Consider the following 121,896-nt stretch of genomic DNA (forward strand, 5'->3'; position numbering starts at 1 on the left):
GTGTGTATAAATCATAATCATCCATTTTTTTAAAGTTTGTTTGCGGTCAGTTTAACTCATGGCTAGGTCTTGTTTTACCGGTGAGACTTGAGCACTAAACAGAGGTGCTGTTGCTAAGGTAACCTGCAGTTTAATATACCTTGTGCACTTATTTAAACTGCAGGTTAAACCAATATTGACCAGAAGATAAGTCCTAACATACAATATTAACAGGCACCTGCCAGCCAATCAGAAACATGTGCTCTCTGTTGCCATGGTATGACTGGGACATGAGACAATATAATCAAGTGTTCAAGGTAACAACACAGAAAAATAGGATTTTTTTTCATTTAATAAGACTTTTAAATATTGCGAGAAAACCTCAGGTAGAGGTAATCAGGTACATATCTACAGTAACACATACTTGTACTGTATGCACACATACAGACACATTATAATACCACACAGGTATTCTCTGCTGGGAGGTCAGGGAGAGCCCAGGTATGCTAGCTGCATTTTAATGTACGTGGGAGCCAGGGAGAGTCGGCCTCAAGGCCTCTGGACCACATCAATATTACAGCACACAGGGCTGGAGATGAGCCAATCAAATATTCATTCATCACTCCTCCTCTCTTTCTCTTTCTTACAGCTCTGGTTCTCTCCAGCTAGTGAAAACACACACAGTCTCTGTTCACATCCGCTATACCTTCCCGCTCAGTGTAGATCCTCTGCTTGTGTATTCAGTTATTCAGAGTTCCTCGGGGAGAGCTTGGGATAAGTGTTACATAGAACGGGAGCTCCATTTGGGGTCAAGTGCGGAATAAGAAGGCTGTAACCCTGACGACAGACTGTCTGGTTCTGCTATTGGAGCACACACGTTCAGTGTAGTCCATCTTTACTGCAAGTATTAACTTGCACATGCACATATAGCGGCCACCATACTCTTCTTTTAAAAGTAACAATACTGGCCTAACAATACCACAATGAAAAAATACTCTATTAAGTAAAAGTCCAGCATCCAAAATCTCACACAAGTAGAAATGCAGAAGCAATAGCAGCATATACTGTGTATAAGGTGCTGGGAAGTGAATGCATTTTTTCCCCTGCAGCCTCCGCTCCTCTGATGCCAATCTCCTTTCTGCACCCTGAGGACCAAGCACCAGACCTGGGGCTGGGGTAACAGAGCCTTCTACATACATACATACATACATACATACATACATACATACATACATACATAGATAGATATTTATTGTCCCATGAGGGAGATTTGTTTTCACAGTCTGTTTCATGCACATGGCAATATACACGGACAAATACATCAACAGATAACATAAAGACAGGTATTATAGACACATAGAAACAACCACATTTACAACAACGACGCCGGATCTATACAAAAATTGCTGCCCCCTCCCTCTGGAACTCTGTCATATTCAAATCACAAGCCAAAATTCACTCAGCTGCTTTTAATGTTGTGTAGTGTATGTGTTTATTTCTTCTTCTTTTTTTAAAACTCTGTAAAGTGTCTTTGGTTGTTGTAAAAAGCGCTACATAAATAAAATGCATTACTATTATTTAGGGCTGTCAGAGCTCAGAGCTTGCCGTAAAGCAGTATCTCTGGCCGTATATGTGTTTGACGTCATTGACATTTGAAAAGGCTTTTTTGAACAAAAAAGCCACTTTAAAAAAAATGAACACCCAGCAGTGTGTATTTTCTTAGCCTCCCCTTTCGAATGCAACATTCAAATTACTAGACAAAAATTCTATCCTGAGAAAAGTGGATTTTGAGGGGTATAGCTCCATAGAGTCCCATTCATTCTGCACTGGCCTGTGAGCGCCCCCCATAAGGAACTCTGGTGGAACTGCAACCAGTTCAGAAGCTGGAAATAACGAGAGAGTGCAACTTCTTCCCTTATTAGAAATTCTTTGACTGCACTCTGTAACCTACGGAGCCCCCCTGGAGTCAGCTGATAAAAAAAAACTAAACTGTACACACAGATTCATAATCTGTGCTCTCGGTTTTATAAATGTAAGCAAAATTAGAAAGATATTCACAGATTCGAACTACAGTTTATAAACCCGAGAGCACGGATTATGAATCTGTGCGCACGGCTTTTTAAAACTGAGAGCACAGATTATGAATCTGTGCGCAAGGTTCAGTTTTTTTTTTATCAGCTGACCCCAGGGGGGCTCCGTGGTAACCGGTAGGCATGGCTTGGGAGTGGCCTCGTAGGGAAGCAAAGCAAGTGCATTCTGGGAGTTGTTGTCTTTCATCCACATGAGCCAAAAACACATTTTCTGGCTTTTCTCGGTCTAGAAGGCACTCATTTCTAAATTGTTTTCACATTTCTACTACATAAATGACCCAATTTAAATACATATTAATCTGTCCAGCTGTGAAATATCCTTTTAAGTAAAAACTAATTTAGTTTCCAGTATTTACAGTTGTGAGGGGTTTTGTAATGAATTTGGAAAGTGAAAAAAGGTATATGAATACATTTTATAGTTGTCAATCTTGAGGATAATTACTACAATTAATGCGTGTGATCCACACTTGCTAAAAGTTGTAAAAGTATACTTAACTAACACTGTTAGTTACTTTGCTTTTTAAGGTGGCCTTGTAACTTGTTGTGGTAAATGTGGTAAATTTATGGGCTTTTCCAAATGTTTTCCAAATAAAGAAAGACATTACTTTTTCAAACTCACAGTGTTTACCGTTTTTTTTTCAGTATGTAAAAAATACCACTATTATGGAAACTTGTTTTATACACATCCTATCAAACTTGGTAAATAATGGTTATCGATCATAACAGCAATGTTACAGTAATATCGGTTATTGTATCGGTCCAAATTTTCATATTGGTGCATCCTTAAAGCTACATTGTGTAAGAATTTCTCCCATCTAGCGGTGAAATTGTATATGACAACCGAATGAATATTACTTTCTAGCCCTTCCCATTCCGAGAGCGTTTTAACTCTTACGGTGGCCGAACCCGAAATTAGCTCTTAGTATCTCCATCGTTTACACACAGCTGTTCTAGCCACTCCAAAATTATCTTTGGTCTTGTTGCTTTGCCTGTCGCATTGTTGTTTTAATTCTCTTTTTTCGCTTCCCTGGCGAGTAATCTCCCCCTGGCATTCGTCACGGTGCCACTGAGTGTAAGAAGGCGAAAGGCGGAGGTATGTCCCTCTTTGGCTAATGTATTTTAAAGATGGAGGCGCAACATGCCGGCCGTCATTCAAGCGACTCGCTCATATGTATTCTGAATGATTCTAAATGGCAGATTCTACGATTAGTTGGTGGAAGTAATTACACATGAATGAGCACATATTTGTGAAAGAACAAAGGTGTTTTTGCTAAGAATCAACTCAAAACATTACACGATGTAGGTTTAAAGAAGAGTTGTGCAACTTGTTTAATGTTTATGATGGAGATGTATTGATTCTCACACTTGTACTCTGTACCTCACTGTCTGAATCTCACAGTTAGGTTTAGAGACTATGTAGACTCATGATTGTTATTTGCACATTTGCTGTAACACAATGTTGAACAAAACTACTAATGTTATTGATTTTGCTCTCATGTTTCTCGAAAATATTCACAAAACAAAATGCACATACATTTGGCTGCTTTGACTTGTGATGAATAGGAGAATATAAGATAAGCAAATAAAAGGAAAACTGAATAACAACTTTGATTCCTAAGTGCACGTTAAGCGAGTGCTATAGAGTGCTAAAATAAACAAAATCATCCTGAAGTGTCAGCATAACATGTTTCCTGTTAAATGTTCCAGTTGTTTGCAAGATAAAACAAGATGTTAAACTGGTTTAGTGTCAGTCAGCCAGTTGAAATGTTCACTCCTAGTTAGACCAAAACACTACTCTACTCTCCGTGTTTGAGAATATGGAATCTGGTGATTTATTTCATCGCAGTGGAAAATACACTAATGGAGATAGTAAGACCGTCAGAGTGAAGAAGAGTCTTCAGAGGATCAGAGTCCAGCTGGACTATGACAGGGGGGAGGTGTCCTACTACAACCCTGAAGACAAGACTCACATCTGCACTCACAGAGACACTTTCAGTGAGAAACTCTTCCCATATTTCAAAAGCTGGTGATGCTAAAACTGCTGATATAAAAATCTGTCAAACTGAGATTTCTCTGTGATGTTCAGGGATGTAAGTTTATTGTCCCAGCTTTTACCATTTGGTAAATTTGGTACCATTTCAGGTTTATTACACTCTGAAATCATCATCACACTTTACACCCAAATCAGTATTCTGGATCTGCTTGTCAGTGTAGAGCACTGCAGAGTTCGATCCCCAGTTCGGGCAAAGTTCAATCCTCGTCCCAGTCCGGGCAGGGCCTTTCTGTGTGAAGTTTGCAAGGAGGTAAGCCTCTCTCCACAATGCGTACCTCCTATGGCGCCATCACCCGCCGTTAGCATTCCATTGACTGCCATTCATTTTGACGTCACTTTGACAGCAAATAACTTTACATGTGAAGCGTTTAAAGACTCTATTTGTCCATTGTTTATTTCTAAAGAAACACGACAATGTATAAAAGGCTCCATTACCTTGTACCTCACGTTATGGCTCTATAGCAGACGTTTTTATAAAAATAGGCTAACGATTGTGTCATAACCACATGACTTACTGTCGCATAGTAGAGGAATTACTGTATAGTACAGGAGAAGCTCGCAGGCAGTTTTGACTTACATTAGCTGTTTAAGTTTAATTACTAATGTTAACTAGCATTTTAGTTAGCAATAATTAGCCTGTGTCCATGTTATCTCCTTACATATACCTACGCTCTCCGTCTTTGCAAGATTGGGAATGATTAAGATTTCTCTTGGCACAGCTAGAAGACTTACAACTTTCAGACACGTTGCTCACGTCACATCTACGTCTTCAAGCTCAGTTGGAGGCTGTGCAGTAACGCTCAGCCATCACCGGAAAAGTGCTTCCAATAGCCTTCACTGGTCTCCGTCCAGAGCAACGAGATCTGTTGGTTTCTTCTTCTTTATTTCTTTTACTGTCTATGGAAGTTTGCATGTTCTTCCCGTGTTTACGTTGACTTCCTCCGGGTGCTCCAGTTTCTTCCCACCATAAAGACACGCATGCTAGATAACAATGGAAGACAGTTGAAAATGAGCCGGTTAGCTAACACTGGCACATTTACAGAAATGTTGATTAATCTGTATTGTCCTCATAAATGAAAAAAAGTCTGTCTAGATCATATTGGAAAAATCAGGTTAAATAAGGTTAAACCAGATTAACACATATATCTAAGAAATACTGAAAATAGATTATATCATCTGGTTTTAAACTTTCACGCAGGTTTTAATCAATTCAAATTTATGGATTATAATGTATTAATTGACTGGGTTATCAGCATCTTGTGTTTAAACAGACCACAATATAACATATACTGTATCCACTATACCAAATACTTTGTTTCCAGTTGTGTGAACTTTTATCGCCATCAAACATCAGTTTTAGTTTGTAAGATTTCTGGATCTCCTGATGAGTTATTTCAGTTGTGTGTTCATGATTTAATTTCAGTGTTTTACACTTTACGCTCAGAGTCTCAGTGGTTCAGTGTAATAAAACACATTCTGGCTGTGATCGATTGTTATTTGTTCTTTTGTTCTTTTGTTCTTCGGCAGAATGGATTTATTCTCAAAAACTGTCTCTACTGTCTGAAATTAATAATGTAAAGTTGTCATGCAACTTACTGTTAAAACATTTACACATAAATCATTGTTTTAATCTGAACTTCATTTTTGAAAAATCTTAATCCAATAAAGATTTAGTTATATTTTGTTAAGCAAAAATCTATAAATGGATGTCATCAGAATATTCATCAGTGATGAAGCTTTCTTGAAAGTTGTGTAAAGCTTAATCAACATGTTGCGTTTACATGGTCAGTAACATGAATTATAAATGTCCAGTTTCTGATCAACATAAAGTAAAATACCAGCAGTACAATTTAGTTTAATATGTTTTTGTTATTTAATCATCTACATCTTTATAAAATGTACATCAAATGGATTATGCTTCACATGATGTGTAATTAAATCCTTAGAATATTTGTATTAAGAAATTTGTGTATGAGGTTGTATCCAGTTTCTTTACATACATGTGTCAAATATTCATGTGACTTTAACAAAAATAAAAAACAAACAAATCACATAAAGCAATTATACAACCAATATGTTATTTAATCTTAATGGTTAAATCTTGATTCCTTTATTTCCAAAACAACAAATTCCTCACTAAAACTATTTCGACTTTACAAATTTTATGGACAGCCCAAATAAATTAAATTATATTTTCTAATTAACTGACTGTATATACAGAAACCTGAATCAACCTCATTCCACCCTGATGGATGCTTAATAGCTGAAATATGTAAAGAGTAAAGCATATACTGTATGTGTGTGTTCTCAATATTAGAAACAAAGATCATTCAACTTTACCCTCCTACAACTTCACTGCATCATTATACTTTCATATAAAAACAAACAAGCAGAAGCATAGCAGATGTTGATATGCTTTGTAATTTTAAGTTGTAACAGTGTGTTGATACTCAAGTCTGTTATAGACAGCAGCCTCACTGAAGAGAGGGAGTACTTAGGATTGTATACACAGAGATGTAGTGATGATTTGCTCTTAAGGAGAATTAAGATTTTTTTTACTAAAGATGTTTCTTTAAACAAGCAGGACTGTAACGCTAACACAATGTATGTAGGGTGTAGAGATGAATAAGCCTTTCCAAAAACGCAACATTGTTTAAGAAATATTTTAACTGTTACAATTCTGTAACCTGCTTAATCCTGTTTTCAAGGACAACATGTTCATAATGTCATCAAAATTATTAAATGTACAGTATGTATACAGTAGGTGATTGCATGGACACATTTTACTTCCCGTAAATACCACAAGATGGAGATAAAGTCCACAGCCTGCTCATTCTGAACACTCAATTTTTTATTTCTGTCACTTATTGACATGCTTATTATTGTTTGCTGCACAGGTTGATCAATAGTAGCACCTCTTAGCAGTTTCCCATAGATTCTTATTTCAATACATAGCCTTCACAGAAATCCCATTCTGTTTGTCAGACATACCTTTCTTTCTTTCTTTCTTTATTCTTTATTCAGGACACAAAAAAACGGTCCATAGCACAATACAAAACATAGCAAAAGACAGACGAATACACTGTATGTCCACCGTATGTCCACTCCAGGGTATCACTGCTGTGGCTTTTGATGCTGTTGTTGCTTCAATTTAGTCAGATCATCATTTTTCAGATTAAATTATATCTTGGACACGAGTCTTTTCAGCTCTTAACGTAAGAGGCCGACATTTATTCTGTGCTGCTGCGCCATCATCATCAAACCTCAGTTGTTCAAGATACAGATTAACACTAAATTTAAACATGTTTCATTTTGTGCAACTTTCATTTTCATTCTTCCTTCTCTGCTTCTCCCGTTCTTTCCTTTTCTGCTGGTGTTGGAGAAAAAAATGTACTGCTAAAAAACCATAACAGAAGTACATGCAGAGCAACATAAATATTTGTATTAGTCCAATTTTGCTTTCCTCTCACCAAACACTTTACACCACAAACATTTCACTGTTAAAATGCAAATCAGTGACATCATCATAACCGACATTAGCAACAGTGCGATAACATCAATGGAGTGGTACTGAATCCAGGACATTTTATAGGAGTTAGTCCTTAAGTGAGCAGCACCCTTGTGTCTCATGACAAACTCGATCCAGAACATGGCTCGGTCCAGAGGCTTCATGGGCTGGTCTCTGTGCAGCCTGGAGAGCTGCTGCACGTTCTCCCTGTAGGACGGCTCATAAAGCACCGCCTTCACCGCCTCCAGGAAGTTGTCTTTGTTCAGTGTGCCAATTTCCAGCACCTTTGCAATGCCCCTCACTCTCATCCTGAACAGGTTATCATCCTGGTCAAACATCAGAGGAAGGCCGACGATGGGAACTCCGTGGTAGATGGCTTCTTGAAGTCCGTTGGTGCCTCCGTGGGCCACAAACACTCTGGTCTTTGGGTGTCCTAAGAGGTCATTTTGGGGCAGCCAGTCCAGCAGCAAGGTGTTGTTGCCCAGGGTGGACGGTCTCTTCCCAGTATGCCTCCAGATGACCTTCTGAGGTAATTGGGCAAAAGTAGCAGCCACATGTTCTGCTATATCCTCAGGAAGAGTCCCCACCAAGGTCCCCAAGCTCATAATAATGACTCCATGCTCTGCAGAGCTCTGGACAAAGTCTTCCAGATGTTGAGGAAGAGGCTTGGAGGGTTTACACTGAAACCCGCCCATGTAGACAACGTTGGGCATGGTGGGACGAGGGAACTCAAAGGTAAAGTCGGTTCTCATCAACCAAACATCTGCTGCCTGAACGAGCTCATCATAGTGGACGTCAGGACCAAAGTGACGGTGGACAAATGGTGTGTAATAAGATTCTTTGATTGTCATGTGGTTATTACGTACCATTAAGGCAATTAAAACATTTAACACCCTTTGCCAAAAAGTCATCTTATCAGTCAATTTAACGCCTGGTATGGGAACATATGAAAGTGGTGATGGGGCAACTGTGTGATGTCCATCTTCCAAGATCGTCCATCGTACGTTGAAGACCAGAGGCAGACCCAACCGATGAGCCAGAAGAACCCCTCCACCAAAGCAAGGGTCAGTCAGAACAACATCATACTTGGCTTCTTGGAATAATTGCATCAGTTTAGCATCCTCAAATATCTCTTGCATTTTATCAACCACAGGTTTGTGAGCATGATGCATCATCGTCATCAACTCCTCTCCAGCTTTGAAATACGCTGCAGTTGAAGTGTGGAACTCCCGCCGGAGCTGCAGCATTCTCGTCGTGAAATAATTCATGAAGTTTGCATCAAATTCATTACCGTCATCCAGGCTGATTGACTGGTAGTGAGGGGACTCTGCTTTGATGAATATGCTGGTTTTGGGCCGGATCACTGTGATGTGGTGACCTCTGGAATAGAGCTCCTGGATGAGGACCTTCATGTTGACCCAGTGGCTTCCCTCCACAGGGAAAACAAGGACTTTCCCTCCATCAGCAGTTGGAAGAGAGCAGAGCAGTGCAGCCAGTGTCACCAGTCTCAGCCAGCCGCTCATCTCTGAAGTGAAACTGAAATCATAAAAACAAGGAGGAGGTACAATGGTAACAATGTTTACTGTGGATTTTCTCCTCTTCTTTATAGACGTTTTCTGATCCAAAAGAGTTTAAAGTTCATTGTTAAAATAGTCAGATAGCACATATGAGAGAAGAGAGATTTGAAGATGGTTGTACCTCCTGTCGGTTTTACCTGCTATTCATAAAGCATTCACCTGAAAGCAGAGTGCTAGTGCGACATATTAGATCATGATGACTGGCCTCTCTTAAGCAACTGAACACATTTGGAAACTCTCGGAAACCTCAGCAATAACTTTATGTTTTTAATCACATCAGAAGATTTTGATTGAAAGGAACCTTTAGATGTCCGACAGGATGAAAGATTAAGGAATAAGTTCAGTTCATACTAGAATACAACTGTTACAACTTTTAACCTTAAATTATATTTTATAAGACAAACCATATTTCCTCAACAAGCTTAGTTTACACTTTGCTGTTAATAAAGTAGAGTGACAGCATTGATTCAATGACAATAATCAATTTTGTACTTACAGTAGAAAGGTGTATTACATTCACAGTCCGTGCAGCTTTTGTCTCTGGGCTGGCAGCAGATCTGCACTTTATACAGTATTGTGTGACTGACAAGCCTTACACTGGCTGTTGTGCAACGTGTTGGTTAAAGACAAAGTTCACACAGTCATTTACAGGTCATTTTACCTTAACAGATAGAAGAGTTGACATGACTGAAAGGTAATTTTTAATAACAACTTCTGTGCTTGCCTGAATTAAATTTTAGTTGTATAGCTTTCATGTTTAAATAAGTACCATGTCATTGTTTTTATGTTTTGTCTGAACTCCAGGAAGAGTAACTGCTACACAAATATAAATAAACTGATATAAAAGTATTTTCATGGGAGTTTTAATGCATCCTCCTGGGATTTTATTTCAGAAGCTGAAACCACAATAAGACAATAATAAATCAGTATGTTTTAACAGTTTACAGCTGAAGATATTCTACTTTCTTATCTTTGTAGATCCAATGTTTCCTGTTGGCTAAAAATCAAAAAGGTGTCATTTAGCCTGTTGAAATGTTCAGTCTTTACTGGAGGACAAAAGAAAAAAACACTTTAATAAGCTGTATACATGTAATGCTTTATGAAGTAGACAAGAAACAAAAGACATAACAAGACAACATTTTTCTTGTATTTTGCTTGGCTACTGATGGTAAAATAAATGTGTAATGTACTGAATGAAATGAACTTCAAATTACAAAGCATATCACCAACTGCAATGCTTCTGCTTGTTTGTTTTATATGAGATTATAATGATGCAGTGAAGGTGTAGGAGGGTAAAATTCAACCATCTTTTAGTGATTTGTGATCAAATATGTTGATTTAGGTTTATTTATATAGGCTACAGTCGGTTAATTAGTCATGTGATTTTACAAAAGAAAATATTGCGATGACGACGACCTTATTCTGAAAAGCCAAGCAGAAGTCACAGCGAAGAGCCGTGACGTAATCAACAACAACAAACGGCCGCTCTTTCCGGGTATGTGGTACTCTCGTGATAGCTATCCATTACTTAGCTAGCTATGCTTCTTTGTACCTAAAATTAGAAGTATTTCATGCAGACACATTATTTTTTCAGCGTGCTCGTTTTGGAGTAACGTTTGCTAGTCAGTTCTCCGAATATCCGGAATTTTACAACCAATCATGCAAACAGTTATGGTTAGCTAATAAATGCAACGTTTGCTAGCTAGCTATCTAAACTAAAGAAGAAATGGTACCACACTACTAGCTAGCTAAGCTTACGTACGTTTGGTCGACGTGCATATAACTACAACGTTTTAGTTATATCTGGCCATCCCCTACTGTAAGTATAAATGTTATTTTGAGCAAATACGCAAGTTAGTTAACGTTACCATTTATAAATGATCCTGAAAAGGTTAACCCAAACTACTAAAAAAAAACACATGTAAGTTAGTAACACTAACGTTAACCCTAGACCATCTACAGTAAAATAAACTGTTAGTTGACTACATCAGCCTGCCAAAAATATTTATAGGGGCTAACATTAACGTTATTTGTCTAAGGTTAGATTAAGCAGCTATCGGAACATTTTGCTGTTGAATTGTTTGAATGTGAATATATGTTAAATAGCGTTACTTATACTTATTTTGTTTGTTTGCTATACTCTGCTATATTCTCTTATATCGTTGTAATATACTATATAGTATGATCTATATTACCACTGCACCATATACTATGTCATTCCCTCACTTTATCATAATGTCATAATTATATATTATACTATGTTATATTATTAAGTTACATTGACTCTTGCACTATATTCTATTAGTATCAGTATAAAGTATACATACGGTTCTCCACTAAATAGAGCAACAGAACTCCCTCGAAAATGAGATGCTACATCTCAAGGGGATATCCTTTCAATGAATTCAAATGATCAAACCGTGAAAGCTAATTTATTGATGTGACCCTGGTGATTAAGTGTGCATGTGGTTTTGCTCTGCTAGGCCCCGTCTCCAAGGAAATAAAAGACTCCAAGCAACAAAGTGATGGTTATGGAGAATGATGGATAACCGGACATCAAATAAGAGCAACATACCCAGTCAGTCGTGGGCGGGCCAGAATGGCTGGTCAACTGCTTCAACTCAAGGACCCCACCTCAACCCACTGCCCGGCTCTCAGCACCTCAACCTGGGCTCGTCTTCTAGCCAGAGACCCTCCTACGACCACCTGCAGGCGTCCAATCAGAGCTGTATGAGCGATCTCAGCACCTTATCGTCCAGAAACAACACTCATCACTCTGCTCTGTACAAAGACTCTCAGATTTGCAACAATCCGTCATCCACCCCACTGTTTGCCATCCCGAGTGCCTCTCACATTATTTCCTTCCCCCAGCAAAGTCCTCACCTGTCATCAATGCTGCTGAATGCAAACCAAGAAAAACATATACATATACCACCATCTCTTCACCAAACAAACCAAGCTCCACAGCCTTGTAGCCCCCAAAATCTACAACTTCCCTTGCCACACAACCCTTACAAAGCGCCATTTCAACCTCCATTAACCGATCAGGGTTTACCAAACGGACTGCAAAATCCGCCCATTAGCCTGCCATCATGTGGACAACTCGTAAGTGCATCTCAAGCTACTTTTGAAGGAGCGTATGTGGAGTTTGCTCGTGTTGCTGGATGCACTCACAGCCAAGCCTCATCCCCCCCTCAGGAGCAGCGTCAGTGGATACCTTCATCACGCTGCAGCGGTAAGCTTTGTTACCTTTGTGTTATTCGTCCTGTATTGGAAGATGAAAAGCCTCTTAGTTGTGTTTTAACATGTGACAAGTACTTAAGCTTGTCCTTGGTATCCTGAATCTTTGAATCTGAAAATGAGATATTTTTTACTTGATTTTTTTTAATATCTGAAGATGTGAATTTGTGGACCACAACAGTACTGCAAATATTTTTTTTCAAATTGCACAACTTGAAATTGACAGCACATTCAGATGGTTGGTTTTTAAAGTAAATTATTTAAGTGCTATACATATAGCGCTTCAACATACAATATACAACAAAAATCAGTAGTGAAAAAATTCACAATTAGGCGTTCAGTTGCTTATAAGATTTAAACCAATGGTCAACAAAATGCTAAACTTAACTGAGTTACAAATTGTTTGTGGTGATTAATTAAAAGTTATAATGCAATATGAACAGCTTTATGTCAAGCAGCGGTGCTAGAGAAACAATAACACCTCATCACTCAAAAAAGAAAGACGAAATTTAAATATACTACAGATTAGTCACGTTGGAACAAGTGGTGCAGTTCAGATCACGGTACTGTGGGATGAAGCCTCCAACTTCCTCTCACGTTGTCTAATTTACTTGTCGTTTTTTCTCAGGAGGTGTGAACGAGTCTGTCCCTGATGCAGCTTCTCGTCCTAACAAGAAGCCACTGAAAGAGGGGAACATTAGTCCACCGGTGAGACAATTAACAACACGGAAACTTATTGCAGAAGAAAGCTTTGCTGTTTGGTGGTCTTTTATTTGTACATACCATCACAAATACAACAAAGGTGTTGTAAATGTTTTTACATGTTTGATGACATCCAGCGGTGCCTACAGAGGTTGATAGTACACATTATAAGTCACTTTGAACAATACCAAATGAATGTTGCACATTAGCTACATGCTATCATGTGGACATTTCCCAAAGAGTTAAAGAGCAGTGGGGTTTTACAGGAGGCCATTACCTTTCGATTATACCTTTTTAACGCTTTCATTTTGATCTGCTTTAAGGCCGGCAATGAGAGACGTTTGGTGATTTTACATCAGCGTGCACAACTACTTCAACAATTGGCAGAGTTGGATTCACTTGTAAGTGTGTTAAGGCAATTTCTTTTTCAATTTAAGGCCAATATTATTTATTCTTTTTTTTAATTGTATATTTCTTAAACTCATGTAATTCCTAAACACTATTTTTTGATTTCACTTTGTCCCCCAATGAAGCTGGAATCAATACCTCCAGAGGACAGCAGTAAAGGGCAGTCTCCACACACAGCTACTCAGGTAGGTTGCGATTTTTAGAGGCTGCACATCTTTTTTAAATTATCTCTTTCTCAACCCTTTGATTTAATTTAGATGCACGAAAAAATATAATTGCATGTATATTGTTTTCACGTTTAGTCTCAATCAGTGGATCATTCATCTCAATGTGAAGAAACTACGACAAGTGATGCACAGCAGGTTCAGCAGTCTGCAGCAAAGTCAAAGGTAGCTCCACATCAAATGATTGACCATGCCTGCACGAATGCTCCTTTAGTTTGTAAATAATAGGCTATTATTAAATGATACTCAAGGTACAATTGTTGCACAACTGTTACATGTTTTCATGTTGTTGTTTTTTCAGTCACAGTCACATCCCTCATCACCTGCCTCCTACGATGAACAAAATGAGACCTGTGATACACCAGAAGATCCAATGTCAGCGGCAGAATCAGAGGTAGTTACCTGTATATTAATGTTTAGCCTTCAAACTCTGGTAGTAGGTTGTTTTTTTGGAGAATATGAAGGCCGCCAGATATAATATAGATTTTAGCAGAGCAAGGACATTTTGGGTATGTTGACAATTTCAACATTAGTTACCTAAACATTGAACTTCTGAACCTGGTTTCCACTTCCATAGCGTCAGAGCAGTTGTAGGGCCCTATCTTGCACCCAGCGCAATTGACTTTGTACACCGACGCACGTGTCATTCCTATTTTGCACCCGACGCACAGCGGACTTTTCCCTCAACAGACTCACGTCGGTAAATTAGGGAATGAACTTGCGCTCCCGGGGGCGGTTCAGCAAAAAGAGGAGGCGTGTTCCGGCGCAAACGTTCCCTAGTGCTATTTTGCAGTTTCAGGAGCCACAGACCAGGAAAAACCTAGTCTAAAGTCAGTGGCGCGTTATTCGGATGCTATTTTAAGGGCACATGCTTGGCCGTAACTTTGCTTCTCTCATCTCACGGACCCAGCAGTTCCCATTTTTGCAAACCATACATAAATACAAGGAAAAATATGACCTTGTTTTACACATTTCCATGAATCATGGATATGTTGATGACATAAATGAGGAAATATCAGAGGACTTAAGGAGATGTGATGTTGAACTGCATGTGCTGATGCCACTTAACCCAAATGCCCCAGCAGCAGCACGGGAGAGGAGAGACAGAAGAGCTGCATCGTCTATAGTGAGGTAATCTCGGTCTAATGTTGGACTACATTGCAAAAATATCACCGTGCATTCATAAGCTCGTGATTCAGTGAGAGAGAGCCTAAAACATTCGGAAAGTATGTTTTTGTGACATTTCTTGATTTACATTTTGTCAAAAAGAAAAATCAATAGCAAACGTCGGTCTCCTTGGCTGTGAACCGCTCCTGGCGCGCACCCATGGATGTGTGAAGAGCGTGCGCCTAGCAAATCCGCCGTTATAATAGCAATCCGCCATGGAACAAGCGCGCCTGCTTTTAAAGGAAATGTGAGATAACGCTCTGATTGGTTTATTGCACGTTACGCCCAAACCACACCTATGAGTAATGTAGCTACTTCAGACCAACCCATTTTAGATTTGAGATCCGAGATCCGCCCACAAAGCTACTTGCGTTTGGCGTTTGATACTTGCGTTTCAGATCGTTAAAATAGGGCCCGTATTCTGTCAGTATAAGAATACTCATTAATAGTTGTGATTTTGAACTCCATCAAATGCCTGAGTACAAACTTAACAACCATTACTGAATTAAATATTTTGAAGTCAAACGAAGATGAATTGTACATCTTTCATCTTTTAAAATGATCTCTTTCTCAAATTAGGTGTGGTACTGTGGTAAGTATTTAGTTTGTGTCTTAGTTTAGAAATTAGAAAAAATATTAGATACAAATACTCACTCACTCACTAGGATTACATTTGCTGCAAACACAGGTTGTTCATGACCTTATTTCTACCCTTAATTTTTTTTTTTCAGAAAATAGAAAATGCCTCAGTCGAGTCAGAGGATGACAGTGATCCCGATTACTTGCCCAACCGAGATGGTGACTTCTCTGATTTCCCTGACGGAGGCTCTTCGGATGAATCCAGTCACAGCAGACCCTCGACTCCTACAGATAAAAAACCTTCTCTGCCAGGGAAAAAAAGGGCTAAATCAGAAAGTTCTTTGTTTCAGGACAAAGGAGTCAGTCCTCTAAAACAAATACGTGCAACTAACTGGAAGAAGTCTTCCAAAACTGTAGTGTTGCCCATTTCAGGTTCTAAAGCACACCGTCTTTATGACAGGAGGAACTATTGTTTGTTTTGCTCTAAGCCAGTATCTAAAATGTCGCGGCATCTTGAGAGTATCCACAGTGACAAAGCAGAGGTTGCAGCTGCATTCCAGTATCCCAAACATTCCAGAGAAAGACAAAAGATATGGAACAGACTAACAAATCAAGGAAACTTTGCTCATAATAAAGATGTCTTGAAAACAGGGAAGGGCCAACTTGCTGTCAAGAAAAGGCCGAGCAAAACTCAAAAAGCCAGAGACTTTGTTCATTGTCTTTATTGTCAAGGTCTTTTTCTAAAGACAGCTTTGCACAGACACATGAAGTTGTGCCCAGAGAGAGACAAGAATGAAAATGAATCAGTGATCAGAAGAAAGAGTATGGCATTTCACTGTGTGCTTGAAACTTCAGGAGACCTTGGCATAAGTGATGGTTTTAAGGAGGTTCTGTCAAAAATGGCATACGATGATGTGACACAAGCTATCATGGAGGACGAGGTTATTTTGCAGTTTGGCGAGCTCCTGTATAACAAGCACGGATCGGATCCGAAGAAGCATGATTATATAAGACAAAATCTTCGGCAGGTAGCAAGACTTGTACTCGAAGCTCGAAAAATAACCCCTCTGGAGAAACTACAGGACTTCTTTCTCCCATCAAGCTTCCCACACGTGGTGTCTGCAGTGAATGTCTTGGCAGGCTACAATCCAGAAAGCAAAACGCACAGCATTCCTTCACTTGCCATCAAGCTTGGCTACACCCTACAGAAGACCTGCAGTATTGTTGAGGGTAATGCATTGCAGTGTGGTGATGCAAGTCTGGCAGAGTCTGCACGAAACTTCCTCTCTGTGTACCAGAAAGAATGGAACAAGCTCATTTCTGCAGGTGCATTAAAAACCCTTAGGGAAACAAAATCGAACACCGTGAAGAAGGTGCCATTTGCTCAAGATGTAAAGCTACTGAATTTCCACATGGAGAATGTTCATCATCTTGCTGAAAAAAACCTCAGAGACAGCCATTCTGCAGAAAACTATGCCGCTCTGGCCAGGGTAATACTCGCTCGGACGATACTTTTTAACAGGAGAAAAACCGGAGAGGTATCGTTGTTGCAACTAAAGGCTTTTATGTCCCGGAAAAAGTCAAACTCGGCTGATGGCATGGACCTATCCGCCTCAGATTTGGAAAAAAACATGTGCGGGTTCTTCTCTAGGGTTGACATACGAGGGCAATGTGGGAAAATGGTCCCTGTTTTACTAAAACCGTCATACGTGTCAGCTTTAGAGCTTCTCGTACAGCTCCGCGAGGCATGTGGAGTCCCCAGTAAGAATCCCTTCCTGTTTGGCCGACCACATTCACTGTCTGCCTACAATGGGGCAGCTTGCATACGAACATACGTCAAAGCATGTGGAGCTAAAGACCCTGAAGCCCTGACAGTCGCAAAGATCCGGAAGCATTACACAACAATGCTACAGCTGATTAACCTGGATGAAAAGGAGGCCGACCAAATTTTAGGCCCTAATAATCAAGTCCAACGCCTCCGACAGGACAGCAGCATGCAGCTGGATGATGTTGAAATGGACTCTGATGGTAAGAATCTTTTCTTTTTTTTAAATAATTTACAATTGTAAAAGCCAAAATACCAGAGTTAAGTTTTACATAGTTTTATGCAGGATTAAATGAGGTTTAGAAAGGAGGTCAGTCTGTGGTAAGGTGTTGTGTGAAAAAGCTGAAGTGTTAGCTGTAGATGAGAAAGAAAATAATCAGATTTTAACTCGGTATTTGGGGAGCCACACAGTTTTATCTATTTTTATTTATTTATTTATTTCTGACCAGCAGATCTTCATCATGAACAAACACCTGGAGCGACAAAACGCGCCAACATGACTGTGCCACTAAAATCTGTCAACTCCGGCAAAAAAGGTAGTGATGTTGATCACATCGTAATTCAATCCACTTGTTTTTTTAAATTGTGGGCCACTATACCTAAAATTCTTTAATCACAAAACGATCAAAGGGCGGCCGAGGCAAAGTATCTCTGAGAGTTCTTATTTATTGTCCACCTCATTGTCCAAGCTTAAATTTGATGTCAAAACATGACAAAAGAAAATATGGGCGGTGAGGATTTGGAGTCTTTGACAACAAATGTGAACAACAATACAAAGAGTGCCTGTGATGATTAAAATCTGTCTAGTTGTAATTTTAAGGAATCTTTAGTGTTCTGGGGTTATTTAGTGATGGCAGAACTTCACTCATTTCTCTTTTACCATGCAGGCTCCCAAAATAATGGAAAACAGAAATGGGAGGAAGCAGAGATTCTTGCTGTCGAAAGACACATGATGGCATTAATTGAAGGACACAAGGTGCCTCAGAAGAGCGACTGCATTCAGTGTCTTGAGGCTGAGCCGGAAGCACTGAGGAGCCGTTCATGGAAAGGTGTAAAGGACTACGTCAGAAACAGGATCACTGCCCTAAAAAGACAAAGCGGAACTTCCAAAGCAACCTCCACAAACCGTTAACTGGCCTGGGCAAGTGGAACCACAGCAGAGGTCTGGACATGTTCAGCACTTATAAATGGGATATTCTTTCAATGGAAAAATCAATTTTGTGTAACTTTTCCCTCTTCCATTTTCTTATTCTTCGCCATTCTCTGTTACTCTTTGTCTTTCAGTCAGTCAGTCTCCATCTAGTTCATCTCGACGACTTTTGTTTTACGGGATTGTTCCGGTGCCGCCGGAGGTTCCGTGTTTTCAAGCGGATGCCCCTCACCTTCTGCTCTCTTTGTGTTGGCATTCTAAACTCTCAATCTCATCACACACACGACCACAGCCATTTTAATTCCAGAGGTCGCCTTCCTACGTGCACATGTTCCACCAAAACAAGTTCCTTCCCAAGGCTGTTTTGCAGAGGCACCGTACCTGCGTCCGACGCTTAGCACCGCTTAAGACGATTGTGATTGGTTTAAAGAATTGTTAATGAGTCAGTGCACGTTTTTCTCCCATCCCAGAATGTTGTGTGGACTAGCCAGACCCTCCTCCGCAGCACTGTGGAGGAGGGTCTGGCAATGCGAGACTTTACTCTGTGTCTCTTATGCAACATTGTGAGCGTTATAAATTGATAATTAATCATTTTTTATTTTTGTGGATTTTGATTCTCTATCTTTCAATAAGGTGATTTTATTAATTTAATTTAGACAGATGGCTCATGCATACTGACAAATAATGTGTCTAATTAGCTGATGACTAATTACTGTAGTATGTTTTCGGAGCTTTAAGTTAACTTCTGTGACCACGTTATCTGCTGTACTGTATTTTTTTTTTTTTTTATTCTCATATACTGTATCTTGTTTAACTTTGTAAACACCTTGCAAACAATAAAGTGCCAAGAATAATATTCTAGCAGTTTATGTGTGAACAAAAACACAAGTTAACTGCATTGCATTCAAAATGATGGACACGTGGTTTTTCATTGGTTTGTGCCACCCTGTCAGGCCAAGTGTGTCTTTGTCCTTGTACAGTTGTGTTCAGAATAATAGTGTGTTTAAAAAAAAGTGAATAATGCTCAAAATCTTTAGAATAGCTTTTAATTCCATAATATCAATGCATTGGGAACACTGCACATTCAATTCCAAATCAAAACATGACCAAAATTGATCAAGTTTGTGTTATACCTTTACAGAAAGTGAAGAAAAAGGAATATTAGGCTGTTCAAAAAATAGCATTTGCATTTTTCCTTTACAAAATCAAACATTTACTGTATAAACTGAAAAATGTCTCAAGGGTTTGCTTTACTTTGAATCACTGCACTAATATTTAGTTGAATAACCATTATTTCTGAGAACTGCTTCACATCTGTGTTGCATGGAGTCAACCAACTTCTGGCACCTGTGAACAGGTATTCCAGCCCAGGATGATTGAACTACATTCCACAATTCCTCTTCATTACTGGGTTTGGCCTCAGAAACAGCATTTCTGATGTCATCCCACAAGTTTTCTATTGGATTGAGGTCTGGGGATTGGGCTGGCCACTCCATAACATCAATCTTGTTCATCTGGAACCAAGACTTTGCTCGCTTACTGGTGTGTTTTGGGTCATTGTCTTGTTGAAAGACCCATTTCAAAGGCATTTCCTCTTCAGCATAAGGCAATGTGACCTTTTCAAGTATTTTGATGTATTGAAACTGATCCATGATCCCTGGTATGCGATAAATAGGCCCAACACCACAGTATGAGAAACATCCCCATAACATGATTTTTGCACCACCATGCTTTACTGTCGCCACAGTGAACTGTGGCTTGAATTCAGTGCATGGGGGTCGTCGACAAACTGTCTGCGGCCCCCTAGACCCAAAAAGAACAATTTTGCTCTCATCAGTCCACAGAATGTTGCCCCATTTCTCCTTTGGCCAGTCAATGTGTCCTTTGGCAAATTTCAACCTATTCAGTACATGTCTTTTTTTCAGCAATGGGACTTTGCGGGGGCTTTTAGCTGATAGCTTTGCTTCACATAGCCTTCTTCTGATTGTAACAGTACTCACAGGTAACTTTAAGTCTTCTTTGATTTTCCTGGAGCTGATCATTGGTTGAGCCTTTACCATTTTGGCTATTCTTTGATCCATTCGAATGGCAGTTGACTGTTTTTTTCCCACGTCGTTCAGGCTTTGGATGCCATTTCAAGGCATTTGAAATCATTTTGGCTGAGCAGCCTATAATTTTCTGCACTTCTTTATATGTTTTCTGCTCTCCAATCAACTTTTTAATCAAAGTCCGCTGTTCCTCAGAGCAATGTCTGGAACGACCCATTTTGCTGAGTATTTCAGTGTGAAATGCACTATAACCAGCATGCACAAAATTTGCTTCCTTCCTTCCTTAAATATGGGCCATAATTGACACCTGTTTCTTCACAGAATCAATCACTTCACTAATTGAACACAACACTGCTATTATTTTGAACGTGCCCCTTTCAATTACAGATTCAATTACACAGAATGAGCAGCATGCATGTCATGACTGTTGGGTCTGTTGGTTTTCTATGACTCTACAACACTTAACTAGTAAATTATTTGATTTATGAGGTTAGTGATGTTGGACTGCTATTATTTTGAACACAACTGTATGTATGAATAGCAATCTTATAAGCAGTGGTGGAAGAAGTAGTCCGACAAGTATTAGCAACACTTAACTTTACAAAAAAAATGTTATGTTGTAGGCTTACTCATAGACTTTAAGAATAACTGTACCTTGTCAAAGTGAAGCATGTAGTAGTGAAGTAGGGTAGTTAGTAATCCTTAACAGTTTATTATTTCATGAACTCAGGTTTTCTGTGTTAAATCTTAATCTGACTATAGCTGTAGTGGCGTTAAAGTTACACAATTTATTTTCTGAAATGAAGTAGTGTACATAAATATTAGTAGCCCACTATAAAGTAGCATGAAAGGAATAACTAAGTAGGCTACAACACCTCAAAATTGTACTTGTAAATATTCTTCAGTCGCGTCCAACAATGCATACATGCACGCACTGAAGAAACTCAGGATAATTAATTCACTGCTATGATAGTTTATAGCTTTTTAATTTATGTTTTTTAATTCTAATTAACTATTGCTTGTACCTAAGTTTCACAGGCTTGTATTTTGAAAGAAAAACACGGAAATGCCTTGTTGTGATTGTGACTTGACGCTAACATTGCAGCAAAGGCAGGTTTATGAATGTAGCCGGTTGTGTGTGGCTAAAATCATGAAGTTCTTCTCTTAATACATCCATGAGTTAATCATGCAACAGTTTCTTGTCATGGAATTTAATTTTAATATGATGGAAAGCGGAGCAAAAAAATAATTTTAACCTCTTCGAAGTGTTTCGCTTCCGCCGCAGATGGGGGAATAAAGAAGCTAACGTTAAAGGCAGGAACGAACAATTGCACGCAAAGCCTCCTGTTTCCGTTGATGTCCAAAGGTATCTAATATTTAATTACTTAAAATAAGATTGTTATCCAGCATCCAGGCATCAACGAGAGCACCTCTGTGTTGTGGGCTTATTAGCTAGAATAACGTTAGCCCATTCCTCAAATTTTTGTGCTATTTGTGTTTTTTTTATAATCATGCGTTGTAGTATGACGGAGCTAGGTCAACTGCTACATTGTTTGCAAAGGTGTAGCTAACGGTTAATCAAAAAAAAAAAAAAAAAAGCTAAACTGTGCTTGTTATTAGCTGCAAGTAACGTTAGCCTAAAACTATCTGCATTAACGGTCAGTAAGACATGTTGGCCTGTTTGAGGAGACAGCTGAGAATCACATCACGACCCTGTCCCATGGATGTATATTATGTTACCAGGCTGTCCCTGATCATCAATTTTGCATGATTACGTTGCCCATCTAGATCCCGCCTCCAATGACAAACGCACCTATCAGTGATGGTTATGGAGAATGATGGATGTCCCCACAGCCAAACAGAGCCAGACACCCTGTCAGCCGTGGGCGGGTCAGAACGGCTGGTCCCCAGCTTCACCTCAAGGACCCTCCTGCAATCCTCTGCCCATCTTTCAGCACCTTAGCCTGAGCTCGCCTTCTGACCAGAGACCTTGCTATGAGCACCTGCAGCCATCCGACCACAGCTGCCAGAGCGACTCCACCACCTTTTCATACAGAAGCACGCTTTATGCTGATAATGCTGACCAGAGTGAGCATCGAATCATTCCTGATGCTCATGTTTCATCCATGGTTTCAGCTGCAAGTCAAGGAAGAAACATACCTCCTTGTTCTCTCCCTCTTATGAAGGAAGGGATGACACCTTGCAAGCTCCAACAAATGCCATTTTACTCTCCTTACAGCCCTTACCAAGGAATATCTTCCCCTTTCCAGCCTCCGCCCACACAGCAGGGGTCACTGAATGGACCTCAGTCACCGCATCAAAAACATCTGCCCATTAGCCCTCCATCATTTAGTGTAAACCAGAGTCCACAGTGTACACCTCAGCCTGCATTTGAGAGTCCAAATGTTGAGTCCTCTGTTGGATACACACACAATCATGCCTCGCCCACCTCTCCCATCCAACAACAGCCTCAGTGGACACCTGCAGCACACTCAAGAGGTAAGTTCATTTGGAATGTGTACATGACATGCTTGCATGTATGTTGCAGAGCCACCCACGGGTTAGCCCCATCATCCAGGGTGTATACTACAGCCATCAAAGTACAGCTTTAACTATCTCAAACAAGTGTTGCAGTCTGAATGAAAACAGCCCACTTAGTTCAGAATATAATAATCTAATAATAATATAGGATCTTTCCTCCATTGTGTAACTTCTCTGTTTTCTCCTAAGGAACAATAAACGAGTTTGTACCCAATGCGGGAGGACAGGACAGGAACATCACGCCACAGGTGGGGAAAATACAGAAATAGCTTTAAAACAAATTTTTCACAATTCATCGAATTATGCAAATCACAGTTTCCCAGGTTCCAAGTTGAAATCCTCAAATGTGTCCAAAACCTGAAGATATTCAGTTTACACTAAAAATAAAAAGAAACAGACACAGCTAATCCCCACACAAGAGAAGCAACAATCAGAGAATGTTTTTTTTATTTATTTATTTTTTATTTTTAATAGTTATATAGATTAAAATTAACAAAATTGTTGATTTATTTTCTGTCAATCTGTTAATTATTTTAGCTCTGGTAGAGATTCACTCTAAACTCTTAAAGCTGTTACAACAGTAACTGACCATGTATCTTGCAATTACACTTACAATTGTTCAGTTATGTATTCTTGTTTATTTAGTGCATGACAATGTATCTAAGGTAAAAGTGTCAATTTGTCTCAGAGCTAAATAGTTTGAACATGCATTTTTACCTATTTACTAGGGCTGCACGATATGAGGAAAATATGTAATTGCGATTATTTTGACTGATATTGCGATTGCAATATGATTCATGGTATTGAAGGGAAGGATCATGTTTGTATCATTATTCTCCTTTTCATTGACTAATATTAAATCTTAAAAAATTAAAATGATTATAGTGTGATTTTTGCGAGGATCTGTACCACACAAAGATGTTTTCTGTAGTCTGTAGGATAGGATTTGTAGGCCGGGACGTCCCTGCAGCACCGCAATACTTCATTCAGAATGGTTTGACTCCTATTTTGCCTTTAACAAATACTGCGATTTGGATATTGCACTAGTCCATATTGCGATTTCGATAAAATTGCGATTAATTGTGCAGCCCTACTATTTACAGAGTCAAAGGCTGTCTTTCTAGACTGAATATTGCTGCATATCGTATTGAATATATAGTCTGGGAAAACAAAATCTTACCAAAAATGTGTCTGTGTGCAAAAATAATGTATAGAATACATTCTCTCTCTTTAGTCTCCTAACTCTGAGTCTCGTTACGGCCTGGACCCAGAGCTCCTGCCCAGTGTTGTAAGTTCTTTCATTCTCTCTCTTCACATATTGTCTTGGCTGACATCTGCAGCTCCCCTGACAATCAAAGACTATTTCCTGCTCAGCTTGGCTTTTACCCTTAGGTGTGATACACATTCACAGCATCACCAAGCATAACATCAATTGACGGGTGCCGGCGATGTGTGTTGTTGTTTACAGTGGAAAGTAACCGTCCAGTACTTGTATTAGTGATTTCTAATATGCAGCTTGGCATTATTAACTAGAAATACTAGACAACTACTAATATACTGTGTTTCTTTAAACAAAGAGATGACCTACATTATATCTATTGTATGTTATGATAGATCCTGCCTCTAAACATATAGTGAAACGTTACCATACTCTTGCTGATTGAAAAGGTTACACCTTTGTCACTCTCTGTCTGCCTCAGGTGAAGGTGATTGCAGAGGACAGGGCAGAGTGGGAGGGCAAGGTCTTCGTCTCCGAGCCTTTTTCCCGTCTTCCTCCTCTGGCAACTACTTCCTGTATCATAGAGGACAAGGGTAAACACACACAACACTGTCTGTATCTGTGTCACAGAGATGCACTCTGTAAAAATGGATTTCATCCAGTGCTATGGGTCCAGATGGCATACTTAACGCTGCACCAATATGGCTGAAATATAAGCAATTTGTATTCCTTGCACGAATGAATGCACTGAATGCACTTTTAGCTCTGTGAAAAATGATGACATGCATTATTGATAGAGGTAAAACAGACCTGGGTAAAACAAGAGGAACACATTTGACACAAGCATATTTAATCTGAGAGAAATGGAGACCTATCTTGGAAAACACCCATGTCATGTTTCACAGCAGGTGTGTGGAAACATTTGTAATGTCGCTGCTTTTTGCTAAAGATCAAGATTAGTTTGTGCTTCCTACATGATGATTGGCAGAATGTTTTTGTTTTGTTTGGACCCACAGTCTACTGTATGGGTCAGACCGAGGAAAGGATTATGACAACTCCTGTCTGCACTGCAATTGTTCAATTACATTACATTACATGTAATTTACAATTGCTATATATGTCAGAGGTCGCACGCCTCTGGAGCAACTAAGGTTAAGTGTCTTGCTCAGGGACACATTGGTTGATGTATCGCAGTGGGAATCGAACCCAGGTTTCCTCACACCAAAGGCATGTGTCATATCCACTGTGCCATAACCACCCACCCAATTAGTGTGTTATAGTCAGATTAGTGTTTTTTTTTTCTGTGCTGTGGTAAAACTCAAAAGCAATATTTTGATTTGTTAATGTGTCAGTACCCCAGCTCTTCCTGTCACCATTTTGAGTTTCACTGCACTTCAAGCCAACCTTGATGTCATTCCTGACCTTGTCTCTGTTAAATCTTTAGGTAACGCGAGTCCGTTTGCCATCCGCTCCGCCTCGTACTGTGTGCCCTGTGACGGTCAGACTGCCCTGCTCAGCCGGCTGCCGCTGGGAGCTCTGGTCACCCCTCTGGCAAAACAAAATGCTGGAGAGGTTCGTTTTTAGCTACTTTGCCTCTATTCAAAATACATAGGAAAAATAACGGCAATAACGAAACAAGGACTTAGTAGTTAGTAGCAGTAAAACACAATATCTAGGATAGATGTTTGCATTGAGTTGAAGCCATTTTGTAATGCTACAATTAACCCGCGTAGAGTACGGTTTCTGTGGAGATATAGACAATGTCTGAATGTGTGCGTGTTTGTTGCCTCTAGAAGCCCCTGCCAGTGTGCAACGAGCCAGAGTGTCTTATGGGTTGTGGTGGTTGCGGAGCCTCCATGTGCCCTGCGATGGGCTGGCAGGACTGTGGTCAGAGGTTTTACTGCCCCTTCTGCAGTAAACTCAGTGAAGGTAAGATTTAACATTGAGCATCTAAGTATGTAGGTAATGATCATGCCCAAACTCTAGTTAAAGTTCAGTGTTCTTCCTGTAAGATACTGTAGCTGTGCTTCCAGTACAGTTATGATAATATAATTTCCTGGTCAAAAAAAGTCCATTCTACTTTAGCCGTTTCAATGTGTTGAACTGCTGCACCTTCCCTTGAAGGTACTTTCCTGAGTTTGTTGCTTCCTTTGCACGCGGCATCCGTTTTTCTCTCCTCTTTTGTGTCTCAGTGCCGTGGCAACTCTACCAGCCCACCAAAGGGGTGGAGGGGGTTCGGGTGGATAAAGACAAGAGGCCTGAACTCAGTATGGGGTCATACGAGATACTTAATTCGCAGAAGGTTAGTTTCACATTCTACAATTGGTAGTTTTGTTAGCTGTTTTTTAGTTATCGTTACCCGCTGTTTAATATGGGATTTGTCAAGCGTGTGCATCTGTGTGTGATGGGAAGCAGCAGTCTGGATAATGTGTATGAAGAATGTTTCACTTCCTAATACAGAATGCTAAAACATCCAAAATAGAAAAAAACTTTGGACCATTAGTTTTAAATGGGCCACCCCTATTTGTGAGGATTTCTGCAACCTGATATCATTCAATTATTAATTCATTAATCAGACATTTATCAAGCAGTAATAACAATTATTTGCATCTCAAATGTGAGGATGTGTTGCTTTTCTGTTTTATTTGGGTGTTTTGGGCTGTTGATAGAGGAAACAAGCTGTTTTGACATGTCACACAGGGCTCTGGGAACTTGTGAACTTGTTTTTGCTCTTTTCTGACATTTTGTAGGCCAAATTTAATTGAAAAAATAATCGTAGGGAAGGATAAGTGTGCATACTGTAACTGGGGAATAAGTGACATTTCGTTATTTTTGTGGGGAAAGATGCCATCTGTGTGTAAACTGTTGTACTTTATCTCAGGGTGAACCTGCTGCACTGCTTCTAGCCATTGATGTGTCTGCATCAGCGGCGAGAGGAGGACATTTGGCATTTGCAACACAACAAATACTTACTTTGCTCACCTCTCTGAAGAGGTAAAACACTTTACCTCCTAACTACTATATATATAGTGAGGAAAATAAGTATTTGAACACCCTGCTATTTTGCAAGTTCTCCCACTTAGAAATCATGGAGGGGTCTGAAATTGTCATCGTAGGTGCATGTCCACTGTGTGAGACATAATCTAAAAAAAAACATCCAGAAATCACAATATATGATTTTTTAACTATTTATTTGTATGATACAGCTGCAAATAAGTATTTGAACACCTGTCTATCAGCTAGAATTCTGACTTTCAAAGACCTGTTAGTCTGCCTTTAAAATGTCCACCTCCACTCCATTTATTATCCTAAATTCGATGCACCTGTTTGAGGTCATTAGCTGCATAAAGACACCTGTCCACCCCATACAATCAGTAAGAATCCAACTACTAACATGGCCAAGACCAAAGAGCTGTCCAAAGACACTAGAGACAAAATTGTACACCTCCACAAGGCTGGAAAGGGCTACGGGGAAATTGCCAAGCAGCTTGGTGAAAAAAGGTCCACTGTTGGAGCAATCATTAGAAAATGGAAGAAGCTAAACATGACTGTCAGTCTCCCTCGGACTGGGGCTCCATGCAAGATCTCACCTCGTGGGGTCTCAATGATCCTAAGAAAGGTGAGAAATCAGCCCAGAACTACACGGGAAGAGCTGGTCAATGACCTGAAAAGAGCTGGGACCACCGTTTCCAAGGTTACTGTTGGTAATACACTAAGACGTCATGGTTTGAAATCATGCATGGCACGGAAGGTTCCCCTGCTTAAACCAGCACATGTCAAGGCCCGTCTTAAGTTTGCCAATGACCATTTGGATGATCCAGAGGAGTCATGGGAGAAAGTCATGTGGTCAGATGAGACCAAAATAGAACTTTTTGGTCATAATTCCACTAACTGTGTTTGGAGGAAGAAGAATGATGAGTACCATCCCAAGAGCACCATCCCTACTGTGAAGCATCGGGGTGGTAGCATCATGCTTTGGGGGTGTTTTTCTGCACATGGGACAGGGCGACTGCACTGTATTAAGGAGAGGATGACCGGGGCCATGTATTGCGAGATTTTGGGGAACAACCTCCTTCCCTCAGTTAGAGCATTGAAGATGGGTTGAGGCTGGGTCTTCCAACATGACAATGACCCGAAGCACACAGCCAGGATAACCAAGGAGTGGCTCTGTAAGAAGCATATCAAGGTTCTGGCGTGGCCTAGCCAGTCTCCAGACCTAAACCCAATAGAGAATCTTTGGAGGGAGCTCAAACTCCGTGTTTCTCAGCGACAGCCCAGAAACCTGACTGATCTAGAGAAGATCTGTGTGGAGGAGTGGGCCAAAATCCCTCCTGCAGTGTGTGCAAACCTGGTGAAAAACTACAGGAAACGTTTGACCTCTGTAATTGCAAACAAAGGCTACTGTACCAAATATTAACATTGATTTTCTCAGGTGTTCAAATACTTATTTGCAGCTGTATCATACAAATAAATAGTTAAAAAAAATCATACATTGTGATTTCTGGATTTCTTTTTTTTGATTATGTCTCTCACAGTGGACCTGCACCTACGATGACAATTTCAGACCCCTCCATGATTTCTAAGTGGGAGAACTTGCAAAATAGCAGGGTGTTCAAATACTTATTTTCCTCACTGTATATAATATATATATATATATATATATATATGTATATATATGTATATATATATGTATATATATATACGTATATATACATATATATATATATATATATATATATATATATGTATATATACGTATGTATATATATATATATATATATATATATACATATATATATATATATATATATATATATATATATATATATATATATATATATATGTATATATATATGTGTATATATGTATATATGTATATATATATGTGTGTATATATATATATGTGTATATATATGTGTGTGTATATATATATATACACACACACACAGACTTTTCACAGCCTGCTCATTAGTATCCCAATGCAGGTTTACTGGGAAGATGGGGACAATAACCCATGCTCTGGTTTCAGTCCAAACATGTATCTTCTCTGTGTAGGGAGGATGGTGATGCCACGTCAGACGTCCGTGTTGGTTTGATGACGTATGACAGTAGGATCCACCTGTACGATCTCAGCCCCGCCCTGTCCCGCCCACACATGCTGGTCATCACAGAGACAGACGACCTGCAGCTACCTGTGAGGGAGGGGCTTCTGGTGTCCCTGAAAGACTGTATAGACAGTATCAACAGGTAACACGTGTTGACCGTTGTATTTTGTCGGATAAGTTTTCCATTTTGAGTCTGTATGCTGAACTAAAATAGAAGTACTACATTGTGCACATGATTCTGCTCATAGTTTCATACATCACTCTTATAAGTAATATTGTCATTTCATGTTCATGTATGAGCTTTACAAAGCCAGCCTAAATCTGATAAGCTAAGTTTTGTCTTTTAGATTTTAGTTTAAAAAGCAGACCGATCTGTGATGTGGAGGCAGGTAATAGTGGACCCAAACGCAGAGATGAGGCAGGCAGGCAGGAGATGAATATAACTCAGGGATTTAATTCAACAAAAAGCGGCAGTACAAAGACTGGAAAACTCACAAGGTAATGCATAAGTGACGGGCAAAAACACAGGCAGGAACACAAGCTGAAACAAGACACGAGGGAGCACAACACAGGTCACAGGGAAGAACACAAGACGATCTAACAAGAGACCAAGGGAACACAGAGGCTAAATACATGAGGTGATGAGTAAATCAGGAACAGGTGAGACAACAGGTGAAACACATCAGAACGGGGCAGGACAATCAACAAAGGAGGGAAACACAGAGTAAAACTAGACATGACAAGACAGAAAACAGATAAAAATAAAACATGAACAACAGACAGAAAACATGACATCAACTAAACACAGAAACTTGACACAACACAAGGGAGAACAGGACACAGGGATTAACCAAAACATACACAATACAGAATAACCAACAAAAACAGGGAACCTACAGAAAACAACAAGGAAACAACAGAAAAAGCACAAAATACAAGGCAAAATACAGAAACCATAACAGAAATGTCCAAACCGCAACAGAGCCCCCCCCTCAAGGGGCGGATACCAGACGTCTCAAAAAACAAAAAAAACAAACAAACAGAAAACTACCCAGGGAGGGCGAGAGTCCGGGGGGAGGCAGAAAGTCAATGGGGCACAGGGAACAGAGAGTCACTGGAGCACAGGGAACAGAGCGAGGCCACTCGGGGGAACAGAGCGAGGCCACTCGGGGAACAGAGGACAGGGAGACCTTGGCAACAGGGGGCAGAGGGGCCTCGGCAACAGTGGACAGAGAGGCCTCGGCAACAGGGGACAGAGAGGCCTCGGCAACAGGGGACAGAGAGCAGCAACGAAGGCAGAAGCCTTCAGGCGGCCTGCGGCGAAGGCAGAAACCTTCTGGCCACCGGCGACGAAGGCAGAATCCCTCTGGCGGCCGGCGACGAAGGCAGAAACCTTCTGGCCACCGGCGACGAAGGCAGAATCTCTCAGGTGGCCGTACTGGACGTCGAGGCCACTCAGGCGGCCAGGCAGGACGTCGAGGGCAGCACCCCTCCGGGGGCCGAGCAGGTCGGCCAAGGCGGAGCCCCTTGGGAGGCTGCGCAGGTGAAGGGGCAGCTGGACCGGGACCACGAGACGGGTCAGTTGGGCCGGGGTCTGGTGACGGGTCAGCTGACCTGGGACCTGGCAACGGGTCAGCTGGGCCGGGACTTGGCGACGGGTCAGCTGGGCTGGGGCCTGGCGACGGGCCAGCTGGACCGGAGTCAGGTGACGGGTCAGCTGGACTGGAGTCAGGCGACGGGTCAGCTGGACTGGGGTCAGGTGGCCAGGCAACTGGGGCAGAGGTTGACTGGGGTGCCGACAGGACACGAGGGGCAGGAGTGGGTCTGACCGCCGACAGGGCACGAGGGGCAGGAGTCAGCCTGACCGCCGACAGGACATGAGGGGCAGGAGTCGGCCTGACCACCGACAGGACACGAGGGGCAGGAATCGGCCTGACCGCCGACAGGGCACGAGGGGCAGGAGTCGGCCTGACCGCCGACAGGGCACAAGGGGCAGGAGTCGGTCTGACCGCCGACAGGGCACGAGGGGCAGGAGTCGGTCTGACCGCCGACAGGGCACGAGGGGCAGGAGTCGGCCTGACCGACACAGGCAAAGTCTCTGGGGGGCAGAACAAAGGCAAAGTCCTTGGGGCGATCTCAAGGGCGGTCTCAGAGGCACCGGAGACCGGCAAAGTCACAGGGGCGGTCTCGAGGGCAGTCCCAGGGGCGCTGGAGACCGGCAAAGTCTCAGGGGCGGTCTCATGGGCAGTCTCAGGGGCACCGGAGACCGGCAAAGTCACAGGGGCGGTCACAGGGGCGGTCACAGGGGCGGTCTCGAGGGCAGTCCCAGGGGCGCTGGAGATTATAGTCTTAGTTCACTGGATCAGTAACTATCTAGTGTTGTAGGCTACTGTACAGTCATGTAACAACAGGGAGAGGACACCTCAATGGTTTTTGACCTTATATTTTGCTGGGGGGGAAATAACTGATGAATATACTCTGTTCCATTCATGTTTACAGTGTGCATGGAATGTATCACTTAATTATCTTCATAGTTAGATTTTAGAGTCCAGTTTCTTCAGTGTCTTTATTTTATGTCCATATATACAAGGGTGCAAGGAATATAATATGTAGAGAAGAAAACTCGTCCTCTATAAAAAATCATGGCAGATAATAGCGGACAGACTGAATGATGATCTAAAAATATACATTTATGAACTACTGCTCTTCACTGAAACCATTCAATGAGTCACTTGTCATTTGCAAAAACGAACAGTTGTACACTTTGCATTAAAAGCGAGCACTGGAAGTTAATATGACTTAGGAAATGTATATTTTAGCTCATTAAAGAGAGAGGGAGAAACAGAGTGAAAGAGATATTTACGCATCATACTCTAGCGTTGTAGAAAATTGATCTTCATGGTAAATTTCCTGAGTAACATTATCTTCTGCTTACTTTTAAGGCAAAGAGTACAACTGTTAATTTGTGCAAATGATTAGTAGCCTAATCCTTGAATGGAATGATTATGACGGTTTCAATTCTGAGCAGTGGTCAGTTAATGTATATTAGTGGTTATACAGTCGGTCCGTGATCGACTGCTACGCTTCCTCTCGCTGTTTCATTACAGCGCCGTGTTTATTTTCTTTTTATACAAATAATGTGTTTCACGTGATCATACTTCCACAAGAAGCTGCTGCTCACTCTGTATAAAGTATGTACAATGCGTATTCTCCATTTTGGCATCAGTAAATCTGTGATCGACCTCGCGGTCTTTTGAGGAAAGCCGTGGATGCGCATCTATCTGAATTACTTCAGCCTGGCTCAACCTAGTCGCTCCTCCTCAGCCTGGCTCGGCCTTCGTGAAACGCAGCAAGCCAGGATGCACAAATTAGACTAGGTCAAGCCTCGCTTTATCAGTTATCCTGGATTTATATATTCTGCTTTTGTGAAACAGGCCCCAGGACACAGGGATTAACCAAAACATACACAATAAAGAATAACCAACAAAAACAGGGTACCTACAGAAAACAACAAGGAAGCAACAGAAAAGCACAAAACACAAGGCAAAATACAGAAACCATAACAGAAATGTCCAAACCGCAACACGATCAGCAAACTGGGCAGTGGTTTAGTAGATGAGGACACCTTATACATTTTGAAACACCAAAATCTTAATAAATATATATTATTATATATATATATTATTATTATTATTATTATTATTATTATTATTATTATTATTATTATTATTTTTTTCTAGAAAAGGGGCTAGTTCATAGGCTGGTTTTTAGGAAGGTAGTGACTTTGTACTGTTGGTTGACATCTTTTGCCCATATATAAAGGAGGTGTTTAGTATGGTCACTCCCAGAAAATGTTGTCTGTGCCCATAAAGTAACAAATACTTCCCTGCAAATGAAAGTGACATTTTTGCTGCTTTGCTGAAAGTAATTTCATTTCTTTGGTATTCTTTGGCATAAATCAATCTTTCTGTTTTGTGTGTTTCTAGTGTGTTGCAGCTTATTCCTCAGTTTAGTTCAGAGTGTGAGGACTCGAGTGGAGTTCCCATGGAACTGCCTGTCAAAACAGGGCTAGCGGTACTGCAGGTCAGTAAGCTCAGATGGGTTTTGATGGATTTTTATTCAATGTTTATTGAACGTTTATCCTGTATTTATTGTGGCTGCACAAGGAGGGATAATAATCCTGACTATTTTCTAAACTGATTAGTGTTAAGAGATGTTACCACATTAACGGCATCCTCTCTCATCAACTTCACTATTGTCAGCATCATGATATGATTTTCTTTGTTTTTAGGCCCTGAGTTGTCCCGGCAAACTGCTGATCTTCCATACTGCCCCTCTGATAGAGATGGAACACACAAACTCATCCTCAGGGTTCTTTGGCTCCAACAAATCAAAGGTACGTAACACTCACACACACAGTTGGCAGTGTGTGAGGATAAAGCAACAGAAGCATTGTGTGCAAGTAGGAAGAGGGTTTCATGGTCACATGTTTGCATTCATTTCCTTCCTCCTTTGTTCTTCCCAGTCCATCTTCCAGCCGTCAGAGCCAGCCATCTCATTGGCCAAGGAGTGCGTCAGTCAGGGCTGCGGCGTTCACATGTTTGTCCTCTCCCAGCAGGACGTGGGCGGGGCTTGGCCAGGGCACATACCATATCTAACAGGTGGAGCTCTGTACACCTACAGCCACCTCCAGGTATATCACATATAACAGCTCCTCCCAATTGCACACAATTAACTACATAAAGAGAAAAAATCTATTGTGATCTTTTGTTAAATAGTTTTTGGGAAATATGTTTATTCGCCTTCTTGCCTAGAGTTGGATGAGAAGATTGCTACCACTTTTATTTTTGTCTGCTAAATGTAAGGCTACAGCCAGCAACCAGTTAACTTAGCACAAAGTAAAAATGAGCTGTTTACCTATACCAAAAATATGGCAAAATATTCAGCTATTAGCACTTTGACTTTGATCATTTGAAATGATCACTGTTTGTTAAATGCCAAGTGTACAGATGAGGAGGTTCCATTTTAGACTGGTATTTTTTTAATTCCCACTACAGGGAGAATTGGACAGAGAGCGTTTCCGCACTGATCTGAAGAGCATTGTAGACACGGACACTGGCTATAAGGCTGAGCTCAGGATTTTTGTCAGCAAAGGTGAGAGGGTTTTTTTATTCATTATTTTATTTCAGCTTAATAAATTACATACATACATACATTGTGTACATAATATTACATCATTGTATGCTTGAGTAACCTATTCTTTCTGTGTAGGTGTATTATCAGCAATCCAGTTGTTAATAATTACCTTCTTTGTGACCATACATAGTGAAAAAAATATATTTTTACTTTTGATGATAATTCACTGAAGTTATGCAGAAGTTAATTGGTGTTTTAAGCCCCCAACGTCCACTAGGGTTAGGCAATGGTTATGGGTTAGGGTTAGGGTTAGGTGCCTTGAAGTCAACGGTCGCAGCGCTGCCTGGAAGGAGACGTTGGGGGCTTAAAACACCATCGAGCTATGCAGATCCCCCAGAATACATTTTTTGTGGCATTAGTGAAATGGTTATATTAGTGTGTATCATTGATTGCTTTGTCACACCAAACCAAAGATCTTTGATTTTGATTGCAGTCCCACAACATATGTATTTACCCATTTTCAAAGTTTTATATATCAGAAATATATGTTTCTTTTAACCAAATTGACCAAAAATAACATGGATGCATGTATGTATGTTGTATGGAACCCATACAACATTCTTCGCAGGTAAAATTCATGATTACTTTCATTGAATTTTGGGTGTTTTATTAAATTGTATTAGCCTGGTCCTACCAGACTCTGTCATAATGTAGTCTGGCCACTCTCCATTGACAAGTGTTAACTTCCTTGAAGGCGGGTACTCTGTTGAAGTTTAAAACTATTGGATCTGCCCCCAACCAATCGCTAACGTTCGGTCGTGACGTCGGCTTAGCATCGCTAGAATTAGCCTTAGCCACTCCTTCACCACTAATGGAGCGAGCTGGAAAATCAAACTTTTCCCGAACCCCGTGGGGAGGAGGGCCACAACATCATGTCCACCAACAAAACTCAGCAAAGATTGTTCTTGCTCGGGCTTTAACTTCTGGATAATCGGCAGTGTTGCCACAACGGACCGAATGGCTTCGCTCGCATCTTTCTCCGCTGCCATTATGGAACTACAACTCTAGCGCACAGCCTCAACGTCATCATTCTCCAATCACTCCCTCTGTTTGCTGATTGGACCGCCAAAAATTTGGCCGGAGAAGAAAACCCAAGGTTACCGTAAACCCTTTACTGTCTATGTGCAAACCCAGACGTAGTACTGAAGGAAAATGAAAATTGAGCGGAAGTACGTAGGAGGGCGGAGCCAGGCTACAATTTTATAGCATTTGACAAAAAGAAAATGTAATGGTTTTAAAACAGTATCCTGATCAAACTTTGACATATACCAGTCTGTGATTCACTCAACATCTTCTGATCTTAACTATTAGTCAAAATAATTCATAATTTCTGCTTTTTTTTAAAGTAAAAAATTAGGTTAAATTAGGTTTATTGACCGTGAATAAAAGCAATCGGAAAAAGCAAATAAAACATCAGAAAAAGCGCAAAAAAAAGTTAATTTTCAATTTTGACCCGGAAGGACAACAAGGTGGACGGGAAGACAACAAAAGGGTTAAGGTTGTTTTTTTTCTATTACGCACGCATACCAGTGATTCCACTATTTGAACCTTTCTCACCAGATATGCGTGTGTCTGGCTGTTATGGACTTTTCATCCCTGGGCCAAGCCCCAGCCAGGTCCCCATGGCGACTCTCGATTGGAGGACAACGTTGGCTATAGAGCTTGCACACAGCAGAGCTCTGGATGAGACAAGAGGCGTAGCCATACAGGTGGGTTTATGTTCATGGTCATCAATTTAGGTCAGAAATGGGTTAACACACCTGTCACTTTTGTTGTCTTTTTGTCATCCAAATCTGTCTGTTAGTTGAGATGGAATTGAATTGCCACATCATTTTGATACATTTTGATATATCATTTTATAAACGAGACGACAACTCTGCCACCACAGACATTTTACTTTTATCAGACCTTAATAAAACAGTCACTCAGTGCAGACTGCAATCTGTTGATACTCTATAAACGCATTTAATTTGCAGTGACTACAGAGTAATCCTCCTCTCTCCCCTCCTGTTTGTCAGACGGTATTGTCTTACAGCACCCAGACAGGAGACAGGAGGACCAGGGTTCACACTTTGACCCTGCGATGCTCTCACCACCTACAGGACACTTTCCGTCAGTACCAGGCCCAAACACTACTCACCTTCTACTGCAAAAAACGTAAGGATCTTGTACTGGATATAAGTGCATATAAGTTATGTATGCATTATACTGTAAAAAATGTAATGCTTACTAACATCAGCATTGTAATTAGCATATTGATATGTAGGCAAAATAGCATGAATGCTTGGAAATTAATAGACTAATCACCACTGTCCTCTCTGTTATTATAGGGGCACAAGTTTGCAAAGTATCAATATTATGTAATTGAAGTGATAAATCCAGCCTTGTTCAACATTAATTTGCCGATGTCAAATGACTATTGATGCCTTTATTATGCAATCCGTAAACAAATGAGACCATGATTAACATTAGAGAGGTTTATAGATTGCCTCATATCTGAGATATTGTTATTATCTCCATTCTTAAAAATAAGTGCACAGCATTTCTATAAATATAAGAAGATTTTTCACAATTTAAAACCTTTCTGTTTAGTTATACAACAGCCCAGTAGTTCACCTCTAAATCTGAATAGTAAATATAATAATAATAATAATAATGTATACTTTATTAATCCCGCAAGGGGAAATTACAATGTTTTTCACTCTGTTGTTATTACAAACATTACACACAAGCCTGAATTACACACGAGATGTCAGAGTGAGGAAGCTGCCCATGGAAAGGCACCCCGAGCAGTTGGGGGTTCGGTGCCTTGCTCACGCAGCTTTATTAGTATAGCACATTTCAGCAAACAGGGCAATTCAGAGTGCTTTACATAAAACATTAAAGAGCAGTTAAAAACGATAAAAAAAATGTAAAACCGATAAAATACGAGAATAGAAGTTACAGTACAGTATAAGAAATTAAACATTAAAGAGCAGTTAAAAACAATTAAAAATATAAAAGCAGATAAAATACGAGATTTTAGGCTGCTAGTATGGGACAATGTATAAGTCGTTGCTCTATACACGTAATCCACCCGCAATCCTTGCCATTCCCAGAACGGGCCGGTCCCACCGGTCTTACTGTAAAATAATAATTAGAAGTATACAAGTATTAGAAGCTATTAGAAGCTGCCGTCTTAGTTATGGTATAGCCATGGTATGATTTGTTTACAGTAATTCCTAACAGTAATTCTTAAAAATGTCACATCAGACAAACATTAATTTGTGTTTTGGTGTTTTCTGTGCAGTTTACTGTGCAGTGTTGGAACGCCCTCTACAGGAGCTGAGGGAGGAACTGCAGATGGAGGTAACAGAAGCGTTGGCGTCCTACCGCAAACACTGCTGCTCTGCTTCAGTGTCTGCTGGACAGGTGAGGTTTGGAAACATAAAATACACATCAAAGTTTTTCTGGAAGTATAACAGGTTCTTTTTACACTTAAAAGCATTAGAATGCATTGTTCTCAATGTCTAAAAAGTGTAAACATTTTTTCAGTTAATGTAGAGAAAAATCAGAATGACAAATGTTTGTTCTTAACTTTAATCCTTTATTTATTTAGTCTTTTCTTTGCAGGCCTACACCTCTATTCATTTTTACATTACAAACAAAAGTTTTTACCCTCAGGCATCATCTTTTTCTTCTTATGTCTCCGTCTTCATATTCACTGTGCAGAACTATGGCATGAGTTAATTTAAATATTTTTGACTGTGTGTGTGTGTGTGTGTGTGTAGCTGGTCCTCCCTCAGTACCTGCGAGCACTTCCTGTTTACATCAACAGTCTGAGGAAGAGCGAGGTGCTGCTGCCGGGCCTGAGGAGCTCCATCCACCAGCGGCTGCAGCAGCGCTGCCGGGTGCTCAGCATGGACACCTGCTGCACCTCCACACACTTCTACCCTCTGCTGTTACCTCTGGTCAGTACCATCAACACCACCGAGTTTGTCCGGATCAGAGTGAGGCTGATGTATCAGGCTAAAATTCTGCACCAAAGAGCTTAGGGACAGAATATTGACTGTTGGCATTTCATTTAGAGATCCCAGAATCTCATATTTTAGGCACTCTAGCATCAATTATTAAAACTAGTTTTAGCTGACTGTCAGCTACTGTCACATAATATGAGATAACTTACTCTTAATAGGAAGAGTATCAGGTTCATACTGTATGAGAGACACATGATGTGTGTTATTGTCACTTTTTGAGCTTTTAAATGGTTGTAAACCATTATTAGTTACATCTGAAAAATGTCTTGTTTTTATTTTTATACTGTGCTATGTTTCGTGTCATTTTAAAGATGCAGTAGGTAAGACTTATAAAACTAACTTTCTGTCATATTTGCTGAAACCATAGACTGTTAATATTAATGGACAGAGCATGTGTGACATCACCCATTGGTTTGTGGAGATCTGCTATGAGTCGTCGAGTTTGCCGTTTTACCGGCGCAGCAAATCAAGTGAGAAGTGGGTCACTTTCTCATAGACTTCTACAGAAACCGAACTCCTTTTGCAACCGCACGTGTCACCCCCTGCTGGAATTCGATAGAATGCAGGTTTAAGGCACTTCCGCATTTGCAGTACTTCGCCGAACCGGATGCATTGTCCATTAATATTTACAGTCAATGGCTGAAACTGACCTTATGTTCGAGTAGAACTGCATGAAGCAGGTAATTTAAAAAAAATCTGGCACCACCTACAGCCTGTAGTGAGATTTGCAAAAATCCACCGCTCCCTGTTCAGATGCACCAATCAGGGCCAGGGGGGGTGTCTAACTGCGTGTCAATCACTGCTCATGCACACACATTCATTCTCCCTTGCGGTCCCTTAGGAGACCGTTTTGGGCTTTAGCGGAAAGGGGGGAGGGACTGAGAAGTTGTCAATGTTAAAATTTTTTGGCTATGTCCTGGATCTTCACAATCCTACCTACAGCACCTTTAATGGACCTTTTATGGATCCTATGGCATTTCATCCAGTGAACATGTGGCCAATTGAAAAAGAAACTTTCCTTTCATTTTAAAAACATATTTCAGAAACAGGCAAACTGCACAGACCCGGCTGCTGATGTTAGAGCAGTTATTTTTTAATGGCAAAACGTTTCTTAAGCAATGCATTAGTGTCGACCTGTGACCGGTATTTCCACTGACCAGTTTGTAGATGGAGTATTTGAGTAATTTCTCTCTGAAGATATTACCGTTGCCAGTAGATGATGTCACTTTCAGCAACCTTGGCATTACTTTACTTTTTGCCTTTGTAGCTTTCACACATTGACACACATCAATTTGTCCCCTGCAGGCGCTGTCAGTTGACAGCTCCAGCTCTCCAAACCCAGAGGAGGCACTGCGCTGCTGTGCTGCCAACCTGGAGCCCAGATGTCTGTATTTGGTTCATTCACCCCTCACCCTGCTGCTCTGGGTGGGCAACCAAGTCCCAACATGCACCCTGGTCGAGCTCTTCAACACCAGCTGCTTCTCCTCCCTACCCTCTGGAGAGGTAAGAGATTAAACGGATGTAGGGTGTTGGTTTGAACCAATCAGTTATACAAAACATACCTTCTCACATCAGTAGATGCTTGTAGCAACAATAAAGAAGCACATACACCTGTTAAATGTCAGCTATGAACAGTATTTTATAAAGCGTGAAGTCATTTTAAGAGAAAGTCACAACAGGAAAGCAAGGAGTTGGGGATGGGTTGGAAGGTGATGATAAAAAAAAAATGAAGAAGACTGATGATGCCTCCCCCCACTGAGCACAAATGTTTTTCTTGAAAAATGCTGGCTTTTGCTACGTTTATGCCTGACGTCTGCACTTCTACACTGCCGACCCCATTTAAGTTTGAAAACTCGTTGTAGTCTGGACAGGCAGAAGCGGAGACCTTTGGAAATGACGACGCACGTCACTCAGTCTAATCGATTAACGTTAGGCAGGCTTACATACCTTTTAAAAAACAGTTCCGCCTCGTCGTCGCTCCAAGCAAATAAATCCCTGGTCTTATTTTTCACCATTGTTGTTCTTTCTCCAAAGAATTTTAATTTATTTTCAACTAATCCTGTACATCCATGATTTTTGTTTTTTAATATGCAAACATATAGAACAGAGAAACACAAATTGAACAAGAACAAAAACCCTCTCCCACCCCCCACCCTCTGCGGTCTCGAGGAAAATAAAACAAACAAACAAACAAACAGAAATCACACCTTTCCTAATCACTCTCCTCTAGTTCTCGTGGGGCTGAGGTCATTAAGTCTGATATTTGTGCTGCTGCGGTTTCCCATAGGCTGATAGTTGATGATTTGGCTTTGTTAATCCTTGCTGTAGAGAGCTCAAGCATAACTATGTCCAGAAAATACGCAAACCACTGTTTTATACAAAGCGAGTGAGGGGGTAGCCAGCGCTGAGCTATCAGTTTCTTGGTTGCAGTTGAGCCGGCTAGCCAAATTTTCCTCTGTCTCCAAAACAAAACAAACAAAACAATCGGGTCAGTAGGAACTCGACATCCTATCACATCAGATATTATACATCCATGATTTTCAACCACAGAGTAACATTAGACAATCTGCTTTCTTTTCACACCATCACGTGCATGCCCAGTGTATGCAAATGGTCATGCGATATGCGTTTTCAGAACACTTGTGTGGACTGAGATCGTTTTTGTTTGTTTTAAAATGCCGTTTAAAAATGAAAACCAATAATGACAACATATTTAACCCAAATAAAGAGGCGAAGTCCCTCCCCTTCCGGTGGACCTCATGGGACCTTAATTCGGAAAAAAATGTGAATGGTAGTGAACGGGGAAAGGCAAATCATTTTTTGATCCCGTTTGAATTGAGCCATGGATTACAAATATGATGTTCGTCAATTTAAAAGATAATTTTTCAACCGAAGAAAGTCTCAGTTAGCCGTAGGTTTGTCATATGACCACTTAGTTTTGTGTGAAACCGCTCAGTGAACTACATCTCTCGTCTCACACAATTTACGTCACCTAGCTAGATGCTCGACTTGCTCGCTAGCTAGCTAGCTTAGCTCTGTTCCACAACACATGTAACGTTATCTTACCTCATGTGTTTTATCCAGTGAAGTGTTTTCAGCAGATAAGCAAAAGAACGGGCAAGATCCTCTGCTCATTTGAGTAACGTTACATCCCCGGTACGATACACCGTAGCTTCAGCGAGACGCCATCCATGCGACTTTGAAGTGTGTAGTCTTATACTGCAACAGTTTAACAATAAACTGAGACTTTCTTGACTTGCGAAATTATCTATTAAACTGATGAACATCATATTTGTAATTCATGGCTCAATTCAAATGGGATCAAAAAATAATTTGTTTTTACCCGTTCACTCCCGTTCATATTTTTTTCGAAACATAGGTCCCATGGACCGGAAGTAGAAGGGTGTGACTTTGGCTCTCTATGGTGCTAAAGACACAAACAATATTGCTTTTCTGACAGTCCATGAAGCGCACTGCAACATTGAAAGGTTTACTGTCCATTTCTGATGTTTTGTGTTTCTCTTCAGACCAAGCTGCCAGTTCTTGAAAACCCTCTGTCCGTCAGTGTTCGCTCCCTCATCAACACCCTGAACTCCCAGGCACCCTGTGCCCGCAAGGTGAGCTGCTGACTGCCCTGCTGCCACAGCCTCTTGAGTCGGCCAACACCTGTGATTGTGATTGTGTAAATTACAAGATTACAAGATTCCTTTATTTGTCATTTTTTTTATGCACGACATAAAAACAAAATTGTGTTTAACACATCCACTAGTCAATAAAAAAGTCAGTCCAAGACAGAAGACTCTAGAATTCTAAGCTCATAAATAAAAACACTTAATAAATAAACTAAGATTACTCTAAAATAAGCACCAGTACAACACAGTTCCTGTCTCAATATGATGTGAAGATGATTAATATCTCCTCGGTTGCCAGTCTGCTGCTTCTCCTAATGCTGCGTTCATGTCATGTCAGATTTAGTGTAAATTTGAGCTGCCACCTGGGGAAATGGAAAAAGAACAAATAATGTTGACCTCATCCTCCTAGTGTTCATTTCAAGTTGGACAGTTGTCTTCTTTTAGTATGGTCCAATATATTCTACTTGGTGTCAAATGATGCTTAACACAACAAAGTTGAGCACCGACATATGCTCCTAGTGTGACCATTAGCGTGCCACTTTTTTCAGTTTTTATCCATTTGTTTGAGGTGCCAAATGTTTTATCACGTGGCTTGCATGTGGCTATTGTCTTATGAATGAAAGTGAACGGTTGACAATGTTCTGGTGCAGACATGGTTGTTAGGATTTTGATATTTTCCATGCAACATATTCAAGTCATGCTTGTACAGATTCATGATATGACTCCCAAAAAGAGAAGTAAAGTCGCTGAGGAAGGCTGTGCACTTTGAGAAGCAGGACATGTAACCTCCTCTTGTACCGTCCTCCACATTCACACCAAATTCATATGAGGATACATTACTCACAGTGGGTGTTGACCGATGAGAACACCACTAGTAGCCACTGATAAGTCTTTTTTTTTCTGTCTCAGCTGTGGGTGGTGAAGCAGGGCGACACCTGTGAGGAGACCCTGCAGCGCCTCCTGGTGGAGGACAAGAGTCCCAACGGAGGGGCGTCCTATGCAGACTTCCTCTACCATCTCCACGTCAACTCTGTCCGGTTTCTGCAGTGACTTTACACGCACACACATTTTCTGACCCCTCTGGGTGCATTAACTTCTATTCTAAAGATTACACTGCAGCATATTTGCCTCAACAAAAAAAAAGAAAACAGAAGGATGGGAACAAAAGTATCATTAGACATTATTATAATGTGGAAACATCAAAGACCTGTTGTCAGAGAATCGGGCGGTCCATGGGAGTATTTTAAGAGATATTTCATGACTGCTGTGATATGATATGTGTGACGTGTGCTGTGTTGAATGTGATCCGTGCTGTTCTAAAAATGTGTTAATTATGTTAATTTATTCCTGTGTCATGGCATTTCTCTATTTGTGTGTGTGTGTGTGTGTGTGTGTGTGTGTGTGTGTGTGTGTGTGTGTGTGTGTGTATATGTGTATATATATATATATATATATAAAAATAAAGGCTTTAATTGAACCTTGATTGAAGTTTCTTCAGTAAAATTGTGCCTTAGACGTCATCCAAACTGATATTTTGACCAGATGATGGCTCTAGATAAAAAGTTAAGGGAACACCAAAGTTGTCCTTTGGGAAACATGTATGTCTGTGCCAAATGTCATGGTAATCCAGCCAGTTGTTGAGATATTTCCCTCAAAACCACAAATGTGGACGTTATGTTGGAGCTACAGGTAAAGTCAAGGAATCACCATTAGGGTTCATCATCTGGGAACCATGAATGTCTGAATGAAAATGTCCTTCATCCATCCAATAATTGTTGAAATTTTTCGATCTAGACCAAAGTGGTGGACTGACTGACCAGCATTGCCATCCTTAGAGCAACATTGCTAGAACGGCTAAAAACAAACACCTCACACTGTTCAAACCAGTTCATACTCTTTCAAATAGTTGAAATGACCCTGTGGGGCTGGTGTTAAACGTGTAGGATGAAAAAGAAACCCTCATCAAGGTTGGTTGTAGTTCAATGTTGATGCATGAAAAATGCCTGAAATGTCAATGGATGTTCTTGTAAGTAAAGGTGTTGTTTTTGACAAAAGTGCTATAGAGAGTTTCTGAGATAATTAAAGGTGCTGTAGGTAGGATTGCGAAGATCCAGGACTTAGCCAAAAAATGTGAACATCGACAACTTCTCAGTCCCTCCCCCCTTTCTGCTAAAGCCCAAAACAGACTCCTAAGCCCCTCCCCCCACAAGAGAGAATGAATGCGTGTGCGTGAGCAGCGTTTGACACGCAGTTAGACACCCCCCCCTGGCCCTGATCGGTGCATCTGAACAGGGAGCTGTGGATTTTTGCAAATCGCACTACAGGCTGTAGGTGGTGCCAGAGGAGCCGGATTTATTTTTGAATGACCTGCTTCATGTAGTTCTACTCGAACATAGGGTCAGTTTCAGCAAATATGACAGAAAGATAGTTTTATAAGTCTTACCTACTGCATCTTTAAGTTAATTAAAAATAAATGATTTGTATTATTTTAAACCCAAATCTTGTTTTTACGTTGTGAGTCCTTTGACTCTGCCAAACCATGATCACACAGCTTTTATTTTTGGATTCAGTCACCTTCCTAAATTGGCAGTATCAATCACAGTAATATGAAGAAATGAGTTTCTACAGCTGTCTGTGAGGCCTCAATAATGACCAAGTGGAAGTGACATGATGTCTTTTGTCCAGTTTTTGAATTCAGCACTACATCACAGCCTTATTGCCACTCTGAAGAAAAAGACCAACACAGAACATTCAAATTGTTTGTGTTTCCTCCCAGAAATCTGCTAACCACTTAGTACACAGTATGTCCTTTTTATTGGCAGCGTTTAGGCCGTCCTACTTCGGTGAATTGCATTTTGGATGCAGTCCAGTGAGATTCTTCTGGGATCACACTGACTGAGAGGATGTGGATTGCTGGAGCGCAAGTTAAACTGCAAGCGCTCCATATTTCACACTTTATCTTGAAGCAAAGATATACATTTCTTTTTCACCAGGTGTTGCATTCAGGTAAATTTTGGAGGTTTAATGACACAAAGAGGAGTTTGCAGCCTACGATTACACACATATTACACATGGTGGGTTGTTTAAAGAAGATATTTTGATACTAACTAAAATAACACATTTGACAAAAATGGCATAGCTGACATTTAAATAAAAACTAATTTACAGTATACTTTGCAGCACTACATAGACTACATGTAAAGAAGTGTGTAAGCTTGGGAACAACATGTAGGCAATTATGTGAGAAGTTAAATGAAAAAAAGTTTAAAATGAAGTGAGTTTTACAGTGTTTGGTTGGTGGCTAGTAGAAAAGTTGCAAGGTCAGTTCAGTATTTTTATTTTTGCTGTAGCCCTGAGTGTAACAATGCATTGTGGAACACCTTTTACACACTGAAATTTGCAATGCACTAAATGCAGTTAACATGCATATACTGTAATATATACAGTCATTGTCACATGCAACTCTATATTTATCACGCAATGAAAGCCAAATGCGTTGTATTCATTAACAACTAATGTATTTCTATAATATTGCTACAATGAATTATATCTCTGCGTCCCAGATGTTTATAGACATTTTACTTTATTATCTACAGAGCTATATCCATAGCTTCACAAACCTAATCTAACGTTTTGTGGATTAAACCGTGAAGCATAACACATCGTCCAGTTTATATCCAAATAAACATGCATTTACAACACACATGGCGGCATATTTTGAAGGCACAAACCAGCTCTCTCATATTTGACCCTATTTGCAAATACGCGCTGTGCAAGGCGGGAGGTGTGTTCGATTACAGCTCCGCGCTTTGCCGTTTCACGCTTTGTCCACCAGAGGGCGGCAGAGAGCGACTCCTTCTCCGCCGCCCATTAGTGAAGCTGCATTGGCTGCAACCATACATAGACAGTAAAATCAAGCGGACTGTGTCAAGTTAGCCAGACTTATTAGCACACCACCGGAAAACGGTTGGTTTTTGCCTTCAAAATAAACTGCAATTTTGTCGCACAGATGTTCTCGGTCAGAAAGGGCGGGTCAATACACACAAAAAACACACACACACAAAAACGCACTGTATATAAAGTTACTTATTTATATCCACTTTATGTGCACAACACATTCATATATTCTACTGGCATGGCAGGAAAAGTATTCTACCAAAACAACAATAAAGTATCATGAATCATTGATGAATAACAACATGGTTAATGTCTGCGCAGAAGGGTGATCTCTATTTTGCTGAAGAAAATTTAGACTACACAATATTATATCTCAACATGTGCAGTGAAATGCAGGGGCAGCGAACTGTAGCCTAGATGATTTGCTAAAACGTTGCTAAAAGTGTAAAATAATTATAATCAAGCAGTCTGGGAAGTCTTTTTCAGGCCATAACATTGTTTAAAGTTCCCATATTGTAAAAAGTTTGATTTCCATGTCTTGATTATAAAGCAGGTTGATGTGTCACATCGATACTGTGAAAGTATCAAAATGCTCAATCCACAGAGAAATACATGCAGCCCATATTTAGAAATGGTGCCTTTAAACGCGCCATCAGGACTTCCATACAGTTGTGATTTCACAGTTCAACATTGTAGCAAGTTAATGTCCCAACAACAACAACAACACATATTGTTGGTGCACACACAATTACACAAACTATTTTCACAATTTATTATTGGGGCTCCATTTCAATTGGTATCATATTTATCATCATAAGTTTATAATAGTTGTAAAGCTGCGTTTTATTCTGGAAATCGTAGCAGGAAGTCTCTTTACTTTGGCCAGCTGGCTTGATTTCGGGTCTCTTTGAGCGCGGTAGCTGTCAGATAGCGGAGACAGACGGAGAGAGAACACCCACCCTGGTCGCTTCGTCTTTCTATATCAAACCCTCCTTCAATAGGCGCCTCCAGAAAGGCATTCCACCGCTCCAACGGCCGTCTAGCTGCTGGGCGGACCTGTACTTCAAACGCAAATTTAGCGCAAATAACCGCATTGTTTTTCGGAACTGACTAAATAAAAGAAGCGAGAGACAGGGGAGAGACATGGCCACGACAACCTGTACGCGATTCACAGACGAATATCAGCTATACGAGGAGCTGGGGAAGTGAGTAGCCTACCAGTTGTTTTTAATGTGTTTGTGTCGGGTTGCTTGCTTCTGGTATGGTTGTCTGTTTGTAAAGTATTTTTTAAAGGCAGGTTTACACAACTTTACAGGCATTGCAGAGCTGAGCGACTGCAGGCCAGCAGTACAGTATGTGTGTGTGCGTGTGTGTGTGTGTGTGTGTGTGTGTGCTGACAGCGTTTGTGTGTGAGTGCTTTTTCGGGATTACAGCTCTCAAAATACGCTGCTCTCTCTCTCTCTCTCTCTCTCTCTCTCTCGCTCTCTCTCTCTTTGCCTCTCTCTCTGTTTAAGTTCATGTCTCTCTCTAACAGATTTGTTAAAGTTAAATGTCTCTAACAGATTAATTGCTCTTTTCAGAATATGTTTTCGTTTCAAAATAGTCGCAAAACGGACGTAATATGCATTAATATTGACTATATTTGCAGTTACATGACGTGCATTTGCTTCACGTTAAAATACAGAAAAACGTGGGGTGTCAGAAATGTCTTGTGGTGCATTTGCACCACAAGTAGGCTGACAGTTGAATGGCCTATAGAGAGCGGAGATTCATAGAGCTACAGATGTGGTGAATGCAGTGAATGTGCATGACAATTAGGTAGCCTATTTTATGGTTGGGTTGCACACATGACAGTTTCTGAGTGGAATGATCTTTATGTGTTGTCTTTTGAAAATCTTACTTGCCTTTGACCTATTTTTTTTTCTTTACATTATATACATGTAAAGTTCTATATTAATGCCCTCTAGATGTACACGTTTTGTATAAACACAAGTAGCTTTACAGCTACATTGCACATTATGGAGTAACAACTCTCGCTTCATTAGGAGACTCTTTTGCAGCATTGTGGTGGCAGATAACACAAGATATGGCATTCTGCATTGGCACCAGGCAAAACAACTCCCATCCGTCTCCGTTCATGAAGCTATATTAACTGTACATGCACACATGTCTTTGTTAGAGGATATCTAACGACTTGAAACAGACACAATTTCTCCTAACAAAGAACCATATCAGTCATGATTTAAAGGACACCATGCAAATATTCCAGCAACCTATATTAAACAAAAAAAAACAAAAAAAAGATATAACCAATTGTTGTTAAATTGTATGGTCACTATTGATATTACCATCATTGTCGTCAAACATCTGTAATTATTCTGCAGACAAAATCTGTTGTAGTGCCCCGGGAGATTGAAATGTAGCAAGTTGGAGTTTGAATGTCATAAATTTACTCAGGCCTCGCTCTGTTTTTAATAAACTTAACAACTGTAACTGCATTATAATAATACTATAGTACAGGGAAACCGACAAAAACAAGTTAAGTAATGTTAGAGCTTCCCACACAATGTTTAGGATAATTATAGTGATATCATAAGTAGGGATGTAACGGTGCGAAAATTTAACCTCACGGTTATAGTGACCAAAATTATCACGGTTTTCGGTATTATCGCCGTATTTTTAAAAGTGTGTTCAATATGTTCAGAAAGCACTGACAGGCCTACACAAGCTGAAATAGTTTCAAAAAGTGTAACAGTGTTTATTATGTTACAAAAATATAGGCAAAACCTTATCAAAAGTGCAACTTTTAACGTCAAAGGAACAAGGGCTTATCCTGCACGTTCTGCAGACAGGATAACTATCTTCAATTAACTGTCCTTCGGCATTCTTATAATACCCAAAATATGCCCATGCTTCAGACTTAGTCCTCTTAGAGGGCTGATAAATGTCCTGAGCGCTGTCATCTTCTCCTTCCGCCATGATTCCAACTTCAAGAAACGCACGTCGTAGGCTACGCAGTGCGCCCACGCGGCAACTTCAGGAGACTCGGATGAAGCTGGGAAGGATTAAACACACCGTTTCCACACCATGGTAATCCACCGTGATGATAATGATATTTTAAATGAAAACAGTAATTGTTATCGTCAACATTTTTATCACGGTTTACCGTTACACCGGTAATCGTTACATCCCTAATCATAAGATAAATCAACAAAAAGGACAGTAAGGGCACCAAACTTGCTTCTCAATACAAGAGATATTTAATGCATGATGACGAAGTAATGTTTCTTTGTTTATTTCTTTTTTTCTTTTATGTATACGCACTTCCCTTCAACGTTCCTTATCTACTTCTGTTTAAATCAGGGATGTGCTGTGATTCCCAGGTTTTTCGACAACTGCTGGAGAACGATCATTTTTTGCTTGATTCGTTGTCGGTTTAATAGAAAATATTTCACTTTAATAATTTATTAAAGTTGTTGTAATGTAATGTAAATTTTTTGCGTATTCATGCCCTAAAGCTGCTTGCGTTAAGTGTTGCTCTAGAATTTTATAATTTGTCTCTGAAACGGCAGCCAGACCATCCCTGGGCACTTGTTGCCCCTGTTGGCTTAAAATAGGCTCTGAAAAGATTGTAACTTGCTATATGGAAGAAAGTAACTGTAGTGAGCTTGAAACAGGATAAAGTTGTAATCAACTATGTTTGCTCATTAGTTATTATGCGCAACAAACAGCTAACTGCTCTAGAAACAGATGAGAGCTATGTATTTAGCATTATATACTGAACATATTAAATATTCTGAACACAACGATACATAGCAGAAAGATGAGTTGAGAATTGAGTTTTTTTTTTTGTCATGAAACTGGGTCACCATTTGAATTCACTCACATTCAGAGCCACCTTTCAAGCCTACAGGAGGTGAAACAGATGTTTTTGGTGGGGTATCCCTTTAACCAGATATTTGGAAAAAGCCCAGTATGATAAATTGGGCTGTGGTCAAACATTAATGGTTTGCCTTTTGCCAAACTGATTGCTATAGTAGACATAGGGACCAGACTGATGTACCACAGTGGATCCCAGCCGTACTTGTTTCATCCCATAAGAAATAAATATTGTTAGCCGGGAAGGTTTTGCATCCCTAACTCCAATAGATCTCTAAGCCAGACTTCATGACTGACTCTTGATTAAAGACAGTTGTGAAGAATGCCTGGCTGTGTTCAGATAAATATTAGCTTCCACCCAATACACTACAGTCAGAAGCGCTGGCTTTGAAGCTCTCTGTGTGAGAGAGACAGAGAGAGAGAGAGAGAGACTAATCCGTACATCCTGCACTGCAAAACATATTCAATAGACCAATCTCATTATTCACCCAGTCACATAAAGCTTGAAGGAAAGAGCGCAGGTGTGAATAGCTTGGCATCCTCATGACAACGCTCTCTGTGACTTTGTAATAATAATCCAACATCAGACGAGAGCTAATTGTTGCCACTCTCACTCTCTAATGATGTCACTTTCTTAGCAGGGCTTGTGACGTTTAAGCTTCGTGCCTTTGCTTAAGTATGTTTCGCTCTTTTATTACGAATCATCTCTGTCATATTTAACTAAAAACACCTCCGCATGCTTTGAAAAATGGTTGGCAACAATGTTAATAATAGGGCTGTGTATTGGCAAGAATCTGGCGATACGATACGTATCACGATACATGGGTCACGATTCAATAAATTGCAATATATTTCGATACTGTGCGTATTGGGATTTTTAGTATAATTAAGTATAATTTTAGAAAAACTAATATTTAAAAAAAGACATGATGTGCATAAAAGTCAAAGAAGTTTACTTTAGGTAAACAATTCAGTACACAGAACTAACCCTAACCCTAACCCAAACTGCCAGTTTGGGAATGTTGTTCACAAATTCACAAATTTTTATATGCTAAAGTAGGCCAAAATTCAGCCATAGCTACGTTGTTAGCTTCTAGCAAAAAGTCAGGCACTGCTAGGCACTGTTAGGCAAGGACCCTAGTAGTGCGGGGTTTAAACACAACATAAACGTGAACCACTGTCTTACGTGAATATTTTTAAACGTAAAAAAAAAAAATTGCCTTTATGAAAATCAATACAGTATTGCTAAATAAAAAAATCTCACCCCACTCCTCGCAAAAATCACATAATAACAATAATTTTAATATTTTTAATTTGAATATTTTTCCATGAAAATGAGAATAATGATACAAAACGTATGTAGACACTGTAGATATGTTCCTCATATCGTGCAGCCCTAGTATCTTCTTATGCTTAAATAATGCAAGCCTCAAAAATGTGATTCTAAATATTTAATTATAATACAAACAACCTGTAAACCAATGCGTTCTGGAAGATTTTCACAATGAAATGAACAGTCACACAGCCTTGAATGTAACTTCCTGTCACAGTCACTCATTGAGAAAGTAACACTTAAAAGGGCACCACTCAAAAGTCTGTCCTTATCTTGCACAGCTGCTAAAAAGAAAAACAGCAAGTAGAACTTGTGAAAAACGTCATTGTTTTTCTGTGTTTTTGATAACCTTTTTCATTTAAGGTAGCCTTAAAGCTTTGGAGTATAGATTTACAAATCCTAATCCTACAGTACGTAAGTCTTTTAAACCATGGGCAGAGACTGTAACAGCACACCAGTAAGCTCAGAGTTATCCGGTTACAAAATCCTTGACTGCCGAAGGCACCAATTTTCTTCAAAAATAATTTGAGATCAATTTAAGTCTCTCCGTGTCCATTTCTATTGGTGTCAAACCAGACTTTGAAAAGCAATGATTCATGACCTGTTACCCCATTTAACCGTGTATGTGTGTTAAAGCATATTTAGCCCTGACGATGGATACTTACCTCACGCAGTGTGAACTTTCCAGGCACAGCTGTGGAGTTTGGTGTCAGTAATTTGTTTGTGTGCATGTGTGTGTGTGTGTGTGTGTGTGTGTGTGTGGCTGGTGTCGCGCATGCAGTGCTTATACACAACTGTTTGTCAGTGAGTTTCTTACATTTGGTTCGTATATCTCGTGTCAGGTCTGCTGGGTGTTTTGTCACCACATAGACATTTCCCTGAGTGTCTGTCTGCTCATCTAGGTCTCAGGTCAGCTGATCTCACAACTTTCACCTTTGACCCTGACCTTGTTCGTTGTCTGTAACTACCTCAGTGTGGAGGCAGACCAGTGGCACCAGTCAACCTTTCGCTGTCAACAGTGGCAGTAAGACTCAAATCTGGGGCAGATCTAACTGGCTGGCCAATGCTGTGAAGCCAGTTCTTTGAAGAGTGGGGCTTGTGTTTTGGAGATTGTTTTCTGTTAGGGTTCCTCTGCTGTCTGTTTTTGAAGGGAAATACTGATGTTTTTTTTTGTGTTGAGGCTAGGGCTGCTGAACAATTAATCACATTTTCATTGAAATCGCAATATGGCCTACTGCAATTTTCAAATCGCTGGAGGCTCAGTGTTTTGTTATTAAATTAAATATTGTCGTGCTGCAAAGATGTCCTGGCGTACACATCATATTCAACGGACTTAAGAAAACATCTTTGTTTGGTACAGATCCTCGCAAAAAACACACCATAATGTAATCATTGTAATATATTTTTTAATAAAAATGAGAATCATGATGTGAAAATGATCATTCTCTCTAATATCTGAATTTATTGTTCAGCCCCAGTTGAGGTAGCTGAAATGGGACTTTTTTTATGGCCAAATGCATCTAGATATTCTGTGTTTCCAGTCCCAATTTTTATTTAAATTTTAAGTTATATTCTGTGAAGCCACACGGCAGCAGTGGCGAAAATTGCCTTTGCCTGATCCAAGTGTTTTTGCATCATGACAGGTTTTTCAGGGTGAACGATCTATCTAATTCTGGGTTTGTGTTTAAGAGCCCATTTTAGCCCTGTCTCTTACACGCCACATGTGTGTATGTTATTTAGAATATGATGACTGTGTATGGGGAACCTTGTGGGAGCCGATTAAGCAGACAAATCCTAGCAGTATAGTCTTTTAATGTAGCTAGCCGTAGTTAACATATGAGCAGTTGACATCACGTCTCATCTGTGTCGGGCCTGGAAAAATGCCATCTGTGCAGAAAATGTTCTCTGCAAAACCTTAGTCATTAAGTTGAGCTGAGGTCCTTCACCACTCTCTTTGTCATTACGTTGCAGGTGTGCTGCTGATGATACCATTCCATTAAATGATAATGAATAATGCGATTAGAGAAGCACAGATATATTATTACAACTGATAGCAATGCACCAAAAGCTTAGTAAATGTTGTTTTTCTGTGTTTTTACAGGGGAGCCTTTTCAGTGGTCCGCAGATGTGTTAAGCTGTGTACAGGACAGGAGTATGCCGCCAAAATAATCAACACCAAAAAGTTATCTGCAAGAGGTAAGCACTTCCATATTTCAGGACTCGTCATCACAGGTGTTGCTAATTCCTTCATAACACAACATATACTGGAGCTAATACCAATGTGCTGTATACCGTGTGGTTTGTAAAACTGGGTCTAAAACAAGTAGACGATAGTTACATTTTACTATTATTTTAACCTACTAAAAGTACAATGTGTAACCATACAAGAATGACTAATTTGTTCATAGTTTCTCTGTCCCCGTGGTCACCTCCCCACCTACAGTGTAGACAGTTATATAAGTGATATCTAACAGCAATCACCCTCTCAGATGGTGCTGCGTAGGACAACATTTTTTATCACATTGGGGTGTGTGTATGAGAAAAGGAGGACAATGGAGCAGTTACAGAAGCTTGTGACAGAAAAACAGAATCACAGCTAGTACTATACTGCGTTGGCCCTACAGACTTTACCTTTTACACTGCCCTGTTTCTGAGTTATACTAATCATTCTGATTGATGGATTCATTGGTTTTAATCATGTGTCATGCATGAAAGGTTCCCATTTCGAAGGGGCTCTCAAAGTATTCACGTTGGTTCGCCCACCTTGAATTAGGCATGGGCCGGTATTGCGGTATTGCAATTACAGCTCTAAAATGTATTATTTTGAAATATCTGAGTAAAAAAACACAGTATTTTATTTTAAACAGCATGTAGAATATTTGGTATATTTTTTAAATGTGTACCATATTAAGTTAAAATAAATAATACAATCATATTTTTTTTGATGGTTTTGAAACCGTTACTTTTTCCGGCCCACGCCTACCTTGGATCCAAATTCACATTAGTGGTACCTCCCAATTGCCCTTGTTTCTGTGTAAGTGTGTTCTTACAACCTGTACTGGCTGGTTGGAGTTCCTGCAGAGTGTGCGGTGGAACTGGTGGGGATAGATTAAACCATTACGTTAATCAAGAAAATAATCAGTGATGAAAATTATTGTTAGTTAAGTAGTCACAGCCCTAAATTTGACCAAAGCAAGATGGTAAAAGTCATATTCTTGTAAATCACTCTTTTCATTTCATCAAGTTGAAGTCGATAGAATTAAATTTAAATGTTTCCCAAATTACGTGTCCTCCGAAGCATCCTGTAGCAAAGATTAATCTTTGTTGCTTTTTTATGGCACTTTGCCAGTAAATGATCACTTTGTGGTGAGAGGGATATTGTAAAAACACTAAGTTCTTTAATAGTAATTGCTTGTGGATTTGATGATAGGAAGTTAAGTTCCTACCACTGTTGTAATATAATGTTTTACTATATAATCATATAATAATGTTTTTAAATAACAAAAATATCTTTTGAACACCTTAATTAGTGTCACATGCTGTGCAGCTGGTAACGGTTTAAGCCAAAGCCAAGGCTAAATGCCATGACCATGAAGACCAATCAGGCACCCCAGTGGTCGCTGTGGCTCTACACACCACCACTTGCCCAGTGTAAATCTCCCGCTGCCCTCCAGCCTCGTAACACGAGCCCTACTCCCGAGGCCCTGCCAGGTGGCACCGCACTTGACACTTGACTGTTACCCTGTATACACACACACACACACACACACACACACACACACACACGCAAATGGGGCCACTGCTTGTGTGTGAAAATGTGGAGTGTGGTGGAACAGGCATTTTAACAGGCATTAGCAGAGGGCATCAACCTACAATGTCTGGTCATATCTGTCTTGTGTCCCTCACAAATGTTAGTCTCAATCAGGACTGCATGATTTGTCAATTAACCTCTTTTGTGTCTGTAATACTTTCTTATGAAATCATTTTTTAAAGATATCAGTACTGTATGCAGACCATTGATGAAATACTGCTTTGTATGTTGTGATGATATGATGGGGAACAGGACCAACATGCTGGAGACAAACTGCACAAGCAAAGTTGTTTGAAAATGTTAGACTCAGTTAGATTGCAGACACTTGAAACAGTGTAATTCATAAAACAAATTAGGTGATGTTGTAATACACTTTTGGCATTGTATTCAAAATATGATTTCCAGCTACAGCAGACGTAAAAAAAGGAGAACATCGCTACCTTTACTCAATATTATTTTGAAAAATACAGTGAAAACGCCATTAAATCAGTTATTGCAGGTTTAAATCATTCTGCTTTCCCAAATTGATCCATTGGTTAACCTTTTTTAGGTGAATGTGTCGCATGTTCCGTTTTTATTTTTGTGCCACTGTCACATAATATTTTCAGTGTATGAATGTATGTGCGTCCACAACTACATGGGAAAAAACAAGACAGTGAGAGCTTATATTTTAATTTTACTTTATACCAAAGCAAAGAAATAAAATAGTTAAATAAAAAAGATGACAAACAGCCATTTGTAAAATCTAAATTGTTATTTGAGTGCTGTGTCCCATCATCCTGGGCAGCAGTTATGTTTAAAGCTTGTCCTATTTTGACTATATGTCTGCCTTTAATGAGATTAAACCCATCCTAGGTTATCCTGCTGCTATTAGCAGAAGGCTAACCGTTAATCCTAGCAATTGCCTTGATTCCAGACACAGACACACACAGAATAAATAATTCATATATACATTGTGCTATCATTGGACCTATACATTCCACTCTAGCAGCTTTATCAGGGAGTGCAGCTGTTTGCAGCTTTCCAACATATTTCTGAGGCACAGCATAATCTCCCTGCTTCTACATTTGATAGGAGCACTGATCTGACCTGCCCTGACTGGGTGGTGCGCAAGGCTTGTGCTGCGCTCCTTACTAATGGATGAGCCATGTTCTATGAAACAGCAGAGCAATGTGAGAGCCATACTACTCCAGGTCCTATTCATAGCTATCCATGACCTATCTGACATGGGCTGCTACAGTCAGGTTTTTTTTATTGCAGTCATGATGGCTTGCTGCTCCACTTTAGAAGTGGGATTTGGTTTAGTACATTTTGTTGTTGTGCTGTTTCTCAGGCAGCAGGTAGGGCGTTGATCTTAGAGCCCTCGTTGCAGCAACTTAAGAGGAGCGTTTGCTTCGGACTGGCAGATGGAGATGGAAGCCATAGGGAGGGAGGGGTCATGCGAGAGAAGGCACCCCAGGCACTTGGCAGCTGAGGGCCATGCGCCTCTACGCCTACATGCCTTTAGCACGGGACTCTCATCTGACTCTCTCTTTCTCTCTGACACACACACACACACACGCGCACGCGCACACACACACACACACACACACACACACACACACACACACACACACACACACACACACACACACACACACACACACTCACTCTTCAAACCGATATTCAGACAGCCATAGCAGTGGAGCTGAGGCTGTGATGCACTCAGTCAACTGCACAGTGAACTCTATCAATAATCTATTACAGCTACAAGAAAAGAGTAAGGACTTCTTGTTTGTTGCAGATAATATTACGTACTAACACACAGCCAGGCTCCTCTGTGTGTAACATCTTCAAATCACCCCACAGTCTTGCAGCTGCGAAAAGGTTAATGCCAATCCAACACATGCCAATAGGAAATGTAGGACTGGTCTGTTGAGCAAGGCTTCCAGCCAATCACAGAGCTTGTTTGTTGGCTGGTGATCTCTGGACATGGAGGTTGCTGTATGGGCGTGTAATTTATCATGAGAGTAGTTGTGCTTGTATGTGTGTGTATATGTATATGCATATATGTGTGTATATATATATATATATATATATATATATATATATATATATATATATATATATATATATATATATATATATATATGTGTGTGTGTGTATATATATATATATATATATATATATATATATGTGTGTGTGTGTGTATATATATATATATATATATATATATATATATGTGTGTGTGTGTGTGTGTGTGTGTGTGTGTGTGTGTGTGTGTGTGTGTGTGTGTGTGGTGTTTGAGATTCACCTGCAATGCAGTAGCAGTGAACTGACCTGGTTTGGCCAGCCAGCTTTGTGTCAATGTCAAATAACCAGGACAGATGTAGTCACCTCAGTCGAGTGCGTATTAAACCTTTAGTATTGAGCCTTATTATAAAGTCAAATCCATTTAGTTGTAAATACACATATAAGTAAATCATGATTTGTTTGTTATCCATACTTTTCTACTACCAGTAAACAGTCTGCCTGTATGTTAAAGCATTTTTTCATTTTTATGATATAAAAATTCCATGAGCTTTCATTTCATTTGGCTGATGACACACAACGACACCTTAAACAGGCTCAGAGAATTTAGCTTTTTTGGTTGCTTATTCTATTGCTCATTTGTCGACTGAATCCTATCATTTTTTACATTTTTTTTGACAGATACTGTATAATTTCCTCCCAATGGTCAAGCTTTATCTTAAATTAAGAGGCTGCATTATGGCACTATGTTCCTCTGTCCTGCCATTACTGTAAAATGTACACGAGATAGAAGGCTGCCTCCTGACCTCCCTGACCACAATGTAGTTCATTCTCAACGTTTCCCAATTGGCAGGGGGCATATGTTGCGAGTCAAATGTTCTGAACAATGGTTATATCTGGCTGTCTTTGTGGCTGTCTTTTGACATCTCCTCCCCTCTTAAGAATTAAGTCCTTACTGGTGATGATTAACCCAAATTTATTCCTCTCCTCTGCTCCCCAAACACATTTTTTAGATTCTTACAGACTGAATGCTGTCCTTGGGTTATATCACTCTGTGAATACTCAGTGCTTATGTTCTTCTCTGCAACCTATCTCCTCCTGCTTGTCCTCTTATCTTCACTTCCTCTCTCCTTCCACTTTGGTCCATTCCTCATCCTCCTTCATTTCCCTGCCCTCTCCTCTCATTTGTTATTTGACCTGCTTTATCAGAAGCATTGGATTTGTATCTGACTAACTTTTTTTTTTTACCTTAAGAGATGGGGCATTTTGAACAGGTTTCCTTTTTAAATAATCTCTTTAAAAAAAAATCTGGCTAATGTAGAATTGTTGACTGCTATATCCAGATGCAGTATAAAACTATAACATTTTCCTAATTGAAAGATTACCACCAGACACATTTTAAGACTTAGTGTGTTCACTGTAGATGCCTCACCTGCAGCCATCACCACTGCTGGTTTAGAAACACAACAAAACAAGCCAAGCCAGCCAGCCACTCTTTGCAGGCATCCATCCATTTAACCACTAACCCCTTTTTATATTCTCAGTGTGTACACAATCCAGAGCAAAGACTGACCAGCTAATTAGCTGAGTATCTGTATTCAGAACTACACTATGATACCCCAGACCATTTTGACGATTCATCCATGGTACTGACTAAATCCCCACACTTTCCCTCACCACAAGGTTATCTCACACAGTACAGAATGTGTAGTTATTCCCTGTGTTGGCTGTAGGTTTCTCTCCCATTGATCCAGCCAGCCTGATAAAGACGGAATAAAGGACCTGACTAGCGACCTTCTTTGTTACACAGGAGGTTGGTATGTCTCATCTTAGGTCGATCTCCAGCTGTAAATCAAGACAAGTTCTCAATGATCCATATGGTTTTCCAGTCTCAAAGAATCTTAAGATGAAGGGAGGTTAGAAAGCACAATTAATTGTGTATATAACCATTTTTTACAGTTAATCATTCATTAATAATTACAGAGTATCGCTGTGTCAGCTTTATTGAAAGAGTATTTACCTTGCACAGCAGCTGGATTCTCGTGATATCACATTATCACGCGGAAATCCATCTTGTTAGGCTCCAACCTGATGCGTTTGTGTCTGAACTACCATCTTACCACACCAATCAGTGTCCGGTGAGGAGCTACTGGCAGCTACAGGCGTTGTTGAGGTGTGTGTGACGGCCATGGCTGCACAGATGGTTCATCCAATCACCTGAAGGGTATTTTCTCAAAGTGCCTGCCCTTTCCAAAAAGTTTCCAATTTTCAGATGGTTCTGTGTAACAAACCATCTGGCTCGTCAGGTTATGATTTTATGATTTAACATCAAAATGTTGATAAGAAAGTACAGTGGGCAAGTGATATTTAATAAAAAAAAATAAATTAGTACTTTTTACCATTACATCTAGCTATATCATTTCCACTGCAGCCTTTATGCAGTCCTACAGACGCGTAGAAAACAAAGGCCCAGTCTGGCCATCTGGTAGACTAAGCTAAGATGAACCATCACGCTTACTCGGATCCAATTCTGTACTTTCAGAGTAATGTCAGCAGATGCCACTGACAGAATGAAATGTGATGCTTGTGCTTATGACATGTTTTCCACCATTTGACATTGTAGTGTGTGATGGATAACATATCTGGGGGTGTTCAACACAAGCGTGTGTGACAGTTGGTAATTTTGAAAACGCGGGATTAAGCCAGTCAGGGTGAGTTCGGCTGGAGGGAAAGCATATGCTTAGTGTTTAGTGAGGAAACTGTAAACTTGTGATCCTTCGTGGACAGTAGCCGTATTTGGAATGCCAAGTCATGGTACCTCTTCTCCAATGATTAACAAATATATGAACATAGTTACTGATAAAATGCAAAGAGATACATCTGTTTTTTTATTGTATCCCATTAACAGTGTCTGAAATGCATTTTGTAACACATGGATAAAATAAACATTCAGTTTGTCCATAGCCTCTTTCAAAACCAAAATCAATAGAGTGAAAGAAAGAGAAAAAACTAAACAAGTAGCGCCAGGCTGTGGTGATTGGTGAAACAACAGTAGCAGTCAGCAATGTCTTATTCTTCAAACAGAAAGACAGCAACCAGGCTTTATGCATATTAATCACCCTTGCATTTTGTTCTCCTTTCTCCCCCCTCTTCTGTCCCTCCTTCAACACTCCTCCACTTCTTTCTCCGCCTCGCTCCTCTCATCTTCTAAGACTATAATCACTGGGCTTACACTTCACTGTCACTCCTCAATGCCAGCGCGAATATGTGCACTTGTGTTTTGCCTGTCTATTTGTGTGCCTGCATGTATTCTATGTGTACAGTATGTGTATTTTTATGTTTTTAAGCCCATGCAATTTGTATATGGTGTGGTGTGGGTGGACACATGCATTTCCATGTTTATACACTCTGCTGTGCTCTGCATGCCTGCACATACAGGGTGGTCCACCTCCTTCTAGAGGTGGGGGGAAAAATCGATAAAGCATAGTATCGGGATATTATAGGTGGCAAGTATCGATTCACGGATGCCAAGTATCAAACTTTTATTATATAAATTGCACATGGAGCAGTAGTGGTAGTGTGCACATCCCCACCGGTGAGGTGCAGGGCAAAAAGGGGCTGGATACAACTGAAAAGAATGAGATGCCCGCACTCTCATATTAATTCTCCCATACGTTTATTGTGCTGCAACGTTTCGACCCTACTGGGTCTTCCTCAGGCACATGACAATTTAACTTTTTGGTAATATAATAATATTAATAATATATCCACTAGATGGGCTGGACAATACAATTGAAGTGAGAGGAAAAAACAGATGTTGACAAAGTTTTTTTTGGGGACATAATTTGAAGTTTGAAAAAAGGTAAATTGCATAATATTGCAGAATATCGCAATATGTTTAAAATCACAATACTATAGTGAAATAAGTGATGATGAGAATATCGTATTGTGGGGCCTCTGGTGATTCCCATCCCTACTCCCAGGGGTGGTGGTGATGCACCAACAAAGACAGGGAAGAAGAAGAAGAAGAAGAAGAAGACTGCTAGCATGGATGTAAACAATGCTGGCTTCAAAATGAAAAGAAAAAACATTTCTTTGTTTACAAGAAAACTCCACATGGCACCTTTTAGGGAAATCCAATGACCACTTTGGACTTTGTCAAGTGGAGAAGTTCAAATTTCTATGATGAGTCTAATCTTTCATTGAGCTGTATGAATTGAGTGGATTTTACAATATTTTATCATCCCCACAAAAGTCAGCGTCTAATGTTATTAGTTGTTGTGCTTTGATTGTATATTGAAATGGCATGACTATAGAAAGAAGAAGCACTCAAACTGACAAACATTTGAACTGTACACCCATTGTTGATTTGTGTCCATACATTAACGTCCAATCCTCATTTCAATAGATGGATTGAATGGACTGTCCTGATTTAATTATTGTTAATCGCTCTGTCCATCTGGGAACATACTTCACTACTCCAATGATCTTGTCAAAACCTGGAGAATCAACACATCTCATTATTGCATTTCAGCTTTATGAGATTTACGCCCATTGAGGGAATCTATCTACTGTAGTTTGTTTGTCAATGTGTGTGTCATATCTAGGACAAAACTATATAAACATATCTTACCACAATGTTTTGACATTTTCACATTTAACCTGATTGTCCCAAGTGGACTGCTACAATATCCGGTCATAATGAGATTGTGTATTTGCAGTCACATTTTTAAGAATAACTCCTCATTATCTTTCTCTCTCTCTTGTTCTCTTGTCTTTCTATCTCCGTGTTCCTTCAGATCACCAGAAGCTGGAAAGAGAGGCTCGAATTTGTCGCCTATTGAAACATCACAACATTGGTGACCACACGTCTTTCTATTTTTTCTCCTCTTACCACCAACATCTGTCTGATTAAATGAATCAAAATGAATCCCATCTATTACCACTTACTTCAAAGTGAAGACCTATTTATTATTGTTTTGACTTGCATAATCTGTTTATTACTTTTTATTACCAATGCATCACATTTCTACTACTAGTTACCTAAAATTATAAATCCACTAATTACAACAAAAGAAAACCCATCCATACAGTACTGTAATACACAAGTGTAACCAAATATCTATTTTCGTTGATTTAGTTGGCCTGTTTATCATACTGTAAATATATGATGTAAGACTCAATTATTATGACTCCCTGTGGTTTCTACCCCACACACAATCTCTCCCCCTCTTTTTATTTTGATTTCCCAGTTAAAATGCAGCCGTATTACTCTGTGTTATTCAGAAATGGTCTAGCCAAAGCAGGATGCATTTACAAAAAACAAAAGTTTATAGGTTCCAACTATCCTCACACAAGAAATTAATGATTAATATACAGAGAAACACACATCTATCTGTCAATCTGTTTATCTTTCTCTTCCAGTTCGTCTTCATGACAGTATATCAGAGGAGGGCTTCCACTACCTCCTGTTTGACTTGTAAGTCATCCTCTCCTCTCCTCTCCTCTCCTTTCCTCTCAGCTTGTTACAAGCTCATCTTCTGCCCCTTTTCTTCTTCCTCCTCCACTCTGATTCCCCACCCTTGGCCACATATACAATTACATAACTCTCACTCCTATATCCCCTCCACCCACACCCTCCACATCCATCTCTTGGCAATTGCCTCTAGTTTCCATGGTTACAGTGTTGGAAGGGGGGAGGATTGGGGGAAGGGGGGTACTGCAGGAATCCTTGCTTTATAGCCTTCATAGCACCCCCCCCTTACCAATCCAAGCATCCCAATATTAATGTGTGTGTGTGTGTGTGTGTGTGCAGGGTGACCGGAGGTGAACTGTTTGAGGACATCGTAGCCAGAGAGTATTACAGCGAGGCCGACGCCAGGTAGGAATACAGCCTTCACAACTATGTGTGTCTCCTTGTCCTAAAATGGTCTCTGTCTTCTGTTGTCTTCTCTTGTCTGTTGTTTTTTAGTTTTATGTATTTTTATGTACTTTTCTTTTGTGACTCTGCTTTACTCTCTTTTCTGCTCTTCGCTCCTCTTCTTCTCGTCTCCTCTTTACTACTTTTCCTGTTTTCTGCTCCTCACATCCCTTCTCTGCGTGTTTTCTTATCGTTTGCTTTTCTTTCTCTTGACTTCTGTTTGTTACTACTGTCCTCTTTTGTTTCTATTGCCTTTTCTCTTCTCTTCTGCTAGCTGTTTCCCTTTCTCTCTTTCTGTTCACTTCATTTCTAACTTACCTCCTATTTTCATTGCCATATCACCACTATTTTTTCTTTGCTCTTTCCTTCTTTTCCCCCTTAGGTTTCACTATTCCTTCTCTCTTTTTTGCATTTCCCTTCAATTAATGCCACAGTACTTCACCTGTCACCCTGACACAAGACTGACATTTATGTCCAATCCAAGGTTTGACCAATATGGGAGTGTGAGTGTGTGCTGTGCAGCACAGCATTTTGTGATCCTCATCTTACATCTGATATCTTGTAGTTAAACTTGAGCTACCAACAGAGTTTTTGTTTGTAATGAATGGACAAGTGATTTCTGCAAAGTGCAAAACATGCCACAGCAAGTCACACAGGATAGAGGAATTCTTTAAATTTTGTTTTCCCCTAATGTGTATCATGTAACTAAATAGTCTCTAAAACAGTAATTAGACCATTACATAATTAGACAAATACCTTGCTGCTCATAATAAAAACTGCTTTGACCAACTACATTGACATAGAAGGTCACTGGTATTTGTAATGATATCAACAAACTCTTATTGGTCAAACATTAAATACTGTATGTGTCTTTTAAATGATCCAATTAGCTTGACTGGTGCGATTGGTCCAGTGTACCTCCCTATACTGTTATACCTATCCCCTGTGCTAACTCAAACAGTAGGAGAGATAAAAACAAGTATGTAAGCAGAACAACACAAACTGCCCTGCCCACCTTTAGCGTTTGTGTGTCTGTGAAGCCTCACCTTCTTTCTTTCTTTTCTTTTCTTAATTTTCATTCAGCCCTCTTCCTTATTTTTTTATTCACCCTCCACCGCCACCACCCATGCTATTTTATATCTCACTCCCACCACTTGTGCTGACTCATTGACAGAAAATTGAGTAGTGGGAGGGTGGACAGACAATAGACTGAGAGAAGAGTGAGAGAGATACTTGAAAGTGACAGTTGTGGTGTGGTTGTTAGTCCATTCAGCAAAATTAAAAGTGAAATGGAATAGTCTGATGTTGTTGAAATGCATGCCAGTATGGCACCGTAAATGGCTGTCTTTAGCTCTCGTCTCGACTCTAAACTGTTTGACTTGTAGCTTGAGAACAGTGAACTCTGGTATTTTGAGTAAAATGTTATCTAGATCAGTCTTTCCCAAAGTTAGGGTCGGGACCAGGGGTGGGAATCACCAGAGGCCTCACGATACGATATCATCACGATACTTATCTCACGATACGATATTATTGCAATATTCTGCGATATATTGCAATTTATTACTTTTTTTCCAACTTCAAATGTTTCCCCAATTTCAAATTATGTACCCAAAAGGAAACTTTTATCAGTGTTTTTTGCCCTCAACGGCTCCTTCCAGGCAGCGCTAGAATTAGGCACTGGTTAGGGTTAGGGTTAAGTTTAGGGTTAGGTGCCTTGGAGGCAGCGGTCGCAGCGCTGCCTGGAAGGAGCAATTGGGGGCAAAAAACACCATTGAGCAAAGGAAACTATCTGTTTTATCTAAAAAGATAAATTTCTCTGTTCATCTCGCTTCAATTTTATTGCTGCAAAATGGGATTATCAAGCAGACAAACTGACCAACACATATATAATAATACATCGATACTTGGCGTCTGTGTATCGAAATGCAGAGGAGAGGCCTCATTGTGTCAATGTAATGTGGAGAGGTGCAGTGCAATACATTTTCAAGCTCTCAGCTGTGTCTGGGTTGATCACTTTCATGCTTTTACAATTTACTAACTACAGTATCTGCGATTGTTGCCTGTTCATCTAATGTGCGCTAAGGAGGACAGTTGTTGTGTCAAAACTGCATATTTAGTTGTCCCCCAACAACTGCTAGCAAATATCTCATCATGACTGATGCCAAAGAGCTTCTGTTTTGGCTTTGGTCTAGCCAACAAAGGTGTGTATGTTTGCTGGACTATTAACTGCTTTTGTTGTCAGTTTGATAAATGTAGAAATGTTTCTGTATGTGTTTAAAATCTTAGTTTTTCAGAGAACAGAGTTACATTATTTTACTCTACTGTGTGTGTGTGTGTGTGTGTGTGTGTGTGTGTGTGTGTGTGTGTGTGTGTGTGTGTGTATAGGCTACCATATACCTACAGTACTGTATGCTACAGTACTAATAAATGCCCACTAAACCCCCTCGTGATCGCTGGCTTTCCCACACACCTTGTAACCCTTGCAGTACTCATCCCTGGCTCATGTGTGCATGCACACAGACAAACACACTCCCTTTCCTTTCCCCTCCCTTCACCTCTTTGGATGTCAGTCATCCAGGCCAGCCCACCCTCACTCCCTTGGAGACCAGCAATAATTGGGACTTTAATTAGCTACGATAATTAGTTTCACACTCACTCACAGACCCCAAACTGTGCTGCATCACACCTTGTCGCCCCCTGTCAGAATCTATTCTTTAGTAGTGTTTGATTGGATTGAGGCCATTAAAGTTGAGCGGGTGTAAACATTTTCAAACCTGTCTGATATTAAGCCAAACATCTGACTGGACCGGTATACCAAATTCTTCTGATAGGGCGTCGCACTTGACTGAGCAGGCACTCCCAAGTGGAACATAATAACACTTAAGGCCGTTTTGTGGTCGTGCGTGAACTCCACGCCGTAGCTACGGCGTCATGACCCTTTTGGAGTTCTGCGTCGGGGTTGAACGTGTTTCTTTGCATCGCGGTGCATTTCACTGCCAGAACGCTGAGGGGGGGTTTCCGGAGGGTCAATCGCGAAACTCTTTGTTTACTTGTGCATTGGTGTGTGCCTCGAGCTGGCGTGTGTGTGGGGAGTGGGTGATAGAGCGAGGGAGAAAGTGAGAGAGTGACTGCAATTGTCTTCGGAGCAAGATGTGACTCTAGAGGCATAGTGAGAGAAACAAAGTGTCTCCCCTGTGCTTTCTGACCACGTGGGAAATCTGTAGCAGGAAAAGGTAACCCTCTCCTTGATTTCATGTTGTTTATGGAGAAGGAGAACTAGTATGAGTCGGGGGAAATGCAACGCTACCAAGCCACAGCCGAGCGACGTGCGTGGCCGCGACGTGTAGTTAAATATTTCGAGAGGTGCACGTCAGGCTACGTGGTATAGTATGGCTAGTTACGGCTAGTAAACAGTACGTACACCACATATTATATACTAGCCGCATCCAAGGTGGCGTGTGCCATCGTGACGTCAAAATGACGTAATGTCCTGCCGGCGCACCGGATTTATGGCGTGCAAGCAGAGGTCGCGCACGGCTCTTTTTTTTTTCAGCGGCGCGTGACAAAGCAAAAATGGGAGGCCTGAACGAGTTCGCCAACAACCGGATGCCAGGACGTGCAAGTCTCTCTTGTAAACTTACTGGGTTAAGATGAGTTCTTTTATGGTGAATGAAAGGCTTGATCCGACGAAGTAGGTCATCGAAGCATTGACCGCAATGCTGCTACTTTTTTCTTCTTCTAGTTTGTAGAAAGAGCAACGTCGGTAGCCTTTACTCATTAGCACCACCTCTGTTCAGGAGAAGACTGCAACTAGTGTCACGTGCACCAGCGCGGGTATAAATAGTCACGGCGATCCCATGACATCATTTGCACGCGCCAGCTCGGCTGTGTCTAGTATATAAGAGCCTGTAAAGGCGTAGGGTCCGGCGTAGACACAGAGTGGTCTGCGGGGGTACGCTGTCGATTCTACGCACGACCATAAAAAGAGTGAAGCAAGTCACACTTTTTTCTTTGCAGTGTATACACATAGCCTTCTCTTTTCGGCTCACCTCTCTGGTTAGCTTTGAATACAAAATGTTGCCATGTTGGCACAGTTTTAGTTTTCTTTGATTTCTAACACCGTCATTTCTCTGACACTAGTTTCTAGTAAACAAACTGCCATTTTTGTGCACCAACAAAATCGCAGATAGCCTATGTATTTGTCCAATCGGTTAAAGCTCATCACAGAAGTGACAGGCAAAATGCTCATGCTTTAGTTTCCACAGTTTTACAGTATTTGATAAGATTATCTTGTTGTTTGTACATATATTTTCATTCTAACATTTATTTATGTTGTTTTACAGTACTGAAAACATTTTTTTCCCATTACACACAAGCTTGGACATGCCTTATTTCAATACACTGTGTATTTTAGTATTGGAAGAATACTCAGGCATATGAGAGGGAGAGAAGTCATTTTCTGAACTTACCAGACTGTTGTAACTGTTCTATTATTTGCCTTTACCCACTTAGTTATTATATCCACATTATTGATGATTATTTATCAAAAATCTCATTGTGTAAATATTTTTGTTAAAGCACCAGTAGTCAACACTACAATATCGTTGCAGTATCGATATTGGTCAAAAATATCGTGATATTTGATTTTCTCCATATTCAGTCCCTGCAGGATTTCGCGGCCTTTTTTTGAGATTGTTGCGGGCCAAAATGCCTGATTTCATGGGAGCTTTTGTAAAAAATTGCGATAAAAGTTGCGATGTCTTTTGTAAGTTTGTTGCAATGAAGTTGCGGGAGACAGTGAAAGTTGCAAAAAAGTTGCGTTTTTTTTTTTGCGACTTTAAAGCAACTTTTAAATCGTTACCGGCAATTTCCACTGGATGTGGAACGTCTGCGGACCGGCTCCGCTGCGGAACGGCGGCATGCGCCGCCGTCCGTCAATACCCACCAGGTCCGGATTTGTTGCGGCACGGCCATGACTGACAGCTTTAGTCATGAGGACCCACAAGATCTCGCAAATTCACGTAGAATAGAACCAAACCAAACAACATTTGTTTCCATCAAGAGGAGTAGAGGGGAACCAATTCTGTGCTGTGTTTTCAAGGTGTAGTGCAGGGAAATATGATCCGCCGTGAGCACGGTGTATTTTACTTTGAAAATTAACCGGATTTTTATTTTGTTTCTGTGCTCGACTTCCTGTCCCGCACTATCTGCCATGTGCTGAATTGCTGCGGAGCTCTCCGGCGTCCGGCAAAAATCTGCATATCTGCTCCGGAGGGCTGCGGACCACCGGAGCTGGGATGGAGTAGGGACGCAGACGTTCCGCAGTCACATGGAAATACACACATTGACTTTAATGGAAACCTAATGACTCCGTCGACGTTCCGGAGCCGTTCCACAGCCGTTACGCATCCAGTGGAAATTGCTGGTTACAGTCTACATTGATGTTAAAATGTATACAGGTTGGCAGGACGGTCTGAAATGTTTTGCACAGTCTTACGCTGTACGTTTTGTTGGTAAATGTGAGATGTTCGAGTCACACACACGTCTCGTCTTCATATCACAAACTAGGAAATGATCAACCCGTTCTCACCCCTGCTTCGTCATTGGCTCTCAGAGTGCACGTGGGACTGCTGTGATTGGTTGAAGTCGGGGGAAACTTAAGGTTATTGGTCAAATTTGCGGAAAAGTTGCGGTGATTGGTCAAAATTGCGAGTCGCACCAAATTTGCGGTGATTGGTTGAATTTGCGTGAATTGGTGCGATCGTGACATTGCGAAATCCTGGAGGGACTGCATATTGCCCAGCCCTATGAGAAAGTCAAAAAAATGTTGAGAAGAGTAAATGACAATAGTTTAACAGATCGTATGGATTTAAAATTGGGCATAGGTTTTCATTAAAGGTAGCACAGGACAAGAACTTGGATCTAGGATGAAAGAGTACCTGAATGCCAGAGTAAAAAGCATTGTTTCACTGCCCTCTCTGGTTAAAAGTATGTTGCACCCATAAGTGATGCTGGGTATGGTCAGAAGTGTGCCCTGTTGTCACTTTCACTTACTCTGAAGTACACTACACCATTCAGCAAGGTGAGAAGATAAACCAGTGGAGGTCGGCAGTAACAAGATGAAGTTGTTTTTAATGGTTTGTACTAAGGATTACATCAAGGAGTGTCGCATCATAAGCTGTGCGTGTACGTGTGTTTTTTTTAGGATTGTGTCTATAGAAGTGTGTGTGTGTCTGTGTGTGTGTGTGTTTATGAGCAAGCATGCACATATTATCTCTCTCATTCTCTCTCTCAGTCCACCCACTAACTAGACACTGTGTGGGTGGGGTTCCTGCAGGCTGCCTGTCTCTTTGCGCCTGCTATTAGTCACATATTGTGCACATTACACTCTCTCATTTCACCAAGCCTACATACACACACATTTGATATGTACACACACTCACAATAGAGTGAGGTACAATAGGTGCATGTATTTCTCACACAGTGATGTGTTTTCCTTTTAGTGATGGAAAAATAACCTGGCATCAGCCCACCAGTTTTCTATGATTCAGTTTCATCCCATACATAAGCGTCCTATCTTCTCTTTCACAATCTGTCACCTTTTTCCTTTTGGTTTACTCGTCTCCTTGCCTATGTCTGTGTTGGTGTGATTTTTGTCTGGCAGGTTGTTGCTGCTCTTGTCTCTCATCATGTTTAAAAAAGCAAAACGAAACGTTTTTGTCTCCTCCACCCACATTCACCCACCTATTCCTCTCCTTCCAACATCTTTATCTGCATCAATCGCCCTCACATTCTCCTCTTCCTCTCCTCATTTCTTCTGACATCTATGTCACATGGCCTCCTCTAATCTAACCTGCCATTGTCTCATCTTCAATTATTTTCTCATTCATCATGCATTGGCCCTGCTCGTCACTCTGTTCACCTGGCATCTTCTTTCTTTGTCCTTCACCCCTCTCCTTTCCCTTCCTCCACCTTCATCCCTCTCTGTACATCCCCATTGTCCATCCATCTTCATCCCTCCTTTCACCCCCACGGTCCTTCCTCTCTCTGTTTTGTCTTCACAGTCACTGTATCCATCAGATTCTAGACAGTGTCCATCACATTCACCAACATGACATAGTGCACAGAGACCTGAAGGTTAGTATATTTAGAGGAGCATCTGCATCCCTGCTTCCTTTCCTTCCTCCGTCCCTTTCCTCCTTCCTTACTTGCTCCTCCGTCTCGTCGTGTCGTGTCATGTGTTTGTGTCTTCAATTGTTGGTCTGATGTCCGCCTGTCCGACTTGTCTCTTGGTATGCTCGTATGTTTCTGTTTTGTTTTTCGTTTTTATTATATAGTATTTAATTTTTTTAATCGGAGGACCCTGGCCTGCCTCACCCATTCTCCCCGCGCCATCTGCTCTCCTACCCGTTCTCTTTACAGTCATTTTACAAACAACTATGTTATAAAAACTCCTGCTGCACTGACTGACAAACAGACACACACACACACACACACACACACACTTCTACAGGTGTAATAAATATCCAGTGTTTACACATGCCCATACAATCATCAATTTCTCCCACTAGTTAAAAGAAGCCACAGTTATATTTATTGTGATTCTTATTGATTTTTTTTCTTCCCCTTTTTCCCTTCTCTCTGGCTTTGAGTTATTTATTTTATTGTATTGATCCCTGTATTTTCAAGGCAGCCACATTTAATATCACATGCATGTTAATAGTGTTTGGAGAAAGTAAAATGCTAAAAAAGAACTGCGCTGCATTGAAAAAAAAACAAATTATTTGTTATGTTTAATGATATTCTTATACTGTAAGCATCCCATGAGCTGGTGGGTTATGTATGGAGATGCTTTTTTCTTTGGCCCTGAATTATGCCTCATGCCATAGTAAACCCTCAGGACAGTTTCACGGGATGCTGTCTTCGCTCCACAAATTCACTATTGTTACTTTTAGGTTTATGCTGAAACAGTGCTGCCCCCTTTCATCTAAATATCCTTAAGCCAGAGATATGAAGTATTAGAAGTTAAACCCTCTTACACACACTCAGTTTACACACATTCTTACCCTGACATAAATGTGAGTTCATAAAATTCGGTGTAGTGTTTTGCCACACTGATGTAATCAGTGAGTAGTGACTGTTATGGCAAAAGAAAGCATAAATGAATGTTCTTTTCTGAAAAACTACTTGCCACATGATGATCACCGACTAGAGATCGTATCTAAACTACCAGATTATCTCTACAGCCCTCATTTAATTCTTTACTTTGAGCCACCAGGTTTTTAATAGTATATTATATGAAAGGTAATTAGTGCTGACACAATATCTGCAACTACTACAACAGATAATCTTACGGTAGCACACTGAAGGCTTATCGCCTTTGTGCCAAACTTTTAATGTGTCAGTGTTAAGTACAGTTTTATTGCTTGCTTAATCACCAAAATCACAATATAAAATTGTATATTGTCTGATTTATTGTAATGTTTCCATAATTATAATTAGCAGCAGTATTTATAGTGATGGAGTTAGAGTAGGCTAGTAGTAGAGTTGCTGTTATTATGGATACAAACATTTAGATCATTTGATGGCTTCTTGGATATTCTTGAGGAGATAATCCTAAAAAAGGCTGATGTTTCTTTACTTCAAGCTATGAAGTAAAGAAACTGCTACAAATGCAGTTTCTTTTATTGACAGTGTACTTTTCATTTAAAGCAAATTTCAAGTGCAACAACAGACATGAAGAACTAGTAATACATCTATGTATTAGTTCACAGAAAATACCTTTCTAAAAAATGACAATTCCCAGTAATACACAAATTTTATCACTTTTATTCAGAACCAGAGTTAAAAATGAGCATTGTTTTAAGTCCCATTTGTGGTTGTGATCTGTAGACCTAATTATTCAGTTCCTTTTTGAAGAATACTGTGAAGTGGGGTAACTTGCAACAGAACCATAAACAAACATGTCTTATAGCAGATTACATACGTACACAGAAACACTGCTTCACAAACCGTGTGCATAAAGCTGGCTTTTTATAGACAGTGTAGTTAAAACAAAGGGTGATCAGGAACGCTACAGAATGGATCTTAAAATACAGCAAATATTGAGTGTGATTTCCCCGACATTACCACACCTAACTGCTAACTAACACAGGAACGTTTGGGATGAACTCCTTCCATCAGACATAAACACACACACACATATGCAGAAGATTCTCATCCTGCGAGTTACAGAGCTCAACAGCTGACAAAGTGGGGGGAGGATGCACATGGACACAAGCACACACACACACACACACACACACTGAACTGCATGCATACCTACACAGGCACACATTATGTGTGAATGAGGGTGTAAGAGAACACACATACATTTCAAAGTCCCTTTAGCCTCGACCGCACATTTACAGATGCATGCGGCCACATGCTTATGTTGGCTTTTAGTGATCTCTCAGCGCACACACACATAGCTCTTAGCATTTGGGCTGTAGATGTGACCTGCCTAGTATTTATTCATTGGGAGACCTTTAGTAACAAGACACAGGATTCTAATTTATAGCCCTGAACTTTACAGCCATGCCAGTCCATCTTTCTCTCTCTCCCGCTCTCTCTGTTTCTGTGTCTCACTTTCTTTCTTTCCCTTACTCTTGTTTCTCTCAAGTTATAATATTGCGCAGACTGGCCAGACTCCTCCTTTATTCTGTAAGTCAGGCTTCGTGTTCCTGTATGTTTGTTAGATTAGGCTGCCCCTTATTTACAATTCAGTTTCTGATATAATTGTAAGCCTAATATAGATAAAAAACAAGATAACTGTTTGACAGTTTGACATAGCCTTCTCACACAAGTCCAGGCACCAGGATGGAAGGGGTTTTATAGTAGATGCAAGCGGAATCAAGAAGACTACGTAAATAATGCAAACTTCAAGACTGCACACAAGAAATAATAATAATAATATTATTATACACCATAACCCCTGAATGCCTAAAACAATTGTATTTTATTCTCTGTGTTTAAAATTGTCCATAGACCCTCATTTACATACACAGGGCTTCTCCTTTATTAGTCCTTGCATTTTCAAGAATATACAAAGGTCGACAAGCTGCTGTTTTCTCATCTGGGGATTTTTTGACATCATGTCATATGGTACGCATTTGAGATTAACATTTAGAAATACAAAAATGTTAAACACAACAAAAATGCAAGTTTCATAACAGTTGTATGGTGGATTTTTTAATCCATTAAATAAAAACACTAACTTCACTTTGAATTTTGATGAACTCTGACTTTGTCAGTGCACAGGAAGCACACATGAATATTCACGCTTTTTCCCACACACAACGCCACATCCCCAACAGCATAGGTGCTTGTGCTCTGCTGCATCAGTCCACACCTCCTGGCAATGTACATGGCTCTATGCATAGGGTTGGGTACCGAAACCCGGTTCCACTATGGAACCGGTTCCTACGCAACTGGTAGGAATCGGACCGGATTAGAGTTCCACTTAATGTGTCGACTGAAATATTTTCCCTCTGTCGCTCCGAAAACGGACGTAGAAATATCACACTTTCTCTGTAGTCTACCGTTAGCTAGCTACCGTAAATGTAGGCTACTTTTAAAATGCCATATTTTCCCTCTGGGCTCACCAAAACGGATGTAAAAGCATATTAACCATTCACTGCACGTGATCGCTAGTAAACATATTGCACTTTTTCAGTTTTTCAAGAATCGGTTTAGGTTCGTTTTAAAAGTACCGGTTCGGCATCGGAATCGTAAAAATCCAAACGATACCCAACCCTACCTATGCATACATGTACTTGTTGTCTGTCTCATCGCATATACAGTATATACATATCTTCTTCCCCCGCTCAGATATATCATCTAATTTCTGTATAGACTCAAACCTCAATCATTCCTTTAGCACAGTTTTTGACTTTGTGTTTTTGTATTTTTAGTGTCCAGTAGCTAATGGACATCAGAGTGACAGTTCTTGTCAGCAGAGGCCAGATAGACATGGCTGGCAGTAGACATGGCATTGGTCCCAGACACATTTTAAATGTTATTAATTGCACAATGACTCACTCCTTCCCTTACCTCCTTCATCAACGCCTTCTGTGCTCCCTTGGCCAGCCACATTCTCACACCGTCTTTCATCACTCAAGGCCTGCTGACTAAAAAATGGAGAGAGGTGGGGCATCTGGAATCCAGCCTCAGCCTGTAAAATGTTTCTTAGATGAGTGTGTCCATGGATAAACTCATCTACAAAGAATAGTTTCTAAGATGAAGATCACAGAGAATATCCATTGGTTAGTTGCAGAATAGATAAACTCAAAGGAATCTTCTGTTGCAGAGCACCCACAGCTAACAGCTTTCAGGCAAACCGAGTGGAACCCAGAGCTACAGCCAACCCCCAAAAACCTCACTAATGAATGTCGTTCATGACATCTGACATCTCTGTAAGGTGTTTGAACCACTTTATTCCCACAGTCGTTTTATTCTTAGGCCACCTTTTATGCGTGAAGCTCAACACAGAAGAGCAAGCAAGCATACCATCCATTCTTGTCTTACATCTGTGCATTGTGATGCACATCATAGAAAATGTTGGTGATCTATTAAATGTGTTTTACAGTAGGTCTTATATTTGGGCCACAGTGGTTAGCTAACCTAGCCTATGTAGCTAACTAGTAGGAAACTATTAAAGTGAACCCTGATTGGCTTAATTAGCATAATCCTGGGTGTGTGCTTAGCTGTGGGTCAACCGAAGCCAATTAAAGGTGCGAGTGTGACGGCTGCCAACAGAAGAGCCCTTTCAACCCCTGTTGTACCGCATAATTCCCTCCAACTCCTCCATCATACCTCCCACCACCTTCCCTCCCCAAACCCCTGGCCTCTGCACGGGATTGTAGCGCTGCTCAGACTAACATGCGCCCCCCCCTTGGTGTTTGCATGCAGTCATTGCATCCAGCAGATCCTGGAGGCGGTGCTTCACTGCCATCAAATGGGTGTGGTGCACCGGGACCTGAAGGTGAGTGATGAGGATCATCTTGCGGTCCCTTAAGAGTGTTCTTAAATATTTGTGTAAGGTGTGGGGGGTATTTGTTTAGTCTGTGTAAGTGTAGTAAATGAGAAAATGTGTGTAATGTTTGTGGATATCATGTCACCTGCAAAGCCTCAGGACTAACAGAGGGTTTGAATTTTGATATAAATACAATTACTCTCTTTGTAACCCTATATCATGAAAGTTAGGCCTACACAATAGTTGGTTGTGCAGTTAGAATGCCATTTTAGAGTCGGGCCAAAGCTCCTTTCCCCAGAGTTAGAACTGTCCCTACAGCTTCATGGCGATCACCATGATTCTGTCAAATACCACCTCCGATCTTTTTCTGGCTCTGCCCTGCCATAGACAGCCTCCAGCTCTGTGCAGTCACCTTGTTTTCCTGTTGTGTAAACACTGCTTCCTCCAGTCTGTGGAGATTTCAAGCATGCAATGCTGGTCATGCTGGCTGACCAATACCGCTGCTCTGTAACCTTTTCAGAACAGCATCTTGTCATTGCACAGCCGGCCCCTTTTCTTTGTCGATGGATCCACCCAAGATGGCCCAGGAGGATACTTAATCTGACCTCTGGTTCATTTACTAGTCAGATATATATATATATATATATATATATATATATATATATATATATATTATGTATTGATTATGTGGTTTTGATTGCCTTTCTGGATCAGAAAGACCCTCAGTTCTTCAATTGTGACAGCTCATTTTCTGTAAACTGCCATCAATTGACTTGTGATGTGACATTTGTTTTGGCTGAAGTGGCTGGTGGCACAGTCACTTTTAGGGTTGGAAACTGAGCGCCATTGCTTAATATATTCATTTTGTAGACGTCTATACATATGTCATATAGTTCTTATTAAGCTTTTCTTTTTGCTGAGCTTGAAATGATTTTTTTTAGTGAGATTGTGCAGCAAGCAATAGCCTTGTTTAATGTGATTGCTGGCTGTGGACTCACTAACAACCAAACTGAAGTTTTGCTTAAGTCTGTTAGTGATTCAATTTGGCTTAATGCTGTGCTTGTGGAAAATTTTCCCCTAGAGCAGCACCTTAAATATGATGAGCTGGATGTAAATCTGCATCTAGACAGATAGAAATTGAACTGTTTCCAGTCATCTTGCTGTCATGTCTTGCACCTAGTCGCGTTCTTTGCGTTTATGCATGCTTGTATGTCGCAACTTGCCTTGCATGATGCACTTTGTCAAGTAGACCTCGTCTATGCAAATGTCAGTCCCAGCATTCCAGGGAAGGCGTGTTGTGTTTATCAGAACTGTTGTGGATATTTCTTTATTTAGCCAACACGCCTATCTGGTTTCACACCCAAGCATCAGAGAGCATTTCATGCAATAGGTCATAGTGTGATGACTGAGGACATCCTGGGTGACAAGATCCCTCAAATTAGGAACTGGGTTATGGAGTATGTGGGAATGAGATGACATCACAGCAAACAAATGAATGTGTGCCAGCTCTATATTGTTCTGACTGTACAGCAAATTGTATATTGTTTTTTTGGCATTTCAAAAAAATGAAAAGTGCACTGCCTTCCAGATTATATGTCAGTCTGAAAGGCAGTATTTTTAGTCTGACACAAGTAACGAAAATAGACGATACTTTAATTAGGCCTGGGAATCAAACTTAAATATGTCTGAAACACAGTGTTCTTTTTTTATCAGATATTCTTATATAAAAGACACGGCAACTTTAGACTAGTCCATGCATATGTTTAGGCAACATATTAGGTGAAGGATTTCATAGAAAAACTCCAAGAGCATTATTTTAGATATTTCATTCAGGTGTCTGGTTGGCAATAGTATCAAAACATTTAAAACAATACCTAGCCCTGGCTACAGCATAATCCAGACACACAAACTCAGTCATTTGTTTAACGTAAAATAAAATTAGTTAGGGCCAGTTTCTCTTTTTACACCACAGTAGTCTTCTTAAATTGGAGTGCCTTTTTAATGTCGGTCTACATCTCCACCAATTTCTCTAAGGGAATTAGTCAGGAATACCACACCAGCTGCAGATCCTCTACAGACAGACACATGGAAGGGAAGAGAGAAAGATGGGAATCTTTTCATTTGAAACACCCACTCAAATACAGCTTTCTCTATCTTCCATACACCCTCCCTCTCTCTCCCTTTCAACCAAACCAGTTGCTAGTCATCAGTGTGCTGTGTGTCTAAGTCATGTGTGTGCTGAAGAGATGGAGAGGGAAGGAGCGCTTGTGTCAAAAAGTGATGGCGATTGCTGTTATGTCTGAACATGTGGCCTGGATGTTTTGTATTGCATTTATGCATCTTTTTTTTTATGGAAGTGCATGCTTCATCAGAATTTCCACCCACATCCGTTTTCACAGATTATCTTACTATTGCAGTGTTGGCAAGTTCTAATTCCCTCGTTTATAACAGAGTAAAGCCTAACCAAGTGGTAGAGCTGGGAGAATATGATGACACGAGGTAGGCACGGCACTTTAGGATTACTGGTTTGCTCACTCACAGTCTCTCTCTCGCTCATTTCCTTCTCTTTTACTTATGAGCTCAAAGGCTATACATGCACAGTTTAAAGTATATGAACTTTAAATACACAGCATTCCTGTTCCTTTTAAACAAATTAGCTGAGGGAAGAGAGTGGAGGAGGAAGACACACTGCTGCAATGCAGGAAAGGCAGTGACAAAAATGTAGCCTAAATTTAATAATAAACCAGGTTGGCAGTTAAAGTTATACAAGCCAATCCTGAAGGCAGAGCTGATCTAAAGGCAGACATAACTTTACTGGTAGGGTTAAACCTTATATGGGCAAAGCCAAATACCTAAATCCATAAGTTTCTATGTAATGTTACACTGTAGTTCAGCGTAAAGGTTAGAGTGAAAAAGCTAGTATCGTCAAAACTAGCCTACCGCTCTGGCTATCGACTGAAATAATGCGGTCTTGCCATGTTAAGATATAGTATAAGTTTCAGTAGTTATACTAACCTATAGTTGTGTAATGTGAAGGTAATCTTGTTAGATAGCCTGGTGATTTATTTATTTATTACCAATGAATTAAAAGTTAGATATATTTTGTATTAATATTTCCCACCACGGTGCTTTTATTTGTCATTCAGGATTGCCAGTTGCTTGTACAGAGGCATTAATTAAGTGAGAGTTGAGCGTGATGTAGAGAGACAAAATGAGCAGGTGCCAGTGGGGATAGCAGCCCATTATTAGAGCCCTCTTCTGACAGAGAATAATGAGGCTGGCTGCATTATCTGGGCCACAGAGATGGAGCCTCTAGACCACAGCACATCACATGAGGCTAGGACAGAAAAGCACTGCAGACTGACTAGGTTGCGTGTGTGCTGAATATACAGTGTTGGTAAGAATGTTCTTAATAAACCCCATTACAAACTTTGTGCATGCATACAGTAGCTATCTAAGTCCAGCTCTTCACCCACTGTGTACATGTTTGGTAACCTAAATCCTCTCCTCTTCCCCACTTTAGCCAGAGAACCTGCTTCTAGCAAGCAAATGTAAGAATGCCGCAGTGAAGCTGGCCGACTTTGGCCTGGCCATTGAGGTACAGGGGGATCAGCAGGCCTGGTTTGGTAGGTACAGCAGATACAGAAATTATCACAATCTGTATTTTATGTGTATTTATCTTAAGCTATAAAGGGGCTCATTATAACTAACCTGACGCAGCAGTGGTTTGTTAAACAGAATCATCTGAGAAGCTGGAAACTTTTTTCGTTTGGAAAAAGGGCAGGCACTTTCAAAAAAATACCTTGCAGGTGATTAGATGAACAATTTGTCTTTCACGTCCACCATTGTTGTTTTAAACGAACAGTCACAGGCATCACACACATCTAAACCACGCCTGTAGCTGGCAGTAGCTCCTCACCGGACACTGATTGGTTCGGTAAGCTGGTAGTTCAGACACAAACGCATTATTCGAAGCCTATGTAATCCCTTGATTCTCTCATGATGTTGTGAGAATACAGCTGGCTGTGCAAGATAACATTACAACTACAGTGATAGAATAAGGTTCAGTTACTGTCTGCAGTAAGGATTACAGTGTCAAATACTTGGTAAAGGAATAAAAACCTATGGCTATAAAAGAGTAATGGAGGTCCAGCTCACAAAGAGAGTGACTTAAGCAACTATACATTTTTTTTTTGTTGCATTTGATAAATGGTGAACCAATATTGATCTGGTGCTAACAGTGGTCATATATGTATGCTCCCTTTCCCCTTCCTCCGGTGACATCTTCAGTTCTATTTGTTGTCAAACTCTGAACATAAAGGTCCAGAGTATTGCAGGTGTTGGTACATTGAGATTAATTAGCAGAGAAAAAACAAGACGTGAGCGGGGTGAACCTGTCAGTCTCAGAATAGTAACTGTTAAAGCGTAACTCTCGCCAAAATCCAACCTAGGGTCTTTTTGTGAATGTACCCGAGTCAGACTTTAATTTAAAAGCATATTTAGGATGGAATCGCCACTTTTAAGATTTACCGTATTTTCCTTTTTCGGTCAAATGGCCTTTTGAATGGGAGTGCTAGGGACACTTTTATGCTAGCCTCAAAATAGCTATTTTTAAAACACTAAGAAGGCTCGACACAACATGAAACTTTGCTCGAAGTATCACCAGGGGTTCTACACCTTAACGAAAGCATTGACATCCGTTCATTCGCATTCGGAGATCGCCTATTTTTGACGACTAACGTGAGTTGCTCAAAACCTTTTTTTTTTTTTTAGTAAACTAAAGTATGACCAGGGGGCTCTACACCTTAACGAAAGCATTGACAGCATTGTTTGCGTACCCAGAGTTTACTAAAACGAAAGGTTTTGAGCAACTCACGTTAGCAGTTGTTGTTTACACTATCCGCCATTTTCCCAGTCAAAAATAGGCGATCTCCGAATGCGAATGAATGGACTCCATAGGAGGAAATGTCATTCCTATATGAGGCTCCTTTTTCAACTATAAGTTCAATATTGTGTTTCACTAACAACAAAACAACAAATTATCCGTGCATTTATATGGAACTAAGCTTTTGGAGCTTTCCATCTTTACTCTCCTCCCTCGACTATTTTTGACTGGCTCGATAGACGGCGACCGGAAGAACAACAGCTACAGTGAGTTGCTCAAAACCTTTCTTTTTAGTAAACTCTGTGTACACAAACAGTGTTGTCAATGCTTTCGTTAAGGTGTAGAACCCCTGGTGATACTTCGAGCAAAGTTTCATGTTGTGTCGAGCCTTCTTAGTGTTTTAAAAATAGCTATTTTGAGGCTAGCATAAAAGTGCCCCTAGGACTCCCATTCAAAAGGCCATTTGACCGAAAAAGGAAAATACGGTAAATCTTAAAAGTGGCGATTCCATCCTAAATATGCTTTTAAATGAAAGTTTGACTCGGGTACATTCACAAAAAGACCCTAGGTTGCATTTTGGCGAGAGTTACGCATTAAGACACACTTCCATTTCTCACCTGGATCTCTTCTACAAACATCAGTCTGGCTTTCCTTAAAGGGAGATTTGTCAATCTTTCACAATCCACTGAACTTAAAGCCTCAAATCTGTCTATAAGACCCAGTCCACTGTGTGGATGAATAGGTCTTAGCATACGGAAGATTATCTTGCTTTCTATGTAAGATGATCCAAGGATAGCAGATACACAATCTGTTGCTGTAAGCATGTCAATCAATTGTGTGCATGTGCATGTGCGTGTGTGTGTGTTTACTGCAGGATTTGCTGGCACACCGGGGTACCTGTCCCCTGAGGTATTGAGGAAGGAGGCATATGGCAAACCTGTGGACATCTGGGCCTGCGGTGAGTTGTACAGAGAGACACACACTCATTCACACACTTGAAACACACATGGCATTACTAGATAACTGTACACTAAAGCACATTTTCTAACAAATTGTACATTTTCTGTGTGTGTGTGTGTGTGTGTGTGTGTGTGTGTGTGTGTCCATATGTGTTTTTGCGTGTCTCAGGGGTGATCCTCTACATCCTGCTGGTGGGTTACCCTCCTTTCTGGGACGAGGACCAGCACAAGCTGTACCAGCAGATCAAGGCTGGGGCTTACGATGTGAGTCTCTCTCTCCTCTTTTGCTCTCTTTACTTCTCCGCTCCTGCTGTAATGCCCTCCCCTCTCGTCCTCCCACTGCCCTTGTTTCTTTTTGGCAGCAGTAACACAGTCACCTCATTCATATTTCAGGGGGTGCAAGAGAGGGAGCCTCACCTTAGATCACATTTAAGTCCATGCTAAATAGAGAGAGAGAGAGAGAGAGAGAGAGAGAGAGAGAGAGAGAGAGAGAGAGAGAGAGACTGACTTGATTCTCTGGCAGGGATTCTAGGCTCACACAGACCTCGACATTTATGGCTAAACACAACCGGACCTGATGTGTTTAGAATACCTTAACAAATTGCTTGGGGCAGTGCTTGGACTGGCCTTCTGATGCTGAGGAAAAACACACCCACAGGGGGCCACAGTGGCTGTAATGTTAAAGGCACACAAACCGGCAACATCCTGGGTTCATATCGGGCCTGTGACTAGCATTGTTTGTTATTCTCTCCCTCTGCCTACGTGTTTACTGTAAAATTATCCAACAAATAAATCTGTTTACTTTTCACACATAATATTAATAGTCAGAGCTATAGATTATTCTAACCTTAATATTTCCACTATGAACGGACCTCCGATTGAGATAGTCACAGTATATTAATGTCTTGGCATCTGGATTGACGAAAAGCTCTCCTTCAAATTTCATATTGATAATCTTGTGTGCAGACTCAGGCAAAATAAATTGGCTATTGCTACAGAAACAAGAACATCGTTTCCATGTTTTGTAGGAAAAGGGTTGTTGAGGCAGTTTTCACGTCTGTCTTGGACTATGGTGATGTGATTTATAAACATGCATCATCTTCAACTTTTAAATCTCTGGACTCAGTATCTCACTCTGCCTTGAGATTCATTACCGGTCATGCCTATGGTACACATCATTGTATTTTATATGAAAGTATTGGGTGGTCTTCTCTCCGAGAAAGACTAGATACTCACTGGTATCTCTTTATCTATAAGGCTCTTATTGGAAAACTGCCATCTTCCCTTACAGAACTTCTCTGTTACTCAGAGGGACATTATCAGACTCGCTCTGCTGACTGGCTTTTACTTCATGTTCCACGAGCTCGGTCTGAACTTGGAAAAAACTGCTTTTGGTTTTAGTGAACCTGACTCCTAGAACACATTACTGCACTTTCTTAAAATCAACTCAGTTGTGCCTTTTGGACAATTTAGAAATCTGGCTTTAAACTTGCAAACCTCTACTTGTAACTGCTTTACATAATTGTTTTTTTTTGTTTTTTTGCATCCCTATTATCCTAATGTATTGACGGAATCATTTTCCAATTCTGAATGTTTTATTGTCTTTCTATATTTCTTATGATTGTACTTTCTGTGTTGTTGTTCTGTATTTCTCTCTGTAATCTGACTCGATGACATTGCAAATGGGGGTTGCCCCTCAATGATCTCCCAAGGATAAATAAAGGTTGAATATTAAGTTCAATATGGGAGGCATTAAAGGGTCTCAAAGGGGACTTGGAGCTCATCAGACATTGTGACCATCAGCGAGTTGGTATAAGCAGTGCAGCAGAAAACAAAGACATGCAAATGCAGTAACTGATACAGGTGACTTTGGTAGCATTCAAAGAAATTAAAAGAAATATCAAACCAAGTTAAATTTTGAAGGGAAAGTGATTTGAAGCCTGAATGGTACTGAAATGATCCATGTTAGCTTTTCACTTCACAAGTTAGCAGAATTACACCATCTATAACTGACTGAAGTTCCCCTGGGCTTTATAAGATTTTTGGTAGATTTTCTCTCAACGTCATGTGCTGTCTAGCTAATCAGTGAAGTTTAGTCATATGAATTTTGAGGGCCAATTAAGATTTGAACTTGCATCTTAAACATGACCATGATAAGTATGTCCTGTTCCCATTTTTGTGGTGACAATAATTGTGAATATCTTAAAAGCAGACAGAAAGGGACAATAACAATAAAAGTTCAGTCTTTTTAAAATTGTCTTTCTGAAGAATTTCAACACTAGTGCAATTCAGTGATTTAGTGCTACAAGTAAGATTTATTGATTAATCTGCTGATTATTTTCTCGATTAATGGTTAAGTCTTCTCATCACAATTTCCCAGAGCCCAAGGTGTTGTCTTCGTGTTGCTTGTTTTGTCCAACTAACATTCCAAAACGTGAATATATTTAATGTACAATGATATGATACAGAAAAAAATGCAGCTAATTCTCACATTAAAGTAGCTGAAACCGGCGAATGTTTGGCATGTTTGATTGAAAAATGACAAACAATAAATTGATTATCAAAATAATTGCTGAATATTTCGGTCAACTGAAGAATCGATTAATCAACTACTCAGCTCTACACTGAATAATAAGACGTGGTTATGTTTGTCCCTTTAGTTCCCTTCCCCAGAGTGGGACACAGTCACCCCAGAGGCCAAAAACCTGATCAACCAGATGCTGACCATCAACCCAGCCAAGAGGATCACTGCTCAGGAGGCCCTTAAGCACCCATGGGTCTGCGTAAGTGTCCTCTGCTTGAGATAGACATGCAGACAGTGGTTATTTTTTTCACACATCTTGTTCACTTGATCACTACTGCACGCATAGAAAAGAGTTCTAACTCGGACAAACAAGTGGTCGGATCACAGCAAACACAAAAACCCTGATTAACTGATTTTTTTTTTCTCATCCTCTTTCCAACGTTGCCTCTATTTGTTCTTCTCATCCTCTTCTCCTACTCCTCGTCTTCTTCTTTCTCCCAGCAACGGTCTACGGTGGCGTCTATGATGCACAGACAGGAGACAGTGGAGTGCCTGAAGAAATTCAATGCCAGAAGGAAACTCAAGGTCTGTTTGCATGCTCATCCTCTCCAACATCTCCCTCTTCTGCTCTAATACATGATTAAATAATCCTTTCTGCAACTTTATTCTTTCCCATCATTTTGGGGTTACCAAAGTAACTCCTTACCGTTTTCTGTAATTTTTGTGATGTATAAATTCAAGATGGCCTAGTGTCAGAGACCAAGCAGTAAAACAATGAGGAAAACAGGAGTTTGTTGAAAAGTGGGTTTTTATTTACCCAAAAAAATGCAAAAAAAACAACAATATAAACCAAGAACTTAATATCTAGGCCTATAAAAGAGGTCAACACAACATAACTTAACCCAACAATAGCAACCACAAAACAAGATATGAACTCAACAAACTGACCTCCTTGAATGAGCCAAAAGGGGACATATATACCGACTTTGCCAAACCAAATTACACACGGGGAAAACAAAAATGGACATAATTGCAACTAATACAAATAAACCCAACCTAAACCTAAATCCCCCCCTCCAGCATGGTAGCTGATGGTACAGCCCAATTGGCAGGCCATAGTATATAACAGTCCTTCACCCTTGGCCACGCCGGGAAGGACCTCACCACCAGCATGGTAACAAAGACAGAAAATAATGATACATATAACAGAACACCTTACAATGTAGAAAGGAGTGCACTCCATTTAAACCATGTAAAGCTAAAGGAAATAAACGTGGATTATGAATTAACCAAACAGTGTAATGCATTTGTTTTGATGCCTGAATTGTTTGGGGTGTGGCTGATTGCACAATACATTAATATGTGTACTACACAGCATGGGGTGAAATTGTCTACCATGTTACCATTGCTGGCTGTTTTAACTTGTGTGGCCTAGGCCGTCACACCTAGCATAACATGTGTTTAGTAGAGATGTTATATGCTTTCGCTCATGACTTTGGCACTGAGGTTATTAGAAAAGGCAGTAAGAATTCTTGAAGCTCTTTAGATCCAGACTTATCCTCCATGCAAAGTTTCCCTTCTTCACTGATTTATTGCTGACATTTTGTGCGGATACAACAGCTTAGCCATTGGAGCAGGCCACTGTTACCCTGCTGCTTTTGGCCAGTCTTGGCATGGCTCAAATACCAGCACATGGGACACTGGAAACAGAAAAGCAGGTGGCTGCAGGCAAATGTTGGACCATTCAACATGCCATTAGCATGGACCAATTGCCACTGGCTTTTCACATTTAGAAAGAAATGGACACCGGCATGGTTAGACATTCTATTACATAGTAAACAACTAAAACTGTTAATTACAAACAAACAAAACATACAAGGAATGCAGAGACAGTGAACGTTGCACCAAACATTACATTATAAAAGAATCAGCTAGAGGCATTATTTTGACGGAAATATTATATGAACTCACAAACCGAAATAGAACATGGTGAGAAAGTGAGTGTGACATCAGACTGTGGGGCATAATCTCTACAACTAACAAATACAAGAAAATATGTTCCAAAAAAGATATCTACCCTTGAGGGAAAAAAAGACACCCACATAGTTTTTGCACCGCCTTTGCGATGGTGATTATGGTAGAGTGGCATCTCATTTTAGCTATTCAGATGTGAGGTACATTATCAACCTCTGCAGCTGTTAAGTACTAGGGTCTATTTGCAATTCAGTACCATTTTAATATCTCTATAAAAAGTTATGAGCTCCAGTTGTACATTATCTCCCCTGAGAAAAGTGTAGCGATTAGCCTCTCTCTCTCTCTCTCTCTCTCTCTCTCTCTCTCTCTCTCTCTCTCTCTCATATTCATGCCCTACTGTCCATGTCGTTAGTATTAAAATAATTTAGAAGTGAACAGGTCTCTGTAGTTTACACATGCTATTACTATGTATTATTTCTTATAGAGCCAAGTTTGTGCTTTTATATCTTTAGTGGTAAGCATGAGCATGGCTCATAAACGTCACATTTCAGACATTATCTGTCAATTAAACAGCGCTGGGGGAACTATTTCAGTGCAATGTTTTTCTTTGGATTTCATTTTTATAAAGTTTTAGGTTTCCCCTGCTGTGAGTCAGGATTTTTCCAAGGAAAGACCCATGTTTGTTTTGAGTTTAAAACTCAAGAGCTTTAATCGCATGGGTATTGGTTGAATCATTACTGTGGTTCATCAATCAATGACAGAGAGTGGCAAAATGTTGTTCGTTTGTATAAAAATGTCAAAATGATTATGTTACTGATTTAAATGGTTAAGATTGAACTGTTCTTTTGTTTTATTCTCAGGGGGCCATTCTTACTACCATGCTGGTTTCTCGAAATTTCTCTGGTAAGTAAGTTTCTGGACATAATTCCTGTATCCCTCATTATTGTAAATATACAATTCATGTCAGTGAACCAACATCAATCAACATAGGGTTTATGTAAACATGCTAATTGTAGGGAGTTTATTGTCTGCATGCCAGTTGTATCGCTATTGAATATAAGCAAGTCTGCAACAGTTACTTTGGATTTTAAGAACATGCCACCATTTTGGTGGACTCTATGGCTCTTTAAAAGTGATACTTAACCCAAAACCTGACTTATCCGATGTAAATATCAATAATTTAATTCTCCTTCCTAATCTGCCAAAATGGTGGCTTGTGCCTTGTAAAAACTGGCAACAGACCTATTTATCTCCCTTGACCAAAAAAATATTTATCACATTTTCATTTTGTCTTAATGTAATGTCAGTGTTTGCCTTTTCTCTATTCAAGTATTTCTGTTTCTAACTAAGGTAATACAACTTAGACCAATGTAATACAAAGCATCATCTTCTTCATCAAGTACTTAACAAAACAGCTGTTAAATTAATGTGACTTTTAGACAATGGTCACATTAAAAGCATATTCAGTTCAGTTACATGACAGTTTAGATTTGCGACTCAAAAGCTTTTATATTCACAATAACTAAACAGCAAAGAACTGGTCTAGATTTGCAATTTTAGCTAACTTTTAGCTTACTTCCAACATATCCGTGTGAGACCTTCAGGCAAAATGAATGAATGTCTAGCAACATCACAAATAAATGTATTTTTGCAAGATAGACAGTGTGCAGGAGTTTGTTTTTAAACTTTTGACCTATTCGTCCCTCTCCTACGCACCTGTCTCATGAAATACATATATGAAATATTCCTCTGTTCTAAACTTACTTTCATCACAGTTACCGTGTTTCTCCACTGCTCTCATGATGTGGCGATGTTTGAGCTAAAGAGTTCGTTATTGACCACACTATCATACCTACCATTGCTCTAAATGTCCTCACTGTAAATGTTTTAGCACGTTAGATCATTTGAACCTGAAGTAGAAGTGTTTTGTACTGCGCTAAACTGCCAGAGTAAAATATGGGGAAACACTGAATTTGATCAGCAAGCTGTGGATGTGTCTGTGTACTTGTACTTGTATTCATGTATATCTCTGTAATAGATGACACTTTCTCGAAGGTTAAACATTTATTATAAATCTCTACCATATTCTAAGCTAGACAATATAAAATCTGTACCTCCGACCTCCTGAGGCTGCCTCAGAGACACTTTCACAAATGAATGTCTTCTGTCGGGGCCTCTTCTTTCCTAATTTATTGTGTAGACAGTGAGATCCAAAGATTCCAGTATTTCTCGACAAAAAAGATTGATCAGTTTCACTTAATGAGGCATTTTCAGCACTGTTGTGGTCAGTGAAATGAAAATGTAAAGGGCTCATTGTCAATTAATTCTTTTTACGTTTAGCATGCAACATGAAGTCAGAATTTGTATGAAAGAATGTTTTATTGCAGCCAGGCTAATTTGTAAGCTTCATATGATTGTCTGACATTCAACTTTGTCAGTGATATATTTTCCCAGAGTTAATCACAACCTACACAACCTTTGAGTCTGTGTTCATGCACAGAATGTTTGTATTTTGCAGATGTGAGTGATGTCAGTGTGTATGCAAGCATGCTGCTTCAGTAAACATAAAGTCTCGCATTACCAGATCATTCTCTGCAGCACTGTGTGAGCGTTTGAGTATGGTCTGGCTACGCCATACATAAATTAGGAGAAAAAAACACTTGTTGGCATTTCTTTAAACCAATCACAATCGTCTTGGTCAGGGCTAATCTTTAGATGCAGCAACGGTGCCTCTGCAAACTAGTCTCGGAAGGAACTTGTTTTGGTGGAACATTTGCATGTAGGGAGGCAATCTCTAGAAATGGCTAATTCCCCGCAAAATAAACCGGCACACAATAAAGTTAACTGTTCGCATAATACAGTGACGTGAGTTATTTAAATTAGCTGGATACATGGTTCATCCTAACAACAATGCCGTTTTTTGGGGATACATTGACGCAAAATGCAAGCATCAACGAATATCAGATCAAAGTTGGGATTTGTGTCTCTCCCCTTTCTCTAGTGATCCTTCTGTCAGAGCAGCGGATTTCTTATGTGACAGAATTTGTGTCACAGCCAAATAATGTCATTGTGTTTAATCCTTCTCTGAACTAATGAGCCCTGTTTGTCTCCGTCTTTCTTTTCCCTTCCATGCCCACCTACCTGCTTTGTCTCTGACTCACCCCCTCCCCTCACATTTCTTTCTTTTTTCTATATCACTCCACCATTTCTTCGTATTTACCCCCTGTTCCTCATTCACCTCTTTCTTGTCTTCCTGTCCTCTTTGCCTTGTAACTCTTTCTTCATGCGTGACTGGCTGTTGGACTCCTAACAGTGGGCAGCAGGCAGACCGCCGCTCCAGCCTCTGTAACTGCGGCCGCAGCAGCAGTGGCTGCAGCCGCCGGCACCACCGCAGGGCTGGTGGAACAAGGTAGCATGGTGGCTCACCCAGGGCATGCCACCCCTCCCCCACCCCCCCCCTTCTCTATTCCTGTCTTTTACACTTTATTCTTCCTCTTCTTCTATTTCCCCTCCTTCATTTTTCTCTGCCTCCTCCCTCCTTCCTCAGCATGGGAGCTCCGTGCATGATGGCTAACCACATCGCTAACTACATCTTCCATTTACTCATCATCTGCAGCATTAGCTATATTTCCATCTTACTATCTAGCAGGTTGTATGCATCCTTTTAATACATCACAAAAATTAAATGCAACTAAAGTGTTTATTACAGTCACTGAGTTAAGGCAAGTATGAATTATTCAATCTCAAACACATCAATAAGAAAAGAACACAAAGGGTTCAAGTGTTAGAAAAGATGTTGTTAAGCTATTATTGGCCATATTTGTTGGTTTTATCCAAGGAAGGCAATCTTTAAACACAACTAATTGTCAAATCTCAATAGATGCAATGAGAGACGGTAGGAATTCATCATAGATGAAGTCTTAATTTCAAACCTACTTCAGTTTATATGACAAAGGTGCTTCTTTTGCTGTTTTTTTTTTTTTTTTTTATGCAAAACTTCTTCATTAAGGAAAACATATTCCACTTGAAGCATATCAGAAATTCATTTTTGATATTTTTGTGTATATTTTAGTTTCCATTTGCCCATTCTATGTGGCTGCTTTATAATTCGTAAAGGACTTAGATAGAAGCTCAGCTCCTGCTATAATTTTCCACATCAGCACATCTGTCACCTCCTGTCTGAGAGCTGATAGGGTGGCTGCAGTGCCCATCACTGCTTTGTCATAGCTGCTGACCCATATTCATCTTCATCTCTACACGCAGCCACAGAGCATGGCCTCGGCCCAACCAAACTGCTGTCCTGTCTCTCTGTGTCTTTCTTTTTCTTCTCACTTTTTCCTCCCACCTCACCTCTGTCACATTACCACTCCCACCATCCCTACCATCATTTTACCCCATTCCCTTCCCTATAATCTGTCATTTTACCTCTCTGGCCACTGTTGTCTCTCAAGTCACTTTTCTATAACCACCAGCATCACTCCCACTTTCCGTCATACTTTCATATCTCACTTTCCCCCTCACTTCTTTTCCCCCTCTCTTCTTTTCTCTGTCTGACAATGACACTGGAATGTTCACCCCTGTCTTTAAGGATGGAGCTGCCCAAGAGCTGTCGGTGAATGCTGCATGGGGCACTAGACTGGTGCATGCGCTGCAACACAGGGGGCGGGGACTGTCGTGCATGGTGAACACTGTGGAAGATGCACAGCTGGGGCTGGTTCTCATGAAGTCAATAACCTTTGAAATTGTTGCTTTACTTTTTTTGAATTTCTTGCATTAGGGATACATCCCATAGTAGCCCACTATCTGAGCTGAGCATTATCTCTAAAAAAAAAAAAAAAAAAGTCCACATATTGTATATGTAGTTCAGAATTTATATAGAAAGATAGTCAATGCTATAGACATCTATTGCACTTTTACTTTCAAACTCTATAACCTAATTGTAGTTGTTTGTTTAGACATAATGCAAATTTGGCGTGATTGCATACAAAGTTAGCAGCTAATATTTCTTTAGTGAGTCCCAAATAAAACTTGCAGAAACACTGACATGCTAACCTACTGTACACATGCAGCTGACACAGAACAATATGGCCATCCCCTTAGTCTTTTTTTCTGCCCCCCTGACAAATGTAAATCTAATATTTACTTGCCTTTAGCTGTTGTTTGGTCAGCCACCTCCTGGAAAAAAATATCTGGCTTGCTACATCCTTAGCAGCTTCTCTAAGCTAGTTGCTGGAAAAGTCAATTTGCAGTTTTAAAGTATATTGTGGCAGTTTTGAAAAATACTGTGTATTTGAAGGATGTAAATTCTGGTAAACCCAATAGTAAGCTTCAAACATTCCTTCAAAGACCTATGTGATGTCAGCGACATTTCTGTCAAGTCTTTCTTTAAACTATTTTCAACACCACAAATATTTTAACTGTGAAATACAAGAGCAGTAGCTAAATTTGAGATTTGCTCTGCAAGTCAGTCTGGCCAAGAGCCCATTCAAGCCCATTTCCAATTTTTCCAAATCAAGGCACCAATCACAACCGTTGAGGCGGGCTTTACAGGATGACGATAGCGCAGCGACGGCAAGCAGCTTTTTGTTTACATTCAACATAACGGCCACCGAAGCACAGCAACCCGTTGATGCCGCTGTAGCTGCTACGTCACCTGGATCGTTGGTCTGACTGGTTGAAGGACTATCCAATTGCGCCCAGAGGCATTTGAGTGGCGTCCGTTGGTGACACCCCGTTGGAAATGGGCTGCGAATGAAGCTTGCCCAGACCCACTCTCAGTTAGAACTGAGAAGGGTCTGGTGTCAACCAGGCTAGAAATGAACCGCAGGCATAAACGACAAAGAGCTTCACATGACAGTCTAGCATCGAGCTAAGGAGACAGAAGTAGTGGCAGTGTCCTTGTTTCTGTGGCCCACTGGGACTCCACAGTCCTCTCTGTGTCCCTGAGCCTGCGCTAGGCTCCAATCAAATATTTATAGTGGGCTGCCTCCCCCTATCAGCCTCACTCTGCCTCACTGGCTTACTGGAGGCCTCGCTTCATCTTGCATATTCATACACACAAATACAATCACTATCTACCTGACCTCACCCTATCCTCACACTGAAGTAGGGTAAATGCATCTTGTAATGTGTCCTGGCCTTCAACATGCTATGTGAAGTAAAAGTTGAGGAACCCTTGCACCTAAGTAGGTCTCTCTTCAATAGCTAAAAGCATTTCCAGAGGGCACTTGTGTGATTGCCCCCTGAATCTTCACGTGAATCCATGCCCATCCTTGCTTTGCTCCTGCAGTTGTGCATCTTGCGTGATTTTAGTGGGAATTTATAGAGGTGATTTAGTTTTAATCTCTTCCTCCTCTCTCTTCTTGCTTCATGTGTAATTTGTGGCAAGGTAAGGAGCGCCCCTTGCTTCTCCACCTTCAGTTTGATTTAAGCTACCTTTTGATTTTTCAGGTTTCCACAGAGATTTCCTCTTCGTCACTGGAACCCAAGCCACTTTGACGGAATAATAGTGTTTGGAAAGAGCACAGTGAAATACCCTTATGACTTTTGTTCATCTTCTACTTGCTCTTCCTCTCTGCTCTCCTTTTTATATCCTCTCCTCCTCTGCCAAGCCAACAGAGAATACGCAAGAATGAACTTGGCACTATTCTGACCCCATTTCTTCTCCTCAGTAACAAGCAGCCTTTGGAAGGAGGAACAACAGCATAACAATAAACCATGCACATTCATGCCACTCGCACATCCCTTCGGATTATGTAGTGCTTGTTAATCACTTTCTGTTGCTCCTTTCTTCACTGCTGAATGGGCAAACCTCACTTCAAACATGACCACACTGACCACTGAGGCAGAAAAGTTAAAAAAAAAAACAAAAAAAAAAAACCGCTTAAACAAAAGATGGCTGAAGTGACAGCTTTACAAGTCCACTTGTAAGGATGTGATTTTTTTTTAACTTAAAAAGGCTGGACCAGGGCTCCACTAGACTTTGAACTGACCTCCTTGTGATTGGACCTCTGTTCATGGAATAAAGCTGTCGAAATTTCAGTGTAGCTGGCTCAGAGCATGTTTGGAAACGAAAGTGAGAAAACGAGAAAGTAGCTATTTCTCATGTTTAGCGAGAGAAGGAAGAGGGAGAGAGAAAGTAAGAAAAAAAAAACCCAGTCTGCCAGAAATAGTGTTTTATGTAACGTGGCTGGCTGCTGATGTGATTGCATCTGATTAGACTTAAAATTGCACTCAGCCCTTTAAAAAAGTCCCAGGAAGGACAACGTCTAGGGGGGTAAGAGAGTCTGGGACTTGAACTGGCAGTGATAGACATCAGCATTTCCCAAATTAATGTTGCTGGATTATTCTATATTATGTAGCCATAATATAACAGATTACTGTTCATTTGTAATGTAGAAACCTTCTTAGATAGGATGTCTTCAAGTGATCTATTATTCTAACCTGTTTCTTAGCCCTTGATGTAAAACGATGCTTTCGGTAAAACTCTAACAGCAACTTCTATACTAATGTAGACTTCAAGTTATTAAGTTAAGTATTGTATTTACAATACAATTTTTTGCCTCCTCGTCGACAGCCATGGCCGAATGAATTATGTTTTTAAGTTGTCCGTCTGTCCGTCCCGTTCTTGTGAACGTGATATCTTAGGAACGCCTGGAGAGAATTTCTTCAAATTTGATACAAACGTCTGCTTGGACTCAAGTACAAGAATTAGAATTTGGTGGTCGAAGTTCAAGGTCACTGTGACATACAGTAACACATTTTTGGCCATATCTCAAAAAATCATGCGCTAATTATGACATTTCACGCAAATGTCTAAAAGAATAAACGTATGACGTGATATGTTATACCCAAAAGGTCAAAGGTCAACTTCACTATGACACTTTCTGCAAAAACACTTTTCTGGTCATCATTCAACACCATAACTCAGATTGTGACTAGACTGTAACAAATACCAAATGTTGCTGTACAATTAATTGTCTCAGAAATAATTGCAATTAACAATATAATTGTCTCTTTCAGTCAAATTTAAAACGATTTGTTAAGATATTACTTTTTTAAACAAATTAAAGTTTTGAATGAATCCCAGGATATATCTTTATATTTATAGCACTGTCATGTGACACTGGTAATGTAATAAAACAAATATACAGCCTAAAAAGTAAACGCCTGTTTATCATAAAACATTTTTTCTGTTTCCCCACTTGTCATTCTTGTTTCTATGAAGGTGTACGTTGCAGTGCCAACAACTAACAGTCACAGACCAAAAATCACTTATATAATTATAATTTGGCATATCTAAACTAAACCAACAATTACCAGTCATACGCCTTAAGACCTTAGTTCATTTTAGCAATTAATTCTGGTTAAACAAAGAAACAGCGATTATTTAAAAAAAAAAAAAAAATTGACAATTATTTAATAATTGTTGCAGGCCTAATTGTGACCATATTTCACATTTGGAGGGTTACTAAATTGGTGGCGTTCATCATACTGTAGGTGCCCACCTTGAAACTGTGGTGATTGTATAGATCTACTGTGCTGCCGGGTTGAAGATGTGTGTAAAGCAGGGGTTGGAGCTATACAGTATTAAAGAGTCTGCTATTGCATTTTTGGTATCAACCTTTAAGCAGTAAAATTACACATCTGCTTGTCCAATCTCGTCTCCTGTTAGTGTTAATCCTCTGTCTACATCCTAACAGACACCCACAGCCTCCACCTACACACCAACACAGAGAGCCTGGCTCTTATTTTGGGGTCCCTCTAGGTGAATGTGCATCTATCTAATACAGTTGGACCACCTTGCTATCCGTGCTTTGGCAGTGCAGTCATGGTGAACGCCCTGCGGACTGTCTTCTGTTATCTGTGTGCAGTTTTCACTGTTGTAAGGGTTTATAGGTATTATAATCATCAGAGGACTGTGTCTACAGTATTATTTTCCTCTTCTATCCTCCCTCATTACCCTTCATTAGAGAGCAGACTGAAAACTAATCCTCTTTAAGGCACCCACAGAGTGCTTAAGGCAGGGCTTATTGTCCGGCCCGGCAGCCATCTTTGTTCTGGCTTCCTCGCAACCATGAGGGGACCTTGGCACAAGAATTGATGTGAAACAATTAATTGGAGTACATTTTTATTTCACTGACAATATCTTGTTATTGTTGAAAGACAAAGCAATGGCTTTGGACCCTAAAGCAATTGGACTGTGTACTGAAGATAGTCTCAAGGCAGCTGGGGAAAATAAGACTAACACTGGAATAAATCCTTGTCCACCTGACCAACTAGTTTTGGCCTTTAGCATCAAACACTTTGGGACCTGTAGGTTGTACCTTGCTAGATCTATAAGAGCCATTACATCACTCTAATGCTTCTATTTAGTATGGGTGATTATTTTCAATTGCTTCACAGGTTGTGTGGTTGCATAATGAGCTTGATTACATATTGATTGCTGGCAGGGTGTTTTTGTTTTGCTTTGGCATATATGGAAAAACATGTATGTGTGGATAACAAAACACATCATGGTCTTACAAGCAGGTTCTGCAATTGTAAAACAAAGTTTGAGTTTTATCAGCAAGGTGCTGAGATGCCCTTGCTCTTTCAGCCTAAGGCTACCTTAGCTGAGCCTTTGCTTTGAAAGACAATCGTACTGCACATGTCAATAAAGACCATTATTTGATAAGTCAAATGAATGTAATCTCTTCAGTGTAGGTTAAAGATGTAGCTGATATTGTTACTCACTTGCTTTACTTGTCTGTTGCTGCACATCACCTCTGACTGGTTATTTGTTTCCCTATGTTTGTCATTGCAGCAGCTAAGACCTTACTCAACAAAAAGGCAGATGTCAAGGTAAGGGTTATCACATGTCTTCCTCCCACTTCTCCACTCTTGACACCCCCTTGTTTAATTTTCCAGGAATAGAAACTCTGCCTTCTTCTTTTTCTACTCGTTTTTCTCTTCACCACTATTTGCTTCTTTCCTAATCTCACTTTTCCCTACTGTAGCTCTCTTTTCTTTGTAGTTGAATGTGTTGAATGTTCTTATTCATTTTGTGTCTGTTATAATCTCATTAGATGTGTTATTTCTTGTGATATATGTGGAGATTGTGGTTTGTCTGTTTTAGGGCTTCTGTTGAGTTTGGCACACCCTTTTGGATGTGTAAAGAGACACTCACAGATTGTTTTTGTAAAAAACATCGCTACTTTAGATCTGTGGACACGTGTCTGTATACGTGTGTGTATGTGCTTTTGTTAGCCTGCGTGTAGCCTGCCCGAGCACAAGCCTCAAGTAGCACATCCTTTTGAAAGCACCCTTTATTTTGGCATTAACCAGCTGATTGCGACATCTCCATCTCCATTATTAAATGTAACCATCTGTCAGCCTCCCCATTGGTTTTTTTCATCACTTCCTCTGCCTCTCACCCCTTCATTTCTGTCTCTTCCTCCTCTTTCAGTGCTTCCTTTTCCTGCTCACCCCATCTGGTCTTTAACCCCACATTCCAGTTCATCCTCTAATGAAGATCTCTCACCATCCCACGCTCGCTCACACACACACACACACACACACACACACACTGCTTTAACACATCCCACACAAAGCTTCCATGAATGTGTCTGTATGTGCAGCGTGTATGCATGATAGTGTGCAAAGCTTGGAAGATAGTGTACATGCAAAAAATGTGCTTGCTTCTCAGCATTATACGTTATGTTACGCATACACGTGGACGTAGAGGTGTGTGTTTGTGTAAACGTAAAAGTGACTGTGTGAATATATCGCATTTGTTTGTCAGTTTGAAAAGAGAATGAAAGCGCAAATGGGGGTGTGAGCATACCTGAACATCGAGTGTGTGTGTGTGTGTGTGTGTGTGTGTGTGTGTGTGTGTGTGTACACCTCTGCTCCCCTCTCTCCCTGCTCAGTTGGTTCAGCAGGGAATGTGACTCCGGTTCCAGAAATAGCTACCAGTCTGGACCCTGGAAACTGAGATTACAGAAATAGACACTTACTTCCACTGCGGCACACTCATTGCCTAGCAACAGGCTCCCCACACACCTGCTCCAAACCATTTCTAACGGCGTCTTCTTCTTTTGCTGCCTTCCTTACTTTCCGTCCCTCCCTCTTCCTTTTGTTTCTTCCCTCCACATGTCCTTTTGGCGACTCTGACCTCCTCTTCTTGGCCTCCTTCTTCTCCCGCAGGTTCATTAATGCGTAATGGCACCTGACGTTTTTTCAGCTGCAACACCTGCTCAGAGCGAGCAGGCAGTCTAACTTCACACCACCGTCAGCCTCACGTGCTGCACGCTACTGCCTATAAATGCCACTCCGTTCAGCATTTAATGCAGTGTTGTATCGATAACACACAGTTTCTTAAATATATTACACGTAGCATTGTAATACATTGATATGATGGTTCGATAGACGGATAAACTGCTACAAAATCTTTTCAACATATTTGTTTTGAATTTACAAGAATGTAAAATATTAGGTGTCCAATGTTTTATTGGTCTTTTTCATTTGAAGTGATTACTTATGTTCCCAAATTACCATACTAATAACTTATTGATGTATAAATGCTACGTGTTACAATTTTACAAGTATTGAGCCAGTCATGGTTTTATTCTAACAGAATACATTTTGCTATTCTATTATGCCTCCATCTTGCCTCCATCTTGCTCCTTGTTGACCCAGACGTTCTTAATCTGTTGACAGAAGATGAGTGGGTCACCGTTTGGCCATCTGCATGACTCTTCTGTGATCTGCTTCCTACTCTTATGTCCTCTTCCTGATGACTTCCACTTAAACCACCGCACCTTTTTCGCGTGCTTACGCCTCCCTACTTTCACAATAACACTTGAGGGGAAACACATGTCTTTCTTCTGCTTTGTCCAAGCTGTCTGGAAAAGTCTGATCATGTTCTTATGAAGGATTGAAATCTGCGTTAAAGTTTTGGTTTAGACTTACAAGCTCTTTCTTGTACTTTGTACCAGTCGTTTCACTTTTTGTCATTGGTTACTTTATCTTTTGCCTTCTTCTTCTACCATCCATTCATCTGTCAATAAATCCATCCATCCATCAATCGCCTGGGGACAGAAACGAAAGTCCAGCTCTACTGTCCAGTATATGGTGAGCATGCTATTTATGCATTTGCCCAGTCACTCCTTCTTTTGCTCCCTTTCTCCACTTGTTATCTCTTGTATTTGTTGTATCCACCTTTTCCATGCCTTTACTCTATTTCATTGGTGGAGTACTTCACTGAAGTAATAATTTGTTACACAGTGGTGCCCAATTCATGAGGATTTTCTTTTATTCAAACAGCAGTCAGCTTTCATTTTGGGAATGATGCTCTGGTGCACATGGTGGCAACAACAGCAGCACCTTGTTAGGTATCGCAGAAACTGAGTAGTAAACATGAGCAGAGATGGCAAAAGAAAATATCAACATATAAAGAAAGACAAACTTCATTGTCAGAAAATGCCAGGCAGACGTCACAGCTTTGGCCCTTATAAAGTTCACTGCCATAAGACTAACCCTACCATTATTCTATAAAACTTGATAGAAACAGGATGTTTTAGTTCCATCAGAGTTACTCCAGGGATGCTGCTCCAGATCTGTCAGGGGCACACTTTAGAATAGAGGCAGCACTTGTGCTTATAGTTGTGATACTCTTCGGTCTTACAGGACAATGCACATGCTTTAAACAAAAAGTAGGAATAAAAGTATGGGCAGGTGGGTGCATACTTGCTCCTGCTCCCATCCCTAAGCACTGAATACAGCAACTGACACTTTATTCAAATTGTAAATTGAAACAGCCACTTGCATAAGGATAATAAACCAAACAGCAATACATATTTTAATTCAGGTAAGTACATTGGGAAGGAATCTGACCCTAACTTGTTAACTTCTTTTCTGCCCTGAGGCACCTTCTTTTCCCTCTGACCTGGCATCTCCCTATTTTTTTTACACACCCATCATCTCATCCGCACCTCTTCCTCCTTTGTTCTCCCTGTGCACTGCTTTCTTTGCCTCCCTGGTGAAGCACCTGTGAATACTTTTACCGACTTTCTCGTTCATTGTTTTACATCATCAAATTGTGAAGATGTGTGAGCTCCTATCAAGATATATCCTGTGATATGCAAGTTAAATATATCACAATGGTTTTGCTTTCAATGTGGAAAATGGTTCAGATGTTTGGCTTTGGACGTTGCATGAACAGTTGTTTCCACCACTAGCAAAGTTTTGCTCAGGACAGCTGTCATCATTCCAATTTATTAAATGCCCCACTACGCCAAAAACTAAGACCCTGAATTGATTCTGCAAACTGGCTTTGACTAAGATATGTCACCCGCTAATCGTTACTTTGATGAGGAATACATTTCCTGTTATTCCACAGAGGCAGCGGAGTGATGGCTGACGACGGCTTTGTTAGTTTGTGTGTGTGTGGGCACAGGTGTTATGTGAGTTAACTGTGTGTGTGTGTGTGTGTGTGTGTGTGTGTGTGTGTGTGTGTGTGTGTGTGTGTCTGTGTCTGTAGATTTCTCCTCTCCTCTCCTCTCCTCTCCTCTCCTGAGTAAGCTCGTTGGCTTACAGAATTCATAATATGGTCAACATATACAACCATACACACACACACACACACACACACCCTATAGCTTGAAAGTAAACTATCTGACATTCATTTAATCTTGTGCCTCTTTCTTAAAATGTTCCTTTTTAAATACAGCTAGAAATACCTGTGGTATGATGATGATTTGCATTATAACTAGGTGGAATTATCTCACCTTTTTTTTAGCAGATTTCTTCCCACTTTGTTCTAACATTCACACTATATTAAGGCTTACCGCGGCATTAAGTAATCATGACTTCTCTTGACCTCTATTAGTGACTAGAAGGAATTGCTTAGATGTTATAGTGTTACATGATTTAGATTTATGTTATGCTAGCTGACTTCAGAGTGAATCACTCTGGTGATTCACTGCCACACCCAGGCCCCATTTAGCAACTTCAAATTTATATTTTTCCTTACAAGATTACAAGGAATTTAATGTAGATTCAATGCAAATATCATTATAATGGAACTAAACCACAAAGGACTGGCCACTCTTTGATCTGTGGCCTTCAAAGGAGCATTTGATCAAGGCTTATAATGGTGATTCATTACGGCCAATTGGCGGATTTGAATCATTGCAATGTGGAAAAAGTAAGCATAGTCATCAGTGACAACATCATGATGTCACACAGTGTCACCTGCCCCCTCACCTCTCAGAATTACAGATCAGTCTTGTGAATGAATGTTTTTGGGTAATCTTTTCATCACTACTGCAGCAGCTGCCATCTACTGGACTCCACACTCAGACATAAGTTTATCTAATGCTTGTGGGGACCTTCAGTTACTGCGTAACATTAGACCCGAAAAACCAAGCCTAGCCCTAGAACCTAAATCTCCCGGTCACAAACTCACTTCTCTAACCTTTAGGTCTACCACTGCTCATTTCATAGTTCCAACTGAAAATACATGACTTCTAACTAAAAGGATGCCACAAACACCAAAGTGAAAAGCTTGAAATTAGTTCTTACAAGTACAGTAGTGCAAGGACACATACACACACGCGCGCGCGCACGCACACACACACACACACACACAAACAAACACAAACCCACTTTTTGCTGTTGTTAACACTCTTGTTGTGTCTCCTCCCTTTCCTTTCATGTCCTGCACAGCCCCAGACAAACAGCACCAAAAACAGCATAGTCACCAGCCCCAAAGGAAACATCCCTTCACCTGCTCTGGTATTTACCTCCTAACCCCCCTCTCCTTCACCTTTATCTGTATGTGTCTGTCTATCCTACCGCCCATGAGTCCTTCAAGACCCCTATATTCACCATACCCCACTCCCCTACTCCTTTACTTTTCTCTGTTTTTCCTCTCTGTCCATCTTGCCATTTGTGGTTGATCTTTGCCCAGCGACTGCGAGGTAGGTCTTAAACCAGCAGGTGGTGTCAGGAAACATTTCCCCATGGCAGGTGTGGATGTTATGTGTCTTGCACTTGTGTTGATATTGTGTTGCTGTGTCATTTTCTCTGTCATTTCGAGTTTCCCCGAAGAAGAACAGACAGCCAATGCCTGCTGGGACTGTCAGTGCGATTTACCCCCTCCTTCCTATGAATGCCTCTGTAGAGAAGCGGTTCCCCGCCGTGTGAGCAACCCAGTCCAAAGGTCTTCAGATTGACCTTCCAGCCAAATAACACACCAGCTGATTTTAAAAGATTAATTCCTCCTTTTCTTTTGATGGTGTGAAAATCAGCTGATTGGCTGGAATGAAAACCTGCATGCTCTTGGGCTCACATGGTCAGGAAGCACTTTTATTGAGGGAATCTGTGAAGCATTTATACCTGGAAGGATAGTCCAGAAGCGTGAGCAGGAATTTTACTCAGCATGAGGCCTTCAGGGGAGATTTCCAAGTTTTTTTGTGCTTCTCTTTTTGATCGGTATGGACCCTATGTTCTCTTTACACTTTTCTGTGGCTGAGTTATAGACATGGGAACTGATGCAGCATTCCTATCCTGTCCTGTAGATGTTTAGTTGTCAGACAGCTATTGGTTTCAGTCCATGCCAGTGCTGTATAAAAATCTGAACAGTCCCTGCTCGCAACTGCATTACCAGCGTAAGTGTAAGATCAGCCTGTAAAATCACGTGTACTGTCCTTAAGGACATTACACAAGTTCAAAACATCAAACATTATTAGTCTGCAGACATCGCGGGATAACTAGCTATGAGACATCAGCAACATTTACTTTACGTCAGACATACATTTCCTTCTCCATGTAATGACCCAATTCCCTCTCAGAAGTCTTTTCTGTCAACATTTTTTTAAATAGAGCAAAGAAACATTGCTGGTAATAACCCCTCCATGTTGCTTATGGTTCACTGTAGTCATTATTTATCAGTTGGAGACAGTTTAGATGATCTTTACCTTTCATTAAAACAGCAAAAACCTGCATCCTCGCTACAAAAGTGATACACAATGACAGTTTCAAAGCATGTGCTCTTTTCTTTTTGCATAAATCAGTCCCTCCAGAAAAACGCGATTATGCGATTGCATAATTCAATGCATAATCAGCCAAAGTCCGCATATTTATGCGGAGGCCGCATTTTTTAAAAATACGCCGCACTTTCGCCGCATAAATTGCCGATTTCTGCAAAAAATATGCAGGACTTGCATGATTTCATAATCCCCGCATTTTCGTTGCAAAAAAGTCACATATATCTTAGCAGAAAGTTGAAAAATGTTGCGTTTACTTCACACAAGAGCAGCCATTTTCCCCTGTTGCCATGGGAACGTTATGAAGTGACGTTATGAAGTGACGTAATTACGCGATGTGAACATCATCGAAAAGCTGCAAACCCCGCGATGAAGCCATGATGAAACTGCAATTTTTGCAAGTTCCCGCAATTTCATCGCATAAAATTGCATAAATATCCCGCATATTCCATCGCATTTTTTAAGAAAACGTGCCGCATAATCAAGGATTTTTGCCCGCAACAATCACAAAAAAACTCTGGCTTTCACAGCTTCAAATTAAGGTGAACATTTAAATGTTGTTAATCTGCTTGAGTTTTCTGATACCATCATAGTTCCTTTTAAAAAGTAAAAATTTGGGCCATGTAAAGCCATTTTTGTAAACATTTTAAAGCAGATAACTGTTTTATTGGAAACTTACCAATTTGTAAAGATTATTTTTTTTATGAAATTGAATCATTTCAGTTGTATTGCAGCTGTGAGCTACATTTGCAAGGCTGTAAGAGCATAATGTCTCTCACACTATTTTCTATGTCCAGGCCAGTAGCTCAATTATAAATCACTGGCAACCAAGTCCTAGATGCCGCACTAATGATCTCACCAATTTAGACATTGTAACACAGCTAAGGACTTAGGCAAGTTTGGGTTTGCTCCTTGGAACTCCTACACACAAAATATAGCTTGGTCACACTGGCTTTACAAAGCTCCATCTAAGCACGTAATGATAATATATTACAGATTCTATGCCGTTAGTCATTGGGTCACTAACTGATTTAACTCAGTGGTAACCTTAGTATGTTGGGTATTACCTGCTGATGGTGTATATCACTACCTTGGCCTTAGGTTGACACAGTGGTTTGAACCAGCCACCTGCTTTAAGTCCTTTCTTCATGCACAGGTGCAGACATACTATCAAAAGCGCTTGATGGGAAGTTTATGTGCTTAAAGGGGCTGTACATAATATAGCAACTAACAACTATTTGCTATGTAAAGATTTAGTGGAGTAATTGCATCCTGAGCATGGAATGAAGTCACACTCCCTCTGCGTGTGTTGTATACCTCCAAGCTTCTCTGTTCTTTGTTTTTGATAGCTGGTCCGGCAGCGGCTGCATGTTAGTGCCTTGTGCTGACAAGGCATCAGTATTTGACGAGTTGGGGAACGGGGGGGGGGGTCTAGGGACTTGAGCTAGTTAATGTTTAGCTATTTGGTACATTAACTCCTTCTTTACAGAGCTGCCAGGTCATGGAGAGAGACACTTACTGTACATGACCTTAATGTTCTGATCTGGAAGCAGTTTGGTGTGGTCATAGGGATCTTAAATGTACACATGTACTTAAATATATGTGTGGCTTGGCTCTATTTACATAACACAAAAGACTAAAGAAATAATTTGACTTATCTGAGCCAATAGAAGAGCAGCAGTGGTACTTTTAAAGTCAGTGCTGATGTGTAGCGGTCAGTCCCTTCCCCTTCCGATGATGTAACACCATCCCTCGCCCCCTTCTTCTAATCTGCAAACCCCAGGTACTTTGTTCTCACTCATCATCATCTCCCAAGTTGCCACCAGTGCCTGTTGCCCTGGGCGACGGTTTCCCAGACAACATCACCATCATCACCAGGGATAAAGCTGATGATTGGTCATCACAGAGGTGTCACTTCCTTTTTTTATGGGGGGGCACACCTCCGTGTTGACCGATTAGGAGCCACTAATTGTGTAAAACATGTAACATAATCATAGCAGAAATTTGTGAAAATACATTTGATTGCAGAAACTGCGATATAAAATTCAAGAAGGAAAACTGTGTTCTAAGTGAAAGTGATAGCTTTGTGTAAGAAGCGGGAAGATGTGGAGCAGGTTGGTAGAAGATATAACTAGTAGAAATTTCAGACAGAATTTCTTTTAGAAAAGGATCCTGAAATGTTGCCAGTATCTGCCCGGCAGTGGGAGCCTCTTATTTTGAGACGTGTGTGAAGAGACAGAATGATCTATTTTCATCTTGTGGAGGCATCTTAGTGTTTTTGCTGGGTGTACCAGTGTCTTGTAAGATGTTCAGGCTAGTTTTTATCTATGTCAGAGCTCATTTATATTGTAAGAGCTGGCTGATTTTCTTCAGTTTGGTTTACAATTCTCTTGATTCTGTACATATTTACATCATGTAGGGCATTGAAGGCTGTTTAGAATTAAGCATGCACAACAGGGCAGTGCAGAAATAAAAAGTACCCATGTTCAGCATAACCCTGGATAAGTTAAGGTCTTAATGCTGTCCCTTTCCTTAGGCTGTGTGTGTGTGTGTGTGTGTGTGTGTGTGTGTGTGTGTGTGTGTGTGTGTGTGTGTGTGTGTGTGTGTGTGTGTGTGTGTGTGTGTGTGTGTGTGTGTGTGTGAGTGAGAGTGAAATTGTGTTAGTTCAGATGTGCTCATCGCAGACACTTTCAATACGGTCTCTGACTCCAAATTACGGTTTTCAGTTCATCCACCCCCTCTCTTTGAAGGATTCTTCCATCTCTCCTTTGTTAACCTTAACTTTCTCTTCATCCAACATTCATATCACTGTCTTTTTCCTCGTTTTTTCTTTTCTTTTGCACTTAATCCATTTCTATATACTTTTATGTCCCAATCTTTTCTCTTTCTTTCCCTCCCTCTTTCTCCCCCTTTCCTCTCTCTCATTTATTCCATGTTCCTCCATCTCTCCTCCTCCTCCTCCTCTTCCTCCAGGAACCTCAGACAACAGTCATCCATAATCCAGTGGACGGGACAAAGGTATACATATGTCATTTCCCTGTCCTGACCTACTCTTTATCCTCTTTGTCATTCTCCTCCTCTTCCTCATCTTCTCCTGCCCTTTGATCCCTCTTTTCATTATGCATCTCTGTGACCGCACCATGGCATTGGTTTACTAGTGTGTGTGTGTGTGTGTGTGTGTGTGTGTGTGTGTGTGTGTGTGTGTGTGTGTGTGTGTGTGTGTGTGTGTGTGTGTTGTTTTTGCTGAGTTGTAATGCACACAGCTAAAAGGGAACACTATCATAACATTGTTCCAAACCCACATCCAGATTTTGCATTACAATAGAGTGACCTTTTCATTAGATTTTGGGTCAAAGGGAAGTGCATAGCTTTGAATTATGTACAACAGCAAGTTTCAGAAAGTCAAAGAGAGGCTACATGGGAAGGCACTAAAAGTACTTCATTTTGCAGTTTTTGTTATCACACCAGGCTAGTTTAAATTAGCTTACTTGAAATCTAGAACACTTGCTTGCTTTGTTTGGTCCGTATGGACATGTTATGACGACCATAATGCCAGCTTTGTACAAGAAATTACCCAAAACATGAGGCTTTATGAGTAACGCTAGTGGTCTGTGATGCTTGGACATCCTGGTATTGTAAAATGAACAGAGGGCAAGCCTAGAGTCCATATAAAATATGTGATACGCTTTAATATATGAGCTGATAAATGGATGTAGCATTAACATTAGTAAGGGTTAATTACAGCAAAGTGCACAAATAAGTATCATATTTACGTTGATTACATTTTACAAGCCTTATATTGCCTGTAATGGGGCGGGATGAAACAAAATGAATAAGAAACTAAATTTCACAAAGGAAACTTCTCTGATTCAGATTCAGACCAAAGAAAACATTCTGTAGGTGTGATGATCACACTTAAAATTATATTTCTAATATTTGAGGATGCTTGCCACAGCTCTGTCTCAAACACACACAAAACAGCTTTTCTTTTCAGTTCTTCCTCTCTTCAGGTCACCAGCTGCTCTTTAGAAGGCTATAAAACCACTCTTATTGCTTTGTGCTCGTGATGCTGTTCGTGCACGTGTGTACTTCTAATGAGGTCGCCAGGTCTCTCAACTCCTCTACATGCGGGGGAATTTAGGCCCATTTAATCTGCTAATTGGAAATCAGAAGCTAACTTCTCCTCTGGCGAAAGCCTGAGAAGAGAGAGACAGCCAGGCAGATGGAACGCTAGATGGATAGATTGCACGATCTGAAGCCGTGCTTAAGATGGCAACTAATTGCCCTATCAGAATCCCATCTGCCTGCTTCCATTGTTGAAATAGATGGATGGAACACATTCCATTGAGTTTCTGTCAGTTTCAGCAAGAGACAAGAGCACTCTGTGGTGGAAAGACTTCACTTGTCCACATGGTGTGATGCACACACACACACACACACACACACACACACACACACACAGCTAAACTTAGAGTAGAAGAAGAGGTTTCAGGCCAAGGATAAAAAAGCAAAATATGAAATGACTGTTGACACAGTGGCATATTGGGCTACTAGGCTGATGGGTTTGCTTGCATGGTTTGACTTAAAAGAGGTTGGATGGTTGTGGCACACATTATTATATTGAACAAAATTGAGATTTTGTCCTTGTTTGGTATCTGTTTATGAATTGAACCTGCATTAATTGGTCTTGGTATATTTGCTGCTCTGTAATCAGTTTTGTTTTTGTGAAGATTTGACATGAGAACATATGAAAATGCCCCCTGCTGGCCTGTGTGTTACCACTCATGTGATGTGTGTCTTCATGTGTATTCAGCACAGATGTGTGCGCTATTATAATTAATTCAAACTGGCTGTTTATCTCTGATCTCCAGGAATCATCAGACAGCAGCAACACCACTGTGGAGGATGAAGATGTGAAAGGTAAGATATACAAGAGATAACACATGACAAATTCCAAAGCTCAAAAAAGTCAAATATTGAACAGTTTGCTGAAGGTCCGAATGCTTCTGAGAACTTGACACATTTTGGATCACCTCTTGACATTTCTGCTGTATTGATGTGATTTTTTTGCTGCAGCTAGTCAGTGAACAACCTGTGTAACTGCAGAACTCCACTATGAAGTGCCTCTCATGATCATAAATATCACACGAGGCAGACAATAGACCAATAAAAGCATTAATAATAAGTGTATGACAATCCCCAGATAGCACACTCAACCAGAAAGTAGAGAAGATTTGGTTGACTGCCTTTCAGTTGGGCTTGTTAAGTTGTCAGCTTTGTAATGGTGAATTGTGACAAGCTCCGCTATCACCCTTAAGTTACACGTGTAAATGGATTTTTAAATTCTCGCAGTAAAAGCTGTTACTGACATAATTGTTGTACCTGAGTGAGCCTGTCTTTCTGAAATTGGGCACAGTCAATTTTTAAGAGGGCACACAAAAAGTCCTCTTACAACTAGTGCTCTGCTTTGCATGGGCTTTTTGTTTATTAGACGGCAGTATCACGAGACTCAGGGTGTTAATGCATTTTGATGCCAACTGTTGAAAAACTCTCTTTTGGGACTGGCTTTGTCTTCATAGCGGCTTATTAGAGGATTTTTTTTTCTCTGTCTCTGAGATGTTTTATTTTCTGACAGTGAACATTTGTGTCAACCTTTTTTTTTTTTTTACCATTTTTAAAAGCTTACAGCTCTAACGTGGATCACAAAATGGCTTAATGACTTTTTTTGGTTTTTATTCAGTTATTGAGTGAACACTAAAAAGATATATTTTAATCATGTATTACTGTTAGTTTGAAAATAAGAGTAATACGTACATGGATTGTGTAAATGTGTCTCTAAGATAGTCAACTTGCTGATAGCTGACCTCTTATTGAACCCTCATGGAGCCTGGCTGTAGGTAGATGCTAGATCACACCAGATACATGTGTCGACGTCAAAGAGCATACTGTGCAGGCAATAACACTTGAGCTTCCCATCCATCATTGCACTGGAAGACTAACTAGTCACTGAATCCCCAATAAAGGCTTCTAAGAGAGAAAGAGGGAGAGGGAGAAAGTAACAACATCGGCAACCAAGATTACAGGTTTCCCTGATGTTAGCATGTAGACAGCATGTAGACCAAGAGTGTTTGTAATATTAATGTCTGTTGAATGATGTTGAAGCTTATTGGATACAGTCTATGGTTGAAGCCCAAGTGCTGACGCCTGCACAGTATGCCCGTGTTGACATCGACACATGTATCAGGTGCGAACTAGCATCGACCCTGGCTGTAATGCCTCTATCTGCTGAAGAGGTGTGTGCATGTTTGGGTGAGGGGAGGGGGTGCTGTGAAATGTAAGAGGCATTGTAATGCTGTTGTGGTTTGGCTGTCTCAAAAGTGTTGGCGTTAGGCTGAAAATGTAATACTGAGAAACACACACCTCTGAAATACCAACATGCCTGTGTCGGGTGTCAGCTTGCAGAGTTGTGTACTTGTGCTGTTTGTGTGTAAGTTGCGTGTGGCTGGAATTGTGAAATGAACGTCTTAGTGGTGCATATCACACATATCAGCCAATAACTTTACAAAATGCTTTTGTGTCTTGCCTGATTTGTCGTGTGTGTGTGTGTGTGTGTGTGTGTGTGTGTGTGTGTGTGTGTGTGTGTGTGTGTGTGTGTGTGTGTGCGCGCGACTGAATCTGTTTGTGAGATGTGCGACATTGTGTGTGTGCTTCTGCTTATCTATGCCAACACACTCAAACACCCCTGTTCTCCACATCCAAGCTGAGTACAATGCGCCTAAATCGGGTCATGAATGTATCATTTCAGTGCCAGGAATACAGAACAGAATGTGCGCTTCCATCTCCTCCTCCTGCTCCCTGTAGAGGCTTTACTGCTATGTCACATATTCCCTAGCAACCATGGAAGAGCCATCATGTAGGTCTGCAAGAGAAATGAACCATGTTGGAAAGAGTACAACAATTATCGAGTAGTACTCGAGTAGAAGTACTCTTATTTTACTGGTATTGTGCTCATTTTAAAAGCAGAAGTTCTAGTTTGAAAGTAAAGAGAAATTGGAAATTACGGTAAATATGAGACTATAAAGTAAACATATGACTTTAGAGAAAGTCCCAAGTACACACTGAATCTACCCAATTCCAGTATCGGAATAAATAATATATATAAATGTATTCCATCACTTTCACCCTTGGCATCAGGTGTTGTCAGTATAATGACAAAGTCAGCATAGGACTTTTGTGCTCATATGCTCATTTTCAGTTTCATAATTGTATTCAGAGGTTGTACCAGAATAGGTTTTATGTGGTTTCATTTTCAACAAAAAAACGTATTTTTGTTGTACTGCACATTGCTGCAGCTCCTCTTTTCACCCTGTGTGTTGAGCTCTCTGTTTTAGCTACAGTGAGGCATCTCACTTCTGTTCCATCTTTGTTGGGAGTCACACATGCGCAGTAGCTAGATCAGCACAGCTAGCTAGTCAGTTGCAGAGTATGAGGGCGTGCCACGCTAGCAGCTAGGCGAGCATTATAACGTAGAACCAGTGTCACATCATTAGCTGTCTTTAGCACCAGTCTCTTGGGCTCTAACCTAATTCCAGAGCACAAAAGAAACATTTAACCTTCAGTTTCATTAGTATATAGATGCATAAGTAAAGCAAGTTAACAGCTTCAGTGGCTCATTCAACAATTTATGAGGAGGGGATGTTGTCATAACTCTTTGTCAAAATTGTATTTTTGCAAAATGAAAGTTGTTACATTTTTTTCCCCTCACTTTTAAAATAATATTGAGACGTTACTACGTACCAACTAATTATGAAACGCCTTGTCATTGAGCATAGCAATACTATTCTGAAGTCATTCATTAGGGTAGCGGGGAGTGGTCTATGTACTGAATTTGTATATTGTGCATTAGTTCGTAAAATATGTAATTCAGTTAACATGCCTTCTGAATGAAAGTGTTGTAACATATCAGATTGATGAAAGTTCACCCTGTTGCTCATTTCAAATTAATTATTAAAACTACCCTTGGTGTGGAAGTAGGGCAGCTCGAAGGAGCATTGTATCACTTGAAAATCCTTTATACTCACCAGGGCTCTACTGTACTTTCCCTGTACACACAGTGAAAGTTATGCTCCCCCTACCCATTTCCTTCCCTTCAAAGGTCCAAAATTGGAGCCCTAGCACCCCACCCCTCTGGCAGGAGAGGGCAAGGGCACCTTGGGAGGGCTGTTTGGGCTAAAGGAGGGAGGTGTCTAAATTTAGCCCTGGTGGCAGGAAACGGAGACGGAGTGCCCAGAGTGGGGTTAAAAACACACCGCCCTGCTAGCGCCACCCTTGGATAGCATTAGGCTCACACAGCAGTTTTAAGACTCTTAAGATACGAACCCGCAGACGCAAAACTACAAGAGCCAGGTGAGTGCGGGAGGAAGGGAATGGTTCGTGGAATAATTTGTGTCATGTTGGCCTTTGTAGGATCTTGTCAGGGTTAGACAGCTCGACAGCTGGTTTGTAACCCAACACCTGTGGTGGCTCTTGGAGCATCTGAACACATATCTTTTTTAGTACTCTCAATGCTTTTATAGTAAAGAATATGTTACAGAGAGTTTTCTGAGGGCTGCTAGTCGTTAATCTACAGTTTCACTGTGCAGGTGATAATTCTTTTACATCTGTTATGAGTTGTAAGATGACATGCTGTTAACTTGCTATGCCTGACGTCTATTTTTGTGACATTTGTGGAATTAAGTTCTAATTGATGGGATGTTTCTGCATTGGGCTTTCTAGCAATCACTTGTCAGTCAAGCAGTGTAGGCTGTACTGTGACGTCTTTTTTCTTTGGATTTCCTGTTGATTATGTTTGGTTTCTTAGAGTAGGATAATGCACATTTATTGATGCAGATGTTGTGGATTGTTTGTGTTGGTCTGTGAATTTTGTGGTACTGTTGAAACAAAACTCAACAAACAAAACAATCTGTTTCCTCTCCTGCCCAGTCTCGTGCCATCTTTTTTTTTCCTGCAGGGACTCTTTATTCCCCTCTAGTTGTCAATGAGTGTTCTTGTGTTGCGTTTCCCTCTGTGCCAACTGATTAAACAGACGAGTGGTAATGAGTAACATCCGACTCTCTCTCGCTCTCACGGCCATCACCGTTGTTGTCATCATCCATTCTCTGCTCACTGGCAAGACTTTTATTAGAGCCTCAGTAAAACCTCACATGCAGCAGCAGCTACAGTGGTAAATCCTGATGTAATGGAGCCATTAACTGGGATAATGAGGAAAATGTTTGTTTTTTTCTTTTTCAATGAGATCTGGTGACGGAGGTCTGTCAGTGAAAAATAGCCATCATTTCTCAGAGCGGGAAAAGGTTTATTGGGTTTATCATCTTGTATTTATCTGCCCCCACCATGTCGTCTCACACTATCATTCGTCACTGCAACATTTCTTTTGTGTTTTTTGTGTGCAATATGTGCAGCTGGATTTCTTCTCTCATCTCTCTCATGTGTGTGTGTTTGGTCTTATTCTGTGTGTGTGTGCGTGTGTGCATATCAGGAAAGAGCTTAGACAACAGCTCGCTTAAGGCGCAGTCCAGCACAAGCTCCCAGCCAGATAGCTCTCAGGGCTCCTCAGCTGCTGTGTACTGTAAGTCAGCATGGCCCGCCAAATGCAGCCTGTAACACACACACATGCATATGCTCCAGCAATTCACCTTGACAAAATCCTTCCTTGTGTGTATTCCATTCAGCGTCCCTGCATGTATTAAAAGCATACATCTGCTGCCATTTGGCACCACTAAATCCCTCTTTTACTGTACCCTGACTGTATTCCTCAATTAGAGTCTTGTAAGTCAGCACCATTCCCACATCTTACTACCAGACAGTCTAAAACATTAAATAACAACATAAATAGTCAAAAAAACAAGCCATTCTCTGAAAAACGGTGAGATGCTTTGTAGTATTTCTACTCCTCCACTATACCCTCCTCCCTCCCTGTTCCGCCCACGCCAAGTGTGTGTAGAATATCTCGTTGTCTCCTTCCCATGGACGTACGTAGAATAGCAACACAAGACTGCTTCATTACAATCTGTGTTTCATCATTGTTTTTCAGACATTTCTAAGCATTGTCTTTTATGCTCCCTTCTTTGTCTTCGAGAGCTCTAATGATACATACAGTGCTACAATTGCACAGTAAATGAGACTTCATTCATTGCTGTTAAAGGCTAGGTTGGTAACTATTTCCAATACACACTTATATATTATATATACAGTGGTGCTCATAAGTTTATGAACCCATGCTAAAGTTGACTAAAAAGAGGAATAAAAAAATCATCTTTTGGAAATTGATCTTAATGCCTTAATTAAAAAAGGCAAAAATCCAACCTTTGAGAACACCAATTTTCTTTGTGAATGAATAATGTATCGTAAATAAATAAATGTTCTTCCTTAAAATACAGGGGGCATAAGTACGTACACCCCTATGTTAAATTCCCATAGAGGCAGGCAGATTTTTATTTTTAAAGGCCAGTTATTTCATGGATCCAGGATACCCAGAATCCTGATAAAGTTCCCTTGGCCTTTGGAATTAAAATAGCCCCACATCATCACATACCATTCACCATACCTAGAGACTGGCATGGGGTACTTTCCATAAAATCATCTCTCAATGCAAATCAAACCAGCTATTAGGCTAACTGAAATAAAACCTTGCCAATCTCTAGGTATGGTGAAGGGTATGTGATGATGTGGGGGTATTTTAATTCCAAAGGCCAAGGGAACGTTATCAGGATGCATAGTATCCTGGATCCATGAAATAACTGGCCTTTAAAAATAAAAATCTGCCTGTCTCTATGGGAATTTAACATAGGGGTGTACTTACTTATGCCCCCTGTATTTTAAGGAAGAACATTTATTTATTTATGATACATTATTCATTCACAAAGAAAATTGGTGTCCTTAAAGGTTTGATTTTTCCTCATTTTTTTAATTAAGGCATTAAGATCAATTTCCAAAAGATGATTTTTTTTTATTCCTCTTTTTAGTCAACTTTAGTATGGGTTCATAAACTTATGAGCACCACTGTATTGTTTGAGATATATATATATATTAGGGTTAGATGGAGCCCTGTGGAGATGCTACTTTTGAATATTGCTAGCTTTTCCACATTACCAACCCTGCCTTTAATGCTAGATATACGTCCCCCATTTTTTCTTGGTTGGCTGAGTTGCCAGTTTGTCTTAGTGCTCTCCAGGACAAAGTTTGTTCATTCAGGCCACAATATGGTCAACCTTCCATTTCAGTGCACTGTCTCCCATGTTCCTCCCTTCCTACTTCCTAAGCTGCCACAAAGTTTGCTGACCTGCTGGGCTCAGTGCGTAGGGGCTCAGGGCCCACATCCGACGGGGAAGGGAGAATCAGCACTCCACCTCCTTCTGCCCTCTCCGCCCCCTCCCCTCCACACACCCCTCTTGTCCCCATGCAGAGTAAGTAGAAAAGAACTAGAACAGGGAGTGTATAGTAAAGGACCTCTGGAAGAGAAATAAGTGGCCATGATGAGACTTATTTGTCTAATTTTCGAAAGAAAGAAAAAAAGAGTAAAGCAGCTTATTTCCAAGCTCTAGTTATTTTATTGACACAAAAGGATGAAACATTTGGGTCCAAACAGTATATAGTAAGATATACCAGTGTAAACTTAATAGTTTTTATTAATTTCCTTCATAGTCTTCACTACATATATTACATGAGTCCAGACAGACATGGATGTAAACTGCAACTTGTCTGGTTGGCGGAAGCATACAACTTCAAGTCGGTAATTCGAGTTTAAATTATGTTATTTATATTTGAAGTAGAATTAGACATTTAGTAATTTTTAAATTTATATAAATTTTATTATGCAAAAATTGCATAAATTTATGCAAATAAAGGGCTTCAGATAAATGAAAGGTATGATACTGCAGATTTAATAAAAAATTCCACATAAAACCAGAACTGAGCACTGAATTTTCCTGTGTTGAGTATGTAGTGCAAAACAAAGTAGTTTTTTTTATTAGTAATTAATAAGATTGCAGACACACTGGTTTACTTATTGTGACCACAAAATTCCTGAAGGGATTTACTTATTTCTTTATTATCTAATCTGTTCTTTTGCGTTCCTCCACCTGCCCATCCATCCATCCATCCATCCATCCTGCCTGGACGCCACTCAGTGTCTCGGCTCACAGACTTGGTAAGCAGTGTTCGCAGGGTGCCGGCGGCCCCTGCACCCGAGGTTGACACTGCTCCGGTACCTAGCGCCAGGCCCACCCCTCCACCTGCACACACCACCTCCCCACCTCCCCCTCACTCCCCCTCCAGCCTTTCCCTGTCTTCCTCCCAGAGTGAGTACCGAGCATGTCCCACCCTGACCCTACGCATATTAGCCAATCACGGGGCCTAATGAAATGACATTTCCTCGCAGGCTTGTGCATGAGCAAGCATATTTAACAGTCAGTGTGTTCTGCTTTTGGTAAACCGGTACATCAAGTAAAGTACATTGTCGTAAACTGCTCCTTTGTCAGCCAAATTGGAAATTGAACCATCTGGATGTGTGTGCTTTTTTCTTCTGAGCCTAATTAACTTCCTTCCGTCTGCCATGGAAAGTACTGCTGATGCTATGCATCGTTTGGTTGCTTTTGAATAGTTGTGATGCCTTTAAATACACAGGTAACCTTGCTTGCGGTGATATGAGGAAATTCCTTGTGTGTGTTGGTAGTACAGTGTTTTTGACAGTCGTTCAGGATCACAAGGGTCTCTATTGTATGTGTGTGGATGTTTGTATTTTCTTTGAAATTCATTCCCAAACTAATTCAAGAGTGAATTAACTTGTATGGTGTCAATGTTTGTTGTATAGAATCCACCCTGAGCACAATTACAGCTATTTCACTATACATTTTTCAACTCATTATAGACAAAAGAGTTTTTCACAAATAACTGTATGTTGGGGTTCTAACTTGCCTGTGCATCTGTGTTGTTACGTGAAAATTAAAATGAATAAAAAAACAACTGCTCTCCATCTGTCCAAATGTTGCGATTACCTCTGATTAACCTCTGTGCCTACTATCCTCTGCAGTACGCAAACAAGAAATTATCAAGATCACTGAGCAGCTGATAGAGGCAATCAACAATGGGGACTTCGAGGCTTACGCGTGAGTCTGCGTTTTTTTGTGTTCAAATGCATAGTTTAAAATGAATGTTTGTCTTCATAAACATGTCCTGCTCTTTCCTCTTCAGTAAGATCTGCGACCCTGGACTGACTTCATTTGAGCCGGAGGCGCTCGGCAACCTGGTAGAGGGGATGGACTTCCACAGATTCTACTTTGAGAACCGTAAGATTAATAGATGTATTGCTATTTTTTTTTTTTTTGAAATCATGTTTATTTCCTATAATTGTTTCTTTTTGTTTAATCTTCTTGATCTTAACTTTTAGTGTAACCATACACGTCGGATTTGTTTGAATCACAAAATGTGGCTCAAAAAGATAAATGTGGCTGTACATTTTTCACAGGAAGCGACAAATGAAAATTAAAAGCAAAGAAATCTAACGAAAGCTCCATCTTGAAAAAGCTAGACTTGCCAACGATATTCCACAGCAACTCCCAACTCCACGGAGACGATTAGTGTTACATTTACACATCACATTACACACTTTGTTGAACATGTCCTCAAAATCCAAACCTTGCTAATTTTTTTTCTCCTGACATTGTTCTTGTCATCTTTTCAGTTCTGGCTAAGAACAGCAAGCCCATCCACACCACCATCCTGAACCCCCACGTCCACCTGATTGGCGAGGACGCGGCCTGCATCGCGTACATCCGCCTGACTCAGTTTGTTGACAACCAGGGTCGGCCACGGTCCAGCCAGTCAGAGGAAACTCGTGTCTGGCATCGCAGAGACAGCAAGTGGCAGAACATCCACTTCCACTGCTCAGGCGCACCAGCTGCGCCACTCCAGTGAGGTATGGACTACAGCAAACCTGACAGCAGAAGGTGTTCAGGAAGTTCAAAGTTTAGAAATCTACCTACTAGAACCTCTATAGCATTTGTTTAATGTATATAAAAAAGTGTAAAATGACGTTTTAGAGGTGCCTGTTTGCAGATTTTGTTACCTTTGGACTAGTCTCGCTCTGCCATACCCTCTTCCAAAGCACGCTGAAGGAAGGTCTTGCTACTCCACATACCTTTCGGGGATGGGAGAAAAAAGTGCTCTGGTTTAATGGCATTTCTTTAGACCAATCAGAATCGTCATGGGCGGTGCTAAACTCTGCACTGAGCCGCTGCAAAGACGCGTGCGAGAGAAAACTCAGATTGGACAGATAGTGTGGCTAGCTGTCTGGATTCACCATGCGGAGATCTGAGGAGCAGTTAACCACAGTCCTCATAAATCCACCGAATTTAAAATTCCAACACAAAGAAAGCGGAAGAAAAACGGAAAATATATGCATCTGGTGGAATTTCCTGCAGCACCGGAGCAATCACAGAAGTGAAATGCGAAGGATATAGACTACCTTTGAACTAGCTGTTTCCAGCGTTAATGCTAATCTAAGATAACTGGCTGCTGGTGGTAGTTTCATATTTACCATGCAGACCTCAGTGTTCTCAATCCTCTAATCCAGGGGTTAGAGGATTGAGAACAAACTCATTTTCACTAAGGGCCACACTAGAAAAGAGAATCACATCAAGGGCCAGCCATGTAGAGTTAAAGGTACAGTAGGTAAGACTTATAAAACTAACTTTCTGTCATATTTGCTGAAACTGACCCTATGTTCGAGTAGAACTACAGAGCAGGTAATTTTAAAAAGAATCCGGCTCCTCTGACACCACCTACAGCCTGTAGTGCGATTTGCAAAAATCCACAGCTCTCTGTTCAGATGCACCGATCAGGGCCGGGGGGGGGGTCTAACTGTGTATCAATCACTGCTCATGCATACGCATTCATTTTCCCTTATGGGGGGAGGGGCTTAGGAGACCGTATTGGGCTTTAGCAGAAAGGAGGGAGGGACTGAGAAGTTGTCGATGTTCAAATTTTTTGGCTAAGTCCTGGATCTTCACAATCCTACCTACAGCACTTTTAATTGACATGCATACATCGTAAACATTTTTTTTATTTATTGTCTGTTTTTACATCGTTTTGTTGCTTTTTTGTCACTCTTTTCGACTGTTGTCGCACTTCAGTCGACATAAAACCCTAAAAAGTCAGCAAAGAGTTCCTTAGCCATCATAGAGTTTAGCCAGTCAAGCAAAACAAAGATTACATTTTTCGAGTCGAGTGGGCTGCGCCTGCGCTGATCTCAGTCACACTTTCACTGACGTATATTTATTTTATTTGACGCTGTTTTGTTTTTCCTTTTCAGGTTGAATGCCGTAGTTTTGTCTGTCAGGAGTGCTCTGCTGGAGAGAGGAGGAGGAGGAGGAGGAGGAGGAGGAGGGAAGGGATGAAAGAAAGAACAAGTCCAGCTTCGGTTTGGGGATGGGCCCTTCTACAACAAACCCTCCCTCACTGGACGCCCAGCCTCAACCCCCCCAGCATGTATCTCTTCTTTTACTACTACTGCCCACTCGTCTGTCACCTGCCCTACAACATCTTCTGACAAGTATCAAACAAACAGCTTTGCATCCTTCACCCCTCTGGTTTCCTCTTCTTCCCTCCAGCACACTGGTTGATGGGTCGGTGGGTGGGTGGGTGGCTGGGGTGTTTCAGCACTCGGTGTGATTCCTTCTTCCTGTGGTCTCTCCGCGTTTCCGCAATTTTTGTGACACCAACCCTGTCCTCTTGTGAATCCACACTTGTGTGACATAAACACTGCACTGGAAATACAGTATGTAAAGTTTTAAGTAAAATCTATTATCATGACTATATTATTACCATTATGATTATTATTATTACACATTTGCAATTGTATATGTAATTTGTATAATTCGAAATACTCAATGCCAGTGGTTACTAGAGTTGAAGGAAATCTTTTTTTGTTTTTCTCTTTATCTTTTTAAGAAAGCATGTTTTTCCCCCAATAATAACAGTGACTGTTTTCTATTGTGGCTATTTAAGTGGAAAATTATATTGGCTGTTTTTTGTAATTTGCTTCTTGTATTTGAGCTATAATTCTGCACCCAATTTCATGGTCAACATGTTTTAGTTTGTTTGTTAGTTAGTTAGTTAGTTAGTTAGTTAGTCCGGTTTCCTTTTTTTTTTTTTTTTAAAGGGGTGTGTCTGATGGTGTTGTGTGAATGTAGAGATTGAGTCTTTGTGTGTGTGTGTGTGTGTGTGTGTGTGTGTGTGTGTGTGTGTGTGCGCGCACACGCGCGCGCGGTTATTTAAACCAGACAAGTTTGTTCTAGTCCAAACATGATGACTGTACAGTTTAGGGAACCTGTTGCTTTTCCCTTGCTGCAATGTGAACAGTGGGAGAAGGGGTTAGCTGAGCTCAGTGTCTTCCTGCCTCAAACTGAACGTTTCATACTTACAAAACGGCGTGCAACAAGAGTTTTATCATGAACTTACTTTTCCATCTTCATGGATAACACTATAATGGTAGAATGCCCTGCGCTTTCGCATCCTGAATGGTGAGCTCTAAAAACTGAAGACGAAGAAAAACTTTTTTTTCTGTTAGTGACAATGTTCCTTGATTTGTATTGCTGCCACCATTGACAAAAAATGTTTCTCATTACAAGAACATTTTCTTAATATAACAAGATACCTTATTTTGTTTTAACAAGAAACTATACATTATAATAACACATCTACCTTTCACATCACAAAAGAAGTTGGTGTGTTATATAAGAAGAAATTATGGAGAGGTTCATAGGCTAACAAGCCATCACCTGCCGTTAGCATTCCATTGACTGCCATTCATTTTGACGTCACTTTGACAGCGAATAACTTTACATCTGAAGCGTTTAAAGACTCTATTCGTCCATGTTTATTTCTAAAGAAATACGACAATGTATAAAAGGCTCCATTACCTTGTATCTCACGTTATGGCTCCGTAGCAGACGTTTTCGTAAAAATAGGCTAATGATTGTGTCATAACCATGCGACTTTGTCGCATAGTCGACAAATTACCGTACAGTCAGGAGAAGCTCACAGGCAGTTTTGACTTACATTAGCTGTTTAAGTTTAATTACTAATGTTAACTAGCATTTTAGTTAGCAATAATTAGCCTGTGCCTATGTTATCTCCTTACATATACCTACACTCCCCGTCTCTGCAAGATTGGGAATGATTGAGATTTCTCTTGGCACAGCTACCAGAAGACTTACAACTTTCAGACAGGTTGCTCACGTCACATCTATGTCGTCAAGCACAGTTGGAGGCTGCGCAGTAGCGCTCAGCCCTCACCGGAAAAGTGCTTCTAATATACTTCACTGGTCTCAGTGGAAGTCTACGGCGTTGCTTTGTCCATTTCTGTAACTGTCTATGGTTCCATGTTTTAACCAGAAAAGCATCCGGTTGAAAGAGGAAATATCGTAGCCAATATCAGAGAAACCGACTAGGATTCTTTAAAGGAATCATTTGATATGAATTCAATTTTTGGGATGAGATATTTTAAGCCAGATTCTGCTTTGATTGAGCACAGACGTGTACATAGAAGCATACATTAAGAACATTATTTAAACATGGCTATACTGAAGAAAGAACTTTTACAGGTAGCATCATTTCTCCTAAATGAAGTGGAGGGGCACGACAGGCTGCATGGACACAAATCCCAGTCCTGTTTTAAAGTGAAGTTCTAGACTAGGCTAATCTTTGACCAGAGAAACATAACCAGGTTTAACTGGACACTAAAATGTTGGAATAATAGTGTTTCTATACGACAAACCATTTATTCAAGGCTGTCCTATTGTAAAAATACTCAAATCACAGCTGTAGTTTAAGGAGAAGAATTCACCCCAATTAACTTTTGAAAAAGTGTAAAACTTAATTTTTGGAAAATGACTAAATGCCTCATTTATCTGATCATGTTAACTGCTAGGTAAAACTCATTAACAGATGTGAAAGAACAAAAATATTTTCAAAAACATCAACAATTTAATATTTCTTGTTAAACCAAGTTGTGATCTAATGAAAAAGGCTTCCTGTTATTATGAAATAGTTTGGTGTGGTATAAGAGAAATACGCCAAACTGTAACATCAAAGTATCTTGTTATAATTGCAATATTTTTTCATGACAAGAAACTGAGCACTATTTTTTTGCTCACAGTAGCACTTCAGTTTAGCGTCGGTCCGTTTTTCCACAAGTCTTTGTTTTTCAGGCTATTGGTGTTAAAAAGGTGCTCCGGGCTTGGTGGCTTCTCCTGTTGCTAGGCGACAGCTGAAAACCTGTTTAAAGCTCAGTGCTCTTTTCCTAAAAGTTGGGATATATTTAACTCACTAAATCTCTGTGCTGTGGGGAACACAACAGTGGGTTCTTATTTTTTATTTATTTATTTTTTTTCAATCCAAATGACAAACAAAAGAAGTCAGTGCTCTAAAAACAGAATCCCAAAGGATGCCTGACCTTTCTCACTTCCAGAGCTATAGTGCAGAAAGATGGTGCCACTGCCTGTTTGTTTATTCAAAGCACATACACTTACTGTATATACCCATATCCGTAATGACGATTCAAGGGTGTGTATGCTTGAAACCTCCACAAGTGTGAGGAGTTTTCCGCCATACCATGAGTTCATAAATGTCTGCAGATAGTGAGGGGCTAGTTAGGGCTTAGGATAGTTAGGGCTTCTCTGTTCGGAGTTCTGGTTCCTCATTTCAGGGCAGTCCTTGACAGGCACAGGGTGCAATATTTGTGAGTGTGTGAGAGTGTGTGAAAGTATGTACAGTACATCTATTGCTCTCAGTATGTATTCTTTACAAGTCAGGAGAAATATTGGAGATGTATGTTGTGAGAGATGGAAGGAGGAGGCTTTATTTCGGAGGACATTATCAGTCCCCTGCCTTCAGCCCAGGGCTTTTTTTCTTATGATTGAGTCTCTTTTTTCCCCCCTATGTATTATGTTTTTCATGTTTTATCAGCTTTTTATGATATAAAGTGCTTGTGCCAGGGGTGACGGGATTAATCCGATGGACTTTGCAGCACTGAAAACTGTTTTTGTGGGGGTTTGACTTGCGATCAGCTCGTCCGTACTTTGCTCGTCCACCATTGGCTGCCTTCACATTTGTCTCGCCCCTATTGGTCAGGCCAAGATATTAAAGAGACCAGGCAGTCAGTTTGGTGAATAGTCCTCAGGTTTCTATTTATTTTGTAAATGTATTTATTTATTTTAGTGGAATGATTTTATGGTGTTCTTCTCTTTTTGTTTTGGTTTTGTTTTCCTGTTGTACAGCTCATGCACTTGTGCAAGTACTGTCTATTGCTGTTCAAAGGGATACCGCTACATGTAAAACATGACTGTTTTAACAGGATAGTAAACCCGATTTGCATCCTGCATGTGCTTTTCTGTAATGACCAACATGGTGTGAATTATTTTCTTTTTCTGCTATTTTTCTTTTGCAACGTTAGATTGAAGTTGTTTTTGACATCATTTTACTTCAACTTAGGTCATTACCACTTTGCCAGAGTGGGACATCTATCACTTTAAAACTCATATGATACAGGATTGAATTTTAGAGTGAACTATCCCTCCAAAGCTTTATCGCCTTCTTTTTTTTTTTTTTTTTTTGAGGCGATGAAGCTTTTTTTTCAAAGTGAACCACTGAGTTGTTGTATTATACTCGTGTCTCATCCAGTAACAGTGTTATTGCCTACTTGGCCCTGTTCTAATACTAAAACGTCAACGGTTACCCTAAGGCGTTCATGTGTGATCGTGCTAACCAGACATGACCCCCTCCCCCCGCCTCCAAAAAAAAAAAGAAGAGATAGCAGCATGTACATTGCAAAGTTGTTGTTCTTCTGTTCTTCTTAGTGTGTTTTACTAGCCTTGAAAATCAATATAAGATTCACATATTTAGAAGAGGGAGTTCACAGTATTACATAACTGCAACTAACTAGCAGCGTAGCTGGCATTTCTTTTTTGCATGACAGTCAACAGGACACTTGTTTTTAGGTGTTTTCCTTTTTATTTGTTTTCTCATTTTCTACTGAATGCTGGTATACTCGGCCTCTCTGACTGTCTATTTTCTCAGCTTTTAAAGTGCATATAACTATTTTTGTCTCAAGATGATTATGATGATCAAGATGATGATGTTAATGACTGTGGGACTATAAGGATGTTGACAGTGGTGGTGATGATGATGATGTGATGATTATCTCGCATGCTTTTCTGTGGCGCTCTGTGTTGTCAGTGCAGAATGGCTGCCTTTTGTACGCAGCTGAGAGAACATGAGGAGCGCTTGTTAACCATCAGCACCAAGAGTGACTGCTTCACTGAGCCTGCACGTCACTTTGAGA

At 40.4% G+C, this 121,896-nt stretch overlaps 4 protein-coding genes and 2 long non-coding RNA genes across 58 annotated transcripts; 4 read left to right on the forward strand and 2 right to left on the reverse strand.

The window, feature by feature from the left end:
* Positions 1-6,197: 6,197 nt before the first annotated feature.
* Positions 6,198-9,821, reverse strand: LOC116054386 (UDP-glucuronosyltransferase 2A1-like). 2 transcript variants are annotated; one of them, XM_035996135.1, is made up of 3 exons: positions 9,704-9,821; positions 9,329-9,366; positions 6,198-9,166 (listed from the first exon to the last, which is right to left on the reverse strand). In XM_035996135.1, exon 3 carries the CDS (start codon positions 9,151-9,153, stop codon positions 7,567-7,569), a length of 1,587 nt encoding a protein of 528 aa, XP_035852028.1. In that variant the 5' UTR covers positions 9,154-9,166; positions 9,329-9,366; positions 9,704-9,821; the 3' UTR covers positions 6,198-7,566. The 2 variants fall into 2 exon arrangements, with proteins under 2 accessions (XP_035852028.1, XP_035852023.1); XM_035996130.1 differs by lacking the exon at positions 9,329-9,366 and having other exon boundaries at positions 9,704-9,820.
* Positions 9,822-10,679: 858 nt separating this feature from the next.
* On the forward strand, positions 10,680-19,358 carry LOC116054176. Its single transcript, XM_031305546.2, has 11 exons — positions 10,680-11,026; positions 11,691-12,442; positions 13,076-13,155; positions 13,473-13,550; positions 13,683-13,742; positions 13,860-13,946; positions 14,083-14,175; positions 15,680-17,555; positions 17,805-17,888; positions 18,240-18,514; positions 18,637-19,358. The coding sequence occupies exons 2-10, from the start codon at positions 11,746-11,748 to the stop codon at positions 18,482-18,484; spliced, it is 3,300 nt and encodes a 1,099-aa protein (XP_031161406.1). The 5' UTR covers positions 10,680-11,026; positions 11,691-11,745; the 3' UTR covers positions 18,485-18,514; positions 18,637-19,358.
* A 2,268-nt stretch (positions 19,359-21,626) lies between these two features.
* si:dkey-13n15.2 (protein transport protein Sec24C) lies at positions 21,627-43,656 on the forward strand. 3 transcript variants are annotated; one of them, XM_031305783.2, is made up of 21 exons: positions 21,627-21,916; positions 22,335-23,049; positions 23,281-23,339; positions 24,326-24,379; positions 24,792-24,903; positions 25,755-25,882; positions 26,104-26,239; positions 26,503-26,612; positions 27,192-27,304; positions 29,366-29,557; positions 33,402-33,498; positions 33,707-33,811; positions 33,941-34,108; positions 34,473-34,569; positions 36,172-36,320; positions 36,630-36,768; positions 37,901-38,022; positions 38,382-38,561; positions 39,933-40,130; positions 42,155-42,244; positions 43,169-43,656. In XM_031305783.2, exons 2-21 carry the CDS (start codon positions 22,386-22,388, stop codon positions 43,307-43,309), a joined length of 3,054 nt encoding a protein of 1,017 aa, XP_031161643.1. In that variant the 5' UTR covers positions 21,627-21,916; positions 22,335-22,385; the 3' UTR covers positions 43,310-43,656. The 3 variants fall into 3 exon arrangements, with proteins under 3 accessions (XP_031161643.1, XP_031161645.1, XP_031161644.1); XM_031305785.2 differs by having other exon boundaries at positions 26,107-26,239; XM_031305784.2 differs by having other exon boundaries at positions 22,339-23,049.
* Positions 43,657-47,059: 3,403 nt separating this feature from the next.
* Positions 47,060-117,100, forward strand: camk2b1 (calcium/calmodulin-dependent protein kinase (CaM kinase) II beta 1). 50 transcript variants are annotated; one of them, XM_035996150.1, is made up of 25 exons: positions 47,060-47,361; positions 53,470-53,564; positions 61,989-62,048; positions 62,614-62,668; positions 63,005-63,070; positions 70,174-70,246; positions 78,646-78,748; positions 80,882-80,965; positions 81,136-81,230; positions 83,627-83,749; positions 83,992-84,075; positions 86,325-86,367; positions 88,778-88,873; positions 95,270-95,307; positions 97,546-97,578; positions 100,174-100,242; positions 104,469-104,513; positions 106,367-106,415; positions 111,034-111,123; positions 112,817-112,960; positions 113,684-113,854; positions 114,586-114,661; positions 114,747-114,841; positions 115,237-115,470; positions 116,866-117,100. In XM_035996150.1, exons 1-24 carry the CDS (start codon positions 47,300-47,302, stop codon positions 115,467-115,469), a joined length of 2,082 nt encoding a protein of 693 aa, XP_035852043.1. In that variant the 5' UTR covers positions 47,060-47,299; the 3' UTR covers position 115,470; positions 116,866-117,100. The 50 variants fall into 50 exon arrangements, 49 of the variants coding, with proteins under 49 accessions (XP_035852043.1, XP_035852039.1, XP_035852044.1 ...); XM_035996146.1 differs by lacking the exon at positions 70,174-70,246 and adding an exon at positions 75,059-75,131; XM_035996151.1 differs by lacking the exon at positions 70,174-70,246 and adding an exon at positions 75,059-75,131 and having other exon boundaries at positions 95,273-95,307.
* Positions 56,751-70,675, reverse strand: LOC116054191. The gene is made up of 3 exons (XR_004106017.2): positions 70,615-70,675; positions 65,550-65,552; positions 56,751-56,824 (listed from the first exon to the last, which is right to left on the reverse strand). It is a non-coding gene; the product is annotated as an uncharacterized LOC116054191 (long non-coding RNA).
* Positions 75,974-78,338, forward strand: LOC116054190. The gene is made up of 2 exons (XR_004106016.2): positions 75,974-77,729; positions 77,785-78,338. It is a non-coding gene; the product is annotated as an uncharacterized LOC116054190 (long non-coding RNA).
* Positions 117,101-121,896: the final 4,796 nt, after the last annotated feature.

This window comes from Sander lucioperca, chromosome 2 (genome assembly GCF_008315115.2).
Source record: "Sander lucioperca isolate FBNREF2018 chromosome 2, SLUC_FBN_1.2, whole genome shotgun sequence".
Lineage (NCBI taxonomy): Eukaryota > Metazoa > Chordata > Actinopteri > Perciformes > Percidae > Sander > Sander lucioperca.

Excerpts from the sequence above, each read along its gene's own strand:
- camk2b1 (XM_035996150.1), top strand. The coding sequence starts at position 47,300 with ATGGCCACGACAACCTGTACGCGATTCACAGACGAATATCAGCTATAC. Across the intron at positions 70,247-78,645 it reads TAGTGCACAGAGACCTGAAG|CCAGAGAACCTGCTTCTAGC; the intron begins GTTAGTATATTT and ends TCCCCACTTTAG. Across the intron at positions 112,961-113,683 it reads CCCTCTTGTCCCCATGCAGA|TGTCTCGGCTCACAGACTTG; the intron begins GTAAGTAGAAAA and ends GACGCCACTCAG.
- LOC116054386 (XM_035996135.1), bottom strand. The coding sequence starts at position 9,153 with ATGAGCGGCTGGCTGAGACTGGTGACACTGGCTGCACTGCTCTGCTCT.
- LOC116054176 (XM_031305546.2), top strand. The coding sequence starts at position 11,746 with ATGATGGATAACCGGACATCAAATAAGAGCAACATACCCAGTCAGTCG. Across the intron at positions 13,156-13,472 it reads AGGGGAACATTAGTCCACCG|GCCGGCAATGAGAGACGTTT; the intron begins GTGAGACAATTA and ends ATCTGCTTTAAG. Across the intron at positions 13,551-13,682 it reads TGGCAGAGTTGGATTCACTT|CTGGAATCAATACCTCCAGA; the intron begins GTAAGTGTGTTA and ends CCCCCAATGAAG.
- si:dkey-13n15.2 (XM_031305783.2), top strand. The coding sequence starts at position 22,386 with ATGATGGATGTCCCCACAGCCAAACAGAGCCAGACACCCTGTCAGCCG. Across the intron at positions 34,570-36,171 it reads CAGGATTTTTGTCAGCAAAG|ATATGCGTGTGTCTGGCTGT; the intron begins GTGAGAGGGTTT and ends CTTTCTCACCAG. Across the intron at positions 36,769-37,900 it reads CACCTTCTACTGCAAAAAAC|TTTACTGTGCAGTGTTGGAA; the intron begins GTAAGGATCTTG and ends TTTTCTGTGCAG.